This window comes from Trifolium pratense, linkage group LG4 (assembly GCF_020283565.1).
Source record: "Trifolium pratense cultivar HEN17-A07 linkage group LG4, ARS_RC_1.1, whole genome shotgun sequence".
Lineage (NCBI taxonomy): Eukaryota > Viridiplantae > Streptophyta > Magnoliopsida > Fabales > Fabaceae > Trifolium > Trifolium pratense.
The window spans coordinates 26029675-26173853 of record NC_060062.1 but is presented as its reverse complement, the minus strand read 5'-3'; the positions used below and the strand labels follow the sequence as shown (position 1 = coordinate 26173853).

The 144179-nt window shown below is 31.4% G+C and overlaps 13 protein-coding genes, 1 non-coding gene and 1 pseudogene across 21 annotated transcripts in view; 5 read left to right on the top strand and 10 right to left on the bottom strand.

Annotated features, from left to right (window-relative positions):
• LOC123881392 (60S ribosomal protein L35a-1-like) overlaps positions 1 to 1639 on the top strand; it is a 5665-nt gene extending 4026 nt beyond the window's left edge. For 2 of the 3 annotated variants that reach the window (XM_045930074.1, XM_045930071.1), the window contains exon 5: positions 1518 to 1639. The gene's annotated coding sequence lies outside the window, so the exon portion shown is untranslated. Of the gene's footprint in view, positions 1 to 632; positions 1310 to 1517 lie in introns of those variants that run through there. The other variant, XM_045930073.1, reaches the window with a different exon arrangement.
• Positions 1640 to 2878: 1239 nt separating this feature from the next.
• On the bottom strand, positions 2879 to 4325 carry LOC123881391 (glucan endo-1,3-beta-glucosidase 12-like). Its single transcript, XM_045930070.1, has one exon. The coding sequence runs from the start codon at positions 4209 to 4211 to the stop codon at positions 3075 to 3077; it is 1137 nt and encodes a 378-aa protein (XP_045786026.1). The 5' UTR covers positions 4212 to 4325; the 3' UTR covers positions 2879 to 3074.
• A 2260-nt stretch (positions 4326 to 6585) lies between these two features.
• Positions 6586 to 9435, bottom strand: LOC123881384 (F-box/FBD/LRR-repeat protein At5g22660-like). Of its 3 annotated transcripts, XM_045930057.1 has the most exons (6): positions 9309 to 9435; positions 8759 to 8947; positions 7930 to 8032; positions 7643 to 7798; positions 7278 to 7552; positions 6586 to 6948 (listed from the first exon to the last, which is right to left on the bottom strand). In XM_045930057.1, the coding sequence occupies exons 2-6, from the start codon at positions 8935 to 8937 to the stop codon at positions 6891 to 6893; spliced, it is 771 nt and encodes a 256-aa protein (XP_045786013.1). In that variant the 5' UTR covers positions 8938 to 8947; positions 9309 to 9435; the 3' UTR covers positions 6586 to 6890. The 3 variants fall into 3 exon arrangements, with proteins under 3 accessions (XP_045786013.1, XP_045786012.1, XP_045786014.1); XM_045930056.1 differs by having other exon boundaries at positions 7930 to 8947; XM_045930058.1 differs by lacking the exon at positions 8759 to 8947 and having other exon boundaries at positions 7930 to 8262; positions 9309 to 9414.
• Positions 9436 to 31665: 22230 nt separating this feature from the next.
• LOC123921656 (probable sugar phosphate/phosphate translocator At3g11320) lies at positions 31666 to 35645 on the bottom strand. Its single transcript, XM_045974292.1, has 4 exons — positions 35021 to 35645; positions 33388 to 33491; positions 33053 to 33281; positions 31666 to 32150 (listed from the first exon to the last, which is right to left on the bottom strand). Exons 1-4 carry the CDS (start codon positions 35459 to 35461, stop codon positions 32004 to 32006), a joined length of 921 nt encoding a protein of 306 aa, XP_045830248.1. The 5' UTR covers positions 35462 to 35645; the 3' UTR covers positions 31666 to 32003.
• A 12958-nt stretch (positions 35646 to 48603) lies between these two features.
• Positions 48604 to 51353, bottom strand: LOC123924638 (uncharacterized protein At2g39920-like). Of its 2 annotated transcripts, none has more exons than XM_045977594.1 (5): positions 51069 to 51353; positions 50896 to 50976; positions 50050 to 50494; positions 49543 to 49731; positions 48604 to 49119 (listed from the first exon to the last, which is right to left on the bottom strand). In XM_045977594.1, exons 2-5 carry the CDS (start codon positions 50951 to 50953, stop codon positions 48894 to 48896), a joined length of 918 nt encoding a protein of 305 aa, XP_045833550.1. In that variant the 5' UTR covers positions 50954 to 50976; positions 51069 to 51353; the 3' UTR covers positions 48604 to 48893. The 2 variants fall into 2 exon arrangements, with proteins under 2 accessions (XP_045833550.1, XP_045833549.1); XM_045977593.1 differs by having other exon boundaries at positions 51154 to 51352.
• Positions 51354 to 55097: 3744 nt separating this feature from the next.
• On the bottom strand, positions 55098 to 61626 carry LOC123924173 (adenylosuccinate lyase-like). 2 transcript variants are annotated; one of them, XM_045976963.1, is made up of 10 exons: positions 61494 to 61508; positions 61014 to 61374; positions 60670 to 60885; positions 58102 to 58284; positions 57672 to 57893; positions 57310 to 57426; positions 57065 to 57208; positions 56798 to 56899; positions 56418 to 56486; positions 55098 to 55710 (listed from the first exon to the last, which is right to left on the bottom strand). In XM_045976963.1, the coding sequence occupies exons 2-10, from the start codon at positions 61293 to 61295 to the stop codon at positions 55489 to 55491; spliced, it is 1557 nt and encodes a 518-aa protein (XP_045832919.1). In that variant the 5' UTR covers positions 61296 to 61374; positions 61494 to 61508; the 3' UTR covers positions 55098 to 55488. The 2 variants fall into 2 exon arrangements, with proteins under 2 accessions (XP_045832919.1, XP_045832918.1); XM_045976962.1 differs by having other exon boundaries at positions 61014 to 61626.
• Positions 61627 to 63031: 1405 nt separating this feature from the next.
• On the top strand, positions 63032 to 64054 carry LOC123922373. Its single transcript, XM_045975096.1, has 2 exons — positions 63032 to 63046; positions 63554 to 64054. Exons 1-2 carry the CDS (start codon positions 63032 to 63034, stop codon positions 64052 to 64054), a joined length of 516 nt encoding a protein of 171 aa, XP_045831052.1.
• Positions 64055 to 64814: 760 nt separating this feature from the next.
• LOC123924771 (laccase-4-like) lies at positions 64815 to 68209 on the top strand. Its single transcript, XM_045977741.1, has 6 exons — positions 64815 to 64983; positions 65343 to 65494; positions 65791 to 66035; positions 66121 to 66249; positions 66486 to 67406; positions 67759 to 68209. The coding sequence occupies exons 1-6, from the start codon at positions 64897 to 64899 to the stop codon at positions 67887 to 67889; spliced, it is 1665 nt and encodes a 554-aa protein (XP_045833697.1). The 5' UTR covers positions 64815 to 64896; the 3' UTR covers positions 67890 to 68209.
• Positions 68210 to 68306: 97 nt separating this feature from the next.
• Positions 68307 to 68379, bottom strand: TRNAR-CCU. Its single transcript has one exon. It is a non-coding gene; the product is annotated as a tRNA-Arg (tRNA).
• A 2693-nt stretch (positions 68380 to 71072) lies between these two features.
• Positions 71073 to 74784, top strand: LOC123881542 (rRNA-processing protein fcf2-like). 2 transcript variants are annotated; one of them, XM_045930250.1, is made up of 6 exons: positions 71073 to 71250; positions 72483 to 72720; positions 72883 to 72943; positions 73697 to 73777; positions 73864 to 73979; positions 74443 to 74784. In XM_045930250.1, the coding sequence occupies exons 2-6, from the start codon at positions 72485 to 72487 to the stop codon at positions 74552 to 74554; spliced, it is 606 nt and encodes a 201-aa protein (XP_045786206.1). In that variant the 5' UTR covers positions 71073 to 71250; positions 72483 to 72484; the 3' UTR covers positions 74555 to 74784. The 2 variants fall into 2 exon arrangements, with proteins under 2 accessions (XP_045786206.1, XP_045786207.1); XM_045930251.1 differs by having other exon boundaries at positions 71084 to 71264.
• Positions 74785 to 76372: 1588 nt separating this feature from the next.
• On the top strand, positions 76373 to 78777 carry LOC123881522 (transcription factor DIVARICATA-like). Its single transcript, XM_045930230.1, has 2 exons — positions 76373 to 77496; positions 78128 to 78777. Exons 1-2 carry the CDS (start codon positions 77099 to 77101, stop codon positions 78513 to 78515), a joined length of 786 nt encoding a protein of 261 aa, XP_045786186.1. The 5' UTR covers positions 76373 to 77098; the 3' UTR covers positions 78516 to 78777.
• Positions 78778 to 86470: 7693 nt separating this feature from the next.
• LOC123923152 (coronatine-insensitive protein 1-like) lies at positions 86471 to 91362 on the bottom strand. The gene is made up of 3 exons (XM_045975816.1): positions 90429 to 91362; positions 87967 to 88438; positions 86471 to 87505 (listed from the first exon to the last, which is right to left on the bottom strand). The coding sequence occupies exons 1-3, from the start codon at positions 90923 to 90925 to the stop codon at positions 86669 to 86671; spliced, it is 1806 nt and encodes a 601-aa protein (XP_045831772.1). The 5' UTR covers positions 90926 to 91362; the 3' UTR covers positions 86471 to 86668.
• Positions 91363 to 91578: 216 nt separating this feature from the next.
• LOC123882598 lies at positions 91579 to 91749 on the bottom strand (annotated as a pseudogene).
• Positions 91750 to 106097: 14348 nt separating this feature from the next.
• On the bottom strand, positions 106098 to 106823 carry LOC123922372. Its single transcript, XM_045975094.1, has one exon. The coding sequence runs from the start codon at positions 106821 to 106823 to the stop codon at positions 106098 to 106100; it is 726 nt and encodes a 241-aa protein (XP_045831050.1).
• A 15090-nt stretch (positions 106824 to 121913) lies between these two features.
• Positions 121914 to 124603, bottom strand: LOC123922370 (uncharacterized protein Mb2253c-like). Its single transcript, XM_045975093.1, has 7 exons — positions 124553 to 124603; positions 123924 to 124010; positions 123692 to 123835; positions 123172 to 123279; positions 122833 to 122884; positions 122554 to 122672; positions 121914 to 122322 (listed from the first exon to the last, which is right to left on the bottom strand). The coding sequence occupies exons 1-6, from the start codon at positions 124601 to 124603 to the stop codon at positions 122614 to 122616; spliced, it is 501 nt and encodes a 166-aa protein (XP_045831049.1). The 3' UTR covers positions 121914 to 122322; positions 122554 to 122613.
• Between the last annotated feature and the right edge of the window lie 19576 nt (positions 124604 to 144179).

Genomic DNA, 144179 nt, shown 5'->3' with positions numbered 1-144179 from the left:
CTACGTAATCTGCCCATCCTAATTGTTATTATAATTATCGTAATACTTGAAAATGGATATTTTGTTTTTTTGGCAATCACACTTAGTTCTTCTTGTTAACATTGTTTAACAAAGATTGTTTCCAGGATTTTATCTGTGCATATATAAAGTGAAAACCTTTCTGCTTGAGACTTCTCTTTAAATCTATGGAGTTGTGCTCCAATGTAATTGGCTTACATAATTATTATCTAGTTGCATGACCCTTCCTGTTTCTTATTTAATACTTAAAATGAGTTAGTATGACTAATCTGTCCTTCCTTTTTCTTATTTAATACTTAAAATTCTATCTAAAACAAAATTGCACTTAGTTCTTCTTGGTAACATTGTTTAAAACAAAATTTTATCTGTGCGTATATCAAGTGAAAAACCTTTCTGCTTGAGACTTCTCTTTATATCTATGGAGATGTGCTCCAATGTAATCGGCTTACAGTTCTAGTTGTTCATGACCTTTATCATTAATCTGAAATAGTTTGTTTACCCCGTCTATCCTATTTCTTAGTTTAGTACTTGAAAATTGATTTTTTGATTTTCTGGCAAAAGAAAATCGCACTTCGATCTTCTTGGTAACATTGTTTAACAAAAATTGTTTCCAGGACTTATATTTGTGCGTATATCAAGTGAGAAACCATTCTGCTTGAGACTTCTCTATAAATCTATGGAGATGCGCTCCAATGTATTTGGCTCACAGATTTATGTAGTTGTTCATAACTCATCTCCTTAAATAATCCATGTAATCTGTCCATACACTTCATATTCATTACTTGAAAATTGATCTTTTTATTATTTTCTGCCAAAAAAGTAAATCGCACTTAGTTCTTCTTGTTAGCATTGTTTAACAAAAATTGTTTCCAGGATTTTATCTGTGCGTATATCAAGTGTAAAGCCTTTCTGCTTGAGGCTTCTCTTTAAATCTATGGAGATGTTCTCCAATGATATTGGCTTACAGTTTCAATTTTTTCTGGTCCAGTTTTTACCATATGTTGTCTGTATTCTGTCCAGCTAAATTTGTTTTTACGAGCATATTTGTTTATCCATGGAGATGTTCTCCAATATGATTGGTTTATAATTTCCCTTTTTCCTGAATCCTTTTTCAAAATGTTGTATTTTCATTTCTTTTGTGCATAGTAAGATAGAGGTTCTGTTTGTTCTTGGCTTAGACACTAGTTTTGGTAAAAGTGTTTAGTTTGGTTTTGTTGTTTACTTGTTTGATCTTGATGATTGTATAATTGGTACCTGGTTATCTAAGCAACCCTCCTTGTTTTTTTGTTGATATTCTTGGCTTTTAAAAAATACACTTCTACTGTGAATAGTTCTGCAAACATTAATGGCCAAGTGAATTTTTGGTAGAATTTACCATTTTATGTTAGTGCACTTCAGAATAACCAAAATTGTATGATGATAATATGATCATCCTCTTATTCTAATTTATTTACCGTGTAATTACATGCTTATTTTTTGCATTTTGGTTATATTTGCAGATGTTTTGAACGGACTAGAAGGCAGATGCATTATGGAAGTTAATTTTTTGATCTTTTTGTAACTCTGAATAGAATAGTTTTCTTTTTTAAGACAATGAGTTAACATCTTTTTATCTATCCATTATTTTGGTTTGAATCTTAATCTCAAATAGATTTTTCCCTTAAAAATGATTTACATTGGGTTCCATTTGTTTTCCTCTTAATTCAGAGTAAAACAAAATACTATCGAAACCAATTTTCTATAATTAATCAAGTCTAGAAATCATTTTTCGTATCATACAACTGGATACATTTTTAAGGATTCTTCAGTTTACCCTCAATATTTCATATTTCAACCTATTACTTTTTCTATTTTCAAAGGGTCATTTTGTCTTTTAATCATCTTTTAATCTTTTGTATTCTTCATTGTGATCATCTCAAGAGCCTGTTAACATGGCAAGAATTCTTGGTCAAATGCAGTATCATGTTTGGTAAAATAAAATGCAGTATTATATAGACTTTGCATCTTTGAGCTTATCTTATGCGCATAAATTATAGTGAGTGATGAGTATTATAAATGAACTAAATTTGAATTTTTATTTAAGTTCAATATTTGCTTAAAAAAAGTAAGTTCAATTATATAGGGCGTATCAAAACCATTAGGCTTGGTCTAATGGTAAGAATTTGTATAATATATATGATGATGTCCTTTTAATTTTCATCGGCTCCAATGTAATGAAAAAAATAGAGCATATTATATTAGATGTGTATTCATCCGGACATTTGTTAACATTGTTTTTTTGGATATTCTTTGACTCGTGAACTTTATGTGAATAATTACTTATAAGTAATCGATATAATTGTGTTAATGAAATTTTTTGACAGCTTTTATATTTGACTCATAAAATAGAGGAAAGAAAACTCTTGTTATTAAATCTTGTAATTAAATTACCCTAATTTTCGACTTTAAGCTCATGCTTTTAATATTTTTGGAACCAATGAACTCATTACATTAAACTAAAGTGATACTGTGAAGCTAAAATTCAATATTCTAAGAAAAAAAGTTTATGAATATGAACAAATAAATATTAGGATCATTATCCAATAAACTAGCCTTGTGATTTTTTATATTGCCTATAACTATAACTATAGCTTTCATGTTTTATCTGTCACTACTCAAATAACTTCTATAGACAGCAAAAAATATAAAAACATCAAACATCAACATTACAAAATTTTAATATATAGTTTTTCAAAATAAAAAATACATCAAAATTGATATATATTGCATTTGAGAATAGTAATGTCCTCACACCCATTTCAATCACACAGATAATAATAATTCTTTTGGATTAAACAAAAATGAACCATTAACATTCATCAAAAATATAATACGGGCATTTTGGTAATATTTGGAAACATAAAAAAAAAAAAAATTTAGAATACACCACAATGAAGATTTTAATCCAACTCTCTCTACATGAAAACTTCTAATCACAGTAATTAACCAGTAATCACTTAGTATTAGTGACTAATCCCAAAATCTAAAACAACATTAACAGAAACTTAACAAAAACTCTAATGAACAATAACCATGCAACAAACCTCAACGACGATCAACGCCAAAATCAAAGCCACGTTAATCCAATTCATCAAATACGAACGTGAAGCTTCAGAGAAATCAATTCGATACTTCGTTGAACCATTCGGGTACAAAATTCCCCAATTTCGACCCGATCCGTCTTTATCAAACAGCTCGTAAAGATAAACCGCTTTCACTCCTTCTTTCAACAACGGCGTTCCGGCACCGGACTTCAAATGCTTCACCAATCCCCTCAGATAAACCTCCGCATAACCTGGATTCGCGTCAAGCTCATTCCCGGCGCTAGGCCATCCTGTTTCAGTAACAATAACCGGAATCGTTTCGTATCCGGCGAAAGCCATTGCACTAACGACAGAGTCAACCATAATGTCAAACAAATTCCGGTAGCGAACTCCGGTAGTGAAATCGTCACGGAAATTAAACGGATGTTCTTCAAAAAGTGCGACTCCGAGAGGAATCGCCGGTTGTAAACGGTAAAGATTGTAAGGGTAAAGATTAATCAAGAACGAAGAATTTGTATCGCTCAAGAATTGAAGTAAAGGACCGATTAGGTTAACGCCGGGAGGTTCTTGAAAAGTGGCGGAAGACGGTGGAAACGGAGAAGAAACGGTTGTAACGAAAGAAAAAGAAGTTGAAACAGAGATCTTACGAATACCGAGATCACGGAGTGACACGTGTACGTTTGTGATTGCAGGGAGAAGATTGTTGATGGATTCTGGATACACGTCGTGAAAAGCGTTACCGACGGAGATGGTGGTGATTTTGGCGCGAGGGTAGAAAGGAAGCACGTGAGTGTATATCCATGCACGTGCTATTGAACGATTGTTAGCGATAGGGGTAACCATGTAATTTGGAATGGTGAGGAAGAGAGAGATGTTGGTGTAGAGAAGACTTCGGATGATGGTTGGATTTGGTTCTTCGAGACGGAGGGAAGTGAGTTTGAGATTTTGCATTGCGGTGGTGATGCGTTCTTGTGGTGGTTGTGGTGGTGGTGTTGGGGATTGAGTGGTGGTGGTTGAGTAGGTGACGCCGATTGTAGGGAGGGAAGTGGCGGTGGTTGTTAGGAGGAGAGAGAGGAGAAGGTAGAGAGAGAAACTGAAGGTGTTAAACATGGTGAGAGAGAGATTTTGCAACGGTGAGTGAAGAATTGGTTACTGAGTTAGTTACGTTAGTGAGATATTATAGAGTTTGTTTGGCGCGATTATTATTGTTTCGATTTTTCTCTGTTTTTGGATAAGCTAGAATCACACTCACTGTGCATGCAAGAATAATCTCAATTCAACACATTAAGGCATAATAATCCCGTTTGTATAAGCATTTAATTGTTCATTGATATAAATAAACTTTTTCTTTAAAACTAGCACTAGCACAGTACTCTGTTGCTAGAAATTTGAATATTGGTTTGCCACAATATTTTATTCTCTCTAATTTAGTCTCTATTAGTATAAAAATAAATTAAATTGGATCTTCTCATTCAATTCGATTTTTTCTATCCGTCTCTTCTAACTGCATATATTTTTCTCTTAAACTCACACTTTTTTTTATTATTTATTATTTTTTAATGAAGAGAGATATAGGAGTTTGAATCCACTTCTTCACACTCTCCTCTATATTTGTCTTATTTTTCTCTAAGGAGAGGGTGTATGAGAAATACTTGTGTGGTCACTACTATTTAGACCACATATATAGTCACTTTTACATATTTAAAAAATGTAGAGAGAGAAAGTAATTAAATAATATTTTTTTATTATTAATTAAATGATATATATTTTGATGTATGTGTGACTAAACATCGTGACCAAAAGGTTGTGACGATACAAGTATTTAATAGATGTAGATAAGAGTGAAGGTAAAGATCAAATTTCGAGATATAGAGTTAGGAAGAATTTGTGGGTATTTCAAGAATTTCTTAGTCTATGGGTTAAGAATTATGATAATGATAAAGTTGAAATATGGGTAATGAAAGAATACAAACTGCATTCGTCTTGGACAAAGACTCATGTTCTTCCTATTAATGCAATTCCCACTAAGAACTTTTCCCCTTTAAGCTCTACAAAAACCGGTGATATTGTTGGAACAGATGATCATACTGGATTGGTGAAGTATAATGATGAAGGACAATTGTCAGGGCATCGATCCTACGGTAACAATCGACAAGTATTCCTAGTGGCCGTTTATACAGAGTCTTTGCTTTCACTTCCCGAGGACAATGTACAAGCTTAAGAAGATGGCACAAACAAGAAGAAGACTGAGGTATAGTAGTGAAATATTCTCCTTCATCTTTTTCTTGATATGTATATAATTATATTGTATTATTTACTCTTGGGCGGCTGCATTTATAGGGTAATGTGTTTGACTGCAATTGTAACTTGAGTTGATCCAAATGTGATGGAAGTTTTATTGCCTAACTATTTGTATTACACTTATTTAAACTCAAAGCGAAATCACAATTACACAAGTTGGACTGAAAGCGATTCATTAAAAATTTGATCCTTGCCACATATGTAATTTAAGGAAAAGGAAGGTTACGTTCTCTTATTTCAGTGAACTAACTTTTTCTGTTGCAATTTTTCTGTTTCAAACCAGGAAAATACACTAATTTCAAATTAATGTTTTACACGTGAACAATTAAATGAAATTTTAATACTTTAGGAAGATCATAAAAAACATCAAAACTAAATCACCTCATTAACTTAAATAGTACTGCAATTACAACTTAGAGTTTCAAAGAAGGTTTTATCTTCTTTTGATTAGATTAGTGATATATCTTCTTTTGAAGGGGAAATTGTTTTGGCATCCCAATGACTAGCATACTGTTTTTGCCTTTGTTGTATCATAAAGGAACCACGAGTTGCGACTGCCACAGTGGGCAACACCTTCTAATAGCAGAAGAAGAGAAGAAGTGGTTAATGCAGATGTTTAGGCCTAGAACATGGAGGGTAATAGTGACATAGAACAATAAACCCTTCAAGTTAGACTGTGGTTCATTATAGCAGTGTGTTAGATACATACAGAAATAGGAGTTGCGACTCATAAGTATGCTGAAATAGAAGTATGGAGTAGAAAAAAAGGAGCAACGAATGAAGAAGTTTTTGACATATATCATAGAGGAACCACGAGTTGTGACTGTGCAACACCTCCTAATAGCAGAAAAAGTGATTAAAGCAGATGTTTGCAACAATTGCAGTGGAGTTTATTCTGGTTCAGGATATGGAGGGTAATAGTGACATAGAACAATAAACCCTTAAGCACAACCTATTTCCTTAAGGTGACAGCGGTTTAGGCCTAGAGCTTCCGACAATAACTCGAGCATTGTAGGAGCAAATATCATTATTTATGAAGAATATATATTGCTTGGGAATAAGATCAAAATAGCCAACAAAATTAGTACTTCTATGACAAGTTTAGAAGCCACCAATTGAATTCAAATCCACATTATGACAAATTTATCCAAATATATTTAGTAGGAGGACAAATGACATAGACTTGATTAATTATACGACTTTGATTTAATTTAACATCAACACCATGGACCAAATGTAAAGCAATTTAACGTTTCCATAATACATGTTTTGTGAAAGAAATATGAGAAAAAATCACAAAAATAATACTAGTATGAAACTAATGTACGTATTGGAAAACTAAGAGCTTTGTTTATTTCATGTGTATCATTACAAGTACTTCGGTGCCTTATAAATAGTGCTGAAATATAACTGAACTTGAGAAATAAATTCCTTAAAATTATTGCCCTTGAAAACAAGTCATAACTGAAAAGAACTCAAAAGTCTGCCTTAAAAACCATAGCATTTTTTACAAAAGTTCTGCATTTTACTCACACTTTTGGCTAATCTGCAAAAATAAACATGAAACTGCAAGTCAATTACAATTACCATGGAAACTTGTTCATAAATTAAACATATGAATAAAGAACATGTTTGTTGGACAGGTTTTTGGCCAAAAATTATGTCAAGCTTCATTTCCAAGCAAACCATTATCAACACTTACATAGTTGTTTCATAATCCATCAAACATTTATCAACAAAAGAAAGAGAGTTTGTCTGCCAATAATATAATGTATAAATGGATGCAGGTTCATCAAATGCAAGCTATTTAACTTAGTTTTGAAATAAAGTTAGACAAGTAAATTTTATTCCCTACTCAAAGAAAGAAAGATTTACCGAAACTTAATGTCACAACTTCCCATTCCTACAAATTGGTTCTTGAGATCTGCCAGATTCTTCCAATTATATTTTGAAAGTGGCGAACACGATAAGGATATCTGAAACTTCTCCAAAACTGTTGCGTTCTCTAAGAAAAACTCAACGAATTGGATATCCCATGAATATCCACAAAAATCTGTAATGTGAAGCTTCTTGAGAGAAGATTTTATACAACGAGGCACTGGAATTGATTTCCAACCATGATTATCGTCTTGTCTTAATATGCCACTTCCCTGAGTATAAAAAAAAAATGAATTAACAAGTCAATGGATGGAAATAATATCATTGTTTTGACGACAAATTGAGCAGGATATAAAGTGTACCAGAGGAAAAACAAGAACTTCCAGTTTAGGACACTTTAGAAGGAATTTTGTGAATGATGTTCTACTGAAAGAGCAAATGTCTGAATCCAGACAAAGATGTGTCAAATTGTGGAACTTCGGAAGGAGATGGAAACGATCATTTACATAGGGAGATTCCTAAAAAAGGAAACAAAAATATAATTACATAGAAAACACAACTAAAGGTAAAAACATGCATTATCTTATATACAATATTTAAAAAAGACGAAAGAAGATGAGGAGAAAAAAAAAAGATAATACATACATACCTGAAAAGTATCGTTTGATAGTGTGAGATACTTGACACTCGCAAGTCCACTTAATAGAACAACTGCACAACGAGAAAGATATTCCTCATATAGCGCATGTGTCCTATCATCCCATGGAAAGTGTAAGCTAAATGCAATATATGCATCAAGCATGGAGGTTGGGGGGTTAACAATGACAAATTGTATGGTTGGATCACTTGTGCAAGTTAAAGATAAAAGATTGACAGCATCAATCTTGACAGAAAATTTGTCAAAGTCATCACAATGTTGTAGACAATAATGATTGAAATGGATGGTCAATTTCCTCAATGTGGAAATAGCAATAGTGAGCTTCTGTATGTGCAACCAATAACAATTAATCAAAGTTAACTCTTCCAGGCGAGGGCACCCAGAAAAAAATTCTTCAACTGATTCCTCATTTGGAAAGGTAGCATACTTAAGATTCAATGTCTTAAGGCTAGGAAATTGAATAGCATTAGAAATATTTAGAGTATATCCAGTAAGATTTAACGTTAGTTTACTCAACAAATAAGATCCTGAGAAACCAAGGGGTAACTCGCGGCGAGCATTTAGATATCTTAGATCTTCTATAGAAAATTCAAGATCTTGGACTTTGAGACTGAGTAGAGAAGTTACTAAAAAAGTAACTTTGTCAGCATTAAGAGTAACTTGGGGTATACGAACGGTGATCCTTTTTATTTCTATTAGATGATCCTTAGATTTTTCAAGTAGTGTAGCGACTACATCTAAAAGGGAATGTGATGGGTTTCGATTTTTTTGATAATAAAAAAATCGAAAATCAAAGACAGATAAATAGGTCCATAAGTACCTCCACTTTGTTGATAATATGGAAGTTTTGATAGCATCTTTGGTAGATAAAAAAGAAAGAATATGAACGAGAACGTTATCAGGTAAGTCACTGATCATGTGTTTATGCCTTTTGATTGAGGCATTGTTGGATACCATGCTGCTGCTAATTTCTTCAATCTTCTTCTTCTTCTCAAACATAATTAACTGTCTTTAATTTCAGAAAAACAAAATAAAACACATACTTATTCAGAATCAAATCATTAAATCATTAGGTATTTGAGTTTAAATTATTCAAAGAGTCACCAAATCACGACTAAAAAATTCCAACAGACAAAAGATGTTTTATAGTTTTCAATTTCTACCTATTCGTAATCATCAATGCGCTTCGATGAGAAAGCTAAAAAGGAGAACCAAAATCCTAAAAACGCATAATCCTGATCTTTATTCGATTAAATTAAAAAAAACTAACAATATACAAACACTAATTTATGTTTTTTTTTTTATTTTAGTTTTCAATTGTGTCGAAAAAAACATTTAATTCTCAATTTCAAAGGGAAAATCAACCATACCTTACTGCAACGATACAGCGGTGGATGGTGCAGAGGCCTAAGTCGACAGATCTTTTACTAGTATGAGAAAGAGAAGAGGCTAGCTAGTAGCTAGGGTTCTTAATAAGGGTTACACAAAGAGATACATGAAATACCCTTTTTTTTTTTTTTTTTAATAGCAAAAAAAATCTTTTATTAATAAATTCACATCTTTTAAATTTTTTTATTATCAAACTCACTCTAACATAAGTTATATTTTTTTTTTGAACATAAGTTAGATACAGACATGACCCGCTACTATATATAAAAATAATTTTCCTCAAATCACATAACACTTCAACACAAAACGTTTACTTAAGTGCCAGCAGCACCTCAGTGTCCATTCCCTGATGGACAATTAGGTGCGACACTTGACACGGGTGTGTTTGACTATGTTTGGATACAGTTTTATAACAATCCTGGATGTGATTATAGCCAAAGAGTGATCAATGATTTGTTGGATTCGTGGAAGCAATGGACGGAGTCATTGACGACAGGAAAAGTGTTTCTGGGATTGCCTGCTTCCCCTGCAGCAGCAGGTAGTGGCTATGTTCCAGCCGATTTGTTGTGTGAGATTGTTCTTCCTGTCATAAGGATGTCGCGTAACTACGGTGGTGTCATGCTTTGGACAACATACAATGATAAACAAAGTGGATATAGCAACTACATCAAAAGCTCTCTATGCACTCAACAAAAGGCTCGTGAATGTGGAGGAAATGATTGTCGTCACAAAGGTTATTTTCTTGGACGACGCAGTTCTTCGGAAACTCTATATATATGTTATATGTTCGGAATGAAATTTATTTTGTAATTTATTGTATATGCAATAAAATATTTATGATCTTGGTCTATCAGAAAACAAGTGGTGGATATGGATTATAATTGGGATAGGAGCTGCCATTGCAATTTCTGTTATCTTCTGCTTAGGCTGTACCTTGAGGAGAAAAAACAAAACACAAGGTAATTTCTGACATAGTAAAAATGTTCTGATATTTTATCATTTTATATAGAAATGTAATTTTCCATGTCAAATAATCAGTGGATGGAAAGTTGAACCAAGAGAAGGTTTTACATGAAATTGGAGGCAATGCTGCTGACAAAACAAGAAGTATTGAAATAGAGGATTCTGATAAGCTGGGAGAGAGTGACTCTGATACTGTTTATAAGGTAATGTATATGACACAACACAATGATATTAAATGTAACAATGACTTTGGAACTATATATTTGGTCAAGTTACATGTGTATATATGACATGACACAATGATATTAATTGATTTCAGGGAACATTAATAGATGGCACTTAAGTACTTCGGTGCCTTATAAATAGTGCTGAAATATAACTGAACTTGAGAAATAAATTCCTTAAAATTATTGCCCTTGAAAACAAGTCATAACTGAAAAGAACTCAAAAGTCTGCCTTAAAAACCATAGCATTTTTTACAAAAGTTCTGCATTTTAATCACACTTTCGGCTAATCTGCAAAAATAAACATGAAACTGCAAGTCAATTACAATTACCATGGAAACTTGTTCATAAATTAAACATATGAATAAAGAACATGTTTGTTGGACAGGTTTTTGGCCAAAAATTATGTCAAGCTTCATAATCCATGCAAACATTTATCAACAAAAGAAAGAGAGTTTGTCTTCCAATAATATAATGTATAAATGGATGCAGGTTCATCAAATGCAAGCTATTTAACTTAGTTTTGAAATAAAGTTAGACAAGTAAATTTAATTCCTACTCAAAGAAAGAAAGATTTACCGAAACTTAATGTCACAACTTCCCATTCCTACAAATTGGTTCTTGAGATCTGCCAGATTCTTCCAATTATATATTGAAAGTGGCGAACACGATAAGGATATCTGAAACTTCTCCAAAACTGTTGCGTTCTCTAAGAAAAACTCAACGAATTGGATTTCCCATGAATATCCACAAAAATCTGTAATGTGAAGCTTCTTGAGAGAAGATTTGATACAACGAGGCACTGGAATTGATTTCCAACCATGATTATCGTCTTGTCTTAATCTGCCACTTCCCTGAGTACAAATAAAAATGAATTAACAAGTCAATGGATGGAAATAATATCATTGTTTTGACGACAAATTGAGCAGGATATAAAGTGTACCAGAGGAAAAACAAGAACCTCCAGTTTAGGACACTTTAGAAGGAGATTTTGTGAATGACGTTCTACTGAAAGAGCAAATGTCTGAATCCAGACAAAGATGTGTCAAATTGTGGAACTCCGGAAGGAGATGGAAACGATCAATTACATAGGGAGATTCCTAGAAAAGGAAACAAAAATATAATTACATAGAAAACACATCGCTTTATCTTATATACAATATTTAAAAAGACGAACGAAGATGAGGAGAAAAAAGATGAATGAATACATACCATAAAAGTATCGTTTGATAGTGTGAGATGCTTGACACTCGCAAGTCCACTCAATAGCACAATTGCATGGTTGGATCACTTGTGCAGGTTAAAGATAAAAGATTGACAGCATCAATCTTGACAGAAAATTTATCACAGTCAACACAATTTAGACAATCAGGGTTGAAACGGATTGTCAATATCCTCAATGTTGAAATAGCAATAGTGATCTGCTTTATGCACCACCAATAACAATAATTCAAAGTTAACTCTTCTAGGAGAGGGCACCCAGAAAAAAAATTCTTCAACTGATTCATCATTTGCAAAGGTAGCATATGAAAGATTTAACGTCTTAAGGCTAGGGAACTGAATACTATTAGAAATATATAGAGTATATCCACCAAGATTTAATGTTAGTTTACTCAATGAATAAGATGCTGAGAAACCACGGGGTAACACGCAACTAGTATTTAGATATTTTCGATCATCTTCTATGGTAAATTGAAGATCTTGGACTTTAAGGCCGAGTAGAAAAGTTACCAAGGAAGTAAGTAACTTTGTGTGCATCAAGAGTAACTCGGGGTATACGAATGGTGAGCCTTTTAATTTCCATTAGATGATCATTAGATTTGTGAAGTAATGTGGCGACTACATCTAAGATTAATGAAATCAATAACCCGATGAAATCAATATGTCGATGATCATTAGATTTGTGAAGTAATGTGGCGATACAGCGGTGTATGGTGCAAAAACTGCAGCCTAATCCTATTTCTAAAGTTGACCTTCCGAGCCAGCAATTCAGAATCAATACCTCGATGAAATCAATATCTCGCTGAAAATTCACAGAAAATTTGTGATATGATTTTTTTGTTTAACATGTTCTTGTAACTACTTTTGGTTTGTTGGTTAGTAACTAACTTGAGTTAGTTACTCTAGTTAACTTGTTAACCAAGCAAGAAAATTGCTTTTTAGGCCCCCTTATATTACTTCCAGGCGCCCCATGTTGACCATTTTGCCCTTATACTGATTTCGTCAATTGCAAACCGAACTTGCATAGCTTCGTATTCTACATACCGAAGGCATGTTACATAAGGCTGGCTTGTTAAACATGTTTCATGATTTCGGAACACAGCAGCAACCAATTGCAGCAGGTTGGAACAACAACAACCAATAGCAATGAGTTTCAGGAAGCAAATATATGGAGTTTCAATAAGAAAAATGAAATTTCAGGAAGCAATATGGAGTTTCAGGAAGCAAAATGAAGTAATAGTAATTTAATAACACATGAAAGTTTCATAAAGAAACAAAAATCAAGGGGTGTCAGTCACGATAGAAACTTCATGTCAAAGAAGATTAAAATGCAGGTTAATGAAAATCTTTTGCTGTGAAATTTCTGAACAAATTTGAAGAATTGAAGAAAGAAGAGTGATTTTCTTTGAAACCAAGATGGTGAAGAAATCATGAAAAACGATATGGAAAGCATCATAGATGAAATTATGCAAGATTGGAAGGTCCGAAATTATGCAATATACAGGGGAAAAGTGGGTTTCTGAACTTACGGTGCGAAATGTAACTTTCGAAGTCACTCTATGTCACACACAAACAATCAAGAAAAGAAAGAAGGAAGATTGTTACCAATTTTAGTTTGAAATGAAACGTTCACAGTGAACTAAACCACACAAACAAGAGTGTGTTTATGATGAAAATTAGAAACATAAACAAGATGAAAAACATAGATTTAGATCTGACCATCGATGTCCCTTCTTCTTCCTGGTGTTTCGGTTAGTAATTACCGAATCAAAGCGATTTCGGTTTGTAATTACCAATATATTGTTGATCTCTGCAAGAACTGTGAGCTTCTTCAAGAAATTATTGTGATTGACTTGGTTTCATTGAGGAAGAGACAAAAGCATCAGTTTGGAGTGCCTCAAGTAACATTTACTCTTTATATGAATTGCAGCAAGAACGCCTTCAATTAGAGTAAGGAGTTTGTTTACATATTTCTTGCAGCAACATAGCAGAAGCACATAGCAGCAACAAAGCTCTCTTCTTCCCTTACTTGCAACTTTGTCGAACAATGAGTCAATAGCGATGGCAGCAACAACAATGACAACGATAATCCCAAAATGCCGCCAATAATCCCAAACCCCCCAATCAATTTCTTTCGTATCATAATTACCGAACACCTTCATTTCGTGTCGTATTTACCGAATTCATGTTGATTTGGGCAAAAATCAAGAAATGTTGTCGTTTCGGTAGTCACGAACCGAACTCTCTCTGTTTCGGTAATCACAAACCGAAATCGCTCTAATTCGGTAATTGCGAACCGAAACACCAGGAAGAAGAAGGGACATTGATGGTCCTAGCATGGCAGAAGAATGAAACCAAAATTCAAGAAGAAGAAGAAGAACAACAACAACAACAACAAGATGAAGAACAACATATAGAAACAAAGACAATTTAACAGAACTTAAATTCCGAACCGAATCATATTTCACTTCTTCAATTCCCAATTCCAATTCATATTTCAAATTCATGGAAAACAAATCACAAATCAGGAACCGAATCAGAGAGATTGGTAGCTTCAGGAAACAAAATATTTGCAACTCTGTTTTTGTTTCGGGAAGCCAAAATGAAAGCGAGCAAAGCAAAATGAAAGGGAAAAGGTGGAGAAAAATTTATGCTATTTCGGTTCCTACTATACGAAAACTATTGAATTCGGTTTGTAGAATCCAAACTGAACTGGGACCTAAATTCAGGGGCATTTTTGGATTTTTGAGGGGTTTCGTTGCAAATAGGGGGCCTAAAAAGCAATTTTCACCAAGCAATACACTGTAATTTGTATCTCAATAAATTGTATTCATATGATCAATAAAATCAGTGCTTATTGATGAAACTATTCCCCCTCTCTCTCACTCTCTTCCACTCTAACAGGAAGATCTCTGTTTCAACTCCTTTTTCTTTGGTTACAACCGTTTCTTCTCCCTTTCCACCATCTTCCTCCACTTTTCAAGAAACCTCCCGGCGTTAACTTAATCGGTCCGTTTCTTCTCCATTACAATTTTTCTAGTTTTACTGAATACAAATTCTACGTTCTTTATTAATATTTACACTTGTCATCATAGGACTGGCTCGGAATCGCACTTTTCCGCGACGATTTCTGTTTCCGATCGGAGATTACTGTTTCCGATCGGAGATTGCTCAAGACTTTGCTACCGGAATTGAAACACGGCCGTTTATCTTTACGGGCTGTTCGTGTCGAGTCGATTTTTGGCGCGTTAATCTTCATATAATCATTGAGGTTAGTTGCACATTTTTATATACGTTAGTTAGTTTTTTTGTTTAAAAACTGATAGGTTTTTTCGATTTAACTCTTAGAACTGGAGATTCCTTTGGTAAAAGACGGAGTGATAACGGTTTATCTTTAGAAGCTGTTTGAAGTGCGAGGAATCAATTTTTGGCACTCTTTTTTTGTTAATCCATCAAAATCTTCAGAAGAGAGGTTAATTGCACATTTTTCTATTTAATAACTAATACTAATTTTTTTTTGTTAATTCTAATTAGTATTGTAATCTTGATTAGAAGTTGTCGTAAATTATAAGTTGTTCCCTAGCTTTAGTCAATTATGTTAATTAGTATTGTAATCTTGATTAGAAGTTGTCGTAAGTAAAGAGATGATGTTTTCTCTTCCAACCTCCGGTGAATCTTTTATACCCTCAATATTTCAATTTTGTCCTTGTAGAAAAATTCGGTTCGCAGAAACCGAATTTTTACTAGTGCAAATTTAGAGTAAATTTCGGTTTTTAGAAACCGAAATTTGTTTTCTAGGCAAAAAAAAAAACTTCGGTTTCTACGAACCGAAATTTTTTCAAGGGCAAAATTGGAAATTCAGGGGGATAAAAGATTCACGGGGGGTGGGGAGAGAAAACATCTAAAGAGATATTTGGATTAAAATCTTAAGCCCATACTTGAATGTTTGTTAAAGGTCCAATTATTATTTTTGTTGTGAAAGTTAAAAGGTCCAATTATTATTTTTGTCCATGTTCCATTGAAATATTAAAATCCTAGTATTATTTGATCATAATCATTTTTTTCTTTACTAAATTTGTTCATAATCATAAACTCTATTTCTTGGAATATTGAATTTTAGCTTCACAAGCTTTAGTTTAATGTAATGAGTTCATTGGTTAAAAAAAATAATTTAAAATTAGAGTAATTTAAATATAAGAGAAGAGTTAAATATAAAAACTGTCTTTGTACCAAAAAATTATATATATAAAAATAAAAATTATCTTGACCAAAATGTATATAAAATATGAGATTTATAAGTTTAGAACCTCACGAGCCACGAGAGTGGGAGCCACGAGAGTGTGTGCTCATTTGATTTCGTGGTTACATTTCTAGACTTGAAAATGATATAATGCCCCTTTGAACATATTACAAATTTATCAGAAAAAATTATTTCTAGACTTGATTAATCATAGAAAATTTTATTGAAATTAATATTTTTGTTGTTTTTTTAATAGAATAGTGAGGGTAGAAAAATGCCCAGCCTGTAAGGTTCTACATAAGAAGTGCAAAGGAGCTGATTGTCTGATGCTGCTTATTCATAAGACGTTTACCGGTAATTATCTTACAAAATGGATGGCGGAGAGAAATACCGACCAAGAGCGTCGGGACTTAATTACTACTCTGGCTTGGGAGGCTTCCCAAAGAAAACTTCATCCAATCTCTGGTAGCCATGGAGCCTATATGGTGGTTGCTGGACAGAAAGAAGCACTAGTGAATCACAACAACATTCTTAAAAATGAAAAAGCTGTCCTCCAACTCATAACTCAGCAACTTGAGGCTCAAGTTAATGAGCAGAACAATTAATGCTCCTATCCAGTTAACAATCAATGCAGATGAATCAGAAGGGCAGTTCCACTAGTAATTTTTTGATTGATAATAGTATCATTTTTAGATTTCATATTCATTTGGTGAATTAAAACTATTACTTGTTTCATATTCATGTTTGAAGAATTTTAGTGAATTAACACTATTACTTGTTTCAGAATTTTGGTATGCATAATTCGTTACACAAGCAAGTTACACAAGCAGGGAACCACGAACTAATTCGCAACTGAAAGGAATATCAGAAAAAAAATAATATAAAACCTGTATTGGAAGGCAAAGAGCTGTATTTAATATGTTATTTAAAATATATGATTTATTTTTATGTGGCTCTATATATATAGAGTCATGCATATAGCTATGAATATCAATGAGAAATAAAAGAGTATTCTCCATCTAACAATATATTTTCTTCTCCGTATAAATATAAAAATATATTCCACCAAATTTCACAATACCAAAAATACAAAAAACCATATCAGTGGTATCAATGAAAGAAAATGAAGACGAAGATGAAGAAAAAGAAGAAATCAACAATAATATATAACCAACAATCATAACCACAAAAACATTTTCACATGTTAGATAAATTATACAGAAAAGTATGAAATAACTCATAACCAATACATGAAAAGCATGAAATATGCACATGTATTATATAACTCATAACTACCAGTACATGAAAAATATGCCTCACGTATCATGTGAAGATGCATATGAATAAAAAAAAATGAATCTCATATTGAATACAACAAAAAGATATTCAGTTAGGAATGAGCGTTGTACAAAAACAACAACAAAAGAAGTGGATCAACAACAACAAAATCAACATGAATTTCAAGTTGAATACAACACAAAGCTATTCAGTCGGGAATGAGTGTTCAGAAAAAAAAAAAAATCAACTCAAATCTCAGGTTATATACAAAACAAAGATATTAGGTCACGGATACAACAAAAAGATATTCAATCAAGGAGTAGTGTCGAGAATAATGCCTAAATACTTTTTTGAAGTTTATATATATATATATATATATATATATATATATATATATATATATATATATATATATATATATATATATATATATATATATATATATATATATATATTTGACAAATTTTAGTTTTATATTTAAAACAATATAATATTATGATTTAAAATTTATAATTCAGTTTAGAATATATATATAGCTATGAATAGGATTTGTAGATAGAGCCATGCATGATGCATGTAGCTATGAATATTAACGAGAAAGAAAAATAAGAACATGAAAGTATTCTCCACGTAACAATTTATTTTCTTTTTTATATAAACATAAAAATATATCCCATCAAATTTCGCAATACCAAAAACACAAAAAATATCATTGACAACTCTGTTGTCAAATATTCTATTCAAATTAGATGAAATGGTTTTTATTTACTTGTTGAAAACACTTGTTATTTAATACTTAAATAATGGAAAAGTCCTAGGTCACGTACCCTTTGAAGAGAGAAGAACTCTATGTTTTTTTTGAGAAAGAAGAACTCTATGTTGATGATGCTCACTGTTGAGGATTACAACATTAAACTGTTGAGGAATAGTGTCGATATTTTTTTTATGGTCATTTGGGTGATGAAAACTTGAACAATCCTGGCCAATAATTTTTTTGGGGTTTTTAATAATTATTTTACTATTAAATATTCTAATTTTTGTAGAATTTTGATTTTTTAGATTATTTAAATTATGAAATTACCCCTGCGAGAAAATCGTGTATATATTTATAAAATTTAATTATTTTATTTTTAATTTAATATCAAATTATTTTATTATTTATATTTTATTAATTTTTTTTTATTTTAAAATAAATTTTATTGAATAAATCACTAAATTATTTTTTTATCCTATCCTGTTGGTAACCTGATTCAAATTCAGGATAATATTTGGTGCATTTGTTTTTTGAGTGTAATCTCCAAACATGTACGGGGTGTTGTTTTACGCTGGTTAGGTATGCGCTATCAATTAACGCATACTCTCATGTAGGGATTAAATGAATATATATGGGGTGGATAATATAATATGATATTCATGTCCGCCTCATCAGATAAATATGATATCCATATTTGTTCCATATCCATAAGGGTATCCACTAAGCATGTAATCCATAGGATTTGAGTTATTCGCAAATATTAACAGATATCCATGGATGCTAATTTTTTTTCTAATTACCTAAAGTTTCTTAAAAAAAAAAAAAACTAACACATAATAATATGGAAAATGCTTGTTTCCACGAATGCCTATTCAACGACAACCAAGAATAATATTACCACCTATCTATGTTTTCTGTAAACTACCAATTTTATAACACCTCATGTCAATTGTCTAGAATTTTGACAGAGATATACATAATTGAATCCAGATACATTAAAATTTACAGAGTAACTTGTTTGAAAATTCACAAGTACTTAAATCCATCACCAGATACAGAGAAATAAATTTTCATTACATAGTGAAAATAATCCAATGAGATACACATAACAAATTAATCTAACAATACAAGGAAGAAACTAAGGTAATCTTTCATCTTCAATCTTTAGCTTCTTCTTACCCTTGTCTTATCTAGGGGTGCTCAAATCCAAACCAATCCAAATAAAAACCGATCCAAAAAACCGAAAATCGCAAAAAACCGAAGTTTTTTGGATGTGTTTGGATGTTCTTTTGTGAAAACCGCTGGATCGGATCGGATTTCGGATTGATTTCTTAAAACCGATCCAAACCGAACCAAACCGCATACATATATTTTAATATTTATTTATCTTTTTATTAGTGTATATATATATATATATATATATATATATATATATATATATATATATATATATTGCATTAACCTTTTTTTTTCATTTTAAATTTTGTTAATACTAGGTTAGTTTAATTTAATCTATTTTAAATTTTGTTAATACTATATGTTAGTTTAATTTAATCTATTTTTTTTACTTTTAATATTTCGAATATAATTGGTAATTGTCATTCCAAAATATTAATTTCCAATATATTATATGTTATATTTTACATCAAACTTAATATTTATTTTGTAAAAAATGTCAAACTATTATTTTGTAGCGTTTTTTATAATATTTATATTTATTAAAAAAAAATTACAATTTATAATTTGGATATCCAAAAACCGATCCAAATTAAACCGCATAATATTGGATCGGATTGGATCGGATTTTTTTTATTTGTCATCCAAAGCCGAACCAAACCGCAAATGAATTTATTTTTGGATCGGATGAGTTTTTGCCTCAAAACCGATCCAAACCGAACCGCGAGCACCCCTAGTCTTATCCAATCTGTTATCTAAAAAATATAAAAAGGAGTGGGTTGAGACATTAGCCTCGGTGAGTTCCACCTACACCTAAGGTGTTAGTGGTTAAAGGGATTATCCTGCCAGTTGATCGGTCATGTATAAAATAATGTATTATTCTATAAGTACTTCAATTTAATGTAATAAAATGTGTCGCACAATTATAAATCTTGGTTCGTTTTATTCTATAAGTCCCCTTTTTATCAACTCTATTAAATTGCCATACACTTTCCCTTTTATTACTAGTTTGTCATTCTTTCTTATTTTCCTCGCAAAATACTATTTTATCTTCAAATTGGAGATTCTAATCAACACTATCATATTTATTAGAGTTGGGATGTTACAAATTTTGTATATATACACATATAGGGGAGGGATCAAATAATGTCATCCTAACACTGGTTCGTGAACTTCGCAAATGGGATTTTGTGATGTATAGCATCACTGTAATAATATTCGTACATTTCACTTTCAATTTAACAAAGTCACCATATTTATTTTTCTTCTTTTTAACAAAACTTAATATAATATCCATATATTTCTCTTTAAAAAAAAAATATACATACATTTCTAACTAAAATAAAGTTCATCACAAAGTTATGATGAATATAAAAGCCTCTTTTATATTTAATAACAAGAATATTTAAGTATTTTTCTTATTTATTAATGAGTACGGATATCCGCGGGCGTTGATAAAGACGAAGTGCGAGGAATCAATTTTTGGCACTCTTTTTTTCTAATCCATCAAAATCTTCAGATATCATTGAGGTTATTTGCACATTTTACTATTTAATAAGTAATACTAATCAGTAATACTAATTTTTTTTTGTTAATTCTAATTAGTATTATAATCTTGATTTTACTATTTAATAAGTAATACTAATCAGTAATACTAATTTTTTTTGTTAATTCTAATTAGTATTATAATCTTGATTAGAAATTGTCGTAAGTAAAGAGATAGTTGGATTAAAATCTTAAGCCCATACTTGAATGTTAAAGGTCCTATTATTTCTGTTGTGAATGTTAAAGGTCCAATTATTATTTTTGTCTGTCTTCCATTGAAATATTAAAATCCTAGTATTATTTGATCATAATCATTTATTTTTTTTACTAAATTTGTTCATAATCATAAACTCTATTTCTTAGAATATTGAATTTTAGCTTCACAAGCTTTAGTTTAATGTAATGAGTTCATTGGTTAAAAAAAAATTAAAAAATTAGAGTATTTAAATATAAGAGAAGAGTTAAATATAAAAACTGTCTTTGTACCAAAAAATTATATATATATATATATATATATATATATATATATATATATATATATATATATATATATATATATATATATATATATATATATATATATATATATATATATATATATATATATATATATATATATATATATATGGAGATTTTACCCGTTGGTGTCAATTAGGTGGTCTGTGGACTTTTGTTGCTCGGGAACGCGGACACAGGTGGTGCATGGCTGTCGTCAGCTCGTGCCGTGAGGTGTTGGGTTAAGTCCCGCAACGAGCGCAACCCTCGTGTTTAGTTGCCAACGTTTAGTTTGGTAAACTGTCATGACCAAAATGTACATAAAAGATAAGATTTATAAGTTTAGAACCTCACGAGCCACGAGAGTAGGGGTGCTCGCGGTTCGGTTTGGATCGGTTTTGAGGCAAAAACTCATCCGATCCAAAAATAAATTCATTTGCGGTTTGGTTCGGTTTTGGATGACAAATAAAAAAAATCCGATCCAATCCGATCCAATATTATGCGGTTTAATTTGGATCGGTTTTTGGATATCCAAATTATAAATTGTAATTTTTTTTAATAAATATAAATATTATAAAAAACGCTACAAAATAATAGTTTGACATTTTTGACAAAATAAATATTAAGTTTGATGTAAAATATAACATATAATATATTAAAAATTAATATTTTGGAATGACAATTACCAATTATATTCGAAACATATAAAAAGTAAAAAAAAAAAGATTAAATTTAACTAACATATAGTATTAACAAAATTTAAAATAGATTAAATTAATTAACAAAATTTAAAATGAAAAAAAAGGTTAATGCAATATATATATTTATACTAATAAAAAGATAAATAAATATTAAAATATATGTATGCGGTTTGGTTTGGTTTGGATCGGTTTTAAGAAATCAATCCGAAATCCGATCCGATCCAGCGGTTTTCACAAAAGAACATCCAAACACATCCAAAAAACTTCGGTTTTTTGCGGTTTTCGGTTTTTTTGGATCGGTTTTCGGTTTTTATTTGGATTGGTTTGGATTTGAGCACCCCTACACGAGAGTGTGTGCTCATTTGATTTCGTGGTTACATTTCTAGACTTGAAAATGATATAATGCCTCTTTGAAAATATTACAAATTTATCCAGAAAAAATTATTTCTAGACTTGATTAATCATAGAAAATTTTATTGCAATTAATGTTTTTGTTGTTTTTTTTTAATAGAATGACAGAGAGGGTAGAAAAATGCCCAGTCTGTAAGGTTCTACATAAGAAGTGCAAATGAGCTGATTGTCCGATGCTGCCTTATTTTCCCGCGGGGGACACCAGATTCGCAGACATCCATAAGACGTTTACCGGTAATTATCTTACGGATGGCGGAGAGAAATACCGACCAAGAGCGTCGGGACTTAATTACTGCTCTGGCTTGGGAGGCTTCCTAAAGAAAACTTCATCCAATCTCTGGTAGCCATGAGCCTATATGGTGGTTGCTGGACAGAAAGAAGCACTAGTGAATCACAACAACATTCTTAAAAATGAAAAAACTGCCCTCCAACACAGAATTCAGTAACTTGAGGCTCAAGTTAATGAGCAGAACAATTAATGCTCCTATCCAGTTAACAATCAATTTTGGTACGTAGATATTTTATTAATAAACTCACCATAACATAAGATGTATTTTTTTAGCATAAAAAATCTTTTATTAACAAACTCACCATAACATAATGATGATTTTTTTAGGAGAAAAAAAATACAAGTGAAACTATTTCTGTAAAATTTATTAGTAAATCAATAAATTATTTTTTTAGTAAAACTATTATCTCGTGTATATTTTTAAATAAATTATAATTAATGTGTTATAATTATTCATTTTTTGTTTTTTTATAGAATAAATTTTCTATAATCTTTTTATTGTTTTTTGTTTTTGTCCTATTTTATGCATAGTTTTTTTTTTTATTGTTTAGTGAAATTTTTATGTATAGATTTTTCTGTTTTGTTTCTATCTATAATATGTTTTATTCATATTTTTAAGTATATCATCTTTTTATTCTTTCTATATTTTTTATTATTTTTAGTCAATTTTTTTTGCATATAGATTGTTCTGTCTTGTTCTTATCTAAGATCTGTTTTTTTTTTAACATATCTATAATTTATTTTATTCATATTTTTAAGCATATCATCTTTTTATTGTATGTATCTTATATTCTTTCTTTATTTTTTTTGTATTTATCTTATATTCTTTCAATATTTTTGTTAGTGAAATTACAATGAAGGATACAAAATTTAGAATGTGGTTAATTAATCCTACTAAGAATAAATTAGTAAATTTGATAGTAATCATTTTAATATATTAGTAGTAGACTCTCAAATTCTAATTATAAAATATCATTCTAACTATATGCCTATATATATAAATTTAAACAACAAACTAATCTATAAATTTTAAATATCCTTAAAATTCTAAACAAGAAATATAAATTTTAAAACCTAATATTATCTTTATTTTTATATCATAATATTATCTTATTTTAAATATGTCCGCATGAATTTAGTAGATATACAAAATATAAAAGAAAAGAGTAACGTTCGCGTTTGAGCGGAAAACGTTTTCCGAAAAGTTAGCAAGCGGAAAATGTTTTCCGTACTTGAAAAATTCGGTTCGTTTTTTTTAAAGTCAACATATAAGGGGAAAAATCGGAAGTTTGGGGGTAGGCGAGAAATAGGGTGGGTGGGAAGAGAATTTTTCTCTCTTAAATACCTTGGTTTTACTACGCTTTTCCTATTAACATCCCCACTTACTATTTACCAATATGTTCTCTCCACTTATCCTAGGCCCAATACTTTTTTTTTAGGATGGTTTCTCTCCCAACCCCCCTCAATTCTTTTTTACGCCCCAAAAATCCAAGTTTGCCCCTTGCGGTTTGAAACATTTTTGCCAAAATACTTCGGTTCGTATTCACCGAAGTCAAATATTAGACCATTTCGGTAACTGCAAACCGAACATTAGCGTTTTCGGTACACAAAAAACGAACGTCAGCTTGTTCGGTATCTGCGAACCGAAATGTCCTAGATTTCGGTACGTTGGTCGCTGGAATTAGGCCATTTTCGGTAGAAGTTTACCGAAATAATTGTTTCGGTACCTGCGAACAGAAATGTCCCAGATTTCGGTAAGTGGTTACCGAAATTTATCAGCATGTCAGCTTATTTCGATTCGTATAAACCGCAGTAACCCCAGGGGCAAAAACGGAAATTCAGGGGGTAGAAAAGAATTGAGGGGGGTTGGGAGAGAAACCATCTTTTTTTAGAGATTTCCTAGGCCCAATACTTAGTTCCCACATAATTGTTCTAATTTTTGTTTTTTTTTTTTTGGTTTAATTATTCTAATTTTTAACTTAGGACTAAAAGTCTCAAATATCTAATTATCCAAAAATAAAATAAACACAATTACTCAATCGAATAATTAAATAAATAAATAAATACTAATAATAAAAAATAGGATGTTACAATAAACATTTAAATTATAAGCTAATGGTCTGATTTTGGTTATATTTTTACTTTATGATAAGTTTAAATTATAATATCAGATGAACTTGAATTTACAATTTGATTCTATATAATTAATTAAAATGAGTCGGCATCAAATACTGAAAATTTATTTTGTGACTTGATCCTCACCATCATTATAAGTCGTTTCATTTGGAAATCTATTTTCCAAATGTCTCAGATATTTTAAGTGCATTTGGAAAATTATATTTCTCTTTTCAAATGAATGTGTTTGGATTTAAATTGTTACATGTCTAAATATTGTTCAATGTATATGAAAGGACCTGTAATTCTTTAAATTTCAATGTTTACATGTTTGTATGTGGTTCAATGTGTTAAGATTGAATTTTCATAACAAGACTAACTGATTTTATTGATATTCACCATGCTCTTTATAGAGCTGAGATTACAAAAAGCTTAAAAATAGAAAACAGAAAAACTAACTGACAAAGTAACTGATTAACAGTTACTTCTAAAACAAGTAAAGTCCAAAAACTAACACGAGGCCCAAACTAGAAACCTTATATATGCAACATTCTCTCCCTTAAACTAATTGTGGTTGCACAAAATACACAATCAGTTTATCATTGGCATTCCTATAACTCCAAGCTGCCTTCGAAACCTTTCAAAAGTATCAGCATCAAAGGCTTTGTGAATAAGTCTGCGAACTGATCCTTGGTGCCACAGTACCTTACATTGATGTGCTTACTTCTACCATGGAACAATAAATTTTTGGACAATTTTATTGTGAAACTATTGTCTCATAGAATAGCAATATGTCAAATAACCTATTATCCCAAAAGCTTAAGCTGTTAGGATAGAGTCACATCGATGGTTTTATATTATTTCTAACACGCCCCCTCATGCAAGAGGCCACTTGGTCTTGAAGCGTGGATAATGCATATGCCCACCTACCATATGCTTAAATTCCACTTTTTAATTAGAAAGTGAGGGGAGCAGGGACCGAATGTTGCAGCTCCAGCAGCAGCCACAAACTTATTTTGATCTCTCTACTATACCCATGATGGGATATTGAGGTATAGTAGAGAGAACATTCACCCAGCAGCCAGAAGTAAAGTCCAAAAACTAACACGAGGCCCAAACTAGAAACCTTATATATGCAACATTCTCTCCCTTAAACTAGCCACTCTGACTGGAGGAAATCATACAACCCGACGTGGTGAAACCTGACTGTGCAGGACTATCTATAATAAGGTGTAGCGCTCGGGCCATAATGGTTAAGACATATTTGATATATGTTGATTTGCAAACGACCATGTTATGGCAGTTGAAACGGCCTTACGCTCATGATAGAGGTCTCCATGGAGTTGGTTGAATAAAAATAATACTAACCAAATTAGAAGACTAACTTCGAGTGAAGAATTATTATTAGATTTTATATACATTTTAAATGATTAAATCTCGATGTTTGATATATTTGATGATTGATATATTGGATATATTCGATTATCTTTGTTTTTGACTAATTGTTGAATTGTGATATTGTTATAATGTTTTGTGCAATTCATATTTTTGTGACTATTTGACTACTTGATTCTATTTGATGTAAATACATGATTAGATACTCAGGTATGTATATATACTAGTTAAATAAATGTATATGTATAATATTATGTGTAGCCTTGTGACATCATCACGATGGTAACTTGTGTACGAGTGATTCACCCCTTACAACAGTTAGTGCAGGATTCTAAGACCTCAAGTTGAAGTTCATTGAGAAAAGGAAAACGTGATTGTGAGAGACATTAATTATAATACAAGGACCGTTAGTGTTGATTAGTGATCTAGTTTATTTTTGGAGTCCGAAGAGAAAGATCTCTTTGATATGTATTGATGACGTCATTGGACTGGATGACAGGCATCAATGGTGTTTGACCAGCTCGTGATTATTTGTGGGTTAAACTTGATTAAGGTCTTCATCAATGTATCAGGACCTTTAGGTCCTTCAAAGAGTCTTTTGTAGGAATTTATCTTTTTATCATTTTAAATTGAAAAATTGTATGATACTTATGTGAAATGGAAATGTTTTATATTTGAAAATCCTTTGAGTAAAATTACTAGATGATTGTTTGATATAAGTGTTGCATATTATTTATGGGCTTACTTTAAATTTATATAAAGAGAATTTTGAAAACTTTCTTAAATAAAAATAATAGTACTTATATTCGAGAACATTTCTCACTATTACTTTTCTTTTACCAAAAATAAACCAGCATAATTTTATTTGCTTGTATTTAAGCATTTAAATTTGGGTAGAGAACTGTGACGCTCTTCTTTTCAGTCTCTGAAAAGGGGGTGTTACATTCACCATGTTCTTTATAGAGCTGAGATTACAAAAAACTTAAAAATAGAAAACATAAAAACTAACTGACAAAGTAACTGATTGACAGTTACTTCTAAAACAAGTAAAGTCCAAAAACCAACACGAGGCCCAAACTAGAAACCTTCTATATACAACATTCTCTCCCTTAAACTAATTGTGGTTGCACAAAATACACAATCAATTTATCATTGGCATTCCTATAACTCCAAGATGCCTTCGAAACCTTTCAAAAGTATCAGTCATCAAAGGCTTTGTGAATAAGTCTGCAAGCTGATCCTTGGTGCCACAGTACCTTACATTGATGTGCTTACTTCTACCAGGGAACAATAAATTTTTGGATAATTTTATTGTGAAACTATTGTCTCATAGAATAGAAATATGTCAAATAACCTATTATCCCAAAAGTTTAAGCTGTTAGGATAGAGTCACATCGATGATTTTATATTATTTCTAACACGCCTCCTCATGCAAGAGCCCACTTGTGTAACGCCCCAAAAATTAGGATTCATTTTATTTAATTATTTAGTTGTTGTGGTGTTGATTTTCTTGTTATGGTGTTGATTGATGATGTTTATTTAATTATTTTATGACGAATAATTAAATAATTGATAGATAAAAATAATAACATTGCTAATTAGAAAATAAAATAAAAAGGTGTTGGAAGCATAGAGGGGGTGTAGATAGGAAAATGGTAGAGAAAGAGACAAAGAAGAAGAAACATAATTTTAATTCTCATCAAAACATATTAATAATAATAATGTCATATTTTTTTAATAATAATAATGTAGTTGTCTATGGACATTAGTGGATAGAAGAAGGAAAATTTGAGTAGGATGATCCATAACAAAAACAAACACACAGAAAAATAGTGCAAGGATAGGAGAAGAGAGAAAGCTCTTGGAAGAGTGAAGAGAAGTAAGGGAAGGAAGAGTTTAACCTCAATATAGGAAATTCACTGCACTCCAAGTAAGGGAGCTTTATACTCTTGAAAACTCTGAATTCAATAGGCATACTTTGTATTGATTATGTATGTGCTTAAGTTGTTGTTCTTATACTTTCTCCTACCATTATGTGATGTTGTTGTTGTTGTTGTTTCAATACTTATTCTTAATTTTGATTTCATAATTTGTTATGATAATGTTTTTATGCTTTTGTTGTTGCTGCAATTCGTGTTCCGATGTTGAGTAAAATAAAACCATGGATTGGTGTTGTTCTTGAGAAATTCAAATAATGGGGTTTTTGGGATTTTGATGATAATTCTAAATAAACAGGTTCATAACGTGTTGAGCATCAAATACGATTCTAAGGGAATTCTAGGATTTTTATAGGTCGAGAGAATGTCAAAACCGAAGCTTTTGAACAATCATCAATGGAGTTTTTTTGTAAAAATTCGTGTGAAGCTTTTGTTATGTAAAGCATTCGATTCGAGTGTCTTTTCTAAAAATAAATACCGGGTATCTTCCTAGAATTAAATGATTGATCAAAACGGTATAAAGAACGTCAATTTCCGTTGAGAAATGAGGGAGAACCGACCGAGTCAAATCGCGGATCGTCGCGACCCGTTTTCCTGCAACCGGGTGAAGGAGATGATGAACAGTGTGCGGGTGAAATTTTGGTACCTATTTGGTAATTTGTGGACACTCGTAGCTATTTTTAATTAATTATTTGGAGTAAAAAGATGATTAAAAATATTATAATTTCGTGAAAATTTCCCAAAATTTTATGTAGGGTATTTTGAATATTTTGGAACCCTCTGGTGTAATTCACTCTCCCTGGTTTTATATAATATTAAGGATTTGAATTTATTTCATAATTGTTATTAATTAAATTAATTTAAAATTCATACGTTTCGTTGATAAACTAAACCGAGTTAAATTGGGTTAAAGGTTCTGTTAAGACGAGTAATAAGTTGTTGTCCTGAGAGGAGTGATTGACTAATTGGGTTATTAAATTTTAGTTGATGTTGTAATCGAAGTTACTAATAATTGTTGTGTATCGATGTTGTTTTAAGCCGTTGTTCGTTTATAGTAATTGCGTTGTCGAATTGTTGGTTTGTTGAATAATTATGTTGAGCTATGGTGGTTATAACAATGTTGAATTATTTATTTTAATGATGTTGGAGTTGTACTGAAAATTGTGATGTTGTAATTGTCGTTGTTGTATGTAGTTGTTTATGAACGTTGTTTATTGATGTTGCTATAATGATGATGAAGTTGTCTATTGAAGTTGTTAAATTATGTTGCCTATTGACGTTGTTTATTATAACATGACATGCATTCATCCATGTGCCAAAATGACGTTGCCTAATGAAGTTGTATAATTGACGTTGAAAATGATGTTGCTTAATGACGTTGAAAATGATGTTGCTTAATGAAGTTGAAAATAATGACGTTGATCATCTATGATATAAAACTAGAAATGACGTTGCTATTGGTACCACATGCATGTAGCGAGTCTAGGCGCATTGCATGCATTTTAATTATATTTCTTTATTTAAATGTTGTTGTTATTTCTCTTTATTTAATTAATGATTGATGATTGTGGTTGACTGATGAATGTGTGTGGCCATCCGCTTAGGTGGTCTTGTTGTTGTTTATGATGTTGTTTTAATTCGGTTATTTTCTTGATGTATTTTGACTCACCTTTACATTCCCCCTTCTGGCTTGGCCCTACGGTGTGCAACCGTAGATTTTCAGGTAGGAGACGAATCATAAATGGTGTGTTCGGATAGCTGTTGCTTTGCTATTTATTTGGAGTCGCTCTGTTAGGATGTTGTTGGGAGAAACTTTTATTTAATTATGTTGTTAAATTTTTATAACAATTGGGCTTTGTCATTTGATTCAGTATTTTCAATTCGAGCTTTGAAACTTATATTAATTTGGTTTAATTTTTATTCTCCGCTGCATAATTTCTAATCATTTGAGGACATAGTTACGTTGAGTAAGTGTGATATCCTTATTAAATAAATAAGGCTTAACTATACATTTGGTCCCTTACGTTTATTTTAGATTTCAATTTGGTCCCTTACGTTTAAAAAGTATCAATTTGGTCCCTTACGTTTATTTTAGGTTTCAAATTGGTCCTTTCCGTCAATTTTGTCACATGTGGCAGTCAATTTGCATACGTGGACTGACACGTGGCACTTGGACACGCTGACACGTGTACTGTTCAAACGGTGTTAGTGACAAAACTAACGGAAAGGACTAACTTGAAACTTAAAATAAACGTAAGGGACCAAATTGATACTTTTTAAACGTAAGGGACCAAATTGAAACCTAAAATAAACGTAAGGGACCAAATGTGTAGTTAAGCCAATAAATAAAATTAACTTTTTCGAAAAAATAAAATAAATGGGTAAATTAAGGGTGTTACAACTTGGGCTTGAAGTATGGATAATGCATATGTCCACCTACCATATGCTTAAATTTCACTTTTTAATTAGAAAGTGAGGGCTGCGGGAATCGAACTCTAGACCACTTAGGGTCCGTTTGGCCCTACTTATTTTCCACTTTTTTCCTTCTTAAAAGTAGTAAATAGGTAAAAGAAAAAAATTGTGTTTGACCCAACTTCTCCTCATTTTCTACTTCTTTACTTTATTTCTCTAATTATTTTAAGGAGAAATAGAGTCAAATACAATTTTCTACTTCTCTATTTCTTTTGAGGAGAAATAGAAAAGTAGAAAATAAGTAGGGCCAAACGGGGCCTTACTCATAGAGGCTCTGGTATCATATCAAATAACTGATTATCCTAAAAGCTTAAGCTGTTAGGATAGAGCCACGTTAATAATTTTATATTATTTCTAACAAATACTCTCTTGTTTTACCTGACCTATTTCCTCCAGAATTCTCTTCATCCAAATGGCCTGACTAGCAGCTCCAGCAGCAGCCACAAACTCAACTACAATGGTAGAGAGGGTAGGGTCACTATTGGTTGGTTTTTAGAAGACCATGCTACCGCACCTTCAACCACATAGCCACTAGTACTTTTTTTTGTCTTCTAAGTCTCCAACATATATGCTAACAATAAGAATTCTGTCATCTGTATCTATTTTCAAAAACAAGGTTTCTTCATTTCGGCTTCTTTTAAATCCTTCTTGAACAAAATACTCTTCAATACGATAAAACCAAGCTCTAGGAGTCTGTTTTAATCCATAAAGTGCTTTATGCAACTTGTACACCATATTCTCTTTTCCCTTTTTGACATATTCTTTAGGCTGATCCACATACACATCTTCAGTCAAAATTCCATATAGAAATGCTGATTTAACATCACACCTAAGTAGAGTATCTAACAAGTAAACTATACCAACGACCCTGCTAAGTATTTAAAGGGAGGGTGTTTCTTAAATTACAAGGCACCAATTATCTAAAGGGATGAATCACAAAAAAAGGAGGGTTTCTTAAATAATCAGGTATTAATTATACTATCATCAAGAACAAACAAAAGCTAAAAAAATTCTGCTTCCGGAAAGAGATCAAAACGGTCAATAATAATTTTTTTAAAAACAGAAATAAGTTGGAGAGAATACAGACCATAAAACTACACTGCATGATTGTGTACTATAATATACTACAACCAAAAATATGAAATTTCTCATCGATAAACAAATGTAAGCATTGTAAATAACAAATGAGTAGAGATCCAAATTTACAACTCTTTCTTCAAAGAATAAATGACTAAAAGACATTCCTCAATATCCCATCATGGGTATAGTAGAGAGAACATTCACCTACTGGAACTTTGTACCATGAACTATTTCTGAACAGTTGCTAATACAACGGAGAACCCCACTTCAATGAGGCTTTCTATGTGAGGCCAAAAGAATTCTTATATAGTTCCTCAAAGAATCTTGAGGTTGTCTGCGGAGTGATGAAATCGAAGTATAGAGTATTCACATTATCAGAATCACTTGCTTCGCTTTTTGGCCTCACTATACAGTATAACTCCGAGTACTGTGAGTGAATAACCCATCATTCCAGTGACTGAAACTGGATTTTTAAATATCAGAATTGAAACTACAACTGCTACGGCTCCTTTTGCATTCCCAAGTACCTATATGAGCCAATTCTTGGTGATTAGTTAACTAAATATCAAATACTGGACAACATGAAAAATGCATATCTTGCCAACAATTTATCAACTTGCTTATCCTCATTTGAGTCATACTCGTTAAAACTTTCCCTGATCTAATACCCTTTACAAAGAAATACAAGCCTAGATACAAATTTTAAAATTGCATTTGTTACTATAGGCCGAAACATCAAACCAAACCCTACAATTTTACAACAATTATATATCTTTTTAATCAACTAGCCACACAACAAATTGTAGCAGTCAGCATTTGGCCAAAGAAATGTTAATGATCTGAATCAATAAAATCAGAAATGTCACGGAACAGTGAGCAGCAATAGCAACTCTAGGTCGAATATATGAAATAGCAGACAAAATTTCAATAAAAATTGAAAATACTCCCTCCGTCCCTTATTATAAGCACCTCTTGGTGTTTTTCACGCATATTAAGAAAAGTTGGTAGTGTAATTAATGTGTACTTTTTAGATGTTACAATTACTAAATTGTCCTTAGTGAAAAGATGTATTTGTAGTTGACGTTACGGATTCCAGTGCAAAGTAGGGTTATGTTTGGAAAAGTAATAATATATGTGTCTAGGGAATTGAAAAGGGGCTTATATTTAGGGACAAATTTTATGTTTTAAAGAGTGCTTATAATTAGGGACGGAGGGAGTACTATCCTAGCACTAGCTAAAGGGATCCATCCAGCAGAAAAATTTCAGCAGAAATCCCTGAACGCCCCCGAGAGATTTGAATTTTAAGAAACTTGTTAATGACAATTGCACATAATTGATGTTCCAGCACAAAAGACAGCAGGCATGTTCATTTGAGTAGAAAACAAGTTGTACTTGTACGAGTGTGACTATATGAAAAAGGGAGACATACCTGAAGAGTGAGAGCACTGGTGTGTTTCGTGACCAAAAAATTGGTCAGGTTGACAAAATATGCTAGTGAGGAATTGAATAGAAGGTACCAAATGATCTTTGGATCATCTCTAGCAAGAGCCAACGTGATGCCAACCACATTTTCTTCCATATAAAGTGCAGCAGGAAGAAGGAAAACAACAGCCATTGGAGCCATGTACAGCAGAAGGTTCATAGAATTCAGCTTCTCCCTAATACACAACAAGAAGAATGTCAGTGCCCATTAATTATATAATAATAACTCGATGACAGTAGAAAACAAAGTAATTAGGTAAATAGCATGTTACTTATACATACCCTTCAGAAGAAAGTAAAATTCCTTGTAACACTGTTTTTAGGGCTCGTGCCGCTGTAGCTGCAATACATATTATGAATCCAAACAAATGAAAGCTCGGTTCGCCCTATAAGCAAAAATAGAAAAGAATAACAAATGCATCAGAAGCCATAAAGTATCCATATTTTCCACTTATCTATATCACTTGAAGAATACAGATTAAAGTAAAAAGATTGACCACTACTGATGCTGAGAAACTAAAGCGTATAAACATATTTTCTTAGTTTGGTTTCAAAAAGCCCGTCACCAAAACAACAAATAAATCCATCAGAAACAGAGGACAGTCAGGACACCACACACACACACATGAACATAACAAGTTCCTATTGCCAGAAATTTGATTATTTGTTACGCCTATTCGCAACTCAAAAGTAGAGATTCTTGTAAAACAAAGTTAGCTCTGCTACTTAGACAAACCTAAACTCTACTACTTAGACAAACCTAAACCAGGTATTTCAATGATTATATAAATAAAGATTCTTTTGTACAATGGAAGTAATAGATCACTCTCCTACATTCCCTTCAACTGCTCATAAATTATATCAAACTAGATCTGTATTTTTGCTAAAGTAGCCAAAGTTAGAATCAGTACAGGCAAATAAACACTCTGAGATACTAATGACTCTTGACACAAGTAGCAAGGACCATAATTCCCTTTCCAAGTCTTATAAATGGATGAAAACAAATTTCCCTTTTAACGAAGTACGTACTTTAGGCGCGACATCAAGGCTTAAAAAAATTACTGCCACAACTACATTAAGGATGCATAAGCCACGGGTGATTATATGATTCTCTGCATTATCAAGGATCAAAGATCACACCGCGACTGCGATTATCCGCAATACGAAGGATCGCAACCGCATCTGCAATTTAAAACCTTGGTCTAGCTTCTAATACCAAAAGTCTAGAAAACATAAATACACAATAAAAACTTGATTGACAGTTTTTCTTATAATCCACTGCCGTCCCAAGATATCCTCACGACTTAGACATTTTGGTCTACTACGAGACTAATCCTCGAGTTGACATCCGAACTAAATCTTTATTTTTTTCACTCGGTGTTCGACCGCTCCCCAAATACACAAAAATTACTGTTTTAATCATGTTAATTTTTTTTCATAACTTGTGATTAATGCACTAATTTAATCATTCCAAAATTGCTATATCACTATCACTATAATATATTATAAATAAATTTCTCTGTAGCACGGACACTCCTGATCTTATCAAAGGCGTATCCATTATCCGACGACACTAGTCACGAAACTGACACATGTAATTACATTCAATTATTCTATCTTTTAAAATTCATTATCGTTGTTGTTGATGTGTCAGTGTCGTGTCATGTGTATGTACTTTATACATATATTTAATTTTCTTAAATAGGAAAGTACTTGAGCAAAAATTAAATACTTACAAAAGCTAATCCAAAAATAGTAGCACAGTATATTCCTATTATCCTATTATATATGCAAATTTGATCACCGACACAAAGTGATCACCGACAGACAAGTCAATGAAATAGAAAACTAAAATTGCAGAAATTAAAATAAAAAGCCAAAAACAATTAAAAAAGTGATTATTTACTTTACTTACCCCACTAGCAATGATAACACCAGTAACAACAGGAAGAAGAGCAAGATAAGTAAGAAAAGCTTCTCTCTTAAACGTCATAAGATAAGCAAAAACGGCAGTAAAAAAAGGAGTAGTAGCACCAACAGCTTGATTAAACGACACAGGTAGATACCGTAGGGAAATATTACCAAAAACGACGGAAACACAGAAAACCAAACTCAAAGTAGCAATTTTAATAAATTGAAGATTAGAACGAATGAATTGCATTGGAACCATTTTGAACCAAGCAATTGCAATATAGCTGAATAAAGAACATGCTGTCATGTGACACATGGTTAAGAAAATTGGGTATTTGAAACCATAGTTAGATAGAAGATATTTGTTTAAGAGTAATACACCAATGTTTGATGAATACCATGATGAGATTAATAGTATTGTGAATGTTTTGCTTGATTCTTTCATTTTTGGGAAGGAAGGAAGGAAGGGTATTATTGGAATTTTTGTGAGGTTTTGTTCATGGATGGATCTGTGATGTGAGGAATTTTGTTTTGTATTTAAAGTGTAAAGAAAGAAAAAGAGAGTTATGATTATTGTATGAGTGAAGGAAAGGTAAAACAACGCGTATACAAACGGGGACTAACTTAGTTAGTTGCATTCAACTTCTCTGCACTTTCTTTAATACGTGTGTGTGTATTTTTTTAGTTTTTTAATTTTTATTTTGTAAATAAAGTATATCTTCTCGACACGGTTTAGTAATGATTGACGCTAAATTTGATAGGGAGAATCACAGTTCGATTATCCACAATTGCAATTGGTAGGAGGCTGGAACTATTTGATGTTAGAACTGATCCTTGTACCAGATTATGCGGTCTAGTGGGCCGGATACTAGTAGTGAAAACAAATAAAACATCTTCTACACTGTTCACGTGAGTTTAATTCAGTTGATAAGGATATTGCATTATATATGTAAGAGCTCATATTCGAATTTTTGACACACTATTTGTTCAATTTGAAACAAAATAAATATAAGAAATCAACTTAAAATCTAAAATAAATTAAATGTGCAATTAAGAATAAAAAAAAAGTTTTATTATTTATAACCATGCCGACCAATAGTTCAAGTAACCGCTTAGGGATATAATTATAAACAAAATAGTCATAGCATTTCCAATGGTGATACCACTTTGGTTATCATACCTTACTAACAAGTGGTCCCTACAATGTGATGTAATATTTATGCAACCCATACTTTTTTTTTTGGTTTATACCACTTTTTGAGTATCATACATTAATAACAAGTGGTCTCTTATATATTTATTTTTTTATTTTGTCTAAATAAAAATAAAAATTATTTAATTTAATAAATACGTAAATAAATAAATTAATAATTAAATATAATGAGAAATACATGACGATAAATAAAAAAATGGTGAAGAAAACAAATAAAATATGACTTGAGAACAAAACAAATAAAAATTGCGTAATATATAGAATAATATGAAATATCATCAAATTAACATCCAACTACAAGAAGAAGAAAAAAAATTGCACTGTTGTTGAAGAAATGAAATTGAATGAAAACTTATAAAATGAAAGGCAACAAAGAAATAAAACCTTCCTATAGTAAAAAAAAAGAAAAAGAAGATCTGATCATTGAATGTCAACGGTAATATTTTGACATATATGGAAGCTAATAATAACATTAAACTGATGATACAGTACCTTATTTAAGGTACCGGTATCATCAATTTTGATACCCTATGTGCGACGTCATGGAACTCCAATGATAAAAAAAGGCAAATGCTAACATGTGCCCCAAGGGCACATTTTAAGGTGCATTTAATTAACTAATATTTCATTTAATTTACTTTGAAAATAGTAATAATCAACTCTATTAATTAAAAGATATGGTCCATTATATTTATTACCTATTTAAAAGAATTGGAAAGAAAAAATATTATATGCTGCCAAATTTAATTTATGATGACGCGCATGATTATACAACCATAATTATATGATTCCAATTTTTGTTTTTGTTTGTTAACAATCAGGCTTATAGTACTCCTGGTAATACTACTTAATTAATGATGACTTGTGTTTTTTGCTTTTTCTCGGTGAACAAGACCGAATATTATAGTATTATGTTGTAATGGTAACGATTGTTAGTACGATTTTAGCTTTTGAATTGCTAATATGTTTTAGAATTTTATAATACTTACTTATAATTTAATTTTTTTTTCAACTTAAAAAAAGGTTTGACAAAAAAAAAACTTTGTAGCAAATTTTTTTTTGACCAAACGCGTGATCATACATCAAGTATTTGGCAAGTATCATATTTTGTCTATGCAATTTTTTTAAATGGATAATAAATATAGTGAACTATATCTTTAGTAAAGTTGATTATTGCTATTTTTAAAGTATATTAAATGAGATATTAGTTAATTAAATGCACCTTAAAATGTGCCCTTAGGACACATGTTAGCAGAACCCTTATTAATGCATCTTTAAGATAGCGGTATAAAATTAGATAAGATCAAGATTGTTTGATTGAGATTGGACGTTTCAAATTTCAGAATTAGAGTTTATATATTTTAAGAAATTAAGATTGTTTTAAAATATGAACTCTTCGATTTGATTGGATAACTACAATTTGTTAATGCAATTTGATTGCGCGGTGGCGACTATATTGGATCAATTTCTATAGGGGTAATTGTTAAGAAAAGGTGTAAACATAAAATTAAAATGAGTTATGTTATTTGAACATTTAAAAATTGACACCGTATTTTAATACTCTATAAAAAATAATTTATTTATAATAATTGATCCGACTTAAAGATGAATAAACTGTCATCGGGAGCATAACTCAGTTAGTAAAAACATCGTATTATACATGTAGAAGTTGAATTCGAATCTCGGATACTTCATTTAGTCACATTTAAAATAAAATTTCTACCCATTTAAAAAAAAATGAACTAACTAATTCAAAAACAAAAATAAAATATATACTGTATGCAGATTCACCCCCCTAATTTGTTTTAGGAAATATTGTGCAGATCAATTGGAAAATTTGGACACAGGTTAACTTCCGTTCCTAATTACCCATCTTCAAGTAGAAAGTGATTCGAAAATGTTGGTCAATATGGTAACAGGAAACTACAACGTTAACGGAAATATTCCTACTTTGATCAAGCATATTCGTGATCTCAAGAACATGAATTGGCATGTTCAGTTTAACCATACATGGAGAGAAGGAAACAGATCAGGTGATTGGTTCGTTAATTTCAGTATAACTTTGAATTTTTTTGATTTGCATGTTCTAGAGAGTCCTCCTAAAAAACTCCAAAATCTCATTTTTGATGATGTATCCGATACCTGCATGCCTCGAAGTGTTCGCGTAGTGTTCTAATTTTTTTTTTAGCTCGGCCCTCTTTTTGTAAACCAAAAAAATCCATGCAAACAAACAATGAAGAGAATCGCATTTGGCGCAAGGACAGGGGGAAGGAATTGGAAATGGAATGGTAAAGCCGGTCCAAACGCCGCCTTGTTTGTTTTCTACTTTTTCAATTAAATAAAAAGCTGAACAAGTCCAACTGGCTCAATTTGTGAACTAACCTACTAGTCTTATTAGAAAATTCAAGTCATATTTAATATTGGCTTAATTAGTAAAATGATCTCTTAAAGATATTTTTGGTTTTACATTGGTCCCTTAAAGAAAAAAAAAGTCTGAATAGGTCCTTAAAGAAAAAAAAAGGTCTGAATAGATCCCTTAAAGACATATTCGTTAATCAGTTTGGTCCTATTCGGACCTTTTTTTAGGGACCAAACTGATTAACGAAAATGTCTTTAAGGGACCTATTCGGACCTTTTTTTCTTTAAGGGACCTATTCGAACCTTTTTTTCTTTAAGGGACCAACCTGAAATAAAAAATATTTTTAAGGGATCATTTTACTAATTAAGCCTTTAATATTTAATCTTACAAACTTACAAGTTACAATACAATACTCATATTTTTATATTTTTAGTTTGGTAAAGCAGAATATTCTTAAAAGACCACCACAATTTTGGTCATTTAAAGTCTATTTCATTTGTATCCAAAAAAAAAGTGTATTTCATTTATTAATTATTTTGACTTTCAGATTTATTTAGGTAGTCAATTTTATTTTCAAATGAATTTTTTAATCAATTTATTTTGTTTAGCAGTTTAGTGGTTGAAAATTTCACCTTAAAAGTAAATAAGTGAAATATACGAGGTTCGAACCGCATCTTCTACATAATATATGTAATTTCTCTACCAATTGAGTTAATGCCACATTACACATTTTTTTTAGTCAATTTAATCCATAAAATTACTAACAAAATGGATTTGCAATTTTGATACATTCATTAAACAATATGATTGCGAGTTAAAAAAGTGTCCGAAATGATAAAACCTTCATTGGTTTGGTCCAGTTTTTAGCATTTTTTAAAATGAAACTAAACCGAACTATCATTTTTTTTTCAAACAATACATTCATCGATGCATTGTCTGTTTTCTCTTTTGTAACAAAAAAGACTTAATTAGTAAAATGGCCCCTTAAAGACATTTTTGGTTTCATATTGGTCCCTTAAAAAAAAGGTCTAAATAGGTCCCTTAAATAAAAAAAGGTCCGAATAGGTCCCTTAAAGACATATCCGTTAATCAGTTTGGTCCTATTTAGACCTCTTTTTAGGGACCAAACTGATTAACGGAGATGTCTTTAAGGGACCTATTCGGACTTTTTTTTTTCTTTAAGGGACCTATTTGAATCTTTTTTTCTTTAAGGGACCAATCTGAAACCAAAAATGTCTTTAAGGGACCATTTTATTAATTAAGCCAACAAAAAATCTATGTATTCGTTATAATGTTATTCATGACTGATCCACTATGGACTATTTGATGAAGTGATTCATATTAGAATTTACCGGAAATATAAGTATTTGTAAATAAGGACTTAGCTTTTAGGATCCTCCTTTACGTCCTTAATTTGCATTGCCATATTCACATCACATGGAAGTTGAGAGGGATTGCTCACTCTGCACTTAACTTTCGTGGTTCATATGTCAAATTAAAATTTCAATTTCAATATTTAATTGTAGTATAGTAACATGCATGTGAGCTAGTTTGCCTAAAAAAGAAGAAAAATAATAAAACATGTGAGCTAGTTTGCCTATAAATCGTAGAAGGCTCGTATCACGTGTACAAATGTATATAGATGGATTTTTTATTTTATTTTTGGTCTTTAATCCCTTAAAATTGTTTTTATCAGAAATTAAGTTATCTCATACAATTCGTTTTAAGATATTATTAAGCATTTCAGTTCAATACCTTAATTCGTATAGGTCGATCTTTTATATAGTTGAATCTTTTATAACCGTTTTATTTAGCTCCATTTTCCTTAATTTTGAAAAATTGATAAATTTTATCAATTTTTTTACTGGATAAATTTCTTTGATTATGTGACAAAGTTTAGGCAAGTTTAAAAATTTTAGTCAAATTTTATTTGTGATACATGTAGTTTTGGTAATAAAAGGGTTTAAAATTTTAAACAAATTAAAATCACTCACATGTACATTTATTTAATTTAATTTATTTATAAATGTATGGTTTATTTTACCTTTTTTGATAAATTAAGGTAATTTAGACATAAGGAAAAATTAAACTTTAAATCTATGTTGACACTCCAAATCATCTCCCTCTTAGGAATTGGATTGTATAACTTTGTGGCGGGAAAAACATTTGCCATTCAATGCTTATAGGCCATAAGATAGGATGATTAACATAAGGATTTAGATAAAACCATGTGTTTTAAAAAACTTGAAGAGCCCAAAGAACACAGCACAAACGATTTCTATATATGTTCTTCCTCATGTAAGCCGCTGTCAAGTATGACCACCACCTCCGACCAAGCCAACGATAAACAAACCACCGCCTTCGTCACATTTTTTATGTCCAGGTCGTCTTTTCTTTCTAAAAAAGGAGCAGGCCATGTGGCATGATATGATACAAATGATCGATCAAATGGATAAGATTATCCCACCCAAAGGCACACTAACTTTATTTAGGAAAATTTTGTACATTTCTTACATTTGTCCTATTGTTTAGGAAAATTTTAATCCCTGATTGATCTTTCTTCAAAATTCCATACATGCCGTTTATTTTGTTACTTGGGGGTGTGCTTCTTCCCTAGTAGGAAAATTTCCTAATCTAGTGAATGTGTTCACCTTAACCTTACCGTTCATTTATCTTTGCCTAACTAATTAAACTTCTTTAAGGACCACATATATCTATAGTCAAAATATTGGTACTTTAATTTTTTTTAATTATTATTGGAAGAAAAAAAAGCACTGGTTAGGTCCCAATATTTTGACTTCATAGTTCACCAAATTTTTTTTATTTTTCTCTTCATAGAAAGTGAATTCAAAACCACCTAAATTAAGTCGTGCATTGATGTTAGACCTTCCTGCCTAAATATAAAATGCAACGTGTGTACTTATCATAACGAACACAAATTAACTCACCAAAAAACAAAAAGAAACTAAGTAGGGGAAGTCAAAGTTTGGAATATTGAAGAAAATTTCCCACCTCGTTTGATTCTTGAATGCAATGACATATGGTCAATGTTAGGCGTACATGCATTTATTAATAAAACAATAAAATTACCATAGAAATTCAGTTTTTCAGACGAAAACATATTGGAGTTTCTTAAAAAGGGTCATGTTAACTTGTGCCCTAAGGGCACATGTTAAGCTACCTAAAAATAGAAATATAACATTAAATGATACAAAGAATTTAATGTTTAGATAATTGAATACACCACAAGTTCAATAAATTTTTTCCACATTTATCTTCTTAACATGTGCCCTTAAGGGCACAAGTTAACATTCTCCTCTTAAAAATTATAGAGTGGGGGGTTAGAGAGAGCTAAAATTATTTTAATGAAAGACATAAAAGAAAAACAACTAAAACTGTTCAGTGAAGCGCATTTGCATATTTTTTAAAATTTTCTCATTCCATCACTCATCTTCTCCCCTACCCCTTAGTAATTCGGAAAACATTCTCTGAATTTTTTATAGTGTAAACTTTACACTAGAAAAACAGTTCGGAACGTATTTTCTGAATTTTTTTGCGCGCTAGAGGAGTAGGCGAGAAAGTGAGTGGGTGAGATGAGAAAATTTCTATTTATTTGGCAACAAACTATCTAGTCCAGCCCATTAGCGTATTGATGTATAGCAGATCTCAACTGATTTGATCCATATTCAAGTGATCTGCAAGAATGACCATTCATCTTGCAATTAATTACCTTCCTAAAACTGATTTGTGGCCACCGTAAAAGTATGCTCAACCATCAATATAAAATTTGTTGTAATATTTCCAAATTTGTTGTCGGAATTGATTATTAAATATTCTCAAATTTGCTGTAATATTTTCATCATTAGTAGAGTTTATTCTTTCATTGAAGATAGTTATTCCAGATTTCTACGGGCACAACAAACACAGATCCTAAAAATTAGGAAATAAGTAAATTCATACACCATAATTTACACAATAGGAAAAAAATAGCCTTCAAGTGAGAAAACACAAGCCATTGTGGCCACGATAGGTGCGATGGATGCGCAAAAAAAAACACAAACCCAGCTGAAAAACTATAAATAGAGTCTCCCTCCTCCACTATTATTCATTGAGAAATATTGAGAACAATTCAATATTCATAAGAGAGTTAGGAGAACTCTAAGGAGGATGCAAGGAGGCTCAGCTGCTCCAAGGGCATAAGGGTAATCTTTATGTTTTCTTTTCCTTATTGTTTTGTTATGGTGTTTAGTAGCTAAACCCCATCAGGGTTAGGTCAAGTAGATGAACTCTCATAAAAATGTTTGAGAACATGTAATCTGATTATTCCCAAGTCTATATACAAATTGTTATTCATTTATTATCTATCAGTATTTGTATTTATCGTTTTATACACTAGCATATATGAACATACGCATATTCTGTTAGTAACTAGGGTCGAAGTGGATATCGTGACACATCTAAGACTTCAGAAACAAAGGGATACTATAACCCACTTACAGGAGACCATTAAATTCAGTATCTACGGTGAGGTTAGAGATTAAGAATTACACATAGCTAAATTCTGTACTGATATTAGGGAACCAGTTACGCTAGAGAACTTGTTAAATTAGGAACCTAGAAAGGTAGGGATGCCTATTGCAGGCTGAACCCGTTAAGGGTAAGGACACCAAATAACGAAGGCTAAACCTAGTTTGATTGATTTACCCTAAGCAGATTACAATAGAAGTAGGTATAGCTAAACTAAGCTTACTTTAATAGAAATTAATCTCCAGATAATACGTCATTAGTAAGCAGATATAGCGCCAATTACCAAGCAGGAATGGGGGAGGAATTCGAAAAGTACTTAACCACTTGTTCTCAGCTAAAACTCAACTCTTTATTACAACTGCTCTTTTCTTTAATTGTTATTTATTGTTATTTGTCAAAACCCCCTTCCAAAAAAAAAATGAATGCAAAACTTTTTACTTTAAGTTACTTTTAAGAGCATTAATTCATAATCAAACTAATAACCTTGACACAATCCATGTGGAGACGATAACTTACTACTTTATTACTTGGTAGCGATTATGTATACTTGCAGAACCACCGTCAACATTTTTCATAAATATAAATATAATCCTTTTGGTCAATATGACTACACATATTATTATTATTATTATTATTATTATTATTATTATTATTATTATTATTATTATTATTATTATTATTATTATTATTATTATTATTATTATTATTATTATTATTATTATTATTATTAAAAATAATAAGGTAATTAACAAGAGGGAGAGAGAGGCCCAAACCCCAACTTGCCCCCTGCCCAAATTTGTCGCTGCTCAAAATACTATATAAACTTTTATAGATATATAGATTATTTAATTAAATCTAACTAACTCCATATTTTTTTAGTAGAAGACACTATTCTAAATTTCTGATGATGATTTTTCATCACTCAACCAAACAAAGTTAAGTTTAAAGAGAGAACGGTCAATTCAAGACTAATATATTAGTTGAGAGAACGCTTCTATGTTCTAAGTGAGACTCCTATCAATACAACACACAAAGGTTAGGAGTATAAACCTAAAATGAGAGCTCAAAACAAAATACTAAGTAGGAGAAATCTTTGACTTTAAAGATTCTTAATTTTTTATTTTAATTGAAAAAATATCAATTAAGCAAATTTTTTTATATTTATTAATTATTTTAACGACTAATTTTATCAAACAATAAATTTAATTAGCTAATTTATTATCAAGTAACTTATCCACAATTTACTATAAGTTCATCCACTGGATATATATATATATATATATATATATATATATATATATATATATATATATATATATATATATATATATATATATATGATCAAAGTACAACGGTGTAACATTTGAGTAATGTTACACCGCTCAATAATGCTTTAACGAATACAAATTTTACAAAATCCACCGTTGGATTGAAAATTTATATCGTATAGATCATCTATGTTGAATTGTATAAAAATTTAAAATCGTTTGATATGTTTTTGAGATAGATCAAGATTAACGATATTCAATAAAAATGCATAAACCATTAATCTTCATCGGTCTCAATAACATATCAAACGATTTTAGATTTTTGTAAAATTTAACATGGATGATCTATACGATATAAGCTTTCAATCCAATGGTGGATTTTGTAAAATTTGTATTCGTTAAAGCGTTATTGAGCGGTGTAACATTACTCAAATGTTACACCGGTGTAATTTGATCCCTCCTCATATATATATATATGGGTCAAGATCAAATGACACAAACTAGTTTGACACCAAATGTTACACCTCTCAATAACATTTTAACCGATATAAATTTTATAAAATCTATCGTTGGATTGAAAGTTTATATCATATAGATCATTTGTGTAAAATTTCAGACAAATCCAAAATCATTTGATATGCTATTGCGACACATAAAGATTAACGACATATATAAAAAAAGACGCAAACCGTTAATTTTGATGTATCTCAATAACATATCAAATAATTTTGGATTTGTCTGAAGTTTTACATAAATGATCTATATGATATAAACTTTCAATCCAACGGTAGATTTTATAAAATGTATATCGGTTAAAACGTTATTGAGAGGTCTAACATTTGGTGTCAAACTAGTTTGTGTCATTTGATCCTGACCCTATATATATATATATATATATATATATATATATATATACACTTACAATCGGGTGGGGATTATCTCATGTGACATTACCATCCTGTTAAATCTCACCCCTTGATTTAGGTAGGAGAGAGAGAGGAAAAACAAAAAATGGTGGATTGAAAGGTGGGGATACACACTTTAGCCCCTGCAGTGATATTTCTATTGGAGAGAAACATTTCCTCTCACTTCACAACCTGTTTCAAATGTGTTGTTACGAAAGCAACATATAAATCCCCAATAAAACCAACCAATTATATGCTTGACTGATAACACCACCAACTAATTATGAAGTTCAAATTTAAAAAAAATAAAATTTTAATATTAATAAATCATACACAATTCATTCATTCTCATGTATTAAATATGTCTCTTGAAGTCATGCATATCAATCACCAAAACCATCGATAACCAATTATTACATGCATAACACCATCAATATATTATAATTAATTCTTCTTGATTTTCATGTAATACTACATGCATAATAATTCTATTGATCTTTTTTTTTTGTACTTTTTTCTTTTCTTTCATCTTTTTTTCTTAATTAGCAAAAATAAAAGATAATTGTGCAACTTTACGAAGAACATTGCTACTATAAAAACAAAAATATCCATCCTCTAACTATAAACAATACTATAAAAAGCAAATTTATCTTCATCCAATATTTGTACATATTATATGCATTTCTAAAAAATATTTGGTGCCTCTTAAATATGGGGCTCTTGGCAGTCGTTAATGTCGAATCGTTCTCATGGCTGTCATTTGCCTTTGTGTATTTGCTAAGTTATTTGTGTCCCGTGCCTATTTGTCTTCATGTATTTGTGTCCCGTGCCTATGGTGAATTTTAAAAAATTCTTAACTTTTGTAAAAAAAAAAAAACTTTTTATAGTATTTTAAACATGCTTGAAAAAAAAAAAATCAAAAATTAAAAGTTTAAGATTAATGAAACAATTTTAAAAATTTTGAAAATTAACAAGAATTAAAACTGAATACCTACAAATTTTGTAGGGACTAAAACATATCACCTTTTTTATAACAATATGTTGAAAAACGAGAAAGCTGCACTGGGACTTAGAATTCAACAACTGGAGGTCGATGTTAATGACTAAAGGCAGAACAATAAAATCATATGGTCCAAGAAATGTCCCAAGAAACCCAAAACAACATAATCAAGTGCTAGCTGATGCAAATGAACCAGAAGTGCCAGTAGTTTCACATTTTCATAAGTTTCATATTTGTGTTTTGGTGAATTAGCACTTTGTAAATGTAAATGCATGATATTTTTTTTGTTAGAATTATAATTCCTCATTCTCAGCAGATTGAAACCATAGTTTGGTGACTATAGTTTGGGTACTAACCTCATCGCTTTTTAGGATGCGAAACTTTTTACACTCTAAGTAGCTAGTGACAATATTTTTATGCAAACACAACGTCTGCACCCCCTAGATAAAAAAAATCATGCAAAAAAAGAGTTTGCATTCTAGAATGCGAACTCAGTTCGTAGTTTGCATCCTAGAAAGCGAACTCGGTCTGTAGTTTGCATGCAAAAAAAAAATCTCTAATTTTTGCTATTTACATACACACTTGCATTTTAAATAGCTAGCGTAGGCGATAATTTGAAAATATCAGGGGGCGCGCATGTGATACGAGGGTGCGAGAAGAAAAAACCTTGTAGTTTTGAATGTTAAAAGCTCATGTTTTGTTTAACCCACAACGAGTAGAGTTTTTCTTCTCGCACCCACCGACACATGCGTGCCCTCTGATGTTCTCAATTTACCTCTATCGCTACTTATGATGCGAGTGTGAAAAATTGCAAAAATTGAAAAACCACATTTCGCATTCTAGGATGCAAATTGGTTCACAAAAATAATTTTTTTTTTATCTCCTTCATCTTATAAGGCAGTAATACTATGAATTAAATTGTATTAATATTAAGAAATTACATGTTACATATATAGTAAAACTGATGCACCAAATAAAAAAAAAATTATACACACAAATATAATTCCTTCCATCGTACAAAAAATTTTGTTATTTAAATTCCTATTAATTGTTTTTATTCCTCATAACACAGCCAACATATATAGCCACAATTATCATTATAAGCCATAATTAATTTTTTTTTTGAGAAATAAATTATTTAATTATTTTTCTTGCGTTTTGGTCAAATCATTTTAAAGGGAATCATTTCTTTTATTGCCTCAATTAATCAAATTGAATTTGTTGCTTTATTTTATAGACTATGTCAAATTGATCGCACTCTAAATAATGAACTGTGTTTCAGTTTGCACTTTAGGTAGCGAACTGTGTTTCAGTTCAGACTCTACGTAGCGAGTCACAATATTTTATACTCAACACAACGTCTGCGCCCCATAAAATCATGAGTAAAAAAAATAGTTCATTTTCTAGAATGCAAACTCTTTTTTTCATAATATTTTCATTCATGGGAGAGCATACGTTGAGTTTGAATATAAAATATTGTCGCTCGCTACCTACTTAGAGTGCGAAAAGTGCTCACATCCTAAAAAGTAGGAGGATTAGTGTGACCATTTTAGGAGGTTACTGAATAATAATTTCAGGGGCACAAAAAGTAAAACTCCAACAATTATTTATTTATTTTTTTCACAAAAAATATTGTCCCGTATTGAGATATTAGGACATTACTATTCTCAACTCCAAATATCAATTTTGATGTATTAATTTGGAAAAACTACTGTACAAAATTTATGTGATTTAGTTGGGTGCTTCTAAATAATTTTTGCTGCCCAAATGTGCCCAATTAATATAGAAGTCTTTTGAGTAGTGGATAGGAAAAACAGTGCCTCAAATTTTGTAGGCAATATAAAGATTCACAAGGCTAATTTGTTCAACCCGAAGAATCTTACTTATAGGAATTATATTTATCTGTTCGTAATCATCATTTTCTGTAATAGTTTTTTTAAGACCCATTAATTAATTTTGTCAAAAGAAAAAAGACCGATTAATTAATAATGTCCTGGTAGCTAAGTTAAACTTATAGGAATGACCTTTTTCTTAGAATATTGCACAAATTCGTTTTAGCTCATTGTGATTTTTCAATCTCATAGCTCATCCAAACATGCATTAATAAAATAATCTACACAATTTAGCTTCTTCAAAAAAAAAAAATAATAATCTACACATACAAGTAATGATTTTGTTCACTATTTTTTTTTGTTAAGTTTGTATACAAATATTGGAAAAATTGTAAATATAAATTTCATTATTTTAAGTACACTTTTCATTAAAAAAAAATTATTTTACAAAATTGAGATCATTTAAATTTTAAACTCAAATTTACAAACACACCTCTTGTGGTTTGGCTGACATGAAATTAGATCATATCCTTGAAAGATCACATATATGAACAAAGCAAGATACACATTCTTTTTTAAATTTACAAAAAAATACTAGTCGAACCAAAAACTCTTTAGGCTGAAACTAATGTCCAGCATCTATGCACTCCTTTGAGGCTCAAACATGTCGGACCCGGATTCACTGCTGTTTTCCACAGCTATCAATCTTAGTATTGAATTTAGATCAGACGGTTCAGATTAAATACACAGCTAAATGATCTTATTTCATTGATTTAGATTGGACGGCTTACAACTGCAAATGCGTCAGTAAATCCATTTCCAAACATGTCACATATAGGATCTGGTAACAAAAATTTATGTATTTCTGTATCTGCATCAGCAACAGTCAAAACATCCACATAACTGCTTATGATACTTTTTATTCTTAATCCCTTCGTCTCTATCACATTCCTCTGCTTAGAAAAATATTCATTTCTTTTGGTAGAATCTTCACCATCTCTGCTAAACGAGAACATCATTGGTAATCACATACTTTGTAACCAAATACTGTATAAATAAAAATTACTAAATACATACTAATTAAGAATGTTAGTTACTCAATTAATTTTCTTGTTGTAACAAAAAACATAATTGAAACCAAGACATTGAGCTTGGGGGTTGTTAATGAGCTCCCCTATGACAAATCATTCGGGAGGGAGAATCCGAATTCAATTCCCAATGAAAACAATTTTTGGTCAGATTTTACTTTCCTCGCGGCCGAACTCTGGATTATCGGGATCCATTCCCCCGAGAACCAGAGGGTTACGAAAAATAAAAATAATTATATTCATCCTTTAAGCCAAAGAAACCTTAGATATCTTAGAAACAACATTTGTGATTTTTTTCAACTATTATCTAGGATATATGAGTGGAGCTTAATACCTCATCATCAATGAAGACCAATCTCTAAATCCAGCATCAACAAGATGATTGATGGTGACATTTTGGTCTTTAACTGCTTCTCTTGATAACAAAATTATAGACCAACCACTAGCTTGAAGGTTCATGTATAATCTTAACATAAGCATGAGCTTTAACTTCTTTGCCTCTAAGGTACAATTGCTAATGGTGCTATAACCCAAAAAAAACTTTGTCAAGTTATTGCTAACAATATATGCAAATCTACATCAAGCTAGATTAGCTACATATTAAAATGTATAATTATTGCATTTGTGATTTTATAGTAAGAAATATAAATTAGTAAACTTGTGCAAGTTGGAATAATAAACCATTTATAAAAACAGATGAAGACACCAATATTCTAGCTGTCCTAGATCCAAGCATTATCTAGAATCATGGTACATAAGTTCATGAAGATTTTGTTTTATGGATAAGCTAAAATTAGTATATTAATTATGTTAATATTTTTTTCGTACATGAAAATATTACCTTTGAAATAAATTGGATGAATTTGGATTCCATGGAAAAATTCCATCTATGTCAATCAACACCACATCAAAACCATCATCTGATGGTTTAACACCATTGAAGTAATCTTCAATCACAGATTTGGTTAAATCCAAATCTCTAGCATAGTGACCACCTTTGATATATTGTATAGCTAGGTCCTTACAAATGTTAGGAACATTATGTTGTTCCAAATTATTGAGCTTAGCATGTAGAGATTGAATTTTGCAATAACTATAGTCATCATTTATATTCCTTAGCTCAATAATTCCAGCATTGTTGTTTTGACATGATTGTAGCATCATTGCCATTGAAACCAATAAAGTGATTAATAAAAGTCCAAGAGCTGCAAATCCAGCAATGAAGATTGTTGCAGAAAATGATGTGATGTAGAATCCTGATTCCAGCACAAAACTACTCCTCATCTCTATGACCAAGAAAGAAACAGAACAATAAATAATCATCAAAATTGTACTAAAATAACAACTTTGAGTATAACAAAAAATATGATCAATTAGTTGAATTTGAATGTAAAACAAATCAATTGTTGTTTGGTCTATGAATTTAATAAAATTCCAAAAAGATTTCGGAATAAGAAAATTCTCGATCAGACTAGTCTTTTCGAGATCGATTTGCAGGCTAAATTGATTGATCCAAAAAGACTAATATATGATCGAGAATTTTCAATATATTTTTTTTCCAAAGACTAAAACGATGATTCATTCGTGAACAGAATCTACCAAAAGTTGTTCGGGAGAACCTGAGTTCTAGAGGGTTACACACTAAAAAAAAAAAACTAACAAAGGTGATAATAATTGTTGATCATACCAGAACCAGCTGAGAGACTCCTTGTAGAATACATATGTTCATGTCCATAAGCAGACATAATTTCAGAATCGAAGGGTTGTCCTGAAATTTTAGAGAAAATTGATCATTGTTCATAATATCATCAATTTCAATGATAAAATGAACAAAACTCATACAAGTTTCCAAGGCCTAACCACATGGCTTCACATCACAATCATCCAGCACAATAGAAAACAACCTTAATTGTACTAAATAAAAAAGTAGAAAGTAGAAACTGACCCCAAAAAAATGAAGTTTGTTGTATTATTATCCCAACAAGATTCTAATAGAACATGACCAACATCAACAAAGAAATTAAGAAACCATGTTGTGAACATGTGGAGTTAAGCCGGTGATTTGGGAAGGTTGTGAGAGAAAAGAGACACATAGGAAAGACATTATTATTATTATTAGTAGTAGTCCTATGAATTATGATGATGTGACAAATTGAATTATGGATGATAGATAGTATTTTAAATAGAATAATGTACAGCTAAGCCTTTTAAATCTTAACATGATTGGAGAGTGACATATTTTATTATTGTAGCATAAATAGAAAAAATTGCCAATCTTATCTAGAATAGAATACCATAATCATAGTTAAAATTGTGATGAAATTAAATTCTAAAATCATCTAATTTTCTAGAATTATTTCTCAATGGATCTGAAAATTCTCTATAGTGGACAAAATATGTATTTATATGCAATTTTTTATTATTATTTTGATACGATATATTAGATAGTTTAAATTATACGCTAACAAAATCAGTAAAAACAGACCATTAATTTGAGATTAAATAGTTGAGATCGAAAATTGTGTGACGCTACCAACTATGTATTTTCCTCGATTGTTAACCACCGACATTCTTCTACTTTGATAAAACATTTCACTAAATTAAGTAGAGTAAATCACCAATTCACCCATGAAATTGAGGTTTGTTGAAATTAAGTTCTAAAATTATCTAATTTTAGAACCATTTTTTCGAAAGGTATGAATTCTCTTTAGTGGACAAAATATGCATTTACACACTTTTCTTCATCTCAACCGTTAATTTCACATCAAATAATTTACATTATGCACCGACAAAATCATTATTAAATCATATTAATCGTTATTTTAAGATTAAAAGATTTAGATCGAAAATTATGTGATGCTACAAGCTATGTCTTTACTTCAATTTCAATCAACGACCTTCTTCTACTTTGGTAAAACATTTCACTGAATAAATTAAGTAAATCACCAATTCAAATTGTAGGGTTGGCCACCTCTACTATCATTTTCCTCTTGTAGTTCCAGTACCATCACATGTGTTGTGTTTTACTAACTTATGTAATTGTCTCACCAACCTCCAACAATTTTCCACTTTGTTAAATCACTTAAACTACATTTGACTGTTTTCCTCCACTAAAATTATAATAATAACTAGTAATCTTTAAAAAATGCAAATGATTATCTAGAAATAAGATTAAGATTCAAGACTAATATGAAGTAGATAACAATAAAAATAAAACTGTACATGACACGATGTCACTCTCTAGGTAGTAGCTCCCACGAGCTTGCGTTGAATGCTGAAATATAATTACACTTGGAGCCACTTGGCAATACTCCAATGGTGGGGTAAAGGAAATAGTGGCTAGATTCTAGATTCCAAGAGTACGATGTAATGTATAAAAATTAAAGAGAATAATTTATAAATAATAATGCACATAGTCCACATTCCTCAATCCACTTGGTGCAATTAGAAGGGTTCCCTTCCAAATGCAATCAACATCATTCATAGATCAGTTAACAAAGACAGAAATTGGAATTATGAACGGGATGTTTTGCAAAAATTACTACGAATTGGCATCTTTTTCATTTCTTAAAAAAAAAAACAAAGACCATGTTACTATCGTTTTTTTTTTTGACAAAACTACATTACTATCGTTTTAAATAATGAAAATATCATTTATTTTAGTTTTTTTTTGTCAATTAATTCGGTGGTTAGAATTTTACTTTTGAGGTGAATAATAAGTGAATATATTAATTAAGATTAAAATTCAATCCATATATATAATATTATAGTACAAAGTTATGTTCACATGACATGGAGAGTATGAAAAATTCTCTTCCCCCTCTCCTCTGGGCGGAATTTCCATTTATGCCCTTGCGTAAAAATATTGGAACACATTTTCCAAATATTTTTTGCTGTTAAAAATAATATTTAAAATGAGAAAACTTCGGAAAACACGGAAATTCGAGGGAGAAAATAGAGTCATAGGGAGGAAGAGAATTCTTCTAAGTATTCTAAGTCTTAATACCTACCCAATTTAAAGATAAATAATCAAAGTCACTCGATTAACTTTTTTTTTGTCGTATAATCTAGTGGCTAGAAATTCCACCTTAAAGTGGATAAGTAGAATGCTCAGGGTTCGAACCCCGACTTCCTACATATATAATGCAACGTCCCTGTCAACTAAGTTAAACTCACATACTGGACCACTCGATTAACTTTATTCAATAACAAATAATAATGAGACAAAAAAGATTCATTATTATAGGATTTTTTTGTTGTTGTCAAGTAGCCTAATTGAAATTCCACCTTTAAAGATGGTAAGTGGAGTGTCCGGGTTCGAACCCTAGCTCCTGCATATAAAATGCTGATGTCCTTACCAATTGAGCTAAGCTCATGAAGACTATAGGAGATACTCTTGTACTATTTTATTTATTAATTATAATATCTAGCGATAAAAATTTACCCCTTAAATGAATAAGTTAGGGATCTCAGTTCAAACTCCAACACCTTACATATTGCAACTTCCCTACCAACGAAGGGTTATGCTCAGAGCATGATATTCTTGTATTCTTCTCTTTCCAAAAATAAAAATTCAACTCTTTCACTCTTATTACTAACTATTAATATTGTTCACTACTTCACTGCATTTAACATTCAGTCTTAGATCCATCCAGAATAACATAAATAATGGACCAAGTAATTTTGAATTGGAAAACTTGCCAGCTATAACAAATCGATAACGATTCTCATACTATAGAAATTGCTGTCACAAAAAAATGGTTGGAGAACAGAACAGACACTGTCTATTTCAAAATTTGAACCAGCAAAACTTGATTCCCAATGTTTGCTATTACAACCAGAGAAGAAGAAAAAGGTACATTCATATCTAGATATGCTTTAAGAATATGTCTCCTTTTCTTTTTTTACAAAACACAATGTTGTATAATTAATTAAATTTCAAAATTGTTTTGCTTAATTACCTTTGTCAAAAATAACCACATACAAACATGTAAAAATGAAATATTATAGCTAATTCTTTCACATACACTGAACCAAATAAAAACACATAAAAATTGAATTGTAACCATGTCACTAGTACCAAGTATCCACCGACTTAGCCGGTAGGGTTGGGAATAGGCCAGGCGGCCTACAGGGGCCTTCGGCCTGGCCTGTATAAGCCTGGTATGGCCTGGTTATTAAAAATGCCAGGCTTAGGCTTTGAAAACGGCCTGTTTACATAAATAGGCCAGGCTTAGGCTTCTAAAAAGGCCTACGAAGCCTGATAGGCCGGCCAGTTTATAATAATTATTATTTATATAATATTATTATTTATATCTTATAAAAAAAATATTATTTATAATAATTATTATTTTTCGTAATCGTATTTGTTATTTTATTAGTGTTTAATTATTGTGTTAATCATATTATTAGCTTTTTCTTAATGTTGTAGAAATTATAAAAATTTAAATATGAACTTTTTAAGGCCTGTTTAGCCTATTTAAAAAAACTATATAGAGGAGATTTAATGTAACACAGGCTTTTAAACAGGCTACAAGGCCAGGCCAAGCTTTTAAAAGGCTCAGGCCAGGCCAAAAAAATTAACATTTGATAGGCCGCAGGTCAGGCTCAGGCCTAAAAAAAAATCGTAGGCCAGGCTTAGGCCTGTCAAGGCCTGGCCTGTTCCCAACCCTATTAGCCGGAGACTAATCTCCATTGTGGCGTCGAGCTAGCAACATTTAATGGAATCTCCCCTTCCAACAATATTTTTTCCTATCTACAACGCCAGAACTCAAAAACCTTGCTTAAGGGGTTCGAATCCAGTTCCACTCAGATAAACATGTTGAAATCCAAACACAACGATTCTAAGCGAAATTTACTTTTCTAAATGCATTTAAAATACTTGAGATATTTGGAAAATTGATTTCAGAAATTCTGTTATTTTCGAATCGATTCACAAAATGTTATGGTCAGAATTCTGCCATTCTAGTTTTATGCTTCTGTCAGACCTATGTTCTTATCAAGGCCTAACTTACAAATTCAACGATACAATTTACCTATCAGTCAAAAATTAAATCCTCAACATCATTCTACATCACTGTGGTTTTTCATAGTAACTGAATATCATGCCTTTTTTTTCAAAAATGGAACAACTTATCCGAAGGTTCGTTTTCCGACCGACGATCATTGATGGTGAGGATATCAGGTCACAAAATTGCACAAGCAGTAAAGTAGTCTCGCTAATTAATCAAAATCTCTGTAGGAATGTTTCGAGTTTCAACCACTTGTTTCCTAGATTACCTCAGTTTAAAATATTGTTCACTTCATGTTCTACAGTTCTGGCCAATTCAACGGCTGATCCAACGTAAGTGTGTGGTGTTAACTTTAAGAGATAGGTCTTTGCATCATGTGGAATATCTAAGCCTTCAATGAAGTCTCTTATGCTCTCTTTGGTAATTGCTTTCCCTCTTGTTAGCGCTTTTAACTTTTCGTAAGGCTCGGGAACACCATATCTTCGCATAACCTAAATAAAGATTTGCAAACTATTATTATTGCAGAGTATTAAAAGGTTGATGGCAAGCTGTCAAACCAAAAGAAATAGAACTGTTCAACAAAAAAAGTCCAGTTCAGTTCAGTCCCGTCACAGTTAGGTTAGGTTTTTGGTTTTTGCAACAGTCCTAACTCCTGATTATTATAAGTTAATAATAGCAATTCAGTTCAGTTCAAAAAAGTAGAATTCGTTCTTCTTTTTTTTTTTTTTTTGTAAAGGTAGTTCCGGTTCTGTTTCAATACAGTTTTACAAAACTATTATAATGGTTCAGTTTGGTTTCTTTCCTGAACTGAATCATGAGCAGTCCTAAAATGAAGAATGCATCAAATAATCAAGCACACTAATATCTTTGCAAATTTATAAAAAAAAAAAAAAAAATTAAAAAAGACTCGATAGCATTTGGAATTGTGGAAAGTATATACTCAAATTCCAAACTAGATATGCAAGCCTCTTTCTTTCCCACCGTAATGTGATGTCAACTAGTAAGTAGTAAATTTAGTCAAAAAAAAAAAAAAAACTAGTAAGTAGTAAATTATATCGTTGAAAAGACTTAGAAAAAATGTCTCCTTATGTTCTACCAAGCACACAAGCACATAGAGTACTGAAGCACCACAATGCATTCAATATGATATAAAAAAGATTAAACAAGATAACCACATAAAAACAGAAGATATACATACCGTCTGGATTGGTTCAGCAAGCACCTCCCAGCACTGGTCCAAGTCTTCGCTCAAGCGAGCTTCATTGACCTAAATTGTGAATTGCAAGTTATAACGTTTACAAGAAAGCTCAATGAATGAAACAAAGCATTTTTTTTTTCTTCTCAAGATTTAATAGGAAAACATGAGAAACTTCGACATTGTACATACAATCCTCCTCATATAAACTGTATGTATACTAATAACTACAATGAATCTAATATTTTAGTCAACAAAATGTATAATGCACTGTTGCAAAAAAAAAAATATAATGCATAATAATAATGGTTTGTTATCATGTCAAATAATTATGCATAAACTAAGAGAAAAGTAACACAAATCAAATGTTGGATGGCATATACCTGAAGCTTCCCTATTCCTTGAAGTGTGCTTTTATACGCAAGAAGAGAATAACCAAAATTGACACCCATGTTCCTTAAGACAGTTGAATCAGTCAAATCCCTCTGCAAAACACAAAAAGCACAAACTTAAATCTAAGAGCTACTGTAAGGATTAATTTCGAGAAGATGTAAGTGTAAAATCTTGTCAATATCATAGTTTAGAATAATACCAATACAATAATGATCAGAATAAAACAAAGAACAGTAAAAATTAAACTAAGGTCTTGCCTGCCAACGTGAAATCGGTAACTTCATGCTTAGATGAGAAAAACCTCCATTAGCCACACCTAAATTGCCTTCACTGTTCTCAAAATCAATGGGGTTCACTTTGTGAGGCATAGTTGATGATCCAATCTCACCAGCCTTAGTGATCTGCAAAACAAGTTTTGAAAATGAAAAGCCATTATTGTTTCTTGAGGAAAAAGAAAGCACGGCACCGTATTCTAATCATAGATATGTATTAGAAAACTCACCTGCTTAAAGTAGCCCAAAGAAATATAGCCCCATACATCTCTATCAAAGTCAATTAATATATTGTTGAATTGGATGAATGAATGAAAAATCTTTGCCATGTAGTCATGAGTTTCAATCTGTTAATCAAGTGGAGTAATATAATCAGAAGGAATCATAAAGTTACCATCTCGCACACAAGTTGGTAGTGCGATCTCGCTAACAAGAGTTTCACCGATAAAACAACAATTGATGAAAAATTCTACCACAATGGATTTGCGCTTAACAAAGGACATGGAACAAGTCTTTTAAAAATTATGTGGCTGCATAGAAATGTGTTCAACTAGAATAGAACAAAACGAGGAATTTTTTTTAAATAACACACCTGAGCAACATAAGGATTAAAGCTTAATCCAAGAGACTGTACAAACTCTTGTGCAATGCCAGGCCAGTTAACATCAGGATATGCAGAAAGATGTGCATTGTAATTGCCAACTGCGCCGGCAAATTTCCCCAAAATTTCAACCTGAGACAGCTCCTTCCTTTCTCTGCTTAGTCTCACAGCAAATATTGCCATTTCCTTCCCCAAAGTTGTTGGTGAAGCTGGCTGAAGAATATCACAGAAAAATCAACAAGTTCACTGAAGTCGGTTTAATAATGACGTTATGGCAAGTGGCAACTAATAAAATTGAAGTACAATAATGTTGATGAACTGAACTAGTTGCTGAGTCGGCATTATTTGCAATATCCCAATATTATAATCAACAATAATACATTGATTTCTAAATAGTCAAGTAATGCAGAAATCAACTAACCTGGCCATGAGTGCGAGAAAGCATAGAGATATGAGCATTGTCTTTGGCCATTGTACACAAAGCTTTGATAATTTTATCCATGACAGGAAAAATAACAGAATTCATTGCTTCTTTCAGCATCAAAGCATGAGCAAGGTTATTTATATCCTCGGAAGTGCAAGCAAAGTGGAAAAACTCAAGCACCTGTTGAAAAAAAATTGTTCAAAATCTATACAATCCCACAAAGGGCCTGTTTGGATTATCTTATTTGAACTTATCTACTGGTATAAACATAAAACACTTGTGAGAGCTTATGGAAACAGCTTATGACATGTCCATAAGCTGTTTTCAGTCCATAAGCTCTCTAAGATAGTTTATCAAAACAATTTATAGTTTGCATGAAAATAGTTTATACATAAGCACTTATATAGTTATATATGATAAGCACTTAATTAAGTTGTTTATCCAAACAGGCCCAAAATTCAAACAGAGTGTAATATACAATCACAAAGCACACCAAATAAAAAAAAACATAAAGTGAAAACAACAAAACTTATGGACATGTGATAAGATGTTTCCATAACTGCACAATTGCGGATGTATGGAACATAAGTCACTTGCAAGAAGGGTACAATTTGAAGATAACTGTCAATAAGCAAGAGAACAGTACTTGAAGGGTACAATTTGAAGATTTTAGAGTTAACTAACACTGTTTGGACATACATACTCAGATTGTCACAAAAGAAAAACATAAGTCCCAAACTAAGGATATTCTCTACTATAGAATTTGGCTGGTATCTAGGGATTGTATTGCTAGGTATGTCTTCTCGGTATTGAAGGAATAGTCTAACTCAAACTTACAAGAGCTTATGTAGTCCTTATTTGGTATTGCAACCTCCTGTCATTAAGGATCTATTGTTAATGGTTGACAAATGAAATGTCAATCTTTATAAAAAAAAAATTAAATAAAAACAAAATCAAAAAGTGTTTCAAGTTATTGAAGTCAAACTCAAACATCTTATAGTAATTAATTAGTATAATCGAGGTGCAATACCTGGAGCTTATGTAATAAAATCAAATATTGTTTACCGTATTATTGTTTTGAAAACTAAGAGTAATAGAATCTATTGTTACAATGATGGTTTTGAGACTAGCCTATCAGAGAAGTCAATTCCAAGCATGATTGATTTAACAGACCAAATATCTGCCAAAACTAACCAACTTAAGGATTTTGAGAGTTTGTTTTAGCTTTATATAGGTTATGACCTCAACTTCATTGGAACATATAGCTTCAAATTATGGAACATTCCAGATTACAACATGTTATTGAACAAAGAGCTTGCCTGTATTAACTTATATGAGCTAATCTACCGAATAAGCACTTTGATAAAATGCATTTTTTCAGCCAAACTTATTACTCTCTCCAACCTTCTTCTCATATCTTTATAGAATTCAATTCCAATTTCAATTTCAAACCATTCACAAGTGATGTCTGCAGAACAAGTTCTAACATTGTTAAATTCCTTCTGGTTTGAAACTACAATTCTCACCAACAAAAACCAAACCTTGATGTTAGGTTCTATAGTGAACAAAACTTGGATATCACAGGGTTTATTTTCTCTGACTCTCCATCATCAAACTCTGTCCCCTCCTCATCAAAGCTTAGAACAATCCCTTTTGAGAGAGAAATCAGAGAATTCTCAAAAGAGGAAGGTGTGCCTTATAAATTGGTGGAAATGACAGAAATACATCTCTGTTATAGATGTGCAATTTGCTATTTGGTACGAGATTTTGATTGAATTTCAGTTTTGTATTTGTTTTTATGGGATTCAATTGATCTTTTGAATCATGAATTGAGTGTATCTGGTAAATATAAATAAATATGCACTCTTTTGAAAAATTGCAAGTTCTACTTGCAAATTTGGATATAGTTTTGCTGAAGTAATTTAAATTTAATCAAATATGTATATAGTATCCTAAGTTGGACCATCGTACCAATTGGTTCATACTTTCCTACCAAAGGTCCAAAGCCCGTTGTCATAAGATATATTCGGATATATAAAATCATAAAATGCTACTTCATCTGATTGCTCCAGCTTTATACATCCAGGGCTTGACATACCTATGCTATTGGGCTATTGTTACAATAATAAACCAGATCAATTAGTCCTATTCCAGTAAGTTCAATTTGATTCGAAATTTCTATTACTCTGCAGCTCCAGGTAGCTAGCCTGAATTCACAAAGAGTTCAATACACTACTTAATCCCCAAGGTCGTTTTACAACTAAATTCCAACGACGCAATTCACATGCATCGATCATAAGCTCTCTAAGATAGTTTATCACCTGTTTGGATTAACTTATCTACGGGTATAAGCACTTATTAGAGCTTATGGAAACATCTTATCACATGTCCATAAATTGTGCTGTTTTCAACTTATTTTCATAAGCTCTCCAGAATAGCTTATGAAAACAGTTTACTTATACAATAAACACTTATATGATTATCCAAACAGACCCAAAATTCAAACAGCAAGTAATGTACAAGTACAATCACAAAACACAAAATAAATAAAAGTAAATAAACTACCTTGGCAATTTCAGCATTTGATTGGCACTTTTGTTTCAAGAAATACTCCACAGCTTTCACATCATGATTAGTAATCCTCTCAAAATTCTTAATCTCCGTAACATCATTCACACTAAAATCATCAATCAAACCTTGTAAATAAGCTTTAGCATCATCACTAAAAGCAGGAACCTCAACAATTTCACTAATTTCAGAAAGCTTCAGCAACCATTTAATCTAACAACAACATAAACACAAACGAAACATTAAAAAAACACACTTTAATCAAAAGGGTATAAAAAAACACAAACAAAATGATTAAAAAACAATTCTTTAAGCAAAGGGGTAATGAAAAATGGGTTTACCTCAACAATGACCCTATAGTAATTGAGACCATATTCACCCATGATAGGAGCCAAGTCTTTAACTTTTTCACGATAACGGCCATCAAGTGGTGATAAAGTTGTTAAAGTGGAGAGTTGGAGGTTGTTGGAGGAGTGAATTTGGGACATGGTGGCGGTGATGGGTTTGAAGGTGGTGAGAGAGGGTGAAGGGAATGAAACATGGGAAGAAGGAAAAGGGTTTGTGGGTTTTTGAGGATTGAGAAGATTGAAGGTTGTGAATTGGGTTGCGTTGGAGAGTGCCATAAGTTGGGGTTTTGAAGTGAGACTTACGGCTGCTACTACTTTCACTCTCTCTGCTTTATTTCTTCTCTTCCTCCTCCTTCTCGGAGAATATTTTATTTATTTTAATTGGGTAGAAAATGAATGAATAAACAAATAAATAAGCAAATAAAAAAAAACAAAAAAAAAACAAGTTGTAAAAGAGAAAGCAGAAACACTAACAGAGAGTGACCGAGAGAGAAAGAGAACGGCGGCCAGAGAGAGAAATCCGGCAAGAGAGAAAGTGAGAACAAGTTGTTTCGCATAAGCTCAAAAGGTCAAATTCATAAAAGGATCTTTAGGTTTAATCGGTAGTAAGAATATATTAATCTTTTTAGTTTTTTAAATTTCAAATCAAATCGTTGTCAAAAAAAAAGTTTTAGATTAAATCTTTAACTTAGTAACAATTCATGCTATTACCCTTTTAATGATCATTGCAAAAATGTTCATGTGAACGTTTAAGGAGTGATATGATATTGTACGTTTACGTGACCGTTACAAAAATGTTTAAATGGTCGTTAGCCCGTATACTATGTGACATGACATTGTACACTTACGTGGCTTTTACACAAATGTTTGTTACGTGAGATAATCTATATGTGTCTTGAAGATTGTGAATATAATTTCTTAAAATACAGATTATTCATTGAGCTTGATGAATCGTTTTTAAAGAGGAATTATGGTGGTACTATACTTGTAATCATTGGTATTTGGTAGTCATTCAATTCATCAAATACTGCCAATAGCAGCCGTTAAAGGGTAACTGCAATATAAGCATTTTTGTAACAGATAGTCATTAAAGGTGCTTTTGTTTAAGTTTTTTTTTCTTTTACCGAATATGATTAGTCTATGAAGTCTCACATCAATTACGAGATGATCTGAATATATATTTATAAAGTAAGGATAACCCTCACCTTACATGCCGATTTTTAATCTCCAAATTTGGTCTTACCGTTAACTCCCTTTAATATTAATCCGTCTGTAACAAAAAAATATAAGCAAAATTTATGAAATATTTTTACCTCTGTCTGATGTTACTTTAGTAATATTTTTACCTGATTCACACTTCAGGAAAATGATAGCATGTCAAACACATATCGTTCATGAAAAATATTCTCCTCAGAAAATTTGAGAGCCACATTTGACAATCCCTCAACAACTATGCAAATATTTACCTTTAGTCTTATTTATAAATGAAAACTTACGTCTCTGAACATATGATCAACTACTATATATGTCGGCTAAAATATAGTAGTACAAATTAAGGACATAATGCATCATCACTTTTAGCCTTTTTTAAGTAAGGTATGAGGTACACAATAATGTGATGTAGGTGTGTGTGTATTTGGGAAATGGGATATATGGAGGGATTGAATGAAACCCCTCACCCCTCTTGTTTACTAGGCTACAATGTCATTGACAATCATACATAACTTTCTAATATAGCCTTATCTTGATATTCCTTTAGTAAGTTCAGTTTTGATTTCTTCTTTGCAAAATTCATCAGGAACATTATGAACATGTTATAGCCTAATTTATCTGGATCCATAAGTCTTAGTTCAACCGATAATGTCAATATTGTTAGGTTAGACACTTTTGTCGAATTTGAATCCTGGACTTCACAGATGTGCGTGAGTTTTAGTGATATTTGTTACTTTGTTTATGGACAACAAAAAATTAGTCATTAATGAAAAATTCATCTTGTCAACATAAAAATATAAATGGAAGAACAAAGGGTAAAACAAATTATCTAAAGTATATTTGGAATACCAAGTTATTAAAATATTTGTAGGCATCAAAATAACATGTAATATATGTCTAATAACCAAGAAATGGAGGAAATATCTAAGCCTATCTTTTGGAATTATCAGTCTAGATATGAAAGCACTATAGTGTTTTTTGTCTTTTATCAAATGAACATGACAAATTTTGCCTTGAATATTCCGATTAATTTACAAGATAGAAAGCTGCATTCATATATTATACTAACAATAAAAGTTTTTCTGTAAAAAGCTATACTCCAAATGAAACAGTGAAGGTCTATCAAATTAATCAAAACTAAGAAGGAGTAATAGAAATTAACATGCATGGTATGTAGATGTGTCCTGATATGATTCATTAGTCAATGACCCTCCTTTCATTTTCCAATTTATGCATTCTTTAAGATTACTATATAGTACTTTATTTAATTATGATATAGTATGAATTATGATATTACTTTAACATTAATTCATGTCTTGCAGGCTATTGAAGCTGGAAATGGTAAATGGCATGGTTCAGTTAGTGGCATAATTTGTGCACCTATTGACAAAGTTTGGACCATAGTCTCACAAACTAAGAGACTTTCTCAATGGATGCCAATGGTAGAAAGATGCACTACCTTAACTGGAATTGAAGATGAACCAGGCTATGTTAGATTAGTTTCTGGTTTCATGTTTCCTCAACAAGATGGAGAAAGATCATGGATCAAAGAGAGGTTGGTTTCAAAGGACTCATCATCACATAGCTTTGTTTATAAAATGGAAGCAAGTAATGTTGGTTTAGATGGATCTATAAATTCACTAAAACTACTTGATTATGGTGATGAATCAACTCTTATTCAATGGTCTTTTGAGATAAATCCTCTAGAAGATGTTTCTGAAAATAGCTTAGTGGATTATCTAGGATTTCTTTATAAATCTTGTATTAATAAGATTGAGGGTGCTGTAGAAGCTGCATCAAGAAATAATTCACCACCACAGTGAAATCATTTTATTCAAACCACAATAAGCTCTTTTCAATTCATATATAATGTGAATGATGAATAATAATTTCTTAGTGTTTGTAAGTTACTAATCAAAAGAAAGAACTGAATAGTCACATGCAAGGTTGTTAAAATCGCGATTTAAAACGTAAAAACTTCTTTAGCAGTGGTAAAAAACTAATCTTTTCAACTTCAACTAATTGTTGGAAAGTATAAGCTTATTTTACAATGCAAAAAATGTGAGTTTTGATCTTAGCCTAATAAGGTGAGTATATAGTGAAGTACAAAGGCAGCAAGTTATGACAAGGAATCACAAAAATCAAATTGAAAAAGATAAGCCATTTGAATCATTTTGGTATGTAATGATGGTACAACATATTTAATATAATAACTAAGATTTGACAGGTAAATCAATCTCCTAGCAGTGTATATTTGAAGAATAACACTTACAATATATACATACAAGGAAAAATGATTGTCAAAAAATTGCTATATATTGGTAATGATAAAAACAAGTATTTGTAGCTGAGAAGTATTTATCAACTCAATGAAAAGGGTATCTATCAAATGAAAATAGCAGCAATAGTTTTATATCAAACAGGACTGATAAGGACAATATTGTGTAGCATGCAAGAAACTTTGATATAATTTTCAAAATGTGCATAGCTAGCATTTTTTAGTAGTCACCTACCATATGTAAAATGACATAACATCACAAATTATTTCATTATATAATGTTAATGTGCTTGGTCATACATTAGTATTCAAACTAGAAGAGATTAATTAAGTGTCAGTGAAGGATTGAATTGACAGAAAAAAAAAAAATATTAATTGCTGAATAGAATGGAGCCACACTTTCTAGCAATTTTTTTGGTAGCTCTTTCATTTCCAACCTTTGTTCATTCCTTGGTGCGTCATTACAATTTTAATGTAAGTACACTTCCTATCCTATGCTCAAATTTTCAGGTTCATTTTAAGTTAAAAATGTGATAATAATTAATAAGAAAAAAAGGTTTGGCCTTATCAAAGATGAATTGGTGACTGGTGACACAGAGAGAGATGAAATAAACAACTTAATTAAGTCCTTATTTGAAAGTAAGTTATTTTGTACCAGTGTTTATTAAAATAAGCTAAAAACATATTCACGAGATGTCGTAAGTTATTTTATAAGTGTATTCTAAATAAACTCTAGTGTCGATACTTATGCGATGAGATAAGTCCGAATAAACTCTAAATAAGCTTCTTTTTTTTTTTTTCAAAGACCTCATTATTCCAATGCCTTATCACAGGTGGTATTGAAGAATGAAACAAAGCTTTGTTCAACAAAAACTTTTGTCTCAGTCAATGGAAAATTCCCAGGGCCAACTCTATATGCAAGAGAGGATGACACTGTAATAGTAAGGGTCACTAACCATGTTACACACAATGTTACAATCCACTGGTGAGAATTAAAGCTTCTTAAGCACTCGTGCTACTGTTTGGATTGATTTATTTGAGCTTATCTATTGACATAATCATTTGTAAGACTATTTTGGAGAGTTTAAGAAAACGCGTATGGCATGTCTATAAGTTGTTTTCAACTTATTTCCATAAGCCTCTCCTAGATAACTTATAAAAACAACTTATAGCTTATATGAAACAGATTGACTAGTATGATAAACACTTATGTTATAAGCACTAAATTAAGTTGTTTATCTAAACATCACTTTGATCAGTAATTTTTGGACTTAATGCCAGGCATGGAATCAAACAACTTAGGACTTGTTGGTCTGATGGACCAGCATATGTCACACAATGCCCGATTCAGACAGGCCAAAGCTTTGTTTACAACTTTACTCTCACAGGTCAAAGAGGCACACTTCTATGGCATGCACATATCACTTGGCTAAGAGCCACAATGCATGGTGCTATTGTCATTTTGCCTAAAAGAGGAATTCCTTATCCATTTCCTAAACCTGACAAAGAAAAGATAATCATTCTAGGCAAGTACTTTTGCAATTAGCAAGATAGTAATCATTTATTAAACATTACCTTTGTGTTAACCTTGACTTTTTGTATGAGTTTTAGGTGAATGGTGGAAATCAGATGTTGAAGCTGTGGTTAATCAAGCAACAAATTCTGGTATGCCACCAAATATTTCGGATGCTCATACCATCAACGGTCATCCAGGACCGGCTCCCGGTTGCATTTCTCAGGGTATATTTAAATAACTAGTTTATTAGAATCTCACTATTTCTCATAGTAGCAGTCGTGTTGCAATCCTTGATATTGCACAGAATCAGTGTCAAATGCAGTTGATACAACTTCAATTATGGTGCATTTTAGGCGCTTGCAACCATAGACATCAAAAAATCGATGTCACGACTCCGATCACTGTCACAGACCATTTTTAGAACCTCTTTTGAAATATTGATCTTTATCAACTTTTACAGGTTACACTCTACATGTCGAAAGTGGCAAGACCTATCTACTACGCATTATAAACGCAGCTTTAAACGACGAACTATTCTTCAAAATTGCAGACCATAAACTAACAGTTGTTGAAGCAGATGCATCATACCTTAAACCTTTCGAAATCGACACAATATTTCTAAGTCCAGGCCAAACCACAAATGTTCTTCTAACTGCCAACAAACATATCGGCAAGTACTTAATAGCAACAACGCCTTTCATGGATGCACCTATCGGCTTTGACAACCTTTCTTCAATTGCTACACTTCGCTACAAAGGAACACCGCCATACACCAAAACACTTTTAACATACATTCCTCCACTTAATGCAACACCAATAACAAAAACTTTCATTGATTCTCTTAGAAGCATTAATTCAAACACCTACCCTACAAAAGTTTCATCAACCATTGATCATTCTCTTTTGTTTGCTATAACTGTTGGACTTAATCCATGTGATACATGTCTCACTGGTAACAAACTTGTATCTGCTATAAACAATCTCACATTTTTAATGCCTACAATTTCACTTCTTCAAGCACATTACTCTAATATTAAGGGTGTTTTTACTGATGATTTTCCTGCAAATCCACCTATGATTTTCGATTATACCGGAACCGATCAACCGGGTAATCTTCATACTGATAGTGGTACAAGAGTTTATAGATTGAATTTTAATTCAAGTGTTCAAATTGTTCTTCAAGGCACTGCAATGATAGCACCAGAAAATCATCCATTTCATTTGCATGGGTTCAATTTCTTTGTTGTTGGACAAGGTTTAGGGAACTTTGATCCTATAAAGGATACTTTAAGGTTTAATCTTGTTGACCCGGTTGAAAGAAATACATTGTCAGTACCAAATGATGGATGGGTTGCAATCAGATTCAGGGCAGATAACCCAGGTAGCAAAAATCACTTTTTTTTCTTCTTTTCTTTCTAACTTTTCGCACAAACAACTTAGGATATGTTTGGTTATGCGGCAAGAAAAATGAAAATGAAGTGAAATGTAAAGTGATTTATGTTGAAAAATAGATTTTCCACTTAAATTAGTCTAGATAGTTATGTTGACTTGAGATTTTGGAGTGTGCTCCTCTTAAAGTTTCAGGTTTTATATTTGGTTTCTATTTTTTGTTTCTTTAACTAGTGACCTGATTTTTCAAATATTATTATAAAAAATTATAAATAGTATATGAACATTTAAATTTAGATTATGTGGCCTAAATTTCTTGTATATATTGTGTGTGAATTGTGAAGGTGTTTGGTTTCTGCATTGCCATTTAGAAGTGCACACAACATGGGGACTTAAAATGGCATTCATAGTAGACAATGGAAGAGGCCCTAATGAGTCCATACTTCCACCACCCAAAGATCTTCCAAAGTGCTAGTGTTTTTTTATGAAGAAGATTGTTTGTTGTTTTGGAAAACTATGAGAAACAAGGAAAGTGTAGGGTAAACTAGAGAGGTGATGAAGAAACATCAAATGTTTGTGGTAATTTGTATTTGTTGAAGAATCAATAAAAAAATTGTGTCACATAGCAATTCAAGTTTAGGATCAAACATGTGATTTTTGAAAAACAAAAATTAAATATTTTTTTATATTTGTAATGTTTTGTGGTTGCTAAAAACTCAAATTGAGTTAATGATCATTTAGATTGGATGTGATTTTCTATCTTCCAAATTGAGAACATTATTGGTTGCTTCAAAATACTGCACATTGATTAATATATGTTGAATGAGGGTGTTGCTTAAATAAACTGTAAATAATGCAATTTGAGTGTAAAATGGCAAAAATAAGTTAGAATCGCGCCAGGTAGGGGTCGAACCTACGACCTTCCGCTTAGGAAACGGACGCTCTATCCACTGAGCTACAGGCGCTTGATGTTATACTTTTCATCGGTTAACATATTATATCCACAGTGGAATTCATATCTAGAGTCAAAGTACCACTGTCTTCCAACCATATATCATTTAAAAAAAGTTTACATATTTTATTTTTATTTGATAGTTATCTCACTCACATTCATGGTGAAAAACTTGCTTTCTAATAGTTTGATTGAGAGTTTAGAGGGGAGGGCATTGGAAAAAACATTGAAGGACGAAGAAATAGAGAGCTTTGAGAGAAGAGTTTTGTGGAGTACATGTTTTTTTTTCTTTAGAATATCAAAACCTTCTGATTTGAGGGAATTCAAGAAATGTATTGAAGGGAGTTTGGAGGCTTAGATGAATTCTTCAAATTCTTTTTATGTTATTTTAACACTTTAGAGTAAAATCGGCATATTTAATATCATGAAAGAATTGGTGGATAAACAAGACTTTCAAGTTAGCTGAAATTGAATGGAGTAAAAGTGTGTTGGAACAAGAGAACATTATGTCTGAATTGAAAATAAAATTCTTAAGTCTCACATCGGACAGTAGAGCACACTCGTTTGTGTAGCTTACTAGTGTGTGTAATTTGATAAAAATCGTAGGGTGTCACATTGATTGGATTACACAAATTTATTTGTTTAATTATTTTAACTTCTAACTCTATATAAAGAGTGATAATTAACATAGATGATGTATACGACATAAACTTTTATAAAATTTGTATTTGTTAAAGTATTATTGGGCGGCGTAATATCTATATATATAAATCCTAGAGAGTTATGAAATTGTCTATCTAAACTCCACAAACCAATGAAAACCTTTCATTTAGCTACATCATCCACTTACATCCATTTAATATGGGGTACTAATTGTAATTATTATTATTATTATTATTATTATTATTATTGTGTATTTTTGAGTTCATTTTATTATTTTGTGTATTTTATTGTTTTTTTTTTAAATAATTAATGTTTTTGTTAAAAATCTTTTGTCCAATCTTTGTAAATATAAGGAGTTGGTCGATTGTCAGAACTACTTTTTTAATGTTGCTAAAAAAAAATTAGATAAAATAAAATTTACTAATGGTTGTTATGTCCTGTATGATTTTTATCATATTCGATATTTGAGTATGAGTTAAGTTGGTTTATCTTTGCTCCAATAAGTTTCAAATTAATATAAATGTCAAATTCGATAATGCAGTAATTTTTTGGTAAGAGATAATGAAAACTCCAATAATTTCCAAATTAATATCTTTGCTCCAATTGTTTCAATTTTAAATTTACTACTTATACAAATAATTTTTTGACGTTATAGTATAAAATAGCGCATAAGACCCGTGCATCGCACGAGTAAGTTAGATATTGTTAAAGCATTATACGATATGTGTGTGATTGTATAAATTAATTAAAAGTTTAATGAATATGTTCTGTCATCATCCTAATCAGGGACGAATCCAGAAACTTACTATACGGGGGCTGAAAATAAGAACAATTATTTTGACTCTTAAACATTTTTTTTATAGTTATTTTGATTCTCAAACCCTCAAATTTATCTTTTGTTTGTTAGTTTGGTCCTCAAATATGCTTTGTATTAGTCAATTTGTCCAAAACATTACTAATAATAGACAAATTTGAAAATATTTTTATTATTTCAATACACTGTATTGACAACATCGCATATATTTAAAAAAGAAATCACTGTTTGCTCTCCCCATATATATACTATTTTTTTATGCGTGTATTTTTATCATATTATAATATTATTTTATGTATGTATAATACTAAACTAAAGTGTTGTAAATAAATAGTTGAGTTGAGACTTGATAATATATATTAGGCTTTAATGCACTTTTGGTCCCCCTATTTTGAAAAACTTGAACTTTTCATCCCCCTATTTTAAAAGCCAACTTTTTGATCCCTCTATTTTGAGAAACTTGAACTTTTGATCCTCTATTTAATTTGGTCAAAATTTTGTTGATGTGTCAAACTATATGATGATGTGGCAATGTCAATGTGGACAAATCATGTTCCATATCATTAATTTTTTAAAAATTAAATATTATGTTTTTTTATTATTAAAAATTACATATATTTATTTTTAAAAATCATTTTTTTAATAAAATTAAACAAATTCAGAATTTTGATGAACATACTCATCATGTTCATCAATCTTCCCCAGATCTCAAAATAAGATAAAAAATAATAATAACTTAACAATATTCATCTTTCTTCATCATCTTTGACCTAAAAAAAAAATCATACTCAAAATACAATCCTAACTCTATTATCAGAAACACGCAATTTGGTATTCATCTTTCTAACGCGAGTAACAATATCCATGAAATAACCATTATCAACAAAACATTAATGACATGTAATATGATATGTTCAAAAAAATCCATAATACTATTGAATAATATTAAAAAATCCATAATATTTTTATTTTTTAAAATATAATATTAAAAACCCATAATATTTTTATTTTTACTTTTACGTTAAAAATCTTATAAAAATAAATAAAAAATTATTTATTTGCATAGACTTTTTCTAATAAACTAAAAAATAAGTTCAAAGGAACCCTAAATAAAAACGGCCCCCCCCAAACGTAGACAAATTTTTGTATAGTGAGAAATTACGAAACTACCCTTAATATTTTTGAAATTACTAGTATAACCTCCAAACCCTTTCCCTGTTACGCCTACTCTCTCTTCTTTCACGCTTCGTCTAAGTTCTTACCCTCTTCGTCCGCCTCTCTCTGAAAAGCGACTAAGCGACTAAGCGACGGAGGTACGCTCCATTCCCTCCAACACCGGTCACCGGCGGCGAAGGCGATTTTCCGGCCACTTCTCAATCTCCACGACGGTTTTCTGTTTTTGAAAAGGTAAGGTAACTTAGGCAAGTTTTCTCATCCGTCTGTCACAATTTCTATTCAATAACAATTGTTGATTGTTGATTTTGAATTCATAAGTTTGTTGTTGAAAATTTTGTGAAGCAATTTGAATGTTTTTTTATGAATGATTTTGAACTGATTTTATTTTATTTTTAAAAAAAAATTTTAGCGTTAGATTGTGATTTTGAACTGACTTAATTTTGAACTGATTTAAAGATTGTAGTTTTCTGATGTGAGATTGTGATTTTAGCATGAGATTGTAAGTGAGTTTAGTGGATTTTAGTATGAGACTGTGGGTTTTAGTGTTTGCTGATTGTTTTTGTTGATTTTAGTGTGAGTGTTGAGACTGTGAGTTTAGTGGGTTTTGTGCTTGTTCTTATTTTTTTTTGTTGTTGTTGATTTTAGGTGAGTTGGTTATGTATCCAATATTCTTATTTAATGTTTGGTATTAGGGTGGATGTCTCAGAATCACTGTGACCTACCGTTATTTTGTAGAAGCTACACTCTAGCTTTTAAAAAATCACGGTGGATCATTGTGATTCTGGTATATCCACCGTGATACCTTAGTGTTTTTGTTTTGTATTGGCACAGTTGGGGCTTGTGGGTGTCCGAGGTGCAGGAGGTGTTGAGTTTGTGGGGATAGTTGTAGCTCTTTGTTTCCTTTGTCTGATATATGCCTCTGTTAGTAGGATGTCTATTGTATCTTGTGACCAACCAAGGCATTGCTTGTGCTTTGTGTTGTGTTATATACTTTTGTTGTTAAAAAGAAAAAAGGTGTGAGTTTTGTGCTTGTTCTTGTTGATTGTCATTGTTTTTGTTTGTTGCGAAATATATATTATATAAGATTAACTTGTTTAGGTTAACTATGAATTGAGTTTAAGATGAGTTTAGCTAGAGTTTGACAATATTTTAGCTAAATAAAAGTTAACAGCGAGAATATATTGTATGCGGGAGCTAATTTACAATGATGTTGAATCATTTAGTTGATTTGGTTGATTCTGTTAACAATTATTTATATAAGCGCTCATGAAAAGAAAAATTATGAAAAATGGTAGATTTTTATAGGTTTCTTATTATTTAATTCACCTAATTAAATATCTGGTTTTTTCTCCAATGTACTATTTCGTGAATTATGTAATGTAGTTTTATGAAATTTCATTCAGTTTGAGTTTTTAATGGATTTGGTTTTGGGATTTCAATGTGCATTTTTTCTTTTGATTCAGGAATGGCAGAGAAGAAACCAGTCGTCGGCCTCTCATGGCAACCACAGTTGGCTATTCAATCTATGTCCAAGGCTACATATCTTCCATCTCACACCAAACCTCAAATCGAGGCACCAACTAGCACCCTTTGGAAACCCAATTCAGAATTGGTTAATGGGCTATTTGTTCCTCCCAACGATCCCCGAAAAGTAAACAAGTTACTGAGACAGCAAGTTAAGGATACTCTTGGGAAAGATTGGTATGGAATAGATTATATATAGTTATAGGTGTTTTTTTTAATAAAATTATAACTTTTTTCATCTGAATTTTATTTATTTATATTTTTCCTTTGATATCTCCGTTTTTGTTGTTGTTAGAAATCATAAATGGGAATTATTAATTGTATTTAAATCTTTACCAGGTTCGACATGCCTGCTCAAACCATCACCCCTGAGTTGCAGAGAGATTGGAAGTTGCTAAAGGTACTTGAGTTTGGGGAAATTATCTTCTATCCGCCCTCCCCCTCCAAAGAGGATGACAAATATATTCATTTTCAATATGACGTGATGTTTACTTTATATTAAGTTAATAAGCATCATATACTCGCACACTAGCATCCTAGATGATAAGGAAGAATGAAATACAAGTGTAAAACACTTTTTTTCTGCAGCGATGTGATATTTACAATATCAGTTAGATTTAGGAAAGTGTTTTTATTTAAGATTTGCTTATTAATCTCTGTCTTCAATTCTAGTTCACTTCCCGAATTATTTAGGATTGTGTTGCCTTCTCATAGTCCTCTTGGTCTCATACTTTTTTCTGGTGATATTTGTTTTTTCAATGATTGGCGGAGTTGACCTACTTCACTCGAGTTTTTTCCCGAACAAATACTAATTATTATCCCTGCCTACAAACCTAATTCATATGTTGGTTAGAGTATTGATGTCAGCCTTCTGGAGACTCTCCTGAAATAGTGAAATAAACTACAATTCTGAATGTGTACATTTGAGAGTGAAATGAGATATGTTAAGACCATTGTTCATTGGTTCAAGCCATTAACATTTTATAATAATTGTAGACGTTTATACAATATTTGCTAACATGGATATACATGTGTCCATCAATTTGTATCGGGCTTTCTAATTTTATTGTGTACTACATAATTTCTTATGTCTTTATTCCTGTGAAATATGATCTTTACACTTTGATATGTATCTATTGGTTGGTGCTCACAGTTGAGGGGTGTCATAGATCCAAAGTTGCACTTCAAGAGGTCTGATTCAAAAAATTCCAAGACTCTTCCAAAGTATTTTCAGGCAAGTCCATGGTTGTTGAATGTCCCATCAAAGTTTGATTTCTGTTCAATATGTTTAACTTTTCGTCGTCGTTTGAATATGATCAGATGGGAACAATTGTAGATTCTCCAGTAGACTACTATACAGGCAGATTAACAAAGAGAGAGAGGAAAACATCCATTGCGGAAGAGTTTCTTGCTGATCAAACAAGTGCAGCTTACAGGTAAGTTAGACATGGGAAAACATAATTACCTGGTTAAGGAGTGAATCAATATCAGAAATTCCTATTTGGTATTATGATTTTATTTTTGCTGTAGTCCTGCTGCTAAATAAGTATATGCTATGAAAGTATGTTCATAATGATTTGGCGGTAACTTGAGCAACTGATATGCGATTAAAAGTCATGTAACCACTTTGATAGGTTATGTTGTTCGATTGGTTACTCAACAACTTCTATGTTGGGTAAATTAGTTTCCAAGAATAAATATTATGCATCAACGGGAATTAATTTTGGGGCACACACGGAGAGGTTTAAGGTTCAGCTTTATGTGCATTGTGCATGACTGAATGTTAATTACTTGATTGAATTAAAAAAGCATCTCTTTATTGATAGTATTAGAAACTTGTTCCTGGTTGTTCCAATGCTTTTTAGCCACTTATTTATCTCCTATCAACATTTTTCCTAGGAAACGAAAGGTTCGAGAAATTGAAGAGCAGCGGAAACCAGGTGGGAATCCAAACTGGAAGATCCAAGGTAAGGCTACTCGTAAGCGCGCAAAAGAAAGGAGGAAGTTGTGAATTTCACACACTTTTTGGAGTTAATCCACAACATTTGGAGTTCATTACATTCACAATCTTGTTCACATGCCAAAAAAATTAATGCTAAAACATATTACAATTATCGAGTTCATGTAAAAATATTTAAAAAACCTACTGGTTATATTCTGTCAGTTTATATCAATTGTGGTCAATGTTGAGTCTCATTTTTGTATTATGGAACGTTATGTTTTTAATTTCTTTCACCTTCACTGTTTTGTATGTTAAGAATTAGTTATTGTTGTTGTTGAAGGACATGTTTTAAATGAGTAAAAATTAGAGGCAGAATACACATGTTTTCTTAATCATCATAAATAATACGGTACTGTGTGGATCTTTCTGAATTCTAAAAGAATGAATCTGTCTCATACCCCATTTTCTTACATGCTCAACTTGTAAACCAACATGTTTGGTATTAATGTGGGTTGGATAAAATTACGGTGATGCCATGATTTTGTAGAAGTTATAAAGTGTTGTTTTCGTGAAATTGTAGCCTATTATAAACAATCACAAAATCCCCATGTTTGTTGTCCACTTTAAACATTCACTCCACCAATGAACTCCTCTGTAGTGGTATAGGTGGATCAGGCAAAATTCATTGAACAGAAAATCCAAACTAAACAAAAATAATCGATTTGTTTTGGTTCAGTTCAAAAACTGAATCGAACTAATGAGAACTAAAGTGGTTCGACTCTATTCTCGGTTTTCATTTTTAAAAAAATTGAAAAACCGAACCAAGGTGTATATTATGTACCCCAACTTTTAACGATCCAATATAATCTGGTTGTTTTGATGTTTTCTCTCCCCACCTTCCGTGATTCTTTTATCTCTCTGAATTTTTAATTTTGCCCTTGTAAAAAACTTCGGTTTATAAAAATCAAAGTGTTTTTTTGCCTTGAAAACAAAATTTGGTTTATAAAAACCGAAATTTACTCTGAATTTGTACTGGAAAAAATCCAGTTTATGCGAACCGAAGTTTTTTGCAAGGACAAAATTGAAATATTGGGGGTATAAAAAAATCACGGGGGTGGGAAGAGAAAACATCGGTTGTTTAGTGAAAGTGAGAGAAAACTTCTCTCTAAATATAATAGTCTCTAGAGTCACTACACTTGTATTAGAGATATTTGCCTACGTGCTTTAAGTATCCTTACTCTAATTTCTTTGCTAAAATAAGTATTTCTTAGTTATAAAAAAAAAATTGTGATTTTTATATAGGAAAAATTCAACCATCTACTATATTAAAGAAAAAAAAATAAGTAGTTGAGTAGACTAGACCAAAATTCAAAAAATAAAGATTTCATAATACAACAATTGGCTCATTAAAAACCTAACTCAAAAAACTCAAAGGGAGAAAACCATACAAAAAGAAAAAAAGAGTGCATTGCAAGGAAACATAATTCACAAAAATACTGTAAGTGTTAATATTTATCAGTGCTCTTAACATCATCTATTATCTATTATAAAAATATGCAGATTCTATTAGTATTAGTGTTGCTGTAATGTTAAGATTCATTTATGTATGTCTAAGAGAATATTTATTTTTCTCTCTTCTAATTATTAAGATTTAAGATCTCCTTTTTATTTAGTGTATTAACATTGCTTACTATTCTTAAAAATAAAAATATTAACACAACCCACCAGATTAAGGTTAATTTGATACTTACACGCATAACCTTCATACCTTAGATCAATATTCATTTATAAATTTATACTTTACTCCAAAAAACTTTATGCATATTTTACTACTTTTTGAACCATATCCTTATTTAAACTCCTTTGAATAATACAATTAATTAAGGACAAAACTTTGTCGTTAGCTTTAACCTTATAGCTACAACCTAGTACCTACTACTACTACCTAGTGTCACACTCTAATCTCAACCTTATTATTATTATCTTAACAAAAAAAAACCAAAATCAAATTCTCCTCCTTCTTCCTTTTGAACTCACTTCTACTCTCTCAAAATACTAATTTTTGTATATCAATACATGTATATGAACTATGTATGTAATGTCATTTACTTTTATAGTTGCTTCTTCATGAAGAAACGACAAAGTTCAATAGTTGTATCAATCTTTTTCCTTTGTTTGATTATAAAGAATCTATCTTTTTTCCTCTATTGGATCTTCTTATAGATTTCTACACCCTCTTTCACTCTCTTCCTCTTGTACTATGTTCCTATATTTTCATATCTTGATCTCTCTTTTGTGATTCTCAACTTTTTATCCTAACATCAAAAATTCAACCTTTCTTTCAAAGGGTGGTGGATTATATATTCTTAGTATCAAATTAATTATTTTCACACTCATATATTATAATTTTAGCACATCATGATTTTCATCAAGATTCTATATGATTCTAAAAGGTATGATTTTGATAGATTCTCAACATTATCTTAAAAATCTCACAAGTAAAAGATTCTTAGTTTAGTTCTACTCTATCAAAGTTATATAATTTCTTCATTTTTATGGTTTTTTTGTGAGTTTAAAAATCACCCTTTTGTAGTAGTATTTGTGATTTAAGCTATGGATTTAGAAACCCTTTATTCTCCTTATTTTATGTTGGATTCAAATTGGTTTGTTGAAGAGAGTTACAAAACAGAATGGAGTAGAGAAGATAATAAGAAATTTGAAAGTGCTCTTGCTATATATGATAAGGATACACCAGATAGATGGTTAAAAGTTGCTGAGATGATTCCTGGTAAAACTGTTTATGATGTGATTAAGCAATATAGGGAATTGGAAGAAGATGTTTGCGAAATCGAAGCTGGAAATGTTCCGATTCCCGGTTATCTTTCTTCTTCTTTCACCTTTGAGGTTGTTGAAAATCAAAACTATGATGGAAGTAAAAGAAGACATGTAACTGTTAGAGGTTCTGATCATGAGAGGAAGAAAGGTGTTCCTTGGACTGAAGAGGAACATAGGTGAGTTTCATAATTTCATTAATCTATAATCTTCAATTGTTTCTTTGTTTTGTTCTTTTATTATTCACAAAGTTTTTATTTTAGACTCTAGAATATGAAAATATATACTATAAAAGTTGAAATAACGACAGATTTTAGAGACTGAAAAATAAATTTAGTCACTAAATTTGTTGTTGGTAACACTTGTGACGAAATTAGAGACATATTTTGTATTTCTGAATCTCTAGATTTTCGTCGCTATTTCAACTTTGTTTGTTTAGTAGTATTAATGTTATAAAATTTAGCTAATGAATCATGGATATATTGTATTTAAACTCAGTTGTTCATTTAATTTTCATAGAATTTCATCTTTTTAATTGTTGATCCAATTTAAAATGAGTTTTATACTAGCTGCTTTGTCAATAGTATGTCGGTTTTAATCGCGGTCGCAGTCACGTTGTGATCATTGAGATAATCTAGCAGCTGATGTAGCCTCAATCGTAATCACGCTACTTTATAGAGACATAAAAAATTATAATGTTGAGTTTGGATAACTGAATTGACTTTTTTTTTAATCTAAATCTATATCTATATCTGTATCTGTATTTATATGACTACTAATTGAGTTGTATTTCTATCCTTTAAACCACAGGCGTTTTCTGATGGGACTACTAAAGTATGGAAAAGGCGATTGGAGAAACATCTCTCGCAATTTCGTCGTGACAAAAACTCCGACACAAGTAGCAAGTCATGCACAAAAGTACTACATAAGGCAAAAGGTTTCATCTGGAGGCAAAGATAAAAGAAGACCAAGCATTCATGATATTACAACTGTTACTCTTACAGAAACTTCTTCTGCATCAGATAATAAGCAGAAAATGGGTTGGACTAGTAGTCACTACAATGATGGATCACTACAAGGACAAGATCTCTATGACTGCTCTTTTCATGAATCTTATGCTAAGATGAAAGTTTCCGGTTTCGCGACGGCTTCTAGAGACTTCAACAAAGAAGCTGTTTTTGGTATTCATGCACTTTAATGTTGATGACATGAAGCTACTTGGTTCATCAACATCTTGAACCTTAAAGCAGATTGCAATAATGTTTCAATCTTTAATCTGAATTTGGAATGGACTTATTTTCTTTTTCTTTTTTTTTTTCCTTTCTCTTTATCTTTTAACTATGATAGTGATTATGTCTATCTTTTGTAGTACCAATTTGTATCATATTATATTCAGGCATGCTTAGTCTCAAGAGCAATAAGATAAACATCACTATAATTAAATTATAGTATTACCACAAGTAGCATGTCAAAAAACCGTTTTTCGAATTTGGATCCTCTGCGATCAGAATTCCAGTAGTCGTGGATCATAATTGTTAAATGAAGATTAGATAACTTGTATTATAAGTTATATTTTAAATTTGATTTAGTAAAATTAACAAATGAAATATCTGATCTTCATCCAACAACTAAAATTCGTGTTAAAGTGCGACAAAAAGTTTAATCACCAAATAGATTCGTATTCATCGGCTACAAATTGAAAAACCTAATGACAAAATATTGGCCCTTAATATTCAAGGCAATCCTCAAACTTGCTAGTTTATCATATCCACCCCTAATTTAGGTCCAAATATAAAAACAACCTCAATTCAAAATATGCTTATTAGATATTCCAAAATTGAAAAATGAAATATTAATTGTCCATGTAATCAACCACAACAAAAAAGCAGCCAGGTCATTTGATCATGTGGCTGACTCATATAAGCACTTCCACTGAAAATTTTGAGCAGCATATGTTCCAATAAAGCTTTTTAATGTCATTCAAAATGTTGTTTTTTGGGTTAGCAAGATATTGATACAAAGTTTTTAATGTCGTTAATGATGACTAATTTATGTTGGGGGAATCTGTGGGATACACAGTTTGTTCTCCTCTTTCAATCGAATTTTCTCCATACATGTGAGCCAAAAATCGAACCTCTAATCACGTGCTTAAAGAGATCAAAACTCTTACCACTTAAACCAATTTACTGTTGGTAATGCCATTCAAAATGTTACTATTAATCATTTATTTTCTTTGTGAGTGCAATATGGCCAGGTTGACCATGTTTGTCTATTTTTATTTATGAGAATCACTTTCTTAGTAGAATCTGAGTTTGCATTCCACTTAGTTAGAATCACATGCTTCATTAGGTCAGAAATATTGGTAGATTCACGTAAGCATATGCCAATATGGTTCACACAATATCACATTTTATTTCTTTTATCAATATATGATTCTCAACCAATCAAACTTTGTCTTTTTTTTTTCTTTGATATTTATTTTTTGTGTACTCTTTAATCAACTTTTCTTTGGTGGCAGTACTAGTACTGTTTCGTCAGCTAGTGTTTTTTCTTTTTAGTCTCACAAAGCATCATACTTTATTTTTATTCTCTGTTTTCCTAGACAACCCAATAACATAGTACAATACAATGTCTACCATTTTATTTGTATGATGAAGAAACATTGTTACTTGGTATAAAGAGTGCACATTGAGAACTCCATACTATTTTTGAACTAGGATAGACTATAATGTATATCTAGTCTTGGTGAGAATCAGCATCTATATGACTATATCTATCTACATATTAGTAATTCAATTATTTATTCATGATTTGATATTAATCTAAGTCAAAAGTCAAAACCCTATATTAAGAGCGATATGTTGAGATATATCAAATGTGAGTTTTTTTTGTAAAACACGATATCCGGCTCTAGGATCGACTAATCCGAGAGGATCAATCCCACCACCCACTTGCGGGGGCCCATTTAAAGGCAGAGTGGGGACCAAAGCTAACACCACTAGGTAAACCCAAGTGGATTTCAAGTGTGAGTTAAAGTCATATATTGGTTAGAAAAATTGATTTTAAACAACATATAAATGAGATGACTCATAAATTCAATGTCTTAAGGTTTTGGACGAAGATGTGGTGTCCAATCTCACTTGTCTGATTGCTCTTAGTCAAATACGATGATCCAATCTAATGAGACTCTTCCACATGGCCCAACACGATGTAATCTCAATAAAAATCATTAAAGAAGAATATGCTAATGGTGTTGTCGGGCTCGGCTGTAAGGACAACCTTCATGATTGAATTACATTACCAAAAGTTGAACGACTATTCAAGTGGTTGGTTCATGTTAGCACTTGTCCTCTAACTATAAGGAATTTATTAAACAAAAAATATAGTCACTAAATTGTGGAACCCGTAACAACAATGGAGGATGATATGATATCATTAGATAATGGTCTCTTTGGATTATATTTTGCATCAATTGATGAACTTTGAAGAATATGGTCTTTAGGATCTCAAGCCTAGTATTTTATGTCTATCTCAATTGACAAATATTTTATTCCCAGCAACAAAGATAGACATGCACAAATATGGGTTAGAATCATGGATTTTTCTCAACAATGAAAACACTATTTGAAATATCAATGGTCCAATTGGATCACAGAGCTCCCTAATATTGTTAAGAATTAATTATCTAAATGATAAAAATGAAAACGTTCCTCGCACCTCTAATGACATTTATAAACCAAAGGATTAACTGGTTTCAACTAAAGGTGCAGAGAATTAAAGAGTATAAAGGTTTCCGGTTCAAGTTCTAATAAGGTAAAAAATACTGACACTAATAATTTAACTTTGACCGTTTAAAAAAAAAATGATATTTCTAAAATACATGGTGATTTTAAATTCACACCGGTTAGATTTAAAGTTCAAAAGTACATCACTTGAGGTCAGGGTGGACCTATGTGAGGCTTGGTGTGGCTATAGCTACACCAGCCCGGTCCAGCCCAAATATTTTTTAAAAATAATAATAATAATTTTATAGATAATTTTAAATTATTCTATATACATATTTATACAAATATTAATGATCGTAAGTTTCTCAATACATATTAGTTTAATATTAGTGCAAATATTAGTTTATAGTCTCCTATTGATGATTTCAACTCTTTTGTTATACATAGTGTATTATTTTAAGTTATATATTTTAAGGAAAATATAGAAGTTTTATCTCGTAAATTGTGCATTCAATGTTTTAATGAAGTGAAAAGTTATTCTCTCTCATCATTAACTTTATCATTTGTTTTCTTTTTTAGTATGCTTAACTAGTGCCTCAGGGACACTGTTTAGCATGACCCATATTTTAATTGTATAATAATCAACTTTAACTATGTTTGTCAAAAATACTTGAATTCGTAGTATTTTGTAAAATTAACGATTGTGACATATAAATATGAAATGATATAAAACAATAGGTTTAATTTTTTCAAGTAAGAAGATATGAGTAAAATTGGAATAAAAATTAATAAGTTAAGTTAATTGAATTAGTTTATCAAAATAAACTATAAGCCAGTAAAATTTTGGGTTCTATATATTTTGATCCAAGATAGAATCTAGTGATGTATCAAAGAATAGTAATATGTATGATTTCACATATATTCAATAAGTTATAGTCTTTTCTTTTTTTCGAATAGAAATTTTGTGTTTTTCTGGATATAGTTTGTTAATTTCTTTTTTTTTAAATAGAAATTTTCTGAATTGTTTGTTTATTGGTGTTTTTTTAGATACACATGTTGTATTAATAATAATTTCATATGTTGTTCGTTGTTTAACTGAATTATTAAGATAACGATGAATATTTTTCAGTAATGCGTAAAAAAATTAGCCACACTGATAATTCATGTCTGGGTCCGCCCCTGTTGAGGTTAAAGAAGATATAACTTTAGATACACTAGATTTTTATAAAGGAGTTTAATTCTTGTCCTCCATGATTTTGTATTTTTTTTTTCTATTGCAAAAATATTAACAATTTCATGTTAGTTATTACTTAAAATGAGTTGATCATTTTAGAGAGATCAAATTCATATAAAAAATATAAAGTGTGGAGAGTTATTTTAGTCTTTGAAAAAAATTGTGAGTTCAATTTAATACTTGAGAAAAATAAAATAAACTTTTAGTCCATGAAAAAATAAATTGGAACAACTTAGTCTATATATACTTACACTTTGTTTGTTTGATAAAGAAAATGACATGAAATGAAATGAAAGAAGAAAAAAGTCTAAAAGAAGAGAAAATAAGATGATCATTTAGTAAAAATCAAATTTAGTATGAGAGGTAATGAAAGTTAAAGTTTAGAGAAAAGAAATGTGTATTTATAAATAAATCAGTTACCATAAAAATAAATAAATTAAAATACACATTTCCTTGAAATCTTTGAAAAATTATAAAATATTATAATAAAGTTAAAGATGATACAAATATAAAAGAAAATATATTTCAAAGAAAAATAAATAAATTTTGAAATATTTTTAAGCATTTTTAGGTACTATGAATAATAAATTCTGAAAAGAATTTTAATATATAAAAGTAAAACCCACATGGGTTCGCCTGTTGATGAAGGATTGGGTCCTTGAAATTTGCTCCTTTCAAGATCTTATTAGGTTTGAGTCTTCTTGATGTCCTTAAAACTCTTGCTTTTTTATATAAAAAAAAACTCTTAATTACTTTAAATGAACTAACTTGATGGAAGTGCGAAAAATATAAACACTAAATTGTCACAAATTATTTATTTCAGGAACTAAACTGACTCACAATTTTTCTCAAAAACTGAACTTCACATAAATACTACATAGTACTTAATACCAAAAAAATATGGTACCTCCTAGTCCTAGGAGCTTGGGAAAATAAGTACTACCAAAGGCAAGCTTAAGTAAGGGGTTGAGCTAGAATATTAAATAGAATTTGAGATGGAGAATGAGGAGGATTCAAACCATATTACTAACATAATATATTAACAACAATCTATAAAAAAAAAATTAAAATCTTCCTATACAAAATTATCTATTTGCTAATATAGTTAATTAAGGAAATACTACAATTTTATCCAACAATCCTCCCTTAAAATAATAATCTTAATAATAGTTTAAATTAAACAATTCCTATCCCCTGGCCCCTGCACTCGAAGCTTTTCTTCTCATCTCATGAAATGTATGTAGCTACTTTTGTGAATGATCATTTTCTAGTTTCTAACACATGTACTAACAATATATTAATGCACACTTACTGAAATTGGACATGACTAGTAAGCCAATTAAGGTTTCATACATCAATGGTTTTAAGTTTAATATATATTAAATTAGATAGATATTAGATTAGATTAGATATTAGATTAATATGTTTGAATTTCATATTGAATTGCCAAATTAGCTAATTAGTTTCAATCAGGGATCCAAGTTTGTGAAAGTTAAGAAAATTATTGAAGTCAGTTTTGATGGCAAAAGTTAGGGTGGAGAATGAGTAGAGCTGAATTGAGTTGAGCTGGGTTTAACTCAATATGAATTTGTCCGGCTCGAAACTCAACTCAATTTTGTCATAAATATTTTTTTAACTTGAAGTTGATTTGATTCAAATTTACGACAACTCGATTACATTGAGCTAGATAACTCGAACGAAATGTCTCAAAAGACAACAAAATTTAGAGAACCTTGCACATTTCTTTAACTTTAAACTCAAATGATCAATACATTTTTTATTAAGGACCATATAATATGCACTAGGCATATTTATCAAATTTTCCAAGTTGAAGAACCAATTTTAATTCTTGGGGAACATGTTTTGGTTGGACTTAGTTTGATTGTGTTGACAAGGAGTCAAAATATGAAGAAAAAGAATATACAGTGTGTTTGATTTGCTGAAAAATAAAAAATCAAACAACACAATTTTAGTTGTACCGTGTTTAATAAAAAAACTGTTCATGAATGTATATTAAAATGGGATTCAAGAGACTACTTATCCTTCAAAGGTCTATGAATGTATATTAAAATGAATCTGGAGAAACAAATCTTTTTCAGGACCTTACAAACCGTGGCTGCTAGTTTCTAAGAGAGTGCATGAATATAATTCAGCTTGTAAGCAAATGGATATAAATCAACATCTAGTAGAGACTAACTAATACTAAAAGGGGTACCCTTTAGAGGGATGGATCAGGCTTAGCTTAATACCGACGGAACTTCTAAAAATCTTAGATTGGCGGAGGTGTGGCGGCATTATTAGAGAAGTTGATAGAGAATAGCTGTGGTTTCTTGAAATTCATAGGGGCATACAGTGATTGTAGGGTGCACTTGATCTGTTAAAGGATAAGTATCGGATAGAACAACACAATTACACAACACATGACATAACAATGCAGAACAAACTTTTTAATCTATGTACTCCCGTAAATATGAAATGGGAAGATAGTAATTATTTGATGATTTATGGATATTCCGACTCACCAGATGTTTATTGTAGTTGATATTGTAGGAGCACCTACTTTAAAATGGTTAAAAAAGAATAAAAGTTATGTATGACAAATCTTAACGTGTTTTTTATCCGGAAAATGTTAAACAGTGCCCCTGGGACACTAATTAAGGATACAAATATAGAAGTTTTATCTCGTAAATTGTGCATTCAATGTTTTAATGATGTGAAAAGTTATTCTATCTCATCATTAACTTTATCATTTGTTTCCTTTTTTAGTATGCTTAATTAGTGCCTCGGGGGCACTGTTTAGCATGACCTTTTTATCCTCGGATGAAAATTTGATTTTAATTAAATGTAAAGTGACCCTGTAGTATTTATGTTTGGATAAGTCTTTGATCCTTTTAAATGCAGCCGTATTGGGCATTTGGGTTACATGTCATTGAATGTGTGGTGGTTGCAAAACTAACCACTGATATTGGCTTTAATGCATTTTTTATCTTCTTATTTTGAAAAATCTAAATTTTTGGTCCCTTTATTTTAAAAATTAACGTTTTTATCTCCTATTTTGAAAAACCTGAATTTTTCATTCCCTATTTTTGATTTTTTTGAATTTTAGTCCCCCAACTCAATTTGATCAAATTTTTGCTGATGTGTCTAGCTCATTAAAGACGTGACAATTTCATGTTGACAAAACATTTTCATGTCATTAATCTTTTTTAAAAATCAAATATTTTAAAGTATTAAAACAATAAAATAATTAATTATAATTAAAAACAATAAAATAAACCTCTTTACATTATATAATACTAACTAAAATAAACCTCTTAACATTATTATATAACTAAAAAACAGTAAATTACTCAAATAAGTCAGAAAAGCAAACGTTGGTTCCCAAATCATGAAACCCTAAGAAATCAGAAATACAAATCATCATGCTCGTGGTAACATCATTTGTCTTTGTTCGTTCCCTCTCAATCGTTCATTAATTTGTTCTCAATCGTTAATTTATTTTTTGTAATTTAATGATTTTTAATTATATATATTTTTTGTAAGAATTTTTAATTATATGTATGTATAGAGGTTAATTTTACTTTTTTTTTAAAAAAAATTATTAATTAATTATTTTATTATTTAATATTTTTAAAATATTTGATGTAAAAAAAATTAAAGACATGGAAACGTTTTGTCAACATGAACACTTCCACGTCACTAATGAGTTTGACACACAACAGCAAAAATTTGACAAAGTTGAATTCAGAGACTAAAATTCAGAAAAACCTAAAATAGGGGATCAAAAGTTCAGATTTTTCAAAATATGGGATCAAAAAGTTGTCTTTTAAAATATCAAAAGTTCAGATTTTTCAAATTTGGGGGATTAAAAGTGCATTAAAGCCAAAGATATTTTTGCTTGTTGTGTTGATGAACCCAAACATAGCATGTGTTGTTGATTTCATAAAGCAAAAATCTTAATTCTACAACCACCTTAAAAATGTTATATTTTAATTTTATTTTTTGAGGTTACTTAATTTCTTCAATCAGAATAGTCCAAACGAAGCAAATCTAACACTCGTGTGGGAAAAATCCATTGATATACCCTAATGAAGCTACAAGTATAGGACAATAATAATAAATGAAAACAATCCTAACCTTATATATTCACAAAAATGGGCATCTTCAATGGGTAAAAACAATTAGCCGCACGAGTTGGTAGAAGCATATATCTGAATTACAAAAAAGAAAGAATACAAGCTTATTACAATACTAATATCTAGGAATTTTGCAGTGAAAATTGAAACCCTCTAGCTGAAGAAACACTTCAAAAACATACAACATTTTCAAATGAAATAAAAAGAAAAAAGGACTTCAAAAAAGGGGGGAAATTTGGTATATACAAATACAACTTTAGGTGTTAACATATGATGGTGCAGCAGCAGGATCCAAAGGTATAACAGTATCAGGAAAATCTGATCTTGGTCCAGCAAGGGAGTAATAAGCAAGAATATGAGCTGGATGCTCCATCTCCATGACAACAGACTCATCTTGTTGATTGTTAACAACCACACGTCTCGAAGGAATCACCTCAATATTCCAATAGGGTCGCGCCATTGCCAAAAGATCGCGCCCAGAAGATGATGCTCCATATCCTTGTACCCAAAGATACCTCAAAGATTTTAATCTAGTTGCAGCAACAGCTAATGCATATTCACTGAAAAATGAACATCCTCGCATTTCAAGTTTTTGTAGACTTGGACAACCTTTGGAGAATTCCAAGAGCCCTGCATCAGTTTCGCCAACATAACCGAGAAGTATCCATCTCACGTTTGGACTGTATTGTCCTATGTAGCCTAAGCCTACATCAGTTAAGCCTCCAGGTCTGAGATATAGAGCAAATCTTCTAAGCTTTTCGCAACCTCTCAGTAAAGCCCTCACACCGTTGTCAAGTGGCAAATCGGTTATCCTCTCCTCTCGGTCTAGCAAGACAAGGCGAAAATCGCAGAGGTTTTTCAAGTGAGTACCAATGTGTTCTAGAGATGCATTTGTGATGTCGGATACATAAACAGCCATGTATTCAAGTTCTGGACAGCCCTGTGATAAGGCAATTAGTCCTCTTTGGGAAACAACACCTTCTTCATCTTCCATTCCTGGATCATCATCACCTCTTTCGATTCTTAGCCTTCTCAGCTTCTTACAACAGCGAGCAAGTACTTCTAATCCTCTGTCTCCAATTACATTCCTTGACTGTCCATGAGGAAAAGATTATTGGTTAATTATTAACATTTCATATGTAGTCTTTACCCTTCCAAATTAACATCCACTTCATTGTATTTTATTAATTTTAAAGTTTCATGTTTCCTTGTTCAACCAAAGATTCAAATCAATATATGTATGCATATTCATTATTTAAAAATCATAGTTTATTGCGGTCAGCAAGCACGGCCGAAAGATTGCCTAAAGATTTTGGAGGCTTCCGTGACTATAATATTGTGGCTGCATTGGCAACACTTATCCACAATATCAAAGAAAACAGTGCAATTGCAACCACAGTTTAAAACTTCGCGTGAAATATACATATACTTATGCCTGGTTGATAAAATTTGAAGGCTAGAGGACTAAAATTAGACCACCAAACGAGATTAAAAGAATCATAGCAACAATTTGAAGGATGAGAAATTTAACTTGATAAGTTCTAGAATTTTTACCTCAAGGATTTCCAAGTTAGGGCATTTCTCGATTAATGTACAATGATCCTCCGTATCCAGCATTGCATAGAGAAGGTCCAACTTTTTCAATTGGGCTGCATAAGGGAACGCAATTGGCATTTCATTCTTTCCAATATATGTCAAACCCAATCGATTTAACTTTGCTGGTAATGATACAGCAGTGTACTTTTCTGGATCTTCATTGTAGGAACCTCCACAAAATTCTTCAAGAGAAGATGCATATCGAAAGAAGTTCACCAGATTCAAGATTTCACAATCAGTAATTTTAACAGAGACCAAGTTGGGGCAGTTTTTCGCTATAAGTTCAAGGTCCTGAATTCTGATATTGTTAATATCAGTCAAGTAAAAATTCAGTGTCTCAAGAACGGTGTTATTCAAAGCAAGCTCATGCAGCCATTCACCATTATTCTCAATAACTGAGCTTTCCTCCATAAACAAGACTCTTAAATTCCTGCCAGAAAGAAAAATTCAGTCATCATTTAGTAACCACTGATTTATCAGCAAGCATAGGTTTCTACTTCCAAGTTCCAAGAAGAAATGACCGACACAAAGCGCATGTTTGGATCAGCTTATTTGAGCTCAACTACTACTGAAATATACATTAATGAGACTGTTTGGAAGAGCTAATAGAATTAGCTTACGACATGCCCATATACCATATTCAGCTTATTTCTATAAACTTTTGAAAATAGCTTATGAAAACGATTGGACTTTATTTTATCTTTCGTTATAAAAATAGATATTAGCACTTATATGATCAGCGCTAAATTAAACTGTTTATCCAAACAAGACCCCAGTAAAGTTGAAAAAACTCACGTCTACCCTCCCCCGCAAAAAAAACAAAAAAACTTAATTAGAAGGACTGAGAGCAAATCCATAAAAGGGCACTAAATGAGGTTTTAAATTAGCTGCAATCTTTAAGACTACCTAAAGCCTGTGATTAATGAGTGAAAGGAGTATACACTTAGAATAATACAGCTTGGAAAATGAGGCTGAGAGGTGTTTGGTGGCAAGTCAGAGAATAAAGCAGTGTCACAAATACAATAATACAATTAGATGTGCAAGTATTAGAAGTTAAGTATATTAGTTAAGCCACTTGGTGACTTCTCAGTTCCCACTAACTTGACATATACCACCATAAATTTGAATCATAGGTAATAAAAATCCAATAAAAAGCAATGTGGTAAGAAATAGAGAAGACCAAATCAAACAATACAAGAGAGCCTTCAAAATTTAGAGAGTAGAGGATAAGACAAAAGGACAAATTGTAAGGTATTTTTTTTAATGAATGCTATAGTACAGGATTGGTTGTATCATCTAGATCAAGCTAAAAAGTCAAGTTTGAATTTTCAAACAAGACAAGATTACAAGGACTTCCATGATTGTACTCCTAACAGGTTATAAGGAATTGGTCACAGCTTAGGTTTAGTGAACAGTTATAGTAATTCCATCATTTTCAGTCCTACTCAATTGAACAATTTTAGTAATTCCATCATTTTCAGTCCTACTCATCAATCAATGATCAATCATAAAAATGTTCTGTTCTAATTAGCACTAGCAGGAGTAAGAACTCCAGCAGTGTGAAATGAGCCAACTTAGTTTAACTTTGACAATTGACATTAAGATCTTATAATCTTAATAAAACTCGAAAAAGCATGTCTACCCACCCATGTAAAAATAATAGAACTCCTCATGTTATAACAGTTTATTTTTTTGTATATATTGAATATCCCCACGCAACTAAGTAGATTAATCCCACGAGTCGTTCCTGTGAACATAGCTCATATAGTAGGGATATTGCATTTTATATGCAGGGGGCGGTGTTCGAACCCAGATCTCTCACTTATTAACCTCAAGAGGTGAATTTCCAACTATTATTTGACCCCCCAAAAAAAATATTAATCCCACGAGTCATCAATTACAAACATATATATGGACAACAAAACTCTACTTCAAGAATTTTAACAAATTTGCATTCTCACGTTCGGATTTAAACATCAATCATGACATCAAAGAATATGATGTCAGCTTCATTTTATCGCAATTCCCCGCAATATCAAGGATTACTTATATTGGACAATACAAGGATTCTGAATTGGAGTTAATATATAGTAAAATTATCTGAAATGCAGCTTTTTTTATTTTTTACTAAATCTGAAATGCAACATAACAGTAACAGAACAGGGAATTTTCTCTTTATAAAACAAATGATTAAAAATAGAAATAATTCAATAATAGTAATTAATTATTATAGTGTTATTTTTTCATCATCAAAGTTTTAATTCAGATCTTCTTTATCACAATTCTCCACTAATTATTATTTTTTTAACTAAAAACAACATTCATTCAAATTAATAGAATACATCTAACAACACAAATTCAAAATTGCTAAAAATTTAAAAGATGAATATGCGAACAAAACTCGGAACTAGTTTACTTACTTGCAAGTGTGACAAATAGTGTAAAGTCCATCAGTAGAAAATCCAGAACACTTTTCAAGCTTAAGAGCATGAAGACTCTGATGACGAGACCGAGCAAGAATCGAAAGATCATCATCAGTAACAATCATTCTCCGAAAGTGTAACGATTTCAAACAATCAAAATACTTCTCAATTTCTCTAACCCAAGGAGTAACAAAACCTCCCCAATTTTCCGGTATCAAATTAAACATCGCCGCTCTAGGTTTTCCTTTCAGTTTCAACGATTCAAGATGAGGAAACCGTCGCCGGAGTCTATCCGGCGTCGTTGTGTAACACAAAGCAATCGTCACGTGCTTTCGAGTTGATGAATCGATCTCGTACCATCGTTTACAGACCTGTGAAACTGCGTCTCTGTCTTTTGCGTCGTGGATGTACGGCATCACACAGTCGAGAACTACGTCGGTTAATCTTGCACTCATTCTTCCGATGACGGTGGTACACGTGTCTTTTTCTTCCATAACCGAAAACGGTTACGGATGGATTGAAACGGTTACCGAAGATCTCGGGATTTATTTGGTAGTTAGTTGTAACAGATCGAGAGTGAAATCGTTGGATTGAGTGACACGTGGCATGAAGATGAAGGTAGAAGAAGGTTACCGCCGACGGGGCCAATCGGAGAAGGAAAGAGGAAATGGTTGTGTGGAATAATACATAGAGGGAACGGGACAGAATTAACGGTTGAGATTGGGAAAGGAAAGATGTATCGGACGGTGATAGTTGTGAGAAGAGAAATGAATTGGACCCTAAAAAATACTATGAGAGAAGAGAAGAAAAAGATAGATGCCGGAATATTACTCTATGTATTAGTAGAATTAATTATGAATTTATTACTACTATTATTAATTATTAATGCTATTAAGGGGTGGCAGAAGATAAGTGAGAATGAGAGAAATATACTAGTAAAAATTTACTCCACCTTCTCATAATATTTTGTAACGATTTAATATTATTTATTCTTTTTTGGTTCATAGACAAATTGATAAAGTAATTAAAAACTCACACACAAAGTGGAGGACTGAAGTTTGAATCTCAATCATGACGTATGACACTAGAAATTTTAACATTTCTAGGATTTAAACTATGATTTGTGGATTTTCATAAAGGGTTAGGAAAATTGTCAGATAACTGTGTGACCAACCCAACTAGACAGTGTTAGCTGAGAACAATCTTTGATATGATCATACGGTCATGATTCATCTTCCAAATTTATGTTTCTGTCTCTTTAAAAATCAAGACACGGTAATACGATCCTATAAAACAGATCATGTTCAAGTAATGTCGTTCATATTATTTATTCTTTTGAATCATAAATTAATAATATTAAAAAGACCAGAAAAAAATTAATAATATTAAGATCGTATTTATTATTTTTTGTAATAAACTATTTTTATTAGTATTTTAATTCTTTAAATTATCCTTTGTCAAAAAAAATTCTTTAAATTATCTAATTAATTACCATTACTATTATTATTGTCCTTAAATATATGGCTTCATTGGTTAAATCAGCAGAATTAAAAAAGTTAATGGTATTTGATGTTGTTTTTACAAGTTTATTTATTATTTATCATTGCATTTATTGTAAAGTGTAAGAAAAAATGTAAAATATTATGTGTATGTTGGTAGGAAGGATTAAGGTTCGATCCTCGTAAGTTCGATCGAGAGTGAGCTGAAAACACTTGATGTTAGAATTGAACACAAATCAGATTAAACGGTCTAGTGGATCAGATTTTTTTTATCTCACCATTAGTTTAATTTGGTTCGGGGTCAGTTCAGACAGTGATTACAACCTCATCCCGATCGCAATTGCAGAGGATCGAACCGTGATATTTTCTATTAAATTCAACGTCAATCATCACTGAACCAACTAATGATTAGTTACATTTTGAAAACAAAAAGTGTAAAGAATTCAAAAATAATTAACACTTAATATGAGAGCACATTAAGGTATGTTTGATTTATGTATGTTACAAGAAACAAAGAGAGCACATTTTGATGATTCTATGATTCATAATTTGTGGGGGCATCAAGATGTTCACTAGGCGGTAAAGGAGGCGGTAGGACCATCTGGAGGTATTTTAACAATCTGGAACTCTGACTTATTCAAATTGCTAAATATCTTTTATGGTGGCGACTTTGTGAGGCTTTGTGTTGATTGGGAGGGTATGAGAGTGAACATTGTTAATGTGTACTCTCCTTGTAATTTAGCGGGCAAAAAAAAATTATGGGAACTTATTGAATCTTAGAAGAGGGGATATTGGTGAATGGTGTATTGGTGGTGATTTTAACGCTATTCTTCATTTATCCGAAAGAAAAAGAAGTAGTGTTGCTACAAGGAGGAGTGAGGTTAACTTTTTCAGAGAGTTTGTGGATGACATGGAGCTTATTGATATACCTGTGCTGGGGAAGAAGTTTTCTCTGTTTAGCCCAGACGGTATAGCTATGAGCCGCTTAGACAGGTTCTTGTTATCAGAGGGCTTCTTGAAGAAGAATGGTGTTAAGGGGCAATGGATCGGAGATCGTGATATATCTGATCATTGTCCAGTTTGGCTCCTCAGCTCGTCGTGTAATTGGGGCCCTAAACCTTTTAGGGTGATAAACGGTTGGTTAGAACATCCAGAGTTTAATGGTTTTGTGGAATCAACATGGAAAAGTTACAATATTAGGGGTAAAAAAGCTTTTGTCTTGAAAGAAAAACTAAAACTTCTTAGAGAGAGTCTAAAGAAGTGGAACAAGGAGGTGTTTGATTATTTGGATCTAAACATAGAGAAGACAGTCTCCGATATTAATGAGTTTGAAGGCCTTCTTTCAAGTACTAATGGGGATGTTGATTACCTTATGTTAGAGGGCCTAAATAAGGAGTTTTGGAAGCAACTTCATTTTAAGGATAGCTTACTCAAAGAAAAGTCCAGATCAAAGTGGGTTAAAAAAGGGGATTCTAATACCAAATTTTTTCATCAGACTTTAAAGGGTAGAAGGAGGAATAACCAACTAGTGGCGTTGAGAGATGGTGACAAATGGGTTCAAGGGGTCGATGAGATCAAGTCTTTTGTAAAAAATTATTTTGCTAATAACTTCACTGAAGAATGGCATAACCGTCCTACTCTAGATGGGCTTTCGTTTGACTCCTTGACGGAAGCAGATAATTCTTCTTTATTATCTCCCTTTTCAGTTGAGGAAGTTAGAGAGGTTGTGTGGAATAGTGATGACAATAAGTGTCTGGGTCCTGATGGGTTTAACTTTAACTTCTTGAAGACTTGTTGGGACATCCTAAAAACAGATGTTATGGAGTTTTTGAACGAATTTCACAGTAGTGCTTTCCTTCCAAAGGCGATCACTGCATCTTTCTTGACACTAGTACCAAAAAAGGACCATCCTCAGGTATTATCAGATTATAGACCCATTTGCCTTGTTGGTTGTTTGTATAAAATCCTTTCAAAGGTGTTGGCGGCTCGTCTAAAAAAAGTTATCGGTAAATTGATCTTAGATTGTCAAACGGCCTTTGTTCCTAATCGTCAGATTCTGGATGGGGTTTTGGTAGTGAATGAACTGATTGATTTTGCCAAGAGAAGAAAAAGACAAGTGTTTATTATTGAAGGTTGATTTTGAGAGGGCGTACGATACGGTAAATTGGATTTTTTTGGAGTATATGATGCGGAGAATGGGATTTGCGCAGAGGTGGCTGAAGTGGATGAGAGCCTGTATTTTTACTAGCTCAATGTCTGTGCTTGTAAATGGTAGTCCTACGGCGGATTTTGTTGTTGGTAAAGGGCTGAGACAAGGGGATCCGTTATCTCCCTTTCTTTTCTTGATAGTTGCGGAAGGTCTCACTCGCATAATGCAGAAGGCTGTTGACAATGGCAATTATCATGGTTTTAAAGTTCGTGATGAATTACAATTTCACACTCTTCAATTTGCATATGATACCGTTCTAGTAGGTGAAGGGAAGTGTGAGAATTTGTGGTCGCTTAAAACTGTGTTGAGAAGTTTTGAATTAGTATCGGGACTGAAGGTTAATTTTTACAAAAGTAAGCTTTATGACATTAATCTTGATGATAATTTTTTGTTCGCAGCATCCTCCTTTTTACACTGTAAAGTAGAATCGATTCCTTTTCGTTTTCTAGGAATTCCAGTTAGAGTTAACCCAAGGAGAAAGGTCACTTGGAATCCTATAGTGGAAGCTATGAAGAAACGACTTAATACTTGGAGTGGTCGAAATTTATCATTTGGCGGAAGAGTTACACTCATTAATTCGGTACTCTCTAGCCTCCCATTATATTTTTTCTCTTTTTTCAAGGTACCGGTGTGTGTGTTACAAGAATTGATTAGTATCCAAAGGAGATTTCTTTGGGGAGGATGTTCTGATATTAAGAAGATTTGTTGAGTTAGTTGAGACACAATTTGCCTACCAAAAGATAAAGGTGGTTTGGGTATAAAGAATCTAAATTATTTCAACCAAACTTTACTTTGTAAATGGAAGTGGAGAGGTTTGTGTGATCATAATACCTTATGGACCAAACTATTAGAACATAGATATGGGAGCTTGGCTGATAATTTTTTGCACTCTAATCTTAGCAATGTCAAAGGTCAATCTTTGTGGTGGCGTGATATTATGAAGATTGGGGGTATTGAGAATGATGCGTGGTTCAGGACTAATGTGAGCAATGGCGCAGATAGCAGACGATGGGAGCTTACTCAATCAAGTATTTTTTCGGTGAATTCGACTTACGAGTTCCTTCACTCTCGCGAAGTTGTTGTGGCTATTGATGAAAATGTAGTGAAAGCTTTACAACAATTATGGTTAAATGATGTTCCATCCAAAGTAAGCATTTTTGGATGGAGGTTATTATTATCAAGACTTCCAACTCGAATGGCATAGGCAAGAAAATCTATCCTTGTTAATCCGCATGAGCAATGTTGCATTTTTTGTTTTGAAGAACAAGAGGAATTATCTCATGTGCTCTTTAATTACTCTTTTTCTCAAAAGTTGTGGAAGCAGATTTTTAAATGGATGAATGTGGATTTCATCTCTTTTGATGACGGGTGGAAACATTTTTCCTCTTTTGGAGCTTTATTGAAAAATAAGAAATATGAAAAAGCTCGTCACGTTATTTGGTTGGCCACCATTTGGTGTATATAGCGTGCGCGTAACAATGTGGTTTTTAGAGGAGAAGCTATTAATTGGAAAGCCTTATAAGACAAGATTATTTATATTTCATGGTTTTGGTTTATAGGTAAAATAGCTAGTAAGTCTTCTTGTATTTTTTCAGATTGGTGTAAGGATCCATTAAAATGCATTATTAGCATGTAATAGTTGCTATAAGAATTGTAAGGGTTGAGTACCCCTTGTACTCCTTATAATTCATTTTTTGCTTATAAAAAAAAAACACTTAATATGAGAGAGGAGATAGTACGGTCGAAAAAAAAATTGAGAGAGGAGATATAGTAAAGTACTACTAGAAAGAAACTTCTCTGTGTTGACTTTTGATATTAAGTAGAAAGAAAGTAGATAGTTAACAAACTCTTCCTCACGCAGTTACAATTTATGGTAAGAACTAAGAATAATGTTTGCTCAGATTTTATTTACCATTTTAAATTACTAGTGCTCCATTCTTCAGGTAACTAAAGGTCAATACAAAAAAAAATTTGTATATATAGACCATTGTGCATGGATATTTTAGTGACTGCTAGAACTATATATGTTTTAGGTTGAAAATAAGTAAACATTAATTGTAAAATTAATTTTCCTTAACTAATTTAATTTGCAGTATTTTAAACTTTTAATATTTGATTTCGCGTACTGGAGTTCAATTTGATGAGAGTGAAATGTGAAACCATCCCTGAATAATTTAAATTAGAAAATGTGCTATTCTCGTGTTAAGAGATCGGGTGGAAGTTCCATTAATGGAAGGTTGTTTTTAGGTAGTCTAGTGGTTAGAATTTTACTTTTTAAAGGTGAATAATTAAACTGTCTGAGATTCAAATCACGGTTCCTGCATATAAAATGCGTTGTCCCTAATAAATGAGTTAAGTCCACGGGGATATGGAAGGTATTTTTCTCTCCCTCAAGCTTTCAAAATTGTTGAAACCGATGCTATTTTTTTTATAAGCAAAATTGAATTATATAATGTACAATGTGTACTCGGCCCTTACGATTCGATGAAATCACCTTTAGATGCTATGAAGACATGCTAAGGGATTATTACACCAATCAACAAAAATAAACAAAAACATAGGTGGTGGTGTTGCCACTTCTACCTAGGAACCAAAACCAAGAAATAAACATAATTTGTTCTACAATAGATGAAGGCTTGGTAAGTCACCCCTAAATATTATGTTATTACCAAGATACCAAATGCACCACTTTGTAGCAAGCTAAATCAAATAATGAAACTTTCACCCTCTTCCACTTTTCACCAAAGAACCAAACAAAGTGAAATGGCTCCACTTTTCTTTAAAGCTGATTATGTCCACTTGTATCCAGCAAAAAAAAAAATCTCAACACTTGTTTAGAAAAGCGACAATTAAAAAAGACACGGTTAATGCCTTCAACTTCTATAAAACAAAATGCACAACAAAGTTCGTGAGGATTTGTGATGACTCCTCTACTATCTAGGGCTTCACGAGTTGGCAATTTTGTTAATAATAACCTCCATTCAAAGATGTTAACCTTAGTAGGCACAACATTCGACCAAAGTCTTTTCAGAGCAATAACAATTTCGTGCTCAATTCCAGTTGTGCTATCCATATTTTGAAGAAAGGAGTAAGTTGAGTTTACCGAGAATGTACCTGTCAAATATGGAATCCACTTTTGTCTATCTTCGCCACCCTTGACCGGCTGCACATCCGCTAGCAGTTGTGCTGACGATATAGCATCAACAACTTCTGAAAGGAGCAACGCTAATGTCCACTCCAGCAGCCATCTCCATTCCTCAAGGTTCCACACCACCCCATAATTGTAGCATCTTGATTTGTTGTTTTACCAAACAAAGCCGAGAACAAATCTTTCAAAGATACCGGTAAGAAGAATGTTAACATGTATCCTAAGGACACATGTTAAGAAAAATAAATAAATTTATTTTATTTTATTTTTATAAAATTTCACATTTTGAAGGACACATGATATAACACACATAGTTTTTTCTTTGCAAAAGTAAAATGAAAGCCTTTTGTTTAAAGTAATAGATAAATGGAATAAATTATAAAAAAAATAATAATAAATAAATAAAAGATCTCAAACCAAAAAAGGTTAATGTCAATATCAAACAAACATCTAGAATATATTCCTTCAACTAATACAAAGATCATGCAGCCGTTCACAACCAAGAACTTGAAGATGACCTTAATTTGCAATGTTACAGCTTGCAACTTTTTTGATATGAATTCAACAAAAAAGGGATTGTCGCTTCTAAATTTGACCCCAACTGAATATATTATCAAAACAACCAATCCCACTTGATCATAAATAAATTGAAAATTTACATTATTATAATGGAGGATATATTTATTGTCCAAGTCTCATTGGGCATCTCAATAAACAAGATATATATATATATATATATATATATATATATATATATATATATATACACTATTTTTCCACCCTTTATGATATGTTGATGTTGATGTTGAATGTTAAAGTTACTAATCACATATATCTTATGACATTGGCTAATTTAATGGTGGATTCTAGCATGGAGGACCTAGACATGTCTCCTATTGGTGGGAGATTAACTTCTAGCCGTGTGATGGATTGAAAAACACTTAAGTGGCTGTGATGCAGTATAGGCAACCTGCTGCTACAGTACAATAGCAGGTTTTTTATATTTAATTTATTATTTTACTTTAATAATCTATTTCACTTTTTTTTATACATCTACCAAAAAAATCACGGGCAAACATGGAAGAAAATGTCAGCAATTCCAGGTTCATCTCCCCCACCCCACCTCCCCATCCTCCTGGTCCTATACTAACTATGGAAGAAGATGAACAAACCCATAAAAAATTTTGTGCTAGTTAACAATAACTTAGATAACCGAGTTCGACAAACATAAATCTCAAAGAACTGGGGCAAAAAATTTGTTGTCGTCATATACTCTTGTTCTGCACTATCATTGTTGTTGTGTTCACCTTCCTTTCCCATTTCACAACAAATTGATTATTTCAAACAAATTACTCAAAGAAGACACAAATTCTTCCCCTCATCAACATAGATCTGATTCATTTTCTTTTTATTTCCACGTTTTGAGACTTCTTTTTTTTTTATAAGCTCCACGTTTTGAGACTTGTTGTTTAATATGAGTTTGAAGATATTATTATTGAAAATACACTTGGAAATCATTGGAAATATACTTTGTATGATTTAAAAACTTGTAAACATTAAGTTCAGTGTTAAAAAATGTCCAGAGCGAACCGGGTTTGAACAAGGTATCCGGATCATATTTTAACCCGGCTGAAGGTTGAAGAAGACCAAAAATTAATAAGTACAACTTATTTTCGTCCCTAATTATAAAACTTTGTTTGACCACTGCATGTATGTCAATATACAATTTAATTTTGATCACTAATATCTTTAACTTTCTATTAGTAAAAATTATAAAAATTAAAATTTTGAAAATACTCATCAAAACAAATTGAACAATATCTTATATGTTAATATTTAAATTTATATATTGTTGAAATTCCAACTCTTAAATTGTTTTTTTTTTTTAAGAAGCTAAATTAGCCCACTCAAATTGACAACTTTTAATTGATTTTTAGTTCAATTAGGTGAGATTGAATGGTCTGAATGAGAAAATTTGTTTTAAAAATTATTTAAAATTTGAATTCTTTAGTCACAATTAGTAGAATTAGTTGAAACTTGACGATTTTTTCATAGAGATTAGGTTTCTTAAGTCACGGTTAGTCAAACTAGTTAAGACTTAACTATTAGATTGTCGAAATTCCAACTCATAATTGACTTTTAGTCCAATTAGATGAGATTGAACAGTTTGATTGAAAAAATTTGAATTCGTTAATCATAATCAATCAAATTAGTTGAGACTTGAGGATCATTTAGAGAAACTATATTTCTTATAAGTCACAACTAGTCAAACTAGTTTAGATTGAACCGTTAGATTGCCGAAATTCTAATTCCTAAATGATTGTTAGCCTAGTTAGATGAGATTGAACGGTCTATTTGAGAAAATTTGAATTATTTAGTCACAATAGTCTAATTGATTAAGACTTGAGAATCATTTTATATAAATTGGAGTTCTCAAGTCATAGTTAAAAAAACTAGTTTAGATTGAATCGTTAAATTGTCGAAATTCCAATTTCTGATTGATTGTTAGTCTAGTTAGGTGAGGTTGAACAGTCTGATTGAGAAAATTTGAATTTTTAAGTCACACAATTAGTCAAACTAGTTTAGATTGGACCTGTTAGATTGTTATTCCAATTCCTAATTGATTGTTAGTCTAGTTATATGAGATTGAACGGTCTGATTGAGAAAATTTGGATTCTTTAGTCACAATCAGTTCAATTAGTTGAGATTTGAGGATCATCTGATATAAATTACGTTTCTTAAGTCACGGTTACTCAAAATAGTTTTATTTAAATTATTAAATTGTCAAAATTCGAATTCCTAATTTATTGCTAGTTAAACCGAGTGAGACTCAATATCCTGATTGAGAAAATTTAGATTCTTTGATCTCAATAAGTCCAATTAGTTGCGACTTGCAGTCATTTCATAGGAACTAGATTTTTTAAGTTACAATTAGGCGAATTATTCATGTTTAACCGTTGCATTGTCAAATTCCGAATTCTTAATTGATTGTTAGTCCAATTAGGTCAGATTGAATTGTGTGATTGAGAAAATTTGGATTCATTTGTCATAGTCTATCAGATTAGTCGAGACCTGACGTTAACTTCATAGGAACTAGGTTTCTCGAGTCACAATTAATTAAACTAATTTAGGCTGAACCGTTAAATTGCCAAAATTCAAACTCCTAATTAATCGTTACTCCAATTATGTGAGGTTGAACAATTTAATTGAGAAATTTTGTATTTCATGACCAAAGTCATTTCAATTAGTTGAGCTCGATGATCATTTTGGACTAAAACCATCAAACTAAATCGGTCATTTACACAACTGAAGTATACCCCTATTATGCCCGAGTTTTAAACGAAGCTTGAAAAACAAGCCTCAAATATTCAGTATATAAATATGAGTCATACTAATATATTTTAATTTTTTTTATTGAAAATATTTATACATTGGACATAATTTACATTAAAGGCCAACATAATTTTTTGAGGCCAAGTATTCTATATTCTCTTAGACGGAATAATGCTTACAAAAAAAATAAAATAGACAGAATTATTTTTAAAAAAAAATAGAGGTAATAAAAATGGCAAAAACGAGACTCGAAACATGACCCTTATGTTAATGGAGAGTAACCTTATCCACTAAGCTAAAGTTTGCTAGTGGTAATGTCTTTATACCGACTATATATATATACGCTTACGTTATTAATTTTTTTGACAAAAATGTATTGTCTTCAACCTCCAGCCGGGTCTAAACAGACCCGTTGACCCATATTAAAACCCGACTTTTCTGGACATTCTTAACACTAAAATTAATGTTTAAAATCGCATAAATCTTACGAAATCTATTTTCATATGATTTTCCAAACTTCTTTTCAATAAAGAATACCTTAAAACTTAAATCTAAAAACAAATCTCAAATTTAGATATTGTACAAGGAGGATAGAGACCTCAATGTTTTTTTTTTTTTTTTTTGCGTTCATAGGATTCAATGACAAATTTGATAGACTTCCAAAATAATTCTAGAAGGAAAATGAAAGAACGAGGAAGAGACGGAAATAAATTATGTTTTAACCAGAATATTGAAAATATTATAACCAGAATATTTGTAAATAAATTATGTTTTAAAAATATATATAAATAGTATTTTTTATTACCGGCTCCACATGTTATAACAAGTATTTTAGCTCTCCCACATGTGGGAGACATGTTTAAGTGTCCCATGCTAGAATCACCTAATTTAATTTGTCTACTTTATGGACAAAATGTTGATTCTAGAAAGTCACTTTTAATTGTTGTAGTTACTTCAATAAGGGTCCACCATACAATGTTTCATCACATAGATCCTCAAGGGAAAAATTACAGGTGACTATTCATTATTCAATATTCATCACTAGTACAAAATGTGGTGGATCCTCAACATGTCTTATCTCATTCAATTATATCTCAGACTCAAATAATTCAACGGTGGTAACTTGACAACAAGTGGCATAATGAATCTTGAAAATCTCTAATACCATATTAAATATTTTGAGATGAATCTAATTCAACATTATAAGATTAACTTATAAGCTAACAACCTCTTCCTCTACTTATAAATTTATGTTCAAAATGATTTCATATAATGGATTCGTTTGGAGTAGCTTATTTTTGAGCTTGTGCAAACAGCTTATGCAATTTTTATGTATTGTTACAAGTTTGTTAAGTAATTTATGATAAAATAGTTTATAAAAATATAATTTTTACTAGTGTAAACTTATAAAATAGCAAAAAACCTAATTTATATTGAATAAGTTGTTTGCATAAGCTCGAAAATAAGATAATCCAAACGCGCAATATATGATACTCTTTAACATTTTTTATAATAGTCTTTAGCCTATATCTTTATAAAAAGTAAATCTTCCAAAGAATAAGTGTAAATAAAAAATTTAGTGTGGTGTCAAATTTTTAGGTGAGTTGAACCCTAAAGAATTACTAGAACAAACTTCAAGACGTAGAAAACAATAACAAAACTATTTACAAATTATGCAGCGACATCTTAAATATGAGTCAACTTTAAAACTAATAGTTACCATCAAAATTTTAATCAAACATATATATTCACGTTCCATTTCATCTACAAAATATAAGTATTAGATAGAACAACACATGACAGAACAACACAAGACAAAGTTTGAGGTATTGTATTAAACAAATTTTATCTTGTACCATGTTTGTGTTAAGGCAAATGGAACCTCTAGTCTTTCATTGATCATAGCAAGGCCCTTATATAGCCAATGCACAAGTTACAAGTTAGTTACAACAAACGTTTCAATACCAAACGGTTAACTTGGGCCTTAAGCTACAGCTGGTGCGCCCGCGTGTTCTAACAGCAGGCCTGCTCATAGGCTTGCCAAGCTTGCTTATGAGCATTACTACTAACAAGGCTTAACATTGATCAAGGCTTAACACATATATCTAACATATCCTCTCCTAAACTGAACCATGTCAAGGCTTCAGTTTATGTCTTCAAGCTTACACAATCCAAGCAAGTCTCTGAATTTGCAAAAACTCTCAAGAGTCAAAGCCTTAGTCATGATGTCTGCAGTTTGCTCAAAGGATGAGCAGTGCAGCAGCTGAATCTTTCCATCTTTGGTTAAATCTCTGAGAAAATGAAACCTAACATCAATGTGTTTACTCCTTTCATGCATCACTGGATTCTTTGACAGTTTAATTGTTGAACTGTTGTCACAATACAAGGTAATGCACTCTTTCTTTCTGCTGTTGATGTGATCAAGCACCCTACTTAACCAGATGGCTTGACAGGCACAGTTGGCTGCTGCTATGAATTCAGCTTCAGTAGTGGATAGAGTTACAATTGGTTGCTTCTTTGATGACCATGACACAACTTTTGAACCAATCATGAACACATACCCTGATGTACTCTTTCTATCATCAAGATCTCCTGCATAATCTGAATCTGACCAACCAACAAGCTCATCATTCTTTCCCTTTTCAAACCACAGTCCATAGTTCACAGTCCCTTTAACATATCTAAGGATTCTTTTCACTGCTGCAACATGTAACTCTGTAGGCCTCTCCATAAATCTAGCTACCAAGCACACTGAAAATGCTAAATCAGGTCTAGTAGCAAGAAGATACATTAGGCAACCTACCATCTGTTTATAGCTAGTTGAATCACAAGCTATTCCATCTTCATCTTTCTTCAATTTGCTTCCAGGTACAATAGGGTTGCAGACACTATTACAGTTTTCCATATTGAACCTTTTTAGGATTTCACAAGCATATTTCTGTTGAAACATGAAGATACCTTCTTTTGTCTGTTTTACTTCAATCCCAAGGAAGTATCTCATTTATCCTAAATCAGTCATAGCAAAATTTCTTTCCATTGATGCTTTGAATTTTTCAAACAGGTTTTGATCATTGCCTGTAAATATGAGATCATCTACATACAAGCTTACAATGATGATCCTCCCATCTGATTCTTTCTTTACAAACAAAGTATGCTCATGAGCACATTTGACAAAACCTTCTTTGCTGAAGTAGGCCTCAATTTTGCTATACCAAGCTCTTGGAGCCTGTTTTAATCCATAGAGAGATTTCTTCAATCTATACACCATCTCCTTTTTCTCCTTCTGATAGCCTAATGGCTGCTCCACATATACTGTTTCATCTAACTCACCATGTAAAAAAGCACTTTTTACATCAATTGAAACACATACCAGTTGTTTGTTGCAGCTATAGCTAGTATTGTTCTTATGGTATCCCATGTGGCCACAGGTGCAAACACTTCATTGTAATCAATGCCATGTTGCTGGGAATACCCTTTAGCTACTAATCTAGCTTTGTGTTTCTCAATCTTTCCTTCCTCATTGTACTTGGTTTTATACACCCATTTAACTCCAATTTTCTTTGCTCCAGTAGGCAAGTGTGTCAGTTCCCAGGTGTCATTACTTTCAATTGCTTCTATTTCTGTGTCCATAGCCTTTTTCCATACTTCATGTTTAGCTGCATCATTATATGTTATTGGATCTTCACTAGGGCTGAAAAAGGCTTGACTGTCATTACTTTCACCTGTTTCATAATCTCTAGTTTCATAGTCATTCAGATAACCAGGTTTCTTTGAAACTCTTTTTCCTAGTTCATTCACCTCATTGTCTCCTTCCTCTTCTAAATCAGATACAGTTAGATCCATCTCTTCACTGAGGGCATTACTGGCATTGCTGGCATTATCTTCTGCATCATTTGGATTATCATGATAACTACTTGTTGAGCAAGTTTCTGCATCAACTTCACAGTCAATCACTTACTTACTTGAATTTGATTTCTCAGTTACTTTGTTCTCCCAGTTCCATTGCTTTTTCTCATCAAACTTGACATCTTTGCTGACAAGAATTCTTCTTTTTATAGGATCATACAGCTTGTATGCTTTTGATTCTTCACTTATACCTAAGTGAACACATATTATGCTTTTGTCATCTAGCTTTTTCCTCAGATTGTTAGGTATGTGCACATAAGCAATGCAGCCAAAAATTTTGAAATGGCTTACTGATGGTTTGATCCCACTCCAGGCTTCTTTTGATGTGACATCTTTTACTGCAAAAGTAGGGCATCTGTTAAGTATGTGCACAGACCAATTTACTGCTTCAGGCCAAAAGGTTTTTGGTACATTTCTTTCACTAATCATGCACCTAACCATATTCATTATGGTTCTATTCTTCCTTTCAGGTACTCCACTTTGATGAGGAGTATAAGCAGCTGTGAGTTGCCTTTTTATTCCATGAAGATCACATAATTCACTGAACTCATTTGAAGTGTATTCATCCCCTCTGTATGTTCTTAAGCACTGAATAGACTCTTTTGACTCATTTTCAACCATCACTTTGAATTTCTTGAACATTGCTAGAGCTTCTGACTTTTCATTCATGAAGTAAATCCATGTTCTTCTGCTTAGATCATCTGTGAAAGTGAACAAGTTCCAGTTTAGGGTTAATAGGCCCACATATATCTGAATGAACAAGTTCCAGTTTGGTACTAGCTCTCCATGAGCTTTTCTTTGGCACATTCTTTCTATGTTGTTTACCCTTCATACAATTGGAGCATTCCTCATTTGGTTGCTTCAATTTTGGCAAACCAGTGACCATTTCCTTCTGAACCAACACACTCATACCTTTAAAGCTGAGGTGACCATATCTCTGATGCCATAAGTTGGCATTGACATTGCTATCATTTGATGTTTTCATGCAGTGAGGAACTATAACTGGTGCTTTAATAACAAACATTCTATTCAATGTCATATGTGTGGCCATGATCAACCCTTTTTCTTCATGAAAGACTTTGCAAGTATCATTCTTAAACATAACAGACAAGTACTTTTGTTGTAATTGGCCTATGCTTAACAAATTATTCTTCAGGCCAGGCAAATAGTACACATTTGTAAGTATTTGAGTAAAACCTTCAATATGAAATTTTAAGTTACCTTTTCCTTCAACTGCCATCTTTGAATCATCACCAAGCTTGACTGAATCTTTGAAAGTGTTATCATATTCAAAGAGCCAATCTTTATTCCCAACCATGTGATTGCTGCATCCAGAGTCTAAGAACCACAATTCATTCTTTGCATCAGATTCTTGAGTCTCACTAAGCTTTGTTTCTTGAGCCATTAGTAAGATCTCTCCCTTATCATCAAATTCAGCATACTCAGCATAGTTTGCATTGTCTTCCTCCTAGTTAGGACACTCTGATTGGAAGTGACCTAATTTATGACATTTGTAGCATTCAACCAATTCTTTGTTGAATTTTGATCCTCTTCCACCACGAGCTCTGCCTCTACCAAAGATATGGGATTCCTTCCTCATGATCACCCCTTGCATAAGAGTTCTCTCCTCTGCCACCAGAGCCTCTTCCACCATTGGATACTTTCAGAATCTGTTCTTGTTCATCTCTCTGATGCTTCATTCGTTGTTCTTGAACAAGCAAACTACTCTGTAGTTGATCCACATTCATTGTGGTGGTGTCATTGGACTCTTCAATAGAACAAACCACATAGTTGAATCTTGAAGTTAAAGAACGCAAGATCTTCTCAACTATTGTGCTCTGAGTGATGGTGTCACCATGACTCGCCATCTTGTTTACAATACTCAGTGTTCTTGAAAGATATTCATCAATGGATTCACCAATTCTCATGTTCAGAATCTCAAATTCCTTCCTCAGAGCCTGCAACTGTGCTCTCTTGACCTTGGTGGATCCTTGATACTTCTGGCGCATAGAATCCCATATATCCTTCGTAGTGCCTCGAGTGAGGATTGTTTCAAGAATTGATCTTTCAATTGCTTGAAACAAGTAGTTCTTTGCTTTCAGATCTTTCAGTTTGCTCTCATTCGCAGCTTGAATTTGATCTTGTGATGCTCCTGTAGGAGCCACAATTACTCCATCCTCGATGAGACTCCAATACTCTTTGGATCTCAATAGATTCTCCATTAGCATTGACCAATGATCATAGTGACCATCAAATTTGGGAATTGATGGTTGCAGATAGTTGCTTGATTCCGCCATGGAAGCTTCAAGCAAGAACACGATGAATCTTTGTAACTAACTACGGTTAATGAACAAAGAGCTGGATCGATTTAGAAGGTAAACTGATACCAATTGTTAAGGCAAATGGAACCTTTAATCTTTCATTGATCATAGCAAGGCCCTTATATAGCCAATGCACAAGTTACAAGTTAGTTACAACAAACTTTTCAATACCAAACGGTTAACTTGGACCTTAAGCTACAGTTGGTGCGCGCGCGTGTTCTAACAGCAGGCCTGCTCATAGGCTTGCCAAGCTTGCTTATGAGCATTACTACTAACAAGGCTTAACATTGATCAAGGCTTAACACATATATCTAACAGTTTGGTGGACACAAGATTATTTTGGAATATTAGACAACTTATGCAGATGATAAAAAATTGTCACGTGGTTCAATGGGGACAAAAATTTTAGTTTTTGTATTGTTTTTTGGCCACTGATTTGTCCAATCTCAAGAACAATTTTAAAATCAAACACAATATAACTAAAACTGTCCTGTTAAATTTTTATTTTTTAATTAGTAGATCAAACGCAAATATGATATCGACAGCATGAGTTATATTTATAGAAAAATGGTTTGAAATAATGTGTGCATCTAGATTATTGGATAAAAAATATGTGATAATATTTTAATTTAAAAAAAATAAAGAAAAGTTGGTCAATGGTTAAGATGCAACAATCGAAAAAAATTGAGCGGAAAAATATTGAGAGATCCTTTCTCCTAGTGGGCCCATTATAGGGCCCAATCCTTGATTAACTTGTAATCTTATTGGCTTAACAAATTACATGCTGACTACATGATGTATTAATTAATGTTGGAAAATCCTTTCTTTGATCTGTCTATAATAGATTTTGTCAAATTTATCTACTATTTTAAAACCATGAGAAATTAAGCATTCCGTTGACTATAAGAAACATGAATATCGATTTGTTATTTTACTGGTTTGGTTGTTATAGCTTATTTTTTAAAAAAAAAATCACTTTTTTATAAAAATAATTACTTTTAATTGTTTTGTGTCCGTTTATTACAGATTTCTAAAATAATCAGAAGCTAAAAATAATCAGAAAACAGGTAAAAATGAGAAACTACTTAGAGTAGTTTATAAAATAATAGATTTTTTTTAGAGGAGAGAGAAAAAAAATGTTAAAAGAAGAAAGTTGTTTGTAATTAAAAAAATCACTTTTATAAGTTGTATTGTATCCAAACAAACTAAATATTATTTTATTTTAAAAAAGTGATTTTTATTATAATAAACAAACACAAAGTAAATTCAACTTTTCTAAAAATCTCTAAATTATTTTACATTCAAATCACTATTTTTATAATCTGTAACAAACGGACCCTTAACATTTCTTTTCTATCTCCTCTAAAAAAAATCTATTATTTTATAAGCTACTCTTAGTAGCTTCTCATTTTTAGTTCTTTTCTGATTATTTTTAGCTTCTGATTATTTTAAAAATCTATAACAAACAGATACAAAACAATTAAAAGTGATTATTTTTATAAAAAAAGTGAGTTTTTTCTAAAATAAGCTATAACAAACGGGCTCTAAAAAAAAATTGGTTTAGAAATTAGAGATATTATTGAATCCAGACAGATCAGATAAATTGATAGTTACCAAAAATATTAGTATTAAAAGAATTAGAGTCTCAATCCTAGACTCTTCACTTATTCACATTTATAGTGTTCCAGTTTAACCACTAAATTACCGAAGCTATAAAAAATTGAGATTAAATAATATATTATTCATTTAAATATATGTATATTCCAAAATAATTACACATGAGTGAAAGGCAAACGGACAACAAGTTGCGTCGCTAATTTCTTTTTGGATGACAAAATCAATCCTTTTGAAAACTACATCCATAGACTTAGGAGAGACAATATTGCTATGCATGATCTTTTAAACGGCAGCAATGCTAGGAAACTATTTCAAACTGTGAAACCAGTATAATACAAGTGAATGAACTATTTCGTCTTTGAATTTGTGATTATAATCCATTTTATCTCGGGGGATTCTAGGGTGGGAGACCATGATAGGTCTCTCACCGATGCATCACGTGTTTTGTTGATCAGATTGAATGTGTACATGATATTATGGTTATATTATTTTTTATTTATTTTTTTTGAAAAAAAAATCCCAATTTTTTCGGGAAAAAAATTTCGATATATTTTCGGGAAAATTTTTTGATTTTTTTTTCGAAAACAGGTTCCCGACTTTTGGGGGGAAAACGTTTCGATTTTAGATAAAAACAATTTCAGAGATTTTGTCTGAACAAAAAGAGTAAACAGTCACTTTGGTCCCCGAAAGTGGCACTCGCTGTCATAGCAGTCCCTAAATCATCAAAAAACATTTTAAACTCCATGAATGTAACTTCCGTTAGTCAAAATAGTCTCTGACATCAAGTTTTAGCAAAAAATTGTTTGATAGTGCTGACGTGGACAATTTTTTGACTTCGTTGACCAATACACGTCACTTTTCTTTAAAATTTGATGCCACATAGGCAGGGACCATATTGAAGGAAAAATAGAACAAAAAGGAAGATGAACTTTAAGGGACTAAATTGACAAAGAAAAAATCACCCCCAAATATAAAGTGGGAATCCAAAATCTTCTTCCTCTTCTGTTTCACCAAAAAAAAAAATCTTCTTCCTCTTCTCATGGCTATGTTCTTCTTATTCTCATTGATGTTTTATCAATCATAATCTTTATAACCATTTTTGAAAACCTTGAAAGATGAAAGGGGGAGGTAAAGTGGGAATCCAAAATCATCTACATACATTATTTGACTATTTGATTTGGTTTTGAAATCCTTAGTAATTAAGAATATCGAAAAATCCACTCAAATTTGTTTGAACATATCTAGAGAAGACAAGTGCAATTTCAATTTATGTTAGAGGCTTCTTTATAGTTGTTTATGAAGAAGTTAGATAGTTTTTGAAAAAGTTGAGATGAATAAGTTAATTTCAATTAATGTTAGAGGCTGCTTTATGATTATGGAGAGATTATGATTGATAAAATTTCAATGAGAATAGGAAGAAGATGGAGATGAGAAGAGGAAGAAGATGAAGATTGATTTAGGTTTTTATTTTTGGGGGTGATTTTCTCTTTTAGTCACTTTAGTCCCTCAATGTTCATCTTTCTTTTTGTCCTATTTTGCCCTCAATATGGTCCTTGCCTACATGACATCAAATTTTAAAGAAAGTGACATGTATTGGTCAATGAAGTCAACAAATCGTCCACGTCAGCACATCAAACGGTTCTTTGCTAAAAATTTACGCCAGGGACTATTCTGACTAACGAAAATTACATTCTGGGATCTTAAAATGTTTTTTGATGATTCAGGGACTACTATGACAGCGAGTGCCACTTTCAGAGACCAAAGTGACTGTTTGCTCGAACAAAAAAGTTTTCGTTCTTTTTTCGGGAAAAAAATCCGATATTTTATTCGGAAAAACGTTTCGGATATTTTCCGGAAAATAAAAGTTTCCGATATTTTTCTAGAAAAGTTCCAATATTTTATTCGGAAAAAAAGTTTTAAATATTTTATATTTTTTCACTCTTTTTTGTAGAAGCAATATTTTTTCGGGTGAACATTTCAAAACTATTTTCCCCAAAAAATTGGGAACTTTTTTCCGGAACTTTTTCCATAAAAAAATCGAAAACTTTTTTCCGGAAAATATCTAAAACTTTTTTCCCAAAAAAAGAACGAAAATTGTTTTTCCAGAAAAACTCCGGAATTGTTTTTATCAGAAATCAAAACTTTTTCCCCCAAAAATCGAGAACTTTTATTCCGAAAAGAAAATAGAAAATTTTTTCCGAGAAAATATCGAAAAAAAATTTCAGAAAAATCAAAAACTTTATTTCCAAAAAAAATAAAATAATAATATATTACTGACAATACACCATATTATGATGTACACATTCAATCTCATCCATAAAACTTGTGGTGCATTGGTGAAAGATCTATCATGTTCTCCCACCCTAAAATCCCCCTTTTATCTCACATACATTTATCAAATCAAATGAGTTCATAAGTCAAATTTAGATGTTAAACACGCTAATAGAAAATAATAAACATTGATGTATCTATCCATGTCACATCCAACTATCCCACGTATGCATAAACAATTTGATATATAGTGAAATTGATTGCGGTTAAAAACTTTCATCATACTATATTATCCAAAAACAACGTCAATAATTAATATTCATCCCTTCTTCAACATCTTTAACCAACTGAAATTGATGGGACATAGCTTGGAATGGATGGTACAAATAGCTTGCTAATGACTTGAGTGAGGAAGTGGTCCTCTTCCATTAGTGTTTTAACATTTTCTTGTGGTGGAGGGGTCTACTACTACTTTGTCCACATATATTACACAATTTCTTAGGAACATCATTTCCATGGTGAAAATACGTACTTTAGCAGATGAGACATTAGAGTAAAATAATGATAATGTCTAAGTTGGACACAATTTTTGTGTTGTTGAAACTACTACCAATTTTTTTTTTTTTATTTCATCACCGGTTTAATCTGATTCGGGGTTCAGTTCTGACATAAAGTAGTTTCAGCTTTCTATCAATCGCAGTTGTGCGGATCAAACTGTGGTCCTCCCAATAAAGTTTCATCAATGTTCTGACTTCTACTTATAAAATAAAATGTTGGTGCCAATTAAGTTATATTCACGGAAACTCTACCAATTAATTTCTACAAGAAAAATATTTGGATGTCTCAGCGGGCAGAAAATCATAACCTTTGCCTACAAAAATCTTGTGAAGGGCATCATGCTTGATGTTTTGCGACAGTAATTCCATTGTCGTTTATGTCCACTCCTCCTCTTTAGAGATTGTGGGACAAAACTTGATATATAAAAATAAAACTTAACAAAAAAAATTCTACCTTTTATGGAAAGGTAGTCAATTGTTGTTTGAAGAAAAGTGGAAAATAAAGGTCACATGTGACGTGAAGTTAAAACACAAAATCTGAGTACTATATGGAAATCCAAACTGCTATCTTAAGACAGCAAATTATATGGTTGAGAATGAGGAGTGAGAGTGAACATGTATTTGCAAGTGCAATATTGCAACTTGGTAAAGAGTAGACATTTATACCATGTTTGCAACTTAGTCTCTAACTTGGAAGGACCCTAATTTTATATAGTATTTTTAAGGGTTAAATATGTTTTCATAATCTTTATAACATTATGTTCTTTAATTTTTTAGTTTAATCTATATTAAATTTTAATCCTCCATAATAATGTACTGTAGTTTATAAGAATAGTTTTTATTTTTTAAAAAAAATTATGTAAGCATTTATTTCTCATAAGTTCTTTCAATGTAAGATAATCTCATTCAATGCACGTTGAATAATATATGTGTGGTGCCTCTTTCTGAGGCTCGAATCTTAGACTTATTTACATTGTGGGAGTTTAATTCCTTGTAATACATTTAACTCTCATTGATCTTTATAACACACTTTATTATTTAGATCAATTTATTGTTGACGAATTAAAAAAAAAAATCACGGCAAAAGCTTACGGCGTAAAAAGTGTGTAACGAATAAGGGAGCTGCTTTTATTTATTTTTTAAAATATGCATTCGTGTGGATGATTTTTGTTTATTTTCTTCTTCCAAGTGATATATCCAAACAAAACTGTGTTTTATCTTTATCTGAAAGTGTAATTTATGTGGTTTTTAAAAACAACGGACAAAAGAAATAATAAGACGATCATTCTATTTTATATGGGCCAAATACTATTGCTAGCCACAAGCTTGACTATAAAGTTTTTTCTTCTCCTACCATTCTCTTATCTTTCGAAATAACACTTTTGCCTATACGAATAAAGTTCGGAACAAAGATTTCGAACTTTTTTTACTGTTAGAAATAATATTTAAAACTAAAAAAAGTTTAAAAACTATATTCTAAACTATATTTGTATAGACAAAAATGTCATTTCAGAAGGATAAGAGACTCATGGATGAGACGGGAATGGAAACCTTTTTTTTTTTTTACAGTAGGGAGGTGAAAACTTATAATGTATTGTTATTGTCAATGTAGGGACTTACAAGAAGGTCACAAATACTATAACGAGACACTTCGATTGAGACTTCATTTTACCACCTTATTGGTTATTCGTGCGTCATACGTGTTTTATATTTTATTCCTTTGTTACTTAAGTAACAGACGCTATAAAGATGAGAATTTTTAGGAAAAATGTCGGCTGCTAGTTAAGTAACGAACATTATAAAGGTATGATATTTTTTGGGGTGTCCGTTATTTAAGTAGCGGGCGGAGGTATTTTAATTTAAATGAAATCAATTTGAATTTAAACACCCCTACATGTGGGTGGCTTTCTCATAGGATCAATAAGGATGAGTAGACATTTATACCATGTTTACAACTGAGTCCTTTAATAGGGCATTTTTAGACACAGGCTATAGCGTAAGCAAATCTCACTACAAGAAAATACGGGATTTGCTACGATGGTCTTTGTAGTCAATTCGTAGCTAATCTCTAGTAAAATAGAGTTAGCTACAGATTTGTTGTGAATTAGCAACCGTATAGGGCGTAGCATGGATTGGGTGGCAAATCACCTATCAAAACATTTCCTACCTAATTTGCAACTAATATATAGAATATCCTAGCTAGTTCCCAATTAATGCCTAGTTAAATAATGTTCAAACGTTTATATTTCCTACCTAAATTGCTAGGATATTTCACAACGATTTTGCAATAAATCTCTAGCTACACATTCCTAGCGATTTCACAGCCAAATCCAAGCTTTTAAAAAAAATATATAATTATAAAATGCTGATTATGAATTCATGCTCAAAATTCAAGCTAATTATAAATTATTTATCATCTTTTAAAAAATAGAAATAAGCCTAATTAAATCAACATGATTTACAACTACATACAACTACAAGACTAAATTTTACGCATAACAAAGTAACTAAACACATGTTAGCATTATATAAGTAATCAAGTATATCTTCTAACTTTGTCAAAACTAAAAAACCTAATGAAAATGAAGACATAATATTCTCACCTTTACAAATGAAAAATATTATGAAAACAGCAAGGAAAGGAAGAAATGTCGAATCGGATTTTGAATGAACTAAATCAGATTTTGAATGAGGGGGTGGGGGCTATTCCAAAGTCAATAACATAGTTCAGATTTTGATTTACATAACCATGTTTCACTCATTAAAATTAAAACTTTAGAACTAAACAAGTGCTTTACTTTATATAAGTAATACAACAATTATTTTTAACATATATACCAGTAACGAAAGAAAAGTAAAACTTAGATATTAATCATTAAACACAGTAAACAGCTACACATATTCATCTTTACTGCACAAATGAGTTAGAAAAACATCAAATAAGAACAAAGGCACCTCCTTTGCTTTCAGACATTTCACAGTTTTTGGATACTCAAGTTAAATATGTTAACAGTTCACATCAAGAGAAGTATTCAAAAATCAAAATGCCAAATAAAATCCTGATAAATTTGATCAAAGCTTAGAAAAAGTTGTCTCACCTCCAAAAGTTGTCTTGTCTTCCATGACAAGAGTCTCACCCTCTGTTTTGGTTGCTGCATGTACTGCAGTCATGCCAAATCTAGATCTAGCATATCGTTTATGGTGGGAGTGAGAGTGTTATGCATTGTTAGATGATGAAGTTCTGTATTTTTAACTTTACACTTCTAAACATATTATACATGTTTTTAGTGCGCAAATGACATGTGTGATTTTTAGATTTTTAAAATGTGTTTTTCTTATGCGTACGTACATCTTAAGTCATATGGTTCTCTATTGCATGATCTTATGCAAAAGTTGCGTCTAAGAGGTGGATGATCAATTGTGAACGCTTCATAGATTGTGCCTATTTTCTCACATAATCATATTAAAGTGTGTCGAAAATGGTGAGTCCAAATCCACTCCATTTCCTTATCCAGTTATCCTCCATTTTCCTCCATTGCTCTCTGATATTCTCTCAACAAAGATTTACTAGTAAACCTTAAAACGACATATTTATTGTGGGAGTTTAGTTTCTTTCGGGAGTAGGTGGATCATGGATGTATTTAAGCATAACTTACATTTATGATTTTCATTACATCATTTTATTATATGATAATAGAGTAATGATTAATTTGTTCTTGTGAGTTTAACTAGGGACATTGAATTATATATGCAGGGGTTGTGGTTCGAACCCAGTCATCTCACTTATCTATCTTAAAAGTAGAATTTCTACCCACCAAACTACTTGACGACAAAAAAGTAAAAAGAGTACAACTACTCTCGCCGGTCTTATTTATAAGTAAAAGTCAATAAAAAAATTTGGCCTTAAATATAATTAAAAGTTATCAAAATCAAGTTTATTTAATGTTATTCTTCCAAAATTACTCTCATTGATTGTTCTACTTTTTAAAATAATTGTAGAGTTCCAATGCAAATTTAAGGTCATTTTAGAAAATGTAATATAAATTTTACATAAAATCAAGACAAAAACATATTTGCTTACAAAAGAAGCCGGAAGAAGTATGTGGCTAGGAATATATTTACATTTCTTAGATTAATCATCAACTTTTAGAAGGAAATTAACTACATCTATGTAATTTTGCATTTCAATTCCTTTTACACAACATGATTTCGACTATTGATTATCAATTGGGCATAATCATACAACAGCAATTTTACAAAATCCACCAGTAACCCAACATTTCTTAGCATTTTTGAAGTTTATCTTTTTTAGATTGATAATTTTTTTTTTACTATTATTAAATTGAAAGTCTTATCTATAATATTTTTTTCTACTGAGTTTAACCGAAAATTCAACACCACCACCACCACCTTTTTTCTACATCATAATAAATTCAAGCATATAACAAAGTAAGAAGTAATGATGTAATCCCCTCTCTCAAAATATAAGTAATGATTGGACAATAAAAGTGAATATATTCGTTCAAATTTTGAACCAAATACATCAAGTTTGTTTGATTTATTTATATTTATATTTTAGGAAGAATGAAGTATTAAAATAGTTATCAAAATGAGTAATGATGTATTAAAATTCCGTCAACATATAAAAAAATATTCCATATGATAAAAAAAAGTCGAAGTTTGACCATCATTAATGTCCTAATATTTTTGGTAAAAAAATATCCTAATACTCTTGACCATCAATCTTGACCATCAATTATTTTACGAATCTAAAAAATAAATTATTATTTTAACAAAAAGATCGGAAAGCGGATAATATTTTAGAGGATTCTTTCATTGCCTACAAATATGTACTCCTTGTTCTAACACATTACTCATTGCAAAATATCAACTTTGCTTTTTAATGAAAACTCAATTGAAGATGTTATTTAAGTTTGTAATGTTACTTATTCTTATTTCAGCAGGTGCTATAGTTGGCAATGTCAAAGCTACAGTACCCCCTTGCTGCGAAATTAAACAAGTGCCGGGTTGTTTAAAACTTGTTTGTAAAAGGGGTCCATGTTGTCGTCCTCCTCCTTATTCTAATGTTTAAAAGTTATTTTGTATTTGAGAAAAGTCCATCTCATATATAATAATTACATTAATAAATTTGGCTAAGATTTTTTTTCTTCTTATTCTCTATTATTGCTTGTCTTTTTTGAATTTGTGTGCGCGTATAAAGAACAAACACAATCACACAAAATATAATTAGCTTTTGAGATTCGTTTATTGTAAAATATCTCTTATAATACTTCTCTTTTAGATGATAATTCGATTGATCAAATGGACAATAGTTTTTGTGAGATGAATGCATATGAGAGAAAAATGTAGTAATGCAGTAGAAATATGATTATATTCATCAACATCCCCAATTTTCCTAGCATTCATCTCTTCTCACCATTACGTTTGGTTACGATCACTGAGTTTTTTCAACAATGACTCTTACATCGAACAGTGATATTCTTCGCATGGTTACTTTTTAACTTATCACTTCAACGACCTCAGCTACAACCAATCATCATTTTGTATTTACTTTCTTTATTGCTTCTGGCACTCAATTACTTAACAAATTTCATTAGGTCGGTATTTGGCCTGATTGGGGTATACACTGCAAAATGGAATATTGACTGATATTACGAGATTATCTTAAAGGTACAAGCTTTGAATATCATACAGACTAATCCAAAATTTCCTTATCACAAAGCTTACGATTTTGTTAATCCCATCGGCATCTAATAATATTATACCCGCTGATACCATTTCTTAACTCCATACTTGCTGCGAACTCTGATATCAACTACTTACTGTCATCTTCTGACTGTGTTCTTGTATCATAGACATCACAAGGTAATACCTGCATCACTTCGTGACATCAGATGCACCACCGCATACTCAACGTTTCACCATAATTTTTACATGTTCGCGCATGTCGCTCATATTGTTTACAGTTGTCTCATATTACCAATAATAAAATCTCCAATAATATATTCATGGCTACTCTAATTAATATTCTTCTATTAATTAAAGTCGGGATGTTACAATTTAGGGGTGACAAACTTAGATATTCGAATTGAAAAAATAAGAAGTCGTAGACTTAATTTTCCACCCTAATATTTTTAACAATTTTTTTTTATCAAAACAAGAAATGAACACTCAAGCCTACATCGCTAAAAACGAAAAATGATGAATTCATGGACAACCTCACTACATCCAAATTAATAGCATAAAATGAACACTCAAGCCTACAAATAATATGACAAAATTAAAGTAATTGAAATACTCATGTATCTGAATTTACATTGTTAACGATTTAATCATTGATATGTTAATTTAAACCAAACGAATTCCGTAACATATTTTCTCATTCTCACGAGTTTTTTATTTTGCTTCAGGAATATATTTTCTCATTCTCAATTTTCTTTTATGATAGATGAAGAATATTCCTTGTGTCACTTTTGACTTTAAACCAAATTTTTTGTCTTGAATGTTGTTTGATCCAAGAACACATGACTCCATTATCGAATAACATAAAATATAGATAATTTACAGGCATAAAACATCATATGAACTTCATACTTGTATTAACAAATAAAAGTAGAAAAATGTGCCAAAATTATGTTTATGGGCTAAAAATCTTCCATATTATTTTTAAAACATTTTTCTTTTTTTATAGTGCACAAGATTAATTGGAGAAATTTTATTTTATAAAATATCATTGATTTATATGTTTGATGCAAATGTATAATTCATATGTTAAAGTTTTCAAAACATCACGAAATATTTCAGCAATTTGTCCATTTTCATCTTTGTTGTGAGTGTCAAATTCATGTTAAGGTTTCCAAAACAACCTAAAATGAACACTCATGATTATTTAGTTATGCCTGCTGAAAGGTAGACACTTAGTTCACAGCAACTTCATGATTATCAGTCTTATTTTGAACTTGAATTACATTTATCATTTAGATCAATTTATTGTTGACGAATTAAAAAACTTTTTACACGGCAAAGGCCTACGACGTTAAAAAGTGTGTAAAGAATAAGGGAGCTGCTTTTATTTATTTTTCAAAATATGCATTCGTGTGGACGATTTTTGTTTATTTTCTTCTTCCAAGTAATATATCCAAACAAAACTGTGTTTTTTCTTTATCTGAAAGTGTAATTTATGTGGTTTTTAAAAACAACGGACAAAAAAAATAATAAGACGATCATTCTATTTTATATGGCCAAATACTATTGCTAGTCACAAGCTTGACTATAAAGTTTTTTCTTCTCTTATCATTCTCTTATCTTTCCTTTCGAATAACATTTTTGCCTATACGAATAAAGTTCGGAACAAAGATTTTGAATTTTTTTTATAGTTAGATATAATATTTAAAACTAAGAAAATTTTAAAAATTATGTTCTAAACAATATTTGTATAGACAAAAATGTCATTATTTCAGAAGGATAAAAGACTCATCGGGTGAGAGGGGAGTGAAAACTTATAATGTATTGTTATTGTCAATGTAGGGACATACAAGAAGGTCACAAATACTATAACGAGGGATAAAGATCATGGGATGAGAGGGATAAAGATCATACTCATCAGAGAGGTAGAGAACATATGAATACTCATGAGGTAAAAACTTATATGTAATCATATTGATTGATAAAAGATAATGAGTTTGGTACAATAGTGGCTCTCTTATATAGAGCATAATTGGGCATTAACCAACTAACCAACTCTAACTAACTAAATAGAAAGACTAACTAACTAATGAACGATTCTAGCTTAATGTCTAACATCTTAATACATAGATTGTGCTTTTCTCACATAATCATATTAAAGTGTGTTGAAAACGGTAAGTTCAAATCCACTCCATTTCCTTATCCAGTTATCCTCCATTTTCCTCCATTGCTCTCTGATATTCTCTCAAGAAAGATTTACTAGTAAACCTTAAAACGACATATTTATTGCGGGAGTTTAGTTTCTTTCGGGAGTAGGTGGATCATGGATGTATTTAAGCATACCTTACATTTATGATTTTCATTACATCATTTTATTATATGATAATAGAGTAATGATTAATTTGTTCTTGTGAGCTTAACTAGGGACATTGAATTATATATGCAGGGGTTGGGGTTCGAACCCAGTCATCTCACTTATCTACCTTAAAAGTAGAATTTCTACCCACCAAACTACTTGACGACGACAAAAAAGTAAAGAGTACAACTACTCTCGCCGGTCTTATTTATATGTAAAAGACAATAAAAAAATTTGGCCTTAAATATAATCAAAAGTTATCAAAATCAAGTTTATTTAATGTTATTCTTCCAAAATTACTCTCATTGATTGTTCTACTTTTTAAAATAATTGTAGAGTTCTAATGCAAATTTAAGGTCATTTTAGGAAATGTAATATAAATTTTACATAAAATCAAGACAAAAAAGTAACTTTTTAATAAGCATACAAATAAGCATATTTGGTTACAAAAAAAGCCGGAAGAAGTATGTAGTTAGGAATATATTTACATTTTTAGATTAATCATCAACTTTTAGAAGGAAATTAACTACATCTATGTAATTTTGCATTTCAATTCCTTTTACACAACATGATTTCGACTATTGATTGTCAATTCACTCAATTGGGTATAATCATACAACAGCAATTTTACAAAATCCATCATTAGCCCAACATTTCTTAGCATTTTTGAAGTTTATTTTTTTAGATTGATAAATTTTTTTGCACTATTATTAAATTGAAAGTCTTATATATATATAATATTTTTTTCTACTGAGTTTAACCGAAAATTCACCAACACCACCACCACTTTTTTTCTACATCATAATAAATTCAAGCATATAACAAAGTAAGAAGTAATGATGTAATCCCCTGTCTCGAAATATAAGTAATGATTGGACAATAAAAGTGAATATATTCGGTTCAAATTTTGAACCAAATACATCAAGTTTTGTTTGATTTATTTATATTTATATTTTAGGACGAATGAAGTATTAAAATAGTTATCAAAATGAGTAATGATGTATTAAAATAGTTATAAAATAAATGATGTATTAAAATTCAGTCAACATATAAAAAAATATTCCATATGATAAAAAAAGTCAAAGTTTGACCATCATTAATGTCCTAATGTTCTTGGTAAAAAATATTCTAATGCTTTTGATCATCAATTATTTCATGAATCTAAAAAATAAATTATTATTTTAACAAAAAGATCGGAAAGAGGATAATATTTTAGAGGATTCTTTCATTGCCTATAAATATGTATTCCTTGTTCTAACACATTACTCATTGCAAAATATCAACTTTGCTTTTTAATGAAAACTCAATTGAAGATGTTATTTAAGTTTGTAATGTTACTTGTTCTTATTTCAGCAGGTACTATAGTTGGCAATGTCAAAGCTACAGTACCCCCTTGTTGCGAAATTAAACACGTGCCAGGTTGTTTAAAACTTGTTTGTAAAAGGGGTCCATGTTGTCGTCCTCCTCCTTATTCTAATGCTTAAAAGTTATTTTGTATTTGAGAAATGTCCATCTCATATATAATAATTACATTAATAAATTGGCTAAGACTTTTTTTTCTTATTCTCTATTATTGTTTGTCTTTTTTGAATATAAAGAACAAACACAATCACATAAATTATAGTTAGCTTTTGAGATTCGTTTATTGTAAAATATCTCTTATAATACTTCTTTTTTAGATGATAATTCGATTGATCAAATGGACAATAGTTTTTGTGAGATGAATGCATATGAGAGAAAAATGTAGTATTGCAGTAGAAATATGATTAGGTTCATCAACCATCATTTAGGGGTGACAAGCTTAGATATTCGAATTGAAAAAATAAGAAGTCGTGGAATTAAATTCTCACCCTAATATTTTTAACAATTATTTTTAAAATATAAATAAGTCAAAGAAACTAAAAGAAGACCTTTAACCGTTTTCCTCTTCCCTCTCACGATCTCGGGTAAGGGCCATTTTTTGTTTTCCTTACCACTCCAGAGTTAATGGGTGGTTTCCCGAATCGTGGCTCATTAATGTCGGATGTGGGATCTTGTCACTCTTAGACCTACACTGATTTTGGGCTTATCAATCTCAGTATAGGAATATTCTCATTTCTTTTCTTACTCAAAAAACTTTTGAAAACGTTTCCCAAAATTTTTTTCGAGTAAATTTTAGTTGAAATTACACTAAAAAAAAATTTGATAAACGTTTCCAGAAATTTTTCTCGTGAAAAAAGGAGGGGGGGTGGGAGGGGGATGAGAAATTATCCTCAGTACACTACAAGGAAAAGAAAAAGCAGCGGCAGCTGACTTTGGCAAGCGGCGGCGGTTTTGAACTGCCGCTATTAGAGATTGCGGCAGTTTTCCAAGCGTCGCAGATTTCGGCGTCGCTAGGTCATTCAGCGGCAGTTTTGGCAATTGCTGGAATAACCACCAGTACGGGTATATTCCGGCGGTTTTGTATGCTTTGTGGCGTTTTATTTTTACTGAAATTTTAAAAAATATTGAGAATATAGCGGCGGTTTTAAACCGCTGCAAAACTTAAATATGTTTTAAAAAAAAAATCCCAACAATAAATTGGGTATTTCCTCAATTCTTTTTCCTTTTTTATTTTATTTCTTATATTGGTATTTACTCAAATCTCACTAACTAAATGAGTCTTACCTTCCCATTATTAAAGTAACTCATCTATATGTACAAGGATTACACATTGGAGAGTAAAGATACAACCTACATAAAAATGCAGGAACCAGAACTATCATCCGAAACAAAAAAACAAAATTAAGAAAATGTCCTCCTAGAACAATAGGCCCTTTTAACAACACAGACTACAAACAACAAATAGAAAGAAGAAAGAAAAAAAACAGAACACCATCAGGTAGGACCAAAAGGAAAGGCAAATAAAGAACAGCTTGAGCGCCAAAACAGAACAACAAACCACCACCCCCACTGCAGACCTGCCACGAACAAAAACACTACCTGCACCCTGAATAGAAAATACAATAAATAGAGCACACACTACTGTCACAACAATTTCAAAAATTAATGCACAAAGCAGATAGACATATCAAAACAACAATGAATATAAAATGTGTTAAGCACAAGCATACAACTTGCGAATTAGTATCAACCAAGAAACAATTAAAATACAATAACAATGGATTATTCACTTATGAGATTAGTACTAGTAAATCTATAAAGAGGGATGATTGATTACCTTTTGACACATAAATCCATGAACCTTACATCTTCACCAAAGTCTCTATAATGCTCTTAATCAAATAAGTAACATCGAGACATAGGAAAAGGAAAACACCAAGTAAACTCTCGTACCACCTGAAAAAAAAACCAAGTACCCTCAAGACATATGAAAACACTATACTTATAAAGACCTTTGATTCTCTACTTCTGATCTTATATATTGTTCCTAAGACATACCTTACTCAAGAAATCAACTACAATGTTATTAAAAGTCAGAAAAATCTTGAAGTCGTACCTCTGAGATATTTACCCCGACTTGCTTGAGCATCAGCTTCAGTGTTATGGCCCTTAAAACATTAAAAAACAGACATTTGTTAAAATCATGAAACAAGGAGGTAAAATTATATGGACTAATGCCATTGATGCTAGTGATTTTCTATTCAAAGTAGTGGAACTAGTATTTTTAATTTCAAATCATACAGGTTTTGACCATTCAAACATTTGAATCATATATGATTTTCAATAAAGATATATGCTAGTGATCTTTAGTAGTAGACAGATGTGCCAATTAAAACACAATTTGAATAAGTATGATCATAAATGATTTTCAAATGCTAGATGAAAAAGTGAATACCCTAGGAACATGTTCGACAGTGACTGACTTAAAGTTATCCCTCAGCTGCTGAGCCTCATTACACAGGCCACTTAAATTCTGGTTGTTCACTTTCCAGGAACCCTCAAACTGTTGCAAAACCAATAAAAAATGTGGTAAATTCGTTAGAAAAATACGGTTATTAATAAGTAATAAGCAGAATGATCAGTATTAATAATCTTCTTCAACTAACCATTGGGAATGATATGAATTAAATTAATCCTTACATTGTGTTTAATGTAGAAGAACAAAACTAATGAAATTTTTGTACATGATTTTTAACTTAACCACCTATGATTTCCTCAATCCTCTAATCCATAATTTTCTCTTGTCCAATGTAGAAACCATATAATTGCTTGTAATTTCAAATCAACATGCAATATTTTTGAAACAATTGGATTATGTTTTTCTTTTTATCATCATTCATTTCATTCAGATGCAAGTTAAGTAGTGAAATATAGACCAAGATTGGTCAATGCATACTCTCTCTAAGGGAACTAACCTGGTTGCAAACAAGCTGAGAGTCACCTTGAACATAAACACGATCATATCCTTGGTTGGCTACTTCTTTCAATCCCAAAATTAAACCTTGATATTCAGCAGAATTATTTGTCTGAGTGCCCAGTCCTTGACTGAAGCGCTGAACCTGTAAAGAGACCCAAGGGTTACTACATTTGATATATAGCATATAGCTTTATAGTACAAATATGAATATTGATGCATAGAGTAGACACCTGGTTCCCATCACGCAGCACAGCTCCTGCTCCAGACCTTCCAGGGTTTCCACTATATGCTCCATCGAATTCAAGGATACAAGAATGCTGCAAGATTTAGTTGATGCTATGTTATCTCATAGATAAAATAGAGTCACGACTTAGGATATAAAACCCAGGAGTTGAACATGCATGTCAACACCTTCTACTAGATTTCAATTTTGCAGAACTTATATTTCCAAAACTAGTTGGCCGCCACTATATTCCTTTTTTCTTGTAGTGGTATATGGTTATGGATCCTTTAACCAAAGCAAACCGAGTCGAAATGATTTATGCCGGGTCAAAATTTGAGCATGATTTGTGTAGACCTAACACTGAAAGGGGAAAAAGAATCAGACAATTTAATCTCTCAAACTTAGTTTTTTTTAATGAATAGTAATGCATCATTTTTATTGCGAAGCAAATTTTTGTGTTGATGCTTTGGTTAATCATAGGAGTTTAATGGACATGGGATGTGTTTATTGCGCTTTAATCTTATTTTTTGGGTGCAAGCCCTTCTATCTTTGGGGAAAAAAAATAATGAGAGTGCTAGTAACTAGTAAGGCAACCATTTTGTCAAATATACCATGACATATCCTTTTTGAAGTTACCGCAGCTGAATGCGAAGCTACAACCTTGAAGCAAGCTCTCTCTCTAGCCATATCAAATGGTTATGATAGGGTAATATTCGAAAGCAATTGTTAACAAGTGGTGCACGCTTTGCTTAATAATTATATGTATGAGAATGAGTTAGGAACTTTGTTATCATCTTGTAGGTCTCTACTTAACACAAATGCTTGCTAGAGTGTCTTTATCTCAATCTAGCCTTATTGTTCATTATTGTTATCCCCCTAATTGTATCTTTTTTATTATAAATAATGAAATTCAATGAGTTCCTTTTGCTTAAAAAAAAAATAACCTTGCATAAACTTTTCCAGCGTTATTTACTATCATGAAACATAATTTTTTCTATGAATATAGACAATTTACAAACATAAAAGACCATACAAACTTCATGAACCTCCATTAGCAAATGAAAGCAGAAAAATGTGCGAAAATTATGTTTATGAGCTAAAAAGCTGCGAAATTATTTTTTAAAAAAATTCTTTTTTATAGTGCACAAGATTAATTGGAAACATTTTATTTTACAAAATATCATTGAATGATTTACATTTTTTATGCAAATGTATAATTCATGTTAAAGTTTTCAAAACATTGTGAAAATTTTCAGCAATTTGTCCATTTTCATCTTTGATGTGAGTGTATAGTTCATGTTTTCAAAACATCCTGAAGAAAATTCAGCAATTCAGCAATTTGTCCATTTTCATCTGTTTGGCATAAAATAGTTAAGGCGCATGATTTCTAATAAAGGCACATTTTGCATGGGATCACTGCTCAGGAAAGAAATAAACATAAATGAAAGTTAGTGGAACTCGTTAAAAATATATCTCATTAATCTTCACTTATATCTATCTCTCTCCTAAACAGAGAACAAATAGATGAATAGTAAATGGAGCAAACTCAAACCCTATTTATACAACACCATCACCATGTTCCACATCTTCAAGTTTTGTTGCAGTCTTCCAACACCAAACATCACAATCTTTAGGTCTGATTTTCAATTTTATTTGTATTTAGTTAATGACAGCAACTTTGATGGAAAAATGAAGACTCGTGATTATTGACTATGGTGGAAGGGATAGACAGACAGTTAGTTAGAAAGCAACTTCATGATTTTAGTCTAATTTTGAACTTGAGCAAGTTATTAATTCTCAAATATCAAGTGGTAAAGCCGCAACTAAAGATAAATAAAGGCATCACAGCTCAAGAATCATGAAAGTCGCACTAAAATTCCATTAGCTGATCAAAGCAACTACTCTTTGCAATCATAAAAGTGAATATATTCGGTTTAAATTTTGAACCAAATACATCAAGTTTTTTTTGATTTATTTATATTTATATTTTAGGACGAATGAAGTATTAAAATAGTTATCAAAATGAGTAATGATGTATTAAAATAGTTATAAAATGAATGATGTATTAAAATTCAGTCAACATATAAAAAAAATATTCTATATGATAGAAAAAGTCGAAGTTTGACCATCATTAATGTCCTAATGTTTTTGGTAAAAAATATCCTAATGCTTTTGATCATCAATTATTTCATGAATCTAAAAAATAAATTATTATTTTAACAAAAAGATCGGAAAGAGGATAATATTTTAGATGATTCTTTCATTGCCTATAAATATATACTCCTTGTTCTAACACATTACTCATCGCAAAATATCAACTTTGCTTTTCAATGAAAACTCAATTGAAGATGTTATTTAAGTTTGTAATGTTACTTATTCTTATTTCAGCAGGTACTATAGTTGGCAATGTCAAAGCTACAGTACCCCCTTGTTGCGAAGTTAAACAAGTGCCAGGTTGTTTAAAACTTGTTTGTAAAAGGGGTCCATGTTGTCGTCCTCCTCCTTATTCTAATGTTTTTAAAGTTATTTTGTATTTGAGAAAAGTCCATCTCATATATAATAATTACATTAATAAATTTGGCTAAGATTTTTTTTTCTTATTCTCTATTATTGTTTGTCTTTTTTGAATTTGTGTGCGCATATAAAGAACAAACACAATCACACAAATTATAGTTAGCTTTTGAGATTCGTTTATTGTAAAATATCTCTTATAATACTTCTTTTTTAGATGATAATTCGATTGATCAAATGGACAATAGTTTTTGTGAGATGAATGCATATGAGACAAAAATGTAGTATTGCAGTAGAAATATGATTAGGTTCATCAACCATCATTTAGGGGTGACAAGCTTAGATATTCGAATTGAAAAAAATAAGAAGTCGTTGTTTTAAATTTCCACCCTAATATTTTTAACAATTATTTTTAAAATATAAATAAGTCAAAGAAACTAAAAGAAGACCTTTAACTGTTTTCATCTTCCCTCTCACGATCTCGGGTAAGGGCCATTTTTTGTTTTCCTTACCACTGCCGAGTTAATGGGTGGTTTCCCGAGTCGTGGCTCATTAATGTCGGATGTGGGATCTTGTCACTCTTAAGCCTACACTGGTTTTGGGCTTATCAATCTTAGTATAGAAAAATTCTCATTTCTTTTCTTTCTCAGAAAACTTCTAAAAATGTTTCCCAAAGTTTTTTCCGTGTAAATTTTAGTTGAAATTACACTAAAAAAAATTCAATAAACGTTTCCAGAAATTTTTCGCGTGAAAAAAGGAGGGAGGGTGGGAGGGGGATGAGAAATTATCCTCAGTATATGGTTATGGATCCTTTAACTAAAGCAACCCGAGTCGAAATGATTTATGCCGGGTCAAAATTTGAGCATGATTTGTGTAGACCTAACATTGAAAGGGGAAAAAGATTCAGACAATTTAATTTCTCAACCTAAGTTTTTTTTAATGAATAGTAATGCATCATTTTTATTGCGAAGCAAATTTTTGTGTAGATGCTTTGGTTAATCATAGGAGTTTAATGGACATGGGAGTGTGTTTATTGCGCTTTAATCTTATTTTTTGGGTGCAAGCCCTCTTATCTTTGGGAAAAAAAAAGAATATGAGAGTGATAGTAACTAGTAAGGCAACCATTTTGTCAAATAACCAACGTTCATAGGATGGGCTCCTTCATTCAAGCTCATACTATGACATTTCCTTTTTGAAGTTACCGCAGCTGAATGCGAAGCTACATCCTTGAAGCAAGCTCTCTCTCTAGCCATATCAAATGGTTATGATAGGGTAATATTCGAAAGCAATTGTCAATAAGTGGTGCACGCTTTGCTTAATAATTATATGTATGAGAATGAGTTAGGAACTTTGTTATCATCTTGTAGGTCCCTACTTAACACAAATGTTAGTTACAACATAGCTTTTACTCGGAGGCAAGCAAATAGAATCACTCATAACCTTGCTAGAAAAAAATAACGTTTAAAAATAATTGCGGGGACCAAAAAATAAAGCGCTTAAAAAAATAGTGGGAAAGTACAAAAAAAAAATAGTGGGAACGTACAAAAAAAATAGCAGGAAATGATTTGTGGGAGACAAAAAAAAAAATTCGTGGGAAAAATAGCGGCGGTTATAACGGACGCTAAGTGGTAAAAAAAAAATAAAAATAAAAAATATATATATATATATATATAGGGACGTTAGGAACCGCCGCACAATGAAGACAACCGACGCAAAGAGCATTGCGGCGGTTATTCCGACGGTTGACTTGAACTGCTGCTGTATGCCGTAGCGACGCTGCTTTTTGCGTCAATTGACCAACCGCTGCAACAGTCATTTAGCGACGGATAAAACCGACGCTAATGCTTTTTTTTGTGGTCGCCGCCTGCATGTTTTTTTGTAGTGAGTGTCTTTATCTCAATCTAGCCTCATTGTTCATTATTATTATCCCCCTAGTTGTATCTTTTCTATTATAAATGCAATGAGTTTTTTTTGCTTAAAAAAAAAAAACCTTGCATAAACTTTTCCTATCATGAAACATAATTTTTTCTATGAATATAGACAATTTACAAACATAAAAGACCGTACGAACTTCATGAACCTCCATTAGCAAATGAAAGCAGAAAAATGTGCGAAAATTATGTTTATGAGTTAAAAAGCTGCCAAATTATTTTTTAAAAAAAAAACTTTTTTATAGTGCACAAGATTAATTGGAAACATTTTATTTTACAAAATACCATTGAATGATTTATATTTTTTATGCAAAATGTATAATTCATGTTAAAGTTTTCAAAACATTGTGAAAAATTTCAGCAATTTGTCCATTTTCATCTTTGATGTGAGTGTATAGTTCATGTTTTCAAAACATCCTGAAGAAAATTCGGCAATTTGTCCATTTTCATCTGTTTGGCATAAAATAGTGAAGGCGCATGATTTCTAATAAAGGCACATTTTGCATGGGATCACTGCTCAGGAAAGAAATAAACATAAGTGAAGATTAGTGGAACTCATTAAAAATATATCTCATTAATCTTCACTTATATCTATCTCTCTCCTAAACAGAGAACAAATAGATGAATAGTAAATGGAGCAAACTCAAACCCTATTTATACAACACCATCACCATGTTCCACATCTTCAAGTTTTGTTGCAGTCTTCCAACACCAAACATCACAATCTTTAGGTCTGATTTTCAATTTTATTTGTATTTAGTTAATGACAGCAACTTTGATGGAAAAATGAAGACTCGTGATTATTGACTATGGTGGAAGGGATAGACAGACAGTTAGTTAGAAAGCAACTTCATGATTTTAGTCTAATTTTGAACTTGAGCAAGTTATTAATTCTCAAATATCAAGTGGTAAAGCCGCAACTAAAGATAAATAAAGGCATCACAGCTCAAGAATCATGAAAGTCGCACTAAAATTCCATTAGCTGATCAAAGCAACTACTCTTTGCAATCATAAAAGTGAATATATTCGGTTTAAATTTTGAACCAAATACATCAAGTTTTTTTTGATTTATTTATATTTATATTTTAGGACGAATGAAGTATTAAAATAGTTATCAAAATGAGTAATGATGTATTAAAATAGTTATAAAATGAATGATGTATTAAAATTCAGTCAACATATAAAAAAAATATTCTATATGATAGAAAAAGTCGAAGTTTGACCATCATTAATGTCCTAATGTTTTTGGTAAAAAATATCCTAATGCTTTTGATCATCAATTATTTCATGAATCTAAAAAATAAATTATTATTTTAACAAAAAGATCGGAAAGAGGATAATATTTTAGATGATTCTTTCATTGCCTATAAATATATACTCCTTGTTCTAACACATTACTCATCGCAAAATATCAACTTTGCTTTTCAATGAAAACTCAATTGAAGATGTTATTTAAGTTTGTAATGTTACTTATTCTTATTTCAGCAGGTACTATAGTTGGCAATGTCAAAGCTACAGTACCCCCTTGTTGCGAAGTTAAACAAGTGCCAGGTTGTTTAAAACTTGTTTGTAAAAGGGGTCCATGTTGTCGTCCTCCTCCTTATTCTAATGTTTAAAAGTTATTTTGTATTTGAGAAAAGTCCATCTCATATATAATAATTACATTAATAAATTTGGCTAAGATTTTTTTTTCTTATTCTCTATTATTGTTTGTCTTTTTTGAATTTGTGTGCGCATATAAAGAACAAACACAATCACACAAATTATAGTTAGCTTTTGAGATTCGTTTATTGTAAAATATCTCTTATAATACTTCTTTTTTAGATGATAATTCGATTGATCAAATGGACAATAGTTTTTGTGAGATGAATGCATATGAGACAAAAATGTAGTATTGCAGTAGAAATATGATTAGGTTCATCAACCATCATTTAGGGGTGACAAGCTTAGATATTCGAATTGAAATAAATAAGAAGTCGTTGTTTTAAATTTCCACCCTAATATTTTTAACAATTATTTTTAAAATATAAATAAGTCAAAGAAACTAAAAGAAGACCTTTAACTGTTTTCCTCTTCCCTCTCACGATCTCGGGTAAGGGCCATTTTTTGTTTTCCTTACCACTGCCGAGTTAATGGGTGGTTTCCCGAGTCGTGGCTCATTAATGTCGGATGTGGGATCTTGTCACTCTTAAGCCTACACTGGTTTTGGGCTTATCAATCTTAGTATAGAAAAATTCTCATTTCTTTTTTTCTCAGAAAACTTCTGAAAATGTTTCCCAAAGTTTTTTCCGTGTAAATTTTAGTTGAAATTACACTAAAAAAAATTCAATAAACGTTTCCAGAAATTTTTCGCGTGAAAAAAGGAGGGAGGGTGGGAGGGGGATGAGAAATTATCCTCAGTATATGGTTATGGATCCTTTAACTAAAGCAAACCGAGTCGAAATGATTTATGTCGGGTCAAAATTTGAGCATGATTTGTGTAGACCTAACATTGAAAGGGGAAAAAGATTCAGACAATTTAATTTCTCAACCTAAGTTTTTTTTAATGAATAGTAATGCATCATTTTTATTGCGAAGCAAATTTTTGTGTAGATGCTTTGGTTAATCATAGGAGTTTAATGGACATGGGAGTGTGTTTATTGCGCTTTAATCTTATTTTTTGGGTGCAAGCCCTCTTATCTTTGGGAAAAAAAAAGAATATGAGAGTGCTAGTAACTAGTAAGGCAACCATTTTGTCAAATAACCAACGTTCATAGGATGGGCTCCTTCATTCAAGCTCATACTATGACATTTCCTTTTTGAAGTTACCGCAGCTGAATGCGAAGCTACAGCCTTGAAGCAAGCTCTCTCTCTAGCCATATCAAATGGTTATGATAGGGTAATATTCGAAAGCAATTGTCAATAAGTGGTGCACGCTTTGCTTAATAATTATATGTATGAGAATGAGTTAGGAACTTTGTTATCATCTTGTAGGTCCCTACTTAACACAAATGTTAGTTACAACATAGCTTTTACTCGGAGGCAAGCAAATAGAATCACTCATAACCTTGCTAGAAAAAAATAACGTTTAAAAATAATTGCGGGAACCAAAAAATAAAGCGCTTAAAAAAATAGTGGGAAAGTACAAAAAAAAATAGCAGGAAATGATTTGTGGGAGACAAAAAAAAAATTCGTGGGAAAAATAGCGGCGGTTATAACGGGCGCTAAGTGCTCAAAAAAAAATAAAAAAAAATAAATATATAGGGACGTTAGGAACCGCCGCACAATGAAGACAACCGACGCAAACAGCATTGCGGCGGTTATTCCGACGGTTGACTTGAACTGCTGCTGTATGCCGTAGCGACGCTGCTTTTTGCGTCAGTTGACCAACCGCTGCAACAGTCATTTAGCAACGGATAAAACCGACGCTAATGCTTTTTTTTGTCGTCGCCGCCTGCATGTTTTTTTGTAGTGAGTGTCTTTATCTCAATCTAGCCTCATTGTTCATTATTATTATCCCCCTAGTTGTATCTTTTCTATTATAAATGCAATTTGTTTTTTTTGCTTTAAAAAAAAAAAAACCTTGCATAAACTTTTCCTATCATGAAACATAATTTTTTCTATGAATATAGACAATTTACAAACATAAAAGACCGTACGAACTTCATGAACCTTCATTAGCAAATGAAAGCAGAAAAATCTGCGAAAATTATGTTTATGAGTTAAAAAGCTGCCAAATTATTTTTAAAAAAAAAACTTTTTTATAGTGCACAAGATTAATTGGAAACATTTTATTTTACAAAATATCATTGAATGATTTATATTTTTTATGCAAAATGTATAATTCATGTTAAAGTTTTCAAAACATTGTGAAAAATTTCAGCAATTTGTCCATTTTCATCTTTGATGTGAGTGTATAGTTCACGTTTTCAAAACATCCTGAAGAAAATTCGGCAATTTGTCCATTTTCATCTGTTTGGCATAAAATAGTGAAGGCGCATGATTTCTAATAAAGGCACATTTTGCATGGGATCACTGCTCAGGAAAGAAATAAACATAAGTGAAGATTAGTGGAACTCATTAAAAATATATCTCATTAATCTTCACTTATATCTATCTCTCTCCTAAACAGAGAACAAATAGATGAATAGTAAATGGAGCAAACTCAAACCCTATTTATACAACACCATCACCATGTTCCACATCTTCAAGTTTTGTTGCGGTCTTCCAACACCAAACATCACAATCTTTAGGTCTGATTTTCAATTTTATTTGTATTTAGTTAATGACAGCAACTTTGATGGAAAAATGAAGACTCGTGATTATTGACTATGGTGGAAGGGATAGACAGACAGTTAGTTAGAAAGCTACTTCATGATTTTAGTCTAATTTTGAACTTGAGCAAGTTATTAATTCTCAAATATCAAGTGGTAAAGCCGCAACTAATTAAAGATAAATAAAGGCATCACAGCTCAAGAATCATGAAAGTCGCACTAAAATTCCATTAGCTGATCAAAGCAACTACTCTTTGCAATCATAAAAGTGAATATATTCGGTTTAAATTTTGAACCAAATACATCAAGTTTTTTTGATTTATTTATATTTATATTTTAGGACGAATGAAGTACTAAAATAGTTATCAAAATGAGTAATGATGTATTAAAATAGTTATAAAATGAATGATGTATTAAAATTCAGTCAACATATAAAAAAAATATTCTATATGATATAAAAAGTCGAAGTTTGACCATCATTAATGTCCTAATGTTTTTGGTAAAAAAATATCCTAATGTTTTTGATCATCAATTATTTCATGAATCTAAAAAATAAATTATTATTTTAACAAAAAGATCGGAAAGAGGATAATATTTTAGATGATTCTTTCATTGCCTATAAATATATACTCCTTGTTCTAACACATTACTCATCGCAAAATATCAACTTTGCTTTTCAATGAAAACTCAATTGAAGATGTTATTTAAGTTTGTAATGTTACTTATTCTTATTTCAGCAGGTACTATAGTTGGCAATGTCAAAGCTACAGTACCCCCTTGTTGCGAAGTTAAACAAGTGCCAGGTTGTTTAAAACTTGTTTGTAAAAGGGGTCCATGTTGTCGTCCTCCTCCTTATTCTAATGTTTAAAAGTTATTTTGTATTTGAGAAAAGTCCATCTCATATATAATAATTACATTAATAAATTTGGCTAAGATTTTTTTTTCTTATTCTCTATTATTGTTTGTCTTTTTTGAATTTGTGTGCGCATATAAAGAACAAACACAATCACACAAATTATAGTTAGCTTTTGAGATTCGTTTATTGTAAAATATCTCTTATAATACTTCTTTTTTAGATGATAATTCGATTGATCAAATGGACAATAGTTTTTGTGAGATGAATGCATATGAGACAAAAATGTAGTATTGCAGTAGAAATATGATTAGGTTCATCAACCATCATTTAGGGGTGACAAGCTTAGATATTCGAATTGAAATAAATAAGAAGTCGTTGTTTTAAATTTCCACCCTAATATTTTTAACAATTATTTTTAAAATATAAATAAGTCAAAGAAACTAAAAGAAGACCTTTAACTGTTTTCCTCTTCCCTCTCACGATCTCGGGTAAGGGCCATTTTTTGTTTTCCTTACCACTGCCGAGTTAATGGGTGGTTTCCCGAGTCGTGGCTCATTAATGTCGGATGTGGGATCTTGTCACTCTTAAGCCTACACTGGTTTTGGGCTTATCAATCTTAGTATAGAAAAATTCTCATTTCTTTTCTTTCTCAGAAAACTTCTGAAAATGTTTCCCAAAGTTTTTTCCGTGTAAATTTTAGTTGAAATTACACTAAAAAAAATTCAATAAACGTTTCCAGAAATTTTTCGCGTGAAAAAAGGAGGGAGGGTGGGAGGAGGATGAGAAATTATCCTCAGGTATATGGTTATGGATCCTTTAACTAAAGCAAACCGAGTCGAAATGATTTATGCCGGGTCAAAATTTGAGCATGATTTGTGTAGACCTAACATTGAAAGGGGAAAAAGATTCAGACAATTTAATTTCTCAACCTAAGTTTTTTTTAATGAATAGTAATGCATCATTTTTATTGTGAAGCAAATTTTTGTGTAGATGTTTTGGTTAATCATAGGAGTTTAATGGACATGGGAGTGTGTTTATTGCGCTTTAATCTTATTTTTTGGGTGCAAGCCCTCTTATCTTTGGGAAAAAAAAAGAATATGAGAGTGCTAGTAACTAGTAAGGCAACCATTTTGTCAAATAACCAATGTTCATAGGATGGGCTCCTTCATTCAAGCTCATACTATGACATTTCCTTTTTGAAGTTACCGCAGCTGAATGCGAAGCTACAGCCTTGAAGCAAGCTCTCTCTCTAGCCATATCAAATGGTTATGATAGGGTAATATTCGAAAGCAATTGTCAATAAGTGGTGCACGCTTTGCTTAATAATTATATGTATGAGAATGAGTTAGGAACTTTGTTATCATCTTGTAGGTCCCTACTTAACACAAATGTTAGTTACAACATAGCTTTTACTCGGAGGCAAGCAAATAGAATCACTCATAACCTTGCTAGAAAAAAATAACGTTTAAAAATAATTGCGGGAACCAAAAAATAAAGCGCTTAAAAAAATAGTGGGAAAGTACAAAAAAAAATAGCAGGAAATGATTTGTGGGAGACAAAAAAAAATTCGTGGGAAAAATAGCGGCGGTTATAACGGGCGCTAAGTGCTCAAAAAAAAATAAAAAAAATAAATATATAGGGACGTTAGGAACCGCCGCACAATGAAGACAACCGACGCAAACAGCATTGCGGCGGTTATTCCGACGGTTGACTTGAACTGCTGCTGTATGCCGTAGCGACGCTGCTTTTTGCGTCAGTTGACCAACCGCTGCAACAGTCATTTAGCGACGGATAAAACCGACGCTAATGCTTTTTTTTGTGGTCGCCGCCTGCATGTTTTTTTGTAGTGAGTGTCTTTATCTCAATCTAGCCTCATTGTTCATTATTATTATCCCCCTAGTTGTATCTTTTCTATTATAAATGCAATTTGTTTTTTTTTGCTTAAAAAAAAAAAAACCTTGCATAAACTTTTCCTATCATGAAACATAATTTTTTCTATGAACATAGACAATTTACAAACATAAAAGACCGTACGAACTTCATGAACCTCCATTAGCAAATGAAAGCAGAAAAATGTGCGAAAATTATGTTTATGAGTTAAAAAGCTGCCAAATTATTTTTAAAAAAAAAACTTTTTTATAGTGCACAAGATTAATTGGAACCATTTTATTTTACAAAATATCATTGAATGATTTATATTTTTTATGCAAAATGTATAATTCATGTTAAAGTTTTCAAAACATTGTGAAAAATTTCAGCAATTTGTCCATTTTCATCTTTGATGTGAGTGTATAGTTCATGTTTTCAAAACATCCTGAAGAAAATTCGGCAATTTGTCCATTTTCATCTGTTTGGCATAAAATAGTGAAGGCGCATGATTTCTAATAAAGGCACATTTTGCATGGGATCACTGCTCAGGAAAGAAATAAACATAAGTGAAGATTAGTGGAACTCATTAAAAATATATCTCATTAATCTTCACTTATATCTATCTCTCTCCTAAACAGAGAACAAATAGATGAATAGTAAATGGAGCAAACTCAAACCCTATTTATACAACACCATCACCATGTTCCACATCTTCAAGTTTTGTTGCAGTCTTCCAACACCAAACATCACAATCTTTAGGTCTGATTTTCAATTTTATTTGTATTTAGTTAATGACAGCAACTTTGATGGAAAAATGAAGACTCGTGATTATTGACTATGGTGGAAGGGATAGACAGACAGTTAGTTAGAAAGCTACTTCATGATTTTAGTCTAATTTTGAACTTGAGCAAGTTATTAATTCTCAAATATCAAGTGGTAAAGCCGCAACTAAAGATAAATAAAGGCATCACAGCTCAAGAATCATGAAAGTCGCACTAAAATTCCATTAGCTGATCAAAGCAACTACTCTTTGCAATCATAAAAGTGAATATATTCGGTTTAAATTTTGAACCAAATACATCAAGTTTTTTTGATTTATTTATATTTATATTTTAGGACGAATGAAGTATTAAAATAGTTATCAAAATGAGTAATGATGTATTAAAATAGTTATAAAATGAATGATGTATTAAAATTCAGTCAACATATACAAAAAATATTCTATATGATAGAAAAAGTCGAAGTTTGACCATCATTAATGTCCTAATGTTTTTGGTAAAAAAATATCCTAATGTTTTTGATCATCAATTATTTCATGAATCTAAAAAATAAATTATTATTTTAACAAAAAGATCGGAAAGAGGATAATATTTTAGATGATTCTTTCATTGCCTATAAATATATACTCCTTGTTCTAACACATTACTCATCGCAAAATATCAACTTTGCTTTTCAATGAAAACTCAATTGAAGATGTTATTTAAGTTTGTAATGTTACTTATTCTTATTTCAGCAGGTACTATAGTTGGCAATGTCAAAGCTACAGTACCCCCTTGTTGCGAAGTTAAACAAGTGCCAGGTTGTTTAAAACTTGTTTGTAAAAGGGGTCCATGTTGTCGTCCTCCTCCTTATTCTAATGTTTAAAAGTTATTTTGTATTTGAGAAAAGTCCATCTCATATATAATAATTACATTAATAAATTTGGCTAAGATTTTTTTTTCTTATTCTCTATTATTGTTTGTCTTTTTTGAATTTGTGTGCGCATATAAAGAACAAACACAATCACACAAATTATAGTTAGCTTTTGAGATTCGTTTATTGTAAAATATCTCTTATAATACTTCTTTTTTAGATGATAATTCGATTGATCAAATGGACAATAGTTTTTGTGAGATGAATGCATATGAGACAAAAATGTAGTATTGCAGTAGAAATATGATTAGGTTCATCAACCATCATTTAGGGGTGACAAGCTTAGATATTCGAATTGAAATAAATAAGAAGTCGTTGTTTTAAATTTCCACCCTAATATTTTTAACAATTATTTTTAAAATATAAATAAGTCAAAGAAACTAAAAGAAGACCTTTAACTGTTTTCCTCTTCCCTCTCACGATCTCGGGTAAGGGCCATTTTTTGTTTTCCTTACCACTGCCGAGTTAATGGGTGGTTTCCCGAGTCGTGGCTCATTAATGTCGGATGTGGGATCTTGTCACTCTTAAGCCTACACTGGTCTTGGGCTTATCAATCTTAGTATAGAAAAATTCTCATTTCTTTTCTTTCTCAGAAAACTTCTGAAAATGTTTCCCAAAGTTTTTTCCGTGTAAATTTTAGTTGAAATTACACTAAAAAAAATTCAATAAACGTTTCCAGAAATTTTTCGCGTGAAAAAAGGAGGGAGGGTGGGAGGGGGATGAGAAATTATCCTCAGGTATATGGTTATGGATCCTTTAACTAAAGCAAACCGAGTCGAAATGATTTATGCCAGGTCAAAATTTGAGCATGATTTGTGTAGACCTAACATTGAAAGGGGAAAAAGATTCAGACAATTTAATTTCTCAACCTAAGTTTTTTTTAATGAATAGTAATGCATCATTTTTATTGTGAAGCAAATTTTTGTGAAGATGTTTTGGTTAATCATAGGAGTTTAATGGACATGGGAGTGTGTTTATTGCGCTTTAATCTTATTTTTTGGGTGCAAGCCCTCTTATCATTGGGAAAAAAAAAGAATATGAGAGTGCTAGTAACTAGTAAGGCAACCATTTTGTCAAATAACCAACGTTCATAGGATGGGCTCCTTCATTCAAGCTCATACTATGACATTTCCTTTTTGAAGTTACCGCAGCTGAATGCGAAGCTACAGCCTTGAAGCAAGCTCTCTCTCTAGCCATATCAAATGGTTATGATAGGGTAATATTCGAAAGCAATTGTCAATAAGTGGTGCACGCTTTGCTTAATAATTATATGTATGAGAATGAGTTAGGAACTTTGTTATCATCTTGTAGGTCCCTACTTAACACAAATGTTAGTTACAACATAGCTTTTACTCGGAGGCAAGCAAATAGAATCACTCATAACCTTGCTAGAAAAAAATAACGTTTAAAAATAATTGCGGGAACCAAAAAATAAAGCGCTTAAAAAAATAGTGGGAAAGTACAAAAAAAAATAGCAGGAAATGATTTGTGGGAGACAAAAAAAAAATTCGTGGGAAAAATAGCGGCGGTTATAACGGGCGCTAAGTGCTCAAAAAAAAATAAAAAAAATAAATATATAGGGACGTTAGGAACCGCCGCACAATGAAGACAACCGACGCAAACAGCATTGCGGCGGTTATTCCGACGGTTGACTTGAACTGCTGCTGTATGCCGTAGCGACGCTGCTTTTTGCGTCAGTTGACCAACCGCTGCAACAGTCATTTAGCGACGGATAAAACCGACGCTAATGCTTTTTTTTGTGGTCGCCGCCTGCATGTTTTTTTGTAGTGAGTGTCTTTATCTCAATCTAGCCTCATTGTTCATTATTATTATCCCCCTAGTTGTATCTTTTCTATTATAAATGCAATTTGTTTTTTTTGCTTAAAAAAAAAAAAACCTTGCATAAACTTTTCCTATCATGAAACATAATTTTTTCTATGAATATAGACAATTTACAAACATAAAAGACCGTACGAACTTCATGAACCTCCATTAGCAAATGAAAGCAGAAAAATGTGCGAAAATTATGTTTATGAGTTAAAAAGCTGCCAAATTATTTTTAAAAAAAAAACTTTTTTATAGTGCACAAGATTAATTGGAACCATTTTATTTTACAAAATATCATTGAATGATTTATATTTTTTATGCAAAATGTATAATTCATGTTAAAGTTTTCAAAACATTGTGAAAAATTTCAGCAATTTGTCCATTTTCATCTTTGATGTGAGTGTATAGTTCATGTTTTCAAAACATCCTGAAGAAAATTCGGCAATTTGTCCATTTTCATCTGTTTGGCATAAAATAGTGAAGGCGCATGATTTCTAATAAAGGCACATTTTGCATGGGATCACTGCTCAGGAAAGAAATAAACATAAGTGAAGATTAGTGGAACTCATTAAAAATATATCTCATTAATCTTCACTTATATCTATCTCTCTCCTAAACAGAGAACAAATAGATGAATAGTAAATGGAGCAAACTCAAACCCTATTTATACAACACCATCACCATGTTCCACATCTTCAAGTTTTGTTGCAGTCTTCCAACACCAAACATCACAATCTTTAGGTCTGATTTTCAATTTTATTTGTATTTAGTTAATGACAGCAACTTTGATGGAAAAATGAAGACTCGTGATTATTGACTATGGTGGAAGGGATAGACAGACAGTTAGTTAGAAAGCTACTTCATGATTTTAGTCTAATTTTGAACTTGAGCAAGTTATTAATTCTCAAATATCAAGTGGTAAAGCCGCAACTAAAGATAAATAAAGGCATCACAGCTCAAGAATCATGAAAGTCGCACTAAAATTCCATTAGCTGATCAAAGCAACTACTCTTTGCAATCATAAAAGTGAATATATTCGGTTTAAATTTTGAACCAAATACATCAAGTTTTTTTGATTTATTTATATTTATATTTTAGGACGAATGAAGTATTAAAATAGTTATCAAAATGAGTAATGATGTATTAAAATAGTTATAAAATGAATGATGTATTAAAATTCAGTCAACATATAAAAAAAATATTCTATATGATAGAAAAAGTCGAAGTTTGACCATCATTAATGTCCTAATGTTTTTGGTAAAAAAATATCCTAATGTTTTTGATCATCAATTATTTCATGAATCTAAAAAATAAATTATTATTTTAACAAAAAGATCGGAAAGAGGATAATATTTTAGATGATTCTTTCATTGCCTATAAATATATACTCCTTGTTCTAACACATTACTCATCGCAAAATATCAACTTTGCTTTTCAATGAAAACTCAATTGAAGATGTTATTTAAGTTTGTAATGTTACTTATTCTTATTTCAGCAGGTACTATAGTTGGCAATGTCAAAGCTACAGTACCCCCTTGTTGCGAAGTTAAACAAGTGCCAGGTTGTTTAAAACTTGTTTGTAAAAGGGGTCCATGTTGTCGTCCTCCTCCTTATTCTAATGTTTAAAAGTTATTTTGTATTTGAGAAAAGTCCATCTCATATATAATAATTACATTAATAAATTTGGCTAAGATTTTTTTTTCTTATTCTCTATTATTGTTTGTCTTTTTTGAATTTGTGTGCGCATATAAAGAACAAACACAATCACACAAATTATAGTTAGCTTTTGAGATTCGTTTATTGTAAAATATCTCTTATAATACTTCTTTTTTAGATGATAATTCGATTGATCAAATGGACAATAGTTTTTGTGAGATGAATGCATATGAGACAAAAATGTAGTATTGCAGTAGAAATATGATTAGGTTCATCAACCATCATTTAGGGGTGACAAGCTTAGATATTCGAATTGAAATAAATAAGAAGTCGTTGTTTTAAATTTCCACCCTAATATTTTTAACAATTATTTTTAAAATATAAATAAGTCAAAGAAACTAAAAGAAGACCTTTAACTGTTTTCCTCTTCCCTCTCACGATCTCGGGTAAGGGCCATTTTTTGTTTTCCTTACCACTGCCGAGTTAATGGGTGGTTTCCCGAGTCGTGGCTCATTAATGTCGGATGTGGGATCTTGTCACTCTTAAGCCTACACTGGTCTTGGGCTTATCAATCTTAGTATAGAAAAATTCTCATTTCTTTTCTTTCTCAGAAAACTTCTGAAAATGTTTCCCAAAGTTTTTTCCGTGTAAATTTTAGTTGAAATTACACTAAAAAAAATTCAATAAACGTTTCCAGAAATTTTTCGCGTGAAAAAAGGAGGGAGGGTGGGAGGGGGATGAGAAATTATCCTCAGGTATATGGTTATGGATCCTTTAACTAAAGCAAACCGAGTCGAAATGATTTATGCCGGGTCAAAATTTGAGCATGATTTGTGTAGACCTAACATTGAAAGGGGAAAAAGATTCAGACAATTTAATTTCTCAACCTAAGTTTTTTTTAATGAATAGTAATGCATCATTTTTATTGTGAAGCAAATTTTTGTGAAGATGTTTTGGTTAATCATAGGAGTTTAATGGACATGGGAGTGTGTTTATTGCGCTTTAATCTTATTTTTTGGGTGCAAGCCCTCTTATCATTGGGAAAAAAAAAGAATATGAGAGTGCTAGTAACTAGTAAGGCAACCATTTTGTCAAATAACCAACGTTCATAGGATGGGCTCCTTCATTCAAGCTCATACTATGACATTTCCTTTTTGAAGTTACCGCAGCTGAATGCGAAGCTACAGCCTTGAAGCAAGCTCTCTCTCTAGCCATATCAAATGGTTATGATAGGGTAATATTCGAAAGCAATTGTCAATAAGTGGTGCACGCTTTGCTTAATAATTATATGTATGAGAATGAGTTAGTTTGTTATCATCTTGTAGGTCCCTACTTAACACAAATGTTAGTTACAACATAGCTTTTACTCGGAGGCAAGCAAATAGAATCACTCATAACCTTGCTAGAAAAAAATAACGTTTAAAAATAATTGCGGGAACCAAAAAATAAAGCGCTTAAAAAAATAGTGGGAAAGTACAAAAAAAAATAGCAGGAAATGATTTGTGGGAGACAAAAAAAAAATTCGTGGGAAAAATAGCGGCGGTTATAACGGGCACTAAGTGCTCAAAAAAAAATAAAAAAAATAAATATATAGGGACGTTAGGAACCGCCGCACAATGAAGACAACCGACGCAAACAGCATTGCGGCGGTTATTCCGACGGTTGACTTGAACTGCTACTGTATGCCGTAGCGACGCTGCTTTTTGCGTCAGTTGACCAACCGCTGCAACAGTCATTTAGCGACGGATAAAACCGACGCTAATGCTTTTTTTTGTGGTCGCCGCCTGCATGTTTTTTTGTAGTGAGTGTCTTTATCTCAATCTAGCCTCATTGTTCATTATTATTATCCCCCTAGTTGTATCTTTTCTATTATAAATGCAATTTGTTTTTTTTGCTTAAAAAAAAAAAACCTTGCATAAACTTTTCCTATCATGAAACATAATTTTTTCTATGAATATAGACAATTTACAAACATAAAAGACCGTACGAACTTCATGAACCTCCATTAGCAAATGAAAGCAGAAAAATGTGCGAAAATTATGTTTATGAGTTAAAAAGCTGCCAAATTATTTTTTAAAAAAAAACTTTTTTATAGTGCACAAGATTAATTGGAACCATTTTATTTTACAAAATATCATTGAATGATTTATATTTTTTATGCAAAATGTATAATTCATGTTAAAGTTTTCAAAACATTGTGAAAAATTTCAGCAATTTGTCCATTTTCATCTTTGATGTGAGTGTATAGTTCATGTTTTCAAAACATCCTGAAGAAAATTCGGCAATTTGTCCATTTTCATCTGTTTGGCATAAAATAGTGAAGGCGCATGATTTCTAATAAAGGCACATTTTGCATGGGATCACTGCTCAGGAAAGAAATAAACATAAGTGAAGATTAGTGGAACTCATTAAAAATATATCTCATTAATCTTCACTTATATCTATCTCTCTCCTAAACAGAGAACAAATAGATGAATAGTAAATGGAGCAAACTCAAACCCTATTTATACAACACCATCACCATGTTCCACATCTTCAAGTTTTGTTGCAGTCTTCCAACACCAAACATCACAATCTTTAGGTCTGATTTTCAATTTTATTTGTATTTAGTTAATGACAGCAACTTTGATGGAAAAATGAAGACTCGTGATTATTGACTATGGTGGAAGGGATAGACAGACAGTTAGTTAGAAAGCTACTTCATGATTTTAGTCTAATTTTGAACTTGAGCAAGTTATTAATTCTCAAATATCAAGTGGTAAAGCCGCAACTAAAGATAAATAAAGGCATCACAGCTCAAGAATCATGAAAGTCGCACTAAAATTCCATTAGCTGATCAAAGCAACTACTCTTTGCAATCATAAAAGTGAATATATTCGGTTTAAATTTTGAACCAAATACATCAAGTTTTTTTGATTTATTTATATTTATATTTTAGGACGAATGAAGTATTAAAATAGTTATCAAAATGAGTAATGATGTATTAAAATAGTTATAAAATGAATGATGTATTAAAATTCAGTCAACATATAAAAAAAATATTCTATATGATAGAAAAAGTCGAAGTTTGACCATCATTAATGTCCTAATGTTTTTGGTAAAAAAATATCCTAATGTTTTTTATCATCAATTATTTCATGAATCTAAAAAATAAATTATTATTTTAACAAAAAGATAGGAAAGAGGATAATATTTTAGATGATTCTTTCATTGCCTATAAATATATACTCCTTGTTCTAACACATTACTCATCGCAAAATATCAACTTTGCTTTTCAATGAAAACTCAATTGAAGATGTTATTTAAGTTTGTAATGTTACTTATTCTTATTTCAGCAGGTACTATAGTTGGCAATGTCAAAGCTACAGTACCCCCTTGTTGCGAAGTTAAACAAGTGCCAGGTTGTTTAAAACTTGTTTGTAAAAGGGGTCCATGTTGTCGTCCTCCTCCTTATTCTAATGTTTAAAAGTTATTTTGTATTTGAGAAAAGTCCATCTCATATATAATAATTACATTAATAAATTTGGCTAAGATTTTTTTTTCTTATTCTCTATTATTGTTTGTCTTTTTTGAATTTGTGTGCGCATATAAAGAACAAACACAATCACACAAATTATAGTTAGCTTTTGAGATTCGTTTATTGTAAAATATCTCTTATAATACTTCTT

Excerpts from the sequence above, each read along its gene's own strand:
- LOC123881391 (XM_045930070.1), bottom strand. The coding sequence starts at position 4,211 with ATGTTTAACACCTTCAGTTTCTCTCTCTACCTTCTCCTCTCTCTCCTC.
- LOC123881384 (XM_045930056.1), bottom strand. The coding sequence starts at position 8,937 with ATGTTTGAGAAGAAGAAGAAGATTGAAGAAATTAGCAGCAGCATGGTA. Across the intron at positions 7,799-7,929 it reads TATCAAACGATACTTTTCAG|GAATCTCCCTATGTAAATGA; the intron begins GTATGTATGTAT and ends TTCCTTTTTTAG. Across the intron at positions 7,553-7,642 it reads AAGTTCTTGTTTTTCCTCTG|GGAAGTGGCATATTAAGACA; the intron begins GTACACTTTATA and ends TTTTATACTCAG.
- LOC123921656 (XM_045974292.1), bottom strand. The coding sequence starts at position 35,461 with ATGAAAGAATCAAGCAAAACATTCACAATACTATTAATCTCATCATGG. Across the intron at positions 33,282-33,387 it reads ATTTTACTTTCTTCTGAAGG|GGAGAAGCTGAATTCTATGA; the intron begins GTATGTATAAGT and ends GTTGTGTATTAG. Across the intron at positions 32,151-33,052 it reads CCAGTGCTCTCACTCTTCAG|GTACTTGGGAATGCAAAAGG; the intron begins GTATGTCTCCCT and ends TGGCTCATATAG.
- LOC123924638 (XM_045977594.1), bottom strand. The coding sequence starts at position 50,953 with ATGTCTGCTTATGGACATGAACATATGTATTCTACAAGGAGTCTCTCA. Across the intron at positions 50,495-50,895 it reads GAGTCTCTCAGCTGGTTCTG|AGATGAGGAGTAGTTTTGTG; the intron begins GTATGATCAACA and ends TCTTGGTCATAG. Across the intron at positions 49,120-49,542 it reads TGGTCTTCATTGATGATGAG|AGATGGTGAAGATTCTACCA; the intron begins GTATTAAGCTCC and ends CTCGTTTAGCAG.
- LOC123924173 (XM_045976962.1), bottom strand. The coding sequence starts at position 61,295 with ATGGCACTCTCCAACGCAACCCAATTCACAACCTTCAATCTTCTCAAT. Across the intron at positions 57,894-58,101 it reads TTTCTCGCACTCATGGCCAG|CCAGCTTCACCAACAACTTT; the intron begins GTTAGTTGATTT and ends GATATTCTTCAG. Across the intron at positions 57,427-57,671 it reads TTAATCCTTATGTTGCTCAG|ATTGAAACTCATGACTACAT; the intron begins GTGTGTTATTTA and ends CTTGATTAACAG.
- LOC123924771 (XM_045977741.1), top strand. The coding sequence starts at position 64,897 with ATGGAGCCACACTTTCTAGCAATTTTTTTGGTAGCTCTTTCATTTCCA. Across the intron at positions 64,984-65,342 it reads TGCGTCATTACAATTTTAAT|GTGGTATTGAAGAATGAAAC; the intron begins GTAAGTACACTT and ends GCCTTATCACAG. Across the intron at positions 67,407-67,758 it reads ATTCAGGGCAGATAACCCAG|GTGTTTGGTTTCTGCATTGC; the intron begins GTAGCAAAAATC and ends TGAATTGTGAAG.
- LOC123881542 (XM_045930250.1), top strand. The coding sequence starts at position 72,485 with ATGGCAGAGAAGAAACCAGTCGTCGGCCTCTCATGGCAACCACAGTTG. Across the intron at positions 73,778-73,863 it reads CTCTTCCAAAGTATTTTCAG|ATGGGAACAATTGTAGATTC; the intron begins GCAAGTCCATGG and ends GAATATGATCAG. Across the intron at positions 73,980-74,442 it reads CAAACAAGTGCAGCTTACAG|GAAACGAAAGGTTCGAGAAA; the intron begins GTAAGTTAGACA and ends CATTTTTCCTAG.
- LOC123881522 (XM_045930230.1), top strand. The coding sequence starts at position 77,099 with ATGGATTTAGAAACCCTTTATTCTCCTTATTTTATGTTGGATTCAAAT. Across the intron at positions 77,497-78,127 it reads TGGACTGAAGAGGAACATAG|GCGTTTTCTGATGGGACTAC; the intron begins GTGAGTTTCATA and ends TTTAAACCACAG.
- LOC123923152 (XM_045975816.1), bottom strand. The coding sequence starts at position 90,925 with ATGGAAGAAAAAGACACGTGTACCACCGTCATCGGAAGAATGAGTGCA. Across the intron at positions 88,439-90,428 it reads ACTATTTGTCACACTTGCAA|GAATTTAAGAGTCTTGTTTA; the intron begins GTAAGTAAACTA and ends TCTTTCTGGCAG. Across the intron at positions 87,506-87,966 it reads CTAACTTGGAAATCCTTGAG|TCAAGGAATGTAATTGGAGA; the intron begins GTAAAAATTCTA and ends CCTCATGGACAG.
- LOC123922372 (XM_045975094.1), bottom strand. The coding sequence starts at position 106,823 with ATGGCGGAATCAAGCAACTATCTGCAACCATCAATTCCCAAATTTGAT.
- LOC123922370 (XM_045975093.1), bottom strand. The coding sequence starts at position 124,603 with ATGGCTAGAGAGAGAGCTTGCTTCAAGGTTGTAGCTTCGCATTCAGCT. Across the intron at positions 122,885-123,171 it reads CTGTCGAACATGTTCCTAGG|GGCCATAACACTGAAGCTGA; the intron begins GTATTCACTTTT and ends TAATGTTTTAAG. Across the intron at positions 122,673-122,832 it reads TCGGGGTAAATATCTCAGAG|GTGGTACGAGAGTTTACTTG; the intron begins GTACGACTTCAA and ends TTTTTTTTTCAG.